At 31.2% G+C, this 122990-nt stretch overlaps 2 protein-coding genes across 2 annotated transcripts; one reads left to right on the forward strand and one right to left on the reverse strand.

Annotated features, from left to right (window-relative positions):
• Positions 1-10223: 10223 nt before the first annotated feature.
• rdgC (retinal degeneration C) lies at positions 10224-78985 on the forward strand. Its single transcript, XM_071188287.2, has 16 exons — positions 10224-10328; positions 17464-17596; positions 24650-24777; positions 26938-27034; positions 31980-32143; positions 39930-40091; positions 46221-46387; positions 54301-54337; positions 56069-56218; positions 59658-59726; positions 63281-63466; positions 67546-67691; positions 72764-72870; positions 74087-74256; positions 76024-76108; positions 78536-78985. The coding sequence occupies exons 2-16, from the start codon at positions 17515-17517 to the stop codon at positions 78856-78858; spliced, it is 2073 nt and encodes a 690-aa protein (XP_071044388.1). The 5' UTR covers positions 10224-10328; positions 17464-17514; the 3' UTR covers positions 78859-78985.
• Positions 78986-83590: 4605 nt separating this feature from the next.
• On the reverse strand, positions 83591-109333 carry LOC107446036 (uncharacterized). The gene is made up of 6 exons (XM_087155624.1): positions 109174-109333; positions 102627-102867; positions 95346-95474; positions 92822-92881; positions 84932-85141; positions 83591-83804 (listed from the first exon to the last, which is right to left on the reverse strand). Exons 2-6 carry the CDS (start codon positions 102856-102858, stop codon positions 83608-83610), a joined length of 828 nt encoding a protein of 275 aa, XP_087011750.1. The 5' UTR covers positions 102859-102867; positions 109174-109333; the 3' UTR covers positions 83591-83607.
• Positions 109334-122990: the final 13657 nt, after the last annotated feature.

Consider the following 122990-nt stretch of genomic DNA (forward strand, 5'->3'; position numbering starts at 1 on the left):
CAAAATCATGTTGGCATTTAGTTCAAGCGATACTTAATTTTCAACTAGTTTCGTTTTTGACATTAAAATTTTATGAAATAAATGAAAAAAAAGTTTATATATGAAAAAATTGCTTTTAATGGAAAGTAAATATAAAGATTTGTTTTCAGTGACAGTCCGTATTTTTCTGAAATTATATAAATTTTAAAACTAAAGTAATGCAAACGTTTCTCAATTATCGTATTGCTTTGCGTCTTCAGCACTGCTCATTTCGTTATACAAGCTTTCGTACAATACAAATTTATAACGAAAACAAAAATCCAGTGAATATGTAAAAGATTTTAAGTAAAAAAACTAAATAGAATTTGGTCATTAACTTTAAATCTTTAAATTTACTAATTTAAGAAATTTTAACTAGAGTAGACAGACCGTTTTACAAAATAAAAAGGTTAAAAGTAAAAATATTATGAATATAAAAATTTTCAGAAATTATTAATTCAAGAAACTAAGTTCGTAAAAATATTAAAACCACGCTCTAGCGGAAATCTGTATGCCTGAAGTGTTTTATAGCTAAAGTAGGTCGCCTGGTGTTGCTATTTTTTAATATGGGAATTACTCCAAAGTTCATAGTATAATAATTGATAGTTTGATTCAGAAAATTAAGAATTAATTTAAGTTTTAAGTAACTGTGAAGGAAAGAAATAAAGGTTTAATCTTTTATTTTAGAATTATTTTTTATCATGAACAATGGCAGAGGCAGATTCTTAATTTTTAAATTTTAATCTTTGTGCTATTTGTTCTTTTTATAGAGAATATAAAGGTATTGGGAAAGAAAGATAGTTAGATTGTATTGAATAATCATACCTGGTTTAGTACCGATAATATGATAGTGGGTTTGAGAATTTAAAAAAAGATTGGGTTTGAAAAGTTTTCAAATAATTGTGGGTTCGAGTACGGGTCAAAGGAGAGTGGAATCGAGTAATAATCAGTCCCGCAGTGGACTGATCGTTAAGACACGGTTCCCAGCAGATCACCGAAGTCAAGCATCACTGGTTGCGGTCAGTGTGCGGGTGGGTGACCCACTTGGATCAGTCTGCGTAGGGACCGAGGGTGTGCGGTATTGGTCCTCGTTAAACTGTGCTAACGTAAAGTGCTCGACTTCGCGCGCAGGTCGTCGGGCCACCGAAGCGGGGGTGTCATCCCCTCCGCAGAGGATCAAAATTGTGATGGCATGTCTTCGGATCATCCTCCGGGATGTTTCCCAGACCGTCGCCAATAGCCCATTGTGCAGCTCTAGTGCGACGTAAATTAACAACAAGACAAGAGTAATAATCAATTACGAAGGATAGTGGGTTTGAGCCCAGATCAAAAGAGTTTTTTCGAGCACAGATAAAAAAGATAGAGAGATCAATTTTTAAACAAAGTAGAATTGGTTAAAAAGTGATGAAATTATAGGGGAACAAATATTGATAACAAAATAAAACTAATAAAAAGAGAAATAATCAATTGATAGTTGATTGGAGTACTTATAAAGACATCATGGGTTCGGTATTCATGAGAACTGTGTGTGGTTTCTAAAACTGATCGAATGATAGTCGGTTCGAGTATCAGAGTATAGATAACTTTGAAAATCTTGCTACCACTCTTAATTTTTTATTAAGTTTGGGGTCGCATTTACTTAACTGTGTGATATAGTAAGTTAACAGTAAAGGCAGCATGATTCCAAAGTGAGGCTTTACGTAAATCTGTTTCTACCAGACCCAAAAATTGGCGGCGTTCTATTTTTTATGTAAAATATTCATTTGTCTTTGCAGCTCCACCCCCTTAATTGTCAGGGGTAGGACTGGGCTATAAATCGATATATCGCGACATATCGATTTAACGCCTATATCGGCAAACCGATACAGCAACTTTCATTCCAAGCGATGCATCAGAAATCTGATTTAAGCCGTCGAGTGAAGAAGACGATATAACGATATAGCGATATAGCGATACACGCAAGGACTTTCTCTTACGTTCCGATGCCAACTCGCGCTGTGGAAGACGATATTGTTTCGTTATGTTGAGACGGCCTTGACTGATGAGCGGTAGAATCAGAATCACTTTTGAGACCTTATATCGTTATATCACATGTTCGTTTTCGCACCTTCGCGATTTGAAATCGTTTCTTGTAGATTATTTTCAATGGGATTAACTTCGTGATCGCCGTCGTAACCTTGTTCTGAACGCAATCTATTATTGAAAAGAATTTATAAAGAAAAGTTTCTTCATTAATTAGGTAAGTTTTTTATTTATTTTCTGACAAAACTTTTTTTATATTTTTAAATGTGAAAATTATCGGAAATCTAATTTAAGGCACCCATAAAGAATTAAATTACAAAGTAAATAAATTTGTTAGGTTATTTTTTTACTTTCTTTTAATTAATTAAAAACCTTTCGGATAAAACTTCTAATAATTTAATGGGCTTCTATTACTGATTTTAAATTTATAAATCTTGAGTTGTTTTTATTTTTAGAAATAAAGTTAAAACAAAACTTATTTTTTGGACATAAGTCAATAAACTTTATTGTTCAAAAGAATTTGAAAAGTTTGCGAATTTTATTCATTTCTTTTTTTTATTTTTTTTTTATCAATTACTACTTCGTTTTATTAGAGAGTAAAATCATTATTTTTTTTTAATTTTCGTTTTATATTATTAGTTAATTAGCTAAATATATTACCGAATATCACAATTCTTTTTTTATTTTTAAGAATTTAATTAAGAAACTTTGCCTTACTTTGTTTTTCGTTCATAATTCGGTCATTATTTAATTTAATTTAATTATTTATATGAAATAATAATAAAAATAGTGTTTAAGAAGCATTTTTTTTCTTAAATTTATTTAGCTCTTTGTTTTAAGCATACAAATAATTTTTTAACGAACTTATTTTTTAAATTTTGTTCCTATGCTGTTAGGTAAATATATTGATAAATTTCACTTTTATTTATTTTTTTATTTTTAAACTAAGAAATCTTTTGTTATTTGCGTGATCATTTTTAGAAAATATAACAAAACTTGTGTTTACTTCTTCATTAAGAATTTGAACATTACGATCGAACTTAATAATTCTGTAATTATTTACGCATAATAGTACAAAAAAATATTGATTTGTTAAAAAAAGTTTCTTTAAAAAAAAAAAAAAATATTTTTAACACTTTGTTTTAAGTGTATAATGAATTTCTTAACAAACTTTTTTTTTAATTTTTTAAATTTTCTTTCAATAATTTCAGCTAAATATCTTTATAAAATTCCCTTTTTATTTTTAAACTGAGAAATCTTTCAGAGAACGAAAATTTTAAGAAATTATTACAAATTTTATGTTTACTTTTTAGTTTAAAATTCGAACATTTTTAATTTTAAACTTCGGCTTTTAGTCAATCTAACTTTTATTTTAATTAAAATATATTTTGAAATTTTAAAATCAGCTTTTGTTTAATAACAATATTTTTTTTCATTAAGGGTGTTTTAGGGGTTAACTTAAATTAAGACTGCTTATACCTTATAAACGATAAAGTGCAAATATTTCATTCTGTATCTACACACATTTTTTCAATAAATATTTTAAGTAAGATTTGTACATCTTAGTCAATTTATTTAATATCTTTCTTTAGCAAAACATATATATTTTCATATTTATAAATTGATTTAAATCAATATGCGTATGAAGTCTTGATAGAAATCTGACTTTCTGTGCCTTAAAGTAAATGAAATTCAAAAATACTATATCGCGATACATCGCTATATAGCGATGCAAAACTGACGATATATCACGATATATAATTTCTAATATCGCCCAGTTCTAGTCAGGGGTTATTCAGTTTAAGGGGTTATTTTTATGATCCAAATAAATCGCAATAAAAAATGTATGTTTTTTTTTCCAGAAAAAGTGAATTTTTTGTCAAAAAAAGCATATTTCACCGCTGCTACAGTTAACTGTTATATATAATTTTAGAAATATTGCCGTAACACTTAACAGAAAGAAAATCCGACCAACTTCTCAAAAGTTATAAGTGTGATCCGGTTTTTTTTCCTTGCTAACTGTACATACACAGGATATTTAATAATAATCTCTCTCTTAATATATTTTTTGGTATCCAGAAGGGAATGCTAAAAGTCAGAAAAAGTATGCACAGTAAACAAAAATAAAAAAAATACTCAAGGTATTCAATAATCATCGCTCTTAATATATACTTTTGGCATCCTTAAAGGGAATGTTAGAAAGCAAAGAAAAGCATACAAAATTTAAAAAAATATTTTAAGTCAAAGGAAAAATAAATAAATAAAAACGTTATAGTCAGTTTGATTGCCTGAAGAAATTTGGAAACGTAATTACCTTTCAATTCTAATCTCTTTTCCCCCTGCAGTAAAACAGGTTTAGACCTCGTCTTTTCAGCAGCATATCGTTATATTAACGTATCGCTATATTAACGTTAAACTGAAAGGCATATTCGCCTTCTTCCTACTACTCCCTACATAGCAGAGAAGTAGTAGCACTTCCTATTCACTCGAGTGCATTTTAAATCCTGGTTAGAGATATATTATTAAATTTCATAAAAACTGTAGCTTGTAGTGATAAACCGATTGCAGATTTGAAATTAATGACTTGGAAATATCTAAGATCAGATCCGTTAAAAAATTTCATGCAACAGAAAAAAAATGTTCCTTTGTATAATTTATTAGCCAGCCCCTTCCTTTTTGAAAAAAAAGTTTATGAGACATCATCCATTAATGAATTTATTATCCCTTAGTTTTTATATGTTATGTCCGAAGAATAACGTATCTAAATTATATATTTTTCGCTATAAATATTTCGCATTCTTATATCACCAGAGTGCGAAGAAAAATGAGGACATTTTGCTACTTTTTTTACCATGAAGCAAAAACAGCCTCTACAATACGGCTTGTCTTGCAACAAAACTTTCCTGTAATTACAAATAAAATAATTGAAATTATTTTTCCTCATCACTTATAGCTGAATTAAAAGTTCTTTGTTTAGTAATAAGTAAACATTAAGTAAGATTACCGTAACAATATATTTTTATTTAATCAGTTTACCGAGCAAATTTTGTGGTTTTATGTTACTTGTGCAAAGAGCTATTATATCTTACTTTATATGAGACAAATATTGATTAAAATTATGGAGAAGAGAATTAATTTCAACATACTTAACTTTATGTACAGACAGCAAAAGGAAAAGTGGATCACCCTTATAAATTTTGAACGGTTGGTTAGAATTTGAGTCTGTAAAGGGCTTCTCAAAAAAATCTCTTACAATATATATGAAAACGTGATAATGTTTTTATCACAAGGTTTTTAATTCTCTTTAAATTTTGTTTTTTAATTGGTTTTACTTTTGCCTTTTAACTTTAATTTGCTTTAAATGGGTTTTGCCTTAACATCATTAACTTTCATCTTTTTTCAAACTTTTAAACTTGTTCTTAATTTGTGTAATTTACCACGAATATGTTCAACTTTAGCATATTTTATAATTAATCATCAATAGCATTTACCAATTGTTATAATTTAATTTAATTTTTTCAAACTTTTAAGCTTGTTCCATATTTGTGTAATTTATGTTCAACTATTGCATATTTTATTAATTATCTATAGCATTTACAGATTGTTATCATTAACTTTCCTTTTTTTTCAAACTCTTAATCTTGTTCTTAATTTGTGTAATTAACCATCAATATGTTTAACTTTTGCACATTTTATTATTAATTATCTATAACATTTACAGATTTTTATCATTAACTTTCCTTTTTTTTCAAACTCTTAATCTTGTTCTTAATTTGTGTAATTAACCATCAATATGTTTAACTTTTGCACATTTTATTATTAATTATCTATAACATTTACAGATTTTTATCATTAACTTTCCTTTTTTTTCAAACTCTTAATCTTGTTCTTAATTTGTGTAATTAACCATCAATATGTTTAACTTTTGCACATTTCATTATTAATTATCTATAACATTAACAGATTGTTATCATTAACTTTCCCTTTTTCTCAAACTTTTAATCTTGTTTTTAATTTGTGTAATTAACCATCAATATGTTTAACTTTTGCATATTTTATTACTAAAAATCTATAACATTTACAGATTAATGTTAGGTTTTATTTACAAGCCTTTGCTGTATTTCTATCATCTTATTATTTAATTTATGTATATTATTAACTAGGAACATGTTGATACTCTATATTTTTAGTTGTGCAATATGAATCTTTCTTTATTATGCACTTTATTTAATATTTAAATTGTACAATATTATTGCTTATTATCCACACTTTATTTTGCCCTTCTTTTTAAGTCAGATAGTGTCTTATTTATGAAAAGATATCCTTCCCCAATTTTACATCTACTCTATTTTGTAAGCATCCTTTGCAAACCAAAACCATCTCTGGGACCCATCTCCCAGTTTAAAACGAGATCTATAATTGAGATCTTAAACGAGATCCATCCATAATTATAATTGGTCTGAGAAACCACCTGTATCCGGTTAGCTTGGTTCGGTATAAAGGAAAAAAGCCACGTGCCGGTCACACTTGGAAGTTCCACGTGACATTACTGCCCACAACTCAGCAAAGAGTTACCTTTCTGCGTATAAAATGTCGTGTCATTATAAGCTGATTGCTAACCGACGTTTAGGATCATGGGATGACATCTAAAAATCGGCAAGTTATCGAAAAATTACGCAGCCCAAAATAAAGCCAAAAACCGTGTAATTAACAATAAATTTTAAATAATCTGACGATATATCTATCTGATTATCATCTAATCAATAAATCTTAAATAATCTTTAAGGTCAGAGTTCAAAGGAAATTAAAGTAAACTTAATTACATATATGCTAATGCAGTGGTCAGAAAAACTACATTATTTTAGTAGTTTATTACAACTGCAACTAATTTGTTGCTAGTGAAGTTAACTACAACTACTTTGTTACAAATGTAGTTAACTATAAACTACTTTGGAATTTACTAACTACTTCACTACTTTAAGAAGACGAACTTAGCTGAGCTTAATTTACACCTATGCTCAAAATGGTTTTAATTAAAAAAAATGGCTTTCATTAAATGTAAATTAATAATTAAGTGATATTATATGCTAATGCAGTGGTCAGAAAAACTACATTATTTTAGTAGTTTATTACAACTGCAACTACTTTGTTGCTAGTGAAGTTAACTACAACTACTTTGTTACAAATGTAGTTAACTATAAACTACTTTGGAATTTACTAACTATTTCACTACTTTAAGAAGACGAACTTAGCTGAGCTTAATTTACACCTATGCTCAAAATGGTTTTAATAAAAAAATGGCTTTCATTAAATGTAAATTAATAATTAAGTGATATTATATGCTAATGCAGTGGTCATAAAAACTACATTATTTTAGTAGTTTATTACAACTGCAACTACTTTGTTGCTAGTGAAGTTAACTACAACTACTTTGTTACAAATGTAGTTAACTATAAACTACTTTGGAATTTACTAACTACTTCACTACTTTAAGAAGACGAACTTAGCTGAGCTTAATTTACACCTACGCTCAAAATGGTTTTAATAAAAAAAATGGCTTTCATTAAATGTAAATTAATAATTAAGTGATATTATATGCTAATGCAGTGGTCAGAAAAACTACATTATTTTAGTAGTTTATTACAACTGCAACTACTTTGTTGCTAGTGAAGTTAACTACAACTACTTTGTTACAAATGCAGTTAACTATAAACTACTTTGGAATTTACTAACTACTTCACTACTTTAAGAAGACGAACTTAGCTGAGCTTAATTTACACCTATGCTCAAAATGGTTTTAATAAAAAAAATGGCTTTCATTAAATGTAAATTAATAATTTAGTGATATTTATTCATGTTTACATGCAACAGTTTGTTATTCTAAAACATCTTTTTCGAATTTGTTCATTTAACCTTCAACTTTTTATGCCTTTTTCGACAGCAAATATTTAACTAAAGAAATGAAAAATTATCAAATACTTGCAATTCTATAATTGTTTAATGCTCTTTTATTTCCTTTAAGAAATTTAAGTATATTGAAAATATGCCCCCTTCCTTTTAAATAACATCTGCTTCACGAGTGTGCATTTGCACGTGAAAGTGCAACACCTAAGTGATTAATTATCTATTTTTCGTAATGGCTAATTTAAATATTAGTTATACGTGATATTAAAAACGTCATTTCTATAGCCACAAGGTCATTTTCATTGCATCCATTAACAGACCTGCGAAAATGTGTACCCATAAAATTCGAAAAATTAGTTGCTTTAGATTCGCGTTTCTTTTCTAACTAACGTTAAAAATACTAGCTAGGAATCGCTACAAACTACTGTTTCTTTTTTTATATCGCACTACTTAGTACACTACTTTTTCAAAAAAGTAGCACACTGCACTACAAACTACGAGAAAAAGTAGTGACAACAGTAGTTTCCCTACTTGTAGTGCGTTACTTCCGACCACTGTAATCAATTATGCATTTGCCTTGAAATAAAAGTTATACGTTGCATTATTCAAAATAGAAATATTTGCCTCAGTTCCTTATACTACTGTTCTTACAGACAGTACTGTTCAACTGCTGTTCAAACTACTATTTCTTTTTTGCATCGCACTGCTCAGTACACTACTTTTTCAAAAAAGTAGCACTACACTACAAACTACGAAAAAAAGTAGTGACTACAGTAGCTTCCCTACTTGTAGTGCGCTACTTCCGACCACTGTAATCAATTTTAAATTTGCCTTGAAATAAAAGTTACACGTTGCTTTATTCAAAACAGAAATATTTGCATCTGTTCCTTATACTACTGTTCTTACAGACAGTACTGTTCAACTGCTATTCAAACTACTATTTTTTTTTTGTATCGCTTTAATCAGTACACTACTTTTTCAAAAAAGTAGCACACTAAACTACAAACTACGAAAAAAAGTAGTGACTACAGTAATTTCCCTACTTGTAGTGCGCTACTTCCGACCACTGTAATCAATTATACATTTGCCTTGAAATAAAAGTTACACGTTGCATTATTCACAACAGAAATATTTGCATCTGTTCCTTATACTACTGTTCTTACAGACAGTACTGTTCAACTGCTATTCAAACTACTATTTCTTTTTTGTATCGCACTAATCAGTACACTACTTTTTCAAAAAAGTAGCACACTAAACTACAAACTACGAAAAAACGTAGCGACTACTGTAGCTTCCCTACTTGTAGTGTGATACTTCTGATCACTGTAATCAATTATACGTTTGCCTTGAAATAAAGAGTTACACGTTACATTATTCAAAATAGAAATATTTACATCAATTTTTTATAAAATTAAATAAAAATAAATGTACTGATTTATTTTAAGAGATTGGAAAAGATTAAAAATGATTAAATTATTAAAAAAAGAAAATTTAAAAGCTAAGAAATATGTGGTGTTTATAATGGCATCACATTTATGAAATTGTACATTTAGACAAAAAATAAACTAAAAATATAATTTTGAAAAAAAAAGTCGGAGCAAAACTAATTTCAGATTTGAAATCTCTATACTCGAATTAAGTTAGATCAAGTATAGTTGCATAAATAAAAATAAAAACTGTTTCCCAGTGTTATTTATTTACCAACGATTATAACTAGTTATGATAATTATTTATTTACTAAATGATTTCCTTTATTTTCTTCGCTCTGAAAACCTTAAAATAAGCAATGTCTTTAAAAAAAATATTACTTCATCATTGTGACTCCCGCAAAATAATTTTAAAAAGTGATTAATTAATTGACGTGAATTTGTTATAATATAACCTCTCAATTTTTAATTACCTTTTAATTCTTTAATTTATTTCAATAGCATTTAATCTATTAACAATTAACATAACTGCTAATTGTTAGTTACTTATAAGCATAAAAGAATCGTAAAACACCTGTTCTAAATGGTAAAATTTTTTACTCAAAGAACTAAAATGAAAAAGTACTGTGTTAGTTCAGTTAAAGTATTATGTTTGCACTCAAAAAGAAATGCACTTTTTCTTTTTTGTAAATTCTTTCAGTAATTAAGATTAATAAAGAGGGCGAATTATTAAATACGGTGTAGATTGAAGTGCGTGAAAGGAAATCTTAACACGAATCCATCTTTCGAACGAACAACGCTTGCGCACTAAATCGAGAGAACTAACAAAAATCGAGACACGAGGTTCCGTATGTCATTTCTAAATCTATCGACCCAAAACTCTTTTTTACCCGTTTTGCGTTTCTTCACTTTTAAAGAACTTATTCTACCTCCGTTAATGATATTGAAGGAAAATCTGTAAGTTTCTTTTCTAAATTTCATTATTCAGTGCATGAATTTAGTGTTATGAATTAATAAGTACGGAGTATCAAAAAAGTATTTGCAAATCATTCAAGTCAACCGTAAAATGTCAATGATTTAAAAGTTTATAAAAAATTGAAAAAAAAAACCCAAATTTTTTTTCTCCATCTGTTATTGATATTGAATAAAAATCTGTGATAACTATTTCTTTTATTATTTCTTTGAGAGAAATTATTCATTTAATCAATTTTTGAATAAAATTAGTGTTTTTCTCCAATATAAGTATAATTAGATGTGTCAGAAAAGAATAAATTTTTTTGTTTTACCAGTAAGTAATGGAATGCATGCACATTCAACACAAAACAATAATAATTTTGAAGTTTGTAAAAAAATTTCAAAGAATATAAAAACTCTTCATCTGATAAATGAAGTTGAAAGGAAATCTGTAGCGACTTTTTTTTTTTAATTGATTATAAAAATTATTTATTTCATCATTCAGAGCATGATTTTAGTGCTTTGCTTTTATATAAGTATGACTAGTGCTTGAAAAAAATATTTAAAAATAAGTTTTTGTTTATGAGCAATTCAGGCCGAACATTCATGTATCCAACATAATATATAAATAATTTAAAAATTTGGCAAATAATTTAGGACAAATTCGAAAAGTCTAAGCAATTTTCATTTGCTAATGATATTGATACAAAAATTGTAAGTTTCTCTTCTAAATTATTAAGAAAATTATTTTATTTTTTAATACTTTACTAGAACTGAGTTTCCACAGTCTGGAAAGTGATAGCGAATAAATTTTTAATTTAAAAGAAATATAAATGGGTGCAAAAAAGAACTCTTAATTCACAATTGATAGATAAGTATTTTTCAGTAGTCGTGAAAAAATCTTAGGTATGACTCATTTATTTTTTCCAGATCATGGTAAAGCTGTATAAGTTTGACTAGAAGCAAAACGTATTGGAAAACTATTTTGTCTTGGAATAAATGATACGAAACATTCATATAATGTATTTAAAAAAAATCAAAAGTTTTTAAATCTGTCTAAATGATTTTAAAAACTATTTATTTCATCCTTTTTGTGTGATTCTTTGCCTTAATGTAAGTGTCAAAAAGGTATTTATATATAAGTTGTCTTCGAGTAATGCATAAATGACTTAATAACTAAAAAAAGTTAAAAAACAGTTTGAAGGGAGTTCAATTCGTAATTTTTTTTAAATGATTATGAAAATTATTTAATAATTTATTTTATGTATGGAGTATTTAGCCTTTACCCATTAACGTCCAAAATTTTATATTGCAATGTTTGTGCTATTAAAAAAGAGTGGTAATGCATCAATATTTAAATCAAGTGATATTTTCTCATATTACCTACCATCTAATTTTTGAATAAACCCCAATTCCATGATTAAAGATCTTTATTCGAAGATTTGTAACGGTAGATACGTATGTTTTGTTTTTTTAAGATAAAAAAAATAGTTGTTCAGTTATGGTCGTCGATTAAGTGGACTGTGCAAAAATTAAAACACGTAACAACTATAACGAATTTTATTTTAAGCAAATGTGTAACGCCATTCAACCAAGACGTTCGAATTCAGAACGAAAACTGCTTTCATTATGGCAAAGATGAAAAAAGTAGCCAAAACCAAGTTAGCTGCCAACATACCGCCCGGCTTTGAAAGGTCTATTTCAAAAATTAAATGCTATAAAAAATATTGACGATTTTCAAATGCAAATGATAAAACATTTCAAATGCATGGCAAATTACCAAATAACAATACTACTAAATTACTCAAGTAAATTAAATTCAAATTATAATTTTCAGTTTAAATTTACAATATAAACACTGATATAAAAAAAATCTGCATGTAAGACTAAATTGTAAGATCATTAGTAGGTAAAACACTTATATTTGAAATGATTCGTTTAAAAATACTTTGTCTGGTTTTCACAACAACCACGCGAACTTTACCATTCATTCCGTGAATTACATCAAACCAGGAACGCTGGTTGTAATCAAGGAGGATATACTGTATACTTGTTTATAGATTATTGGAGGTATTCAAGATGTAATTCACAGGATGGATGTTATAGTTATTTATTTACCTACCTAAGGTGTGCCATTTTATACTTCCGGTTGTTATAAGTCAACCCCAAGTGTATTTTTTGACACTTGAAAAGGTTACTTTTTTAGTAATGTAAAGTGTTCCATGTTCTATCTTAGTCATTATTTTTTAACCTCAAGTATATATTTTTATATTTTTAGAGGTATTAATTTAGAGACATTTTACACTTCAGGGTTTTATAGCTCGACCTAATATTTTTTTTTAAACTTATTTTTGCGACGATAATAATTCCCAAACATGAATGTGAGATTTTATACATTCCGTCTAGCTTAATAATTTTTAATATCACTATTATTTATATTATATAAAGGAATAGTGTATAACTTTATATTTTTTTCACTAGTAGAAATTTTAATTCATCAACCTGAAGTTTTAATATTACACCTTCGGCAGTATTTGCTTTCTTTGTTAAGCTATAAAAGAAAGTTTCAAATACATAATTCTTCTGTAATTTTAATAGATTCAATTATCTTAAAATGACGCTGATCACAAATTCCGCAGTTAAAAAAAAGTTATTTGTGGTAATCATACCCTCCAACTTATGAGGATTTTGAAAATAATTCTTTCTAGTGGTAGCGAACCAAAGTAGAAATTTTTAAAGCAAATGGATCTCTCATAAAACTTTTATCAGAACTTAAGAATCTAGCCATATGGCCTGCACTTTTATAAGTAATAGTGGACAAGTTACGCTAAAATTATTTTTTTTAAATATTAAGACATTAATTTTGCTACCGTCTGAAAAGAAGATTTCTGAAACTACGGAAATTCCGTAGCAGTTGGAGGGTATGGTGGTAACTCTCATTTTTATAAGGTAGAGGTCTAAGCTAATTTTTCCATTTTTCCAAGCTGGAGGTGCTTGAATTTTTATCGCTATAAAACTGCAAATTTAAATAATTAGTCAGCTGATATTAAAAATATTTTTATATAAAATTAAAATTTGATTTTTTTTACAAATCAGCAAAATTATTTAAACATTATTTTAAATTATTTTAATAATTATTTTAAATACTGATTCTGTCTCCCTGCTGAAACTTGGAAGCATTAGAATCTAAAAGTAAAAAAATATGAATTAGCAAGAAAGTCATATTTACAATAATAGCGGCAGGTTTCAAAATATAGGAATCTAATGACCTTCAACAAAATTAATTAAACGAAATAAATTGTTTTGTTTTTTGGTTAAAATTAACTGAATGCAAATTAAATTTCTTTTTCAGATAAATGGCATTCCTCATCTGTCATTTCTATTCAATCCTCATAACTAAATGCTTTTAAAAGTGTGACAGGCACCACAGCCACAAAATAAAATACACTGCATGAAGTACTACCATTATAGAAATTCAAATATATAACTCCAATCGTATTAGGAAATTTAAACACTTTTTATTTTCTTATAGCTGAACCTACATCTTTCATTATGGTACTAATAAATTTGATAATTAGATTTTCTTCCTTTTTTTCTTGCAAATCTTCACATAAACTCAATGAGACTAGTTAATATTTTTAAACTTTTTGTCAGATTTCATAAAACTAATAGTTTTTTAATCAATTTTTGGCGCTTGTTCTGAAAAGAAAGAGAAAGAGTTTCGCAAAAAATAGTTATTTTTGTATTTTAACCAATGTAATCAAGAATCAACAATCGTTTAATAGCAGAAAATTTTAAAGTTTGAATAAAACTAATATAACGAATAAAACGAATGAACGAAAACTAATATAACGAATAAAACGAAAAACGAATAAAACTAATCACAGGCTGATAAGATCGTTTGGTTTTAAGTTGTGAGCATTTTTATGAGAGGAAAATGTCTAAGAGAGAAGGATTTGAAATAATGCTTTTAAAAGAGCTTGAGTAAAATATTTCCTATGTAACTTATAATACCGAGCAGAATAAAATTAATTGTTAGTTGTTACAATCATTTGCTTGAATATAAGAACATATCTCATGAGGTTAAATTCGAAGAAAGGCATATAACTTTCAAAAACAAATGCATCTATTGACTATTGATTTTATTCTATTTATCATTAAATTTGCATAAGAAGCAATACTGACTTATTTAAAAAAAACTTAAAAGTATCCGAAAGTTGATGATTTCTTAAGTGCCATAAAAATGCCCATAACCTTGAAACAAATTATCATATCAACTTGAAATCGTTTTTTTTTTAAACTCTGCTTAATATTCCAATAAGTAATAACAATCTTTTTGATAAACAAATATCATGGGTAAATTACGAAAAAAAAACATGTTGCAAAAAATAACAGCTCTGTAATCAAACATGAAAAGTGAGCTAGTACAGTTATTAGTTTCCAATTATCGAATACCACACAAACTATTGTTGTCAACAATTACATAAATTCAGCAGTTATGTGAGATTACTTTTTCTCTTTGGTGTAAATTCTGAACTATTTCCCAAGGGAAGGCTGAGCAGTAGCTTGCTAGCCACCTCTTCATATATATATATATATATATATATATATATATATATATATATATATATATATATATATATATATATATATATATATATATATATATATATATATATATATATATATATATATATATATATATATATATATATATATATATATATATATATATATATAAAGCCGGCACTAATTGTTGAGAGTAAATAATAATTTTAAACTTTATAACTGTCTAAGAATACCTATCGGATCACAAATATGATTTTTATATTTAATTGATCAGATAAAGTAATTTTTAAGTATTGTAGACTAGGCAAATTTACTTAATACAATAATTGATGTCAGTGAATTTAAATGTACAAATTATCTAATTAGCAAAAATATTTTGAATGAAAAATCCTCACATTATTTAATTTTAATTTTTTTTTAAAATGAAGTAAAAATCCTTCATTAATTATTATTGTAGTTTAATACTTGGCTTTGTTTTTCAACCTGTGCCCACTTGAAAACCATATTATAAGATGTGGCAATGCAATATCTCCTTCTGAACATCAAAATATTTTGGTTACCACCTTTTAATTATTCGAAATAAATGCATGATTCATCAAATGATACGATTAGGTTAATACTTAAAAGCTTTCATTCATGCACACAGTTGGGCAAAACATGATATATTTTTCTTGCGTAAATTGAGGGTAAATTTTTTTCGAACACCTCTAAAAAGATGACTTTTTTTTCAATTCCGACTATTAGTTCACACTCTTCCTATATATATTTATATATCTTGTCCGAATTTTTAATCGTCAATAAAATACTTTTTATTCAACCACTAAATACTATTTTTTAAACTTGTAGTGGATGACAATTGATGTTAATACAATTTTCATCAAATATCAATTCATTCATTAATTTTAGTTTTATATCTGTAGTAAAGTTCGCTTTCTATTTTGCCAATTAATATTGTGATTCTGTCATATGTACACCCTTGTGCAAATTAATTGAAACAAGCTTTTTTTTTTTCGTGTTTCTTAAAGAAAATGTTTTGGGGTTGTTTCGGTTACAATGGGGTTGGACCTTTGCAGCCTATTGACGGTATGATGCGTTCTGAGCAGTACATTACTATTCTGGGTAAAAAAGTTGTTCCAGAGTTGAAGAGACGATACCCTGATGGAACAGGGATTTTTCAACAGGATTTAGCTCCTTGCCATACGTCCAAAACTGTCAAGAAATTCATGTCTGAGAATCAAATTGAGACATTGGAATGGCCAGGGAACTCTCCAGATATCATCCCAATTGAGAATCTCTGGGCCATATGCAAGAATCGCCTATTAAATATGAACTGTACAACTATGGAGAAGCTAATCACAGCGTTAATTCATGTCTGGTATAAGGACACAAATATTATAAATGACTGTAAAAAATTAGTGGAATCCATGCCGAATCGTGTCCAAATGTTAATAAAGTGTCGTGGAGATTATATTATGTACTAAAAATTTTTGAGTTTGTATAAATTTAAATAAAATAGCATTTTCTCTTAGTTTTCTGAATTTATTGAGTTTGTTTCAATTACTTTGCACAAGGGTGTATATACATATTTACATTAATTGCAATTATTTAATAAAAAGTAACTAAAATAAAAATTTTCTTTGATGACCTGAGTAGGTATTGACTTTATTTTTTTATATTAATTGTTTATACTGGAAAAACGGGATTTATTATTAAGAGTCGCAAACCCAAAATATAAATCAGGGGTTAAATATTGGTCATAAAATACAGAATTTATAATAATTTATTAAAAAGTCTTGATAATTTAGCGAGTGTTTAATTTTATGTAGTTATTAGAATTAAAGCTTAAAATAATGCACTCTTACTTGATTTAAAGATTCCTGATGGTTTGTTTATATTCAAATTGAATTTATTTATTTTCAAAGCTTAAAATAATGCATTTTTACTTGAATTGTGGATTCCTGGTGGTTGCCTACATTCAAACTGTATTTATTTTCGAAGCTTAAAATAATGCATTCTAACTTGATTCGTAGATCTCTGATAGTTTATTTTCAAATTAAATTTGTTTATTTTCAAAGCTTAAAATAATGCATTCTAACTTGATTCGTAGGTCCCTGATAGTTTATTTTCAAACTGAATTTTTTTATTTTCAAAGCTTAAAATAATGCATTGTAACTTGATTCGTAGGTCCCTGATAGTTTATTTTCAAACTAAATTTGTTTATTTTCAAAGCTTAAAATAATGCATTCTAACTTGACTCGTAGGTCCCTGATAGTTTATTTTCAAACTAAATTTGTTTATTTTAAAAGCTTAAAATAATGCATTCTAACTTGATTCGTAGGTCCCTGATAGTTTATTTTCAAACTAAATTTGTTTATTTTCAAAGCTTAAAATAATGCATTCTAACTTGACTCGTAGGTCCCTGATAGTTTATTTTCAAATTAAATTTGCTTATTTTCAAAGCTTAAAATAATGCATTCTAGCTTGATACGTAGGTCCCCGATAGTTTGTTTTCAAACTAAATTTGTTTATTTTGAAAGCTTAAAATAATGCATTCTTACTTGATTTGTAGGTTCCTGATGGTTTGTTTATTTTCAAACTTAACAAGACAATATCCGATATAATGGGATGTGCTGTTTCAAATTTTCGAAAAGATAAGAAACATGAACGGCGATTGCTTCGGGCAATGAGTCCAACAGAAAAAAGTAAGAATACGGTCTTTGAAAAGTGGTTGTAAGATTTAGTTTTTAAAGTATTGATTAATTATTATTTTTTCAATCTAAGAACCTATGCCTTTATCTTACGTAACACTTATTTTGATACTGCATGAAGTAATTTAGTGTACTGTGTTACTAAATGAATAATTCCAAGAAACTGAATCGAAAAGATTAAAACCTCATTGATTTAAAAAATAATAGATGATAATAAAAGTAGACATGTTTTGAGTGTTCAATAATGACGTCACAAGTTTTTTTCGCCAGGCAAATCTTGAGAATGGGCGCCTAATTTTGAAAACTAGAAACATGTCGACTTTTATTTCCCTTTTTATGCTTTTTGCATCCAATGATCTTTTCATAATCATCTATACTGTTTTACATTTGGGTCTTGATTATTGTTTTTATACGGATTTTATGCTCGTAAAAGTAAACAGATGCATTTTGATATTCTAACAGGATTCGTGTGGTCCTTAAAAAAGTAAAAGAACCGTAGCATCAATATTGTAACTATGAAGTTATCTTTAACTTTAAAATTAAAATTTTGAGACCAGATATTTTGAGTTAATGAAATTAAATATTTTATCTTTCAAGTATTTGTGCCACCTTTTCAATATCTTAAGGACCTTACGAACTCAGTTTAAAAGAAGAGTATCGTATCAAATATATGTAAATAAATAAAGAAATCATAGTAGCGGTATTTGCTGATAAATGTAGCTTATCGTAATTAAGGAACATGTTGCGCGACAATGTATGGTGAATTTGCGAAAATAAATTTCAGAATATATCGAAACATCAGGATGCCATTTGCAAATCATTTTTATCCAAGGAAAGCCACGTAACCTAAATATTTGGCAGAATGAAGAGATTTTTTAAACAACGAATCATACAATATATGCAACATATTGTTTCAGTACGTTATTCTTAACCATAACATATTTCAAAGTTTCTAAAATGCCATTTAACATTCAGGATTTTTTTTAGTAATTAAAAAAAAAAATATCGTAAATTATGTAAAATCTTGTGAATGTGCATTAGAATTACTATACAATCTACATTTTTCAGGCACTTTTTTTGTTTCTTTTAAACTTCCTTGTCAAGAGGACTCGATCAAAACTGCAAAAATGATTATACCTAAAAATTTTTACATAATTATATTAAGTCATGTACTCTTGATTTTGGTAAGAAATTCTCGTATAAATGAAGTAAAAGCAACGTAAAAAAACCCAAATAACGTTAGATGAAAAGTACGTGCATTCTAACTCTAAAAACTTAGAAAATCATAAATAATTTATAAATTGATTCAATCTTTCTTTTAAAAGGAAATTTTAAAACAATCTTTGCTATTTGGTCAGAAATTAGCTGAAAAATTGTCCATTGCCTAGAAACTTCAAGATATTTTCTATTAAGCATTCATAAATAAACCCAGGGCTAAAGAGAATACAAGGGCTAGTTCATTCCGCTCTTAGAGCTGAAGCTACGATTTCCTTCCTCATGACGTCACTGTGTCCACAGATCTCGGAGATCGCAAGCAAAGCTATGATAACTTTGCATCTTTCTCTTTGTAAAAATAAGTTAGACTTTTTCTGGTTATTAGCCTTCAAACTTTACGTAATTAACACATTATTTCCGTTCATAAACATAGTTCAAAAAAAACTTTCTTGGTTATTATATTAAAAAAATACCATTGTAAACTTATAAAAATGTTTTGCTAGTTGGTGAAAATGACACGATAAATACTTTATTTTAAAAATTTCTGTTTTAACTTTAACTATTAAGAAAAATGAAGGCATATATCGACACTTTTTTTATCTACATATTCTTTTATACAGATAAGTTAAGTTAAATTTAGAATCCCTGATTTTAAAATATGTCGTTAATCGCAATTTGTTCATACTTAATCGTTAGGAAACATCAACCTTAAACGCTAATTACTGAAACAAAATAATAATTTAGGTTCATAATGACATTAGAAATTTTAGAATTGTTTATAGACATTTAAATTTACGATGATATAATTTATAGATAGTTAAATTGAAGAGAATATAATTTTTAAAAAAAATCATAAATATTTAGAATAACTACATTAAAAAATATGTTATGAAATTAGGAGAATTTCAACTATATACTATATATTTTATTTACACTTTTTACTTACATTTTAATTTTCTTTGACTTTATCTATTTTTTAATTCTTTTCACCTGCCTTTCTTTATGAAGTAACGAGGCGGTTTCTATTTAGATAATGAATTTTTATAAAAGTTCTTTACGACAGAATAAACGTATTGCTGTTTTATATTAACTGTGTCATTTCGGAATCCATTCTTTACATAGTTGTTCATTTACTTTAGGGAACACGCGAAAAATTATACTTTTTCCTTTTGTTTTTATATCAGAATTTTTGCAAGTTGCAATCGCGCAAACTGGCATTTCGATATTAGTTTTAAATTCTTGTAAATTCACTGCAAAAACTGAGGAAAGTCATTATAGAAAATAACAAATGTCTTAGAATATCTCGCAAAAAGAAATGATCCAATATTAGTTAGAGCTAGTAAGACCAAACGCTCCGTTCTTGAAGTAAAAGTGCGAGATTTGCGCCAAAGTGACGTCACTAGAGTGACGTCGCAGGATCGGCGCGGCGAGAGATACTTCAAAGGAGTGAACCAGCCCTTCTATTCTCTTTAGCCCTGAAATAAACCTCTCCGAGCAATCACAGAACATTATTTAATTTTTTTTATTGTCTGAACTTGGTTGCTTAGCAACGGAGTGAAATTGGTATTCCTCTCTTGAATTAGTCTTTGGGTTATCTTAAAATATTCATTTGCGGCGGAATTTTTTGACTACTGCATGCAGAATTTAACGCGATTTTATCGTCGGAAAAATTTACGGCCAATCAAAACTATGAGCATTTTAGAGTTGAATAAATCTCCACAATTTTAATTTAAACTCCATTGGATGATATTACAATCACGAGTCGTTTTCTAATAGCTAAAAAAAGAGCTTATCGCCATTGATTTGACCACCACTGATTTTAAAGATACAAAATTGAGGAATTAGTTTTTAAATCGAAGCTATATATTCACACAAACAGATGTTTGTTTGAGACACTCTGTGGTGTACGGGTATCAAGATAGGATTTCTTCTTGCTTGCACCCTGGAAAAGTGAAAATTTTAGCTGTAAGCTTGCATTCGGAAGGAATCGATGTAAGTTTATCTAATCCACAGTAAATAGCTGTCACCAATCATAATCTCTCTAGTTGGTACGTAATGATTTTTAATTATTTTTGGTAGCCAAGTTAATATTTAGTCCACCCGAAATAAAGCTATATATAAAATAGTTTAACTAACAACATTTATTATTTTCAGGTGTACAAACACATCCGTTAATTGGTTAATCGTGCCAACTTTCACTGCATAACTATCAGGCTTAAGATGAATGTTAAAATTCTTTATGTGTGCTAATAGTCAAAATAATTTTTATCGTGTAAATCAAATTTATTAAATCTAAAATAAAAGAGGCAATAAATTTATTACCACACTAAATATTCAAGGGAAATATACCGATGAAACTGGAAGAGTTGGCATATTTGGTTCTTTTACATAATTTTTATTATGTGAAATCTGAAGATCATATTTAAATCTAGAGCTTAAAAATATTAAGAGTTTCCCTTTAAGAGCATATTGAAATCTTTTATTCATGAATTGCGCACAGAACTATCAAAATAATACGAAAAAAAGAGTCAAAATGTCTTTATTAAAAATAAAACATAGCTATTTTTGGCCCTATTAAGTCTTTTTATAGATATCAATTCCCTTCCGCTGCCATGTTGTTTCCTACATCTTCGATCACGACATGAAAATGTTACACAGAGATCATAAAAACTATTGAGGGAATAGCCAAGTATTTTTTATCGATATCTTTAGATATTTCTTTCGTAAAAATCTTATTAAAAATTAATTTCGGTAAGACTAAACGTGAAAGAGTGCAGTTATAGAAATACTTTTATTGTACGGATATAAATCCGATAATTTTATTAGATTTTTTGATGAATTATTTTATGTAGGGAAAATAAAATGGAGCTAACTTAAATTATTTCAAATACGTGTTCTTGTTTCTAGTTAATGATACAAAAAATTTAATAAAGCGTTAGAGGTAATAAAAACTAAAACTTGCAAATTATTTTCGCCTACTGGCAAGTAAGGTGTTTCAAAATTTCTCTTGAGATCCTCGTAATTTATGCATGATTTGGGATATGAAATGAAACAAATGGTTATTCACTTAATATGAACATCCGCTTTTTTGTATCACTTCAATATCTATCAGTCCTCATTTTACAGAAATGCAAAAGTTTCTTTTACAAAAAGAGTAGTTGGGTATTTGGGTTTTTTAACCTTTAACTCAATGGTTCCAGATAAAAGAGACACAGCACATGCAGCGTAAAAGAGCCTGTGCATATATATTCAAACTAGCAAGTATCAGACCGATCTAATCCGTGAGTCTGCTGTATACATTTAAAGTTAAATCAGTTTTTTTATAAAGGCACCTTTTGCATTATTGCATAATAGTGATTTCACTTCATATCCAAATAATATAATATTAATGTATTATGGAAGACGAAATTTTATGAGAAATTAAATATTGATAATAAAACTTTTAGGCTACCACTTTTTCCTTTTTGAAAAAGATAGCACTTCTTTTTAAAAGAATGCTTGGCACAGATTTACAAACTCTGATTAGACATTATGCTTACTAATAATAATTTAAAAAATATATTTTAGTAATTTTTTCATTGCTAGTTCACGAAGTGTTGAAAAATCTCTGATGAGAAGGGTATTGATTCATATATTGACTTACCATCACGAGAAAACTTCTCTTAAACTTGAACTAAGGTTAATTACGGAGTACCTGTCCATGTAGTGGACATATCACTCTTTTGTAGAAGATAATCCCTTCGGGTGATTGAATGAATGACAGTAAATGCAGATCAGTGTGAAAGAAGTAGCGGAAGTGGTAGCGAACATCAAGTTTATACTTATAGTCCTACTTCTAACTGGGGTAAGGTATAAATATAAGGGTCGGAATACTTGGGGATCATCATTGGTTATTTCCCCTCTCTAGGAGTATCCCTAGTTAAATTGGAGGGAGAGTTATTTATAATAGCTGGAGAGAGAGAGCCGTAGGGGCTTGCCTTCCAATGGGGTGAACCGGGTTCGAATCCCATCGATGACTGGTCGATTCGAATTCCGTACACGGCTTGCATCAACCACAGTACTGATGTTAAATATCCTCTGTGGTAGACGGATCATGGGTTAGAGTCCCCTTGCCATCAGGCTAACCATAGGAGGTTTTAAGGATTTTCCTCGCCTTGTAAAGCAAATGCTGGTTAGTTCCATCAAGAAGTCCACCACGAAGGCAAATTTCTCCCAATACTTGTACCAGGAGTTCTCTTGTTTTCTTCATTGGGTTCTAAATTACAAGGCTACAGAGTTGAACATTAGGTGTTGCAAACTGCATTATCTGAGAGGAGGAAGGATGTGATAGGGTATAATCTCTCATGTCGATAATTAACTCTCTATTAAGGATGTTATTGAAACCAGCAGGGTCGGGTTCCTTTGAATTACTATAAAGAGCAGCACTGAGTTTATTTCTGTAGTTGCTAATAATATCTATTTTTAGGTAATTTCTTATGGCTCTGTTTAGGAGGTAATATTGTGTGCTAGTTATTCATCTGAGTAATTTATTTTGCACTATTTCCAGCTTTGTCATCTGAGTTTGTTTTAAGCACCCCCAGAGAAAACTTCTCAATACTGACGAAAACTTATTAATCGATATATTTCATAGATGTCTTGTCAATCACGGACTTTCACACTTCCCGAAAACATGCTAAAAATGAAATGGTTTTACTTCTCGATTTCAGACGAGGCTCTGGACGAGAAATCCGTATTTACCATGACATGAAAATTAATTAATTTTATTATTGTAGTTTGTCACAGTGGTTACAGTATTTTTTCTCCTCCTGAAAATTTTCCAGAAATGATATGACAGTTACGCATGAGAGTTTTTCACGTGACGGTTAGTTAATACCGATTTATGCTGAAGATAACACATCTTAATTTATTTGTGTTTTATTTGATCCAAGCACAGTGCTTTTTCAAAGCCTTGTTGAAAAATTGATATTTTTCAACAAAGCATTTTTACATCATATCATTACAATATTCTGGGATAATATAGATAGTCCACATAGACTCCAACTTGATCCCTGATGGTCATTCATTACCTTATAGCTACCAATTTAATGCCAGATAGCACCGTTACCAGATTGCAACAAAAATACGACAGTCACAGAGACTCATTTGTGAGGTCACATATGAGCTCTTCGTCGTCGATGCGTGTGTTTTTGAAGGTTACTATATCCGCCTTTGAGGACGTCACATTCTGACGTCATTCAGACATCAACACGAAACCACAATGAGACATATAACTTCTGGAGTGACGTCAGCGTGTGGCAAAGAATGTGACACATTCAAGTCGTAGCTTAGTCGCATGGTGACCCTAGTTAGACGTAAACGTCTCGATTTCGTCACATTGTCTCTGTTGAGACTGAATAACTCACATCTTCGTCATATGGTGACCCAATTGAGACGTAAACGTCCCGATTTCGTCAAACCGGGACCATGCTGAGACGTTAATAGATCACACCGTCGTCAAATGGTGAAGTCATTGCGACGAGAAAGCTACTAAATGCTTCAAAATCTACTTAAATAAGATACCTACTGATCAAAATTTTGCGCATAATGATCATGAGAGCACAATTTGATTAAACACGAGCTGGTCAGTTCGGCAAAACCCATAAGCTTGATTTGGATGAGACGCCCCATATAAAATTATTATGTAATAATATATATGCTTACTTAATTTTTTCAGTTGTGGTCAAAATTATTTCAAATTAAATGTATAAGGCAAATAATTAAATCAAGGAACTTAAATTTTGTCACCACTTCATATGTAAAATTAGAACAATAATGTTTCAAAATTTGTCATAGATTTTAATGCTGCAATATTGATTCAAAAATGGTATAGACGATATTTGGCAAGGGAGGAAGCAAGAAGACGGTGTTCATGGAAAATATTTCAAAGCTTAGAATACGTTGGAGAACAGGATCAGACAAAGGTAAATTAAAGTAGTATTAAATGTTTGTATGAATGCTCCAACTTCTATCAGGGTTCGTACAGTCATTATTAAATTTGTAGCAAAAAAAAAATTAGTGTTTTAATGAATTTGAATTCGCCAAGACCTTTAATATATCCAAATAAGTATATGTAGTAAGTGAATGAATCTTTTATTTTCAAATGTAGGCTAATAAAGAGAAGTTCGTAGCGTAGCTTTTTGATTACAATATTACCCCTACTTTTTAAATTTTTTAAGGATTGTATATGAACTCTGATTCTATGGTTTTTGGTCTCAGACTTTTGTAATGGTACTGCACAGCTGCCAACCTTTCCTGCTGCTAATTGGAGAATTTTATTAAATATTTAATGTTAAGCAATATTTATGCTTTTACGCTTGATCTCTTGTTTATTATGTTTTATTTAAAATTATTTTGAGCACCACTAAAAACAAATAAATGAAAGATGTACCTAACAAATCTAATCTTACTGCTGTATTATTTTTAAGTGAAGACTTCATATTTAACAACTAATATTATACATACAGATAAAACTTTGTCAAAAATATTCCAAAAAACATCTTTGTGAATTGAAGAAGTGGCTGATAATTTTGTGAAAGCCATCACAAACGATCGGCTATAATTTATTATTATAGTTACAAACCATTGGGAGCGATTTTTCAAAACCAAGTATAGATTTCAATCATAGCTGCCAACTATTTTTGCTAACGATATTTCATAGTAGTAGTTAAAAAAAAAAGCCTTATTAGCAGTTTCATACATTTTGTCATACCTTCATACTTATATGGCATAATTTTTAGGGTTTTTATATAGGTTTTTTAAATTCTTCATTACAATTTTATTAAAATAAATTAAATCAAATATTCATTCCATATTGAAATATAAAATTGGCTACTACTAGAAAATATTGCTCGGAAAAGTCGTTAGCAAGTATGGTATTTTGGTAGATACAACTGCTTCGCTTATGCAAGATAAATACTAACAATTAAATAATTAAATTATCAGTCTTTAATATTTTGGGCAGGAAATTAATATTTTGACGTTTAAACGATAAGGAACTTAAAAATTGAGACCAAGCAATTAGACTTTTTTCAAAGGTTACAAAAAGGATCTGGATAGCCTGGTTGGTAGAGCACTGGACCCATGTCCAAGAGTTCGTGGGTTTGATCCCCACCGGCCGAAGATCCCTGTGTAGTAAATGGTGACTAATGCACGTTAAATCTGTCGAGTTGCAAAAGTCCTCCATGTTCCCGTAACAAATCAATACCTCTGGGGGTACTGATCTAGGTGCTTCCTTGTCTTCTGGATTGGTTCAAAATTACAAGGCTACGGAGTTCAACATTAGTAGTAGTAAACCCAAAATCAGGTTGGTTGTTCAACGACGGATATAAAAAGGTTACAAAAGAGCCGTGATGACTCAGAAAATAGGGCTTTTGCCTTCCAATGCGGTGAAATGGGCTTGAATCCCAGCGATGGCTGGTCGACACAAATCCGCATCCAGCTTACACGACCACACTGCTGACGTGAAATATCTTCAGTGGTAGACGGATCACGGATTAGAGTCCCTTTGCCGTCAGGCTAACCGTGGAAGGTTCTCACGGTCTTCCTCTGCATGTAACGCAAATGCGGGTTAGTTCCATCAAAAAATCCTCCACGAAGGCAAATTTCTCCTATTACTTGATGATCCAAGAGTTCCCTTGTCTTCTGGATTGGGTTCAAATTTACAAGGCTACGGAGTAGAACTGGGTCGGCTGTTCAACGATGGTTATAAAATTTTCAAAAATCTTGAAAATATGATGTGAATTTTGTGGTGGCCTATTAAAAAATGTGAAATTATTTTATTAATTTTTTGTATGGATTTATTTTTCCCGAGTGCTTAAATAAAACATGACTGTCTACCATAAGTAATATTAAGCTACAAATTTTGTAATAAAGAGGAATTATTATAATTTAAGAGGTATCTAACAAAAGAAAATAGTAAATTAATTCACACATTAATCAAATCACTCACTTACACATCATTGCAATTGAAAACTAAACCTTTCAATTTAAAATGGCTTTTCTGGATTTTTTTCTGTTTTTTGATCAGTTATTCAAGTGATATAAAATTACAAGTTTTATTAAAATGCTTTGTTACTTTTTAGCTCTACAACTTTTTCAACGACCTTATCACACACCTTTTCAAAGTCAATCCTGATATTGCATCATCAGTGACATATAATAATCCATACTTTTTTAGAGGTAAGTAACTAATTTAGATAAAACTAATCTATGATCTACGTTACGACGGCTGGTCTCAGAAATATGATTGTATTAGCAAACCGTTCTTATTAATCTAGGATTGTTAATTTTTGAAAACTCAGTAAAAACAATATATTTTTAAATTTATTTAAATCGAGGTAAACTATCTGTGATTATTACCAGTTACTACCAGTTAAAAATATATTTTTACTCTTAAGAAAGAGCACCAACTTAACGATTTTTGCTAAAAATTTTTCACAGTGGTAGCTCAAAAGTAGCGTAAAAGCATTAACGTTATAGGCACTTTTTTACACTTTGTCACGGTTGTACCTATGCATACCTGCCAATTTTTAATCCTTTCGAGTATGATTTTCCCCTGTGATAGTAAAATGGAATTCAAATTACAATTTTAGGCAGAAACATATGCTGTATTTTGAAGAAGTTTACCTATCACAAGGAAGGATTGAAGGACTACCACATCATCATCATCATTATCGAAATATAACTGGGCGCCTGGGGCCGTTAGCGGCTTTAATGACTACCACTACAGTATTACATATTAATATATATGCTTAATTTTTTTAAAAAGAGTGGTGGTCAAATAGATTATGAATTAAGTTTATAAATGCTAGTAATATATGAAAAGCATGCATTTTGCTACCACTTTAAATATAGAAATAAAATTTTACGCCAAATGCGTGAAAGTTGGCAGGTATGCATATGTAAGGTATAATTATCAACCTTCTTACATAAGTTTTTGAAATTCTATATGATGTGGCAGTTTAAATAATTTTGAATTAAAATTTTCAAACCAAGAATAATATATTAAAACATAAAATTGGCTACCACGAGAAAATATCGTTCGCAAAAATCGTGGCACATATGTAATAGCTAATAAAATATACACACCATGTAAATGCATACCTGCCAACTTTTACGCATTTGGCGTAAAATTTCCTTTCCATACTTAAAGTGGTAGTAAATATATGCTACTTTTTCTTTTATAAACTTAATTTTTAAATGATTTTGATCACCACTATTCTTAAAAAAATTAAGCGCACATATTAATGTGTGTTTCTTTAAAGGTTGTCAACCAATACCAATAGTTAAAAAAGCAAATTGTCTTGGCCTTATAATCAATAGCAAACTCACCTGGAATGATCACATCAAAAGCACAATAGATAAAGCAAATGCAGCAATAATAGCCATACAACCATTAATATATAATCAGAATATGTCACTTAAACTAAAGAAGCTACTATATACAGCAATGATCCGCCCAATACTTACCTATGCCTCACCTGCCTGGACAACGATACCTCAACATCTACTGAAGAAATTAAACCAATGCCAAAACAAGATCCTTAGAAAAATAACCTGTGCAAGATGGTTCATCCGGAATACCAATATACATGCAGACCTCAAAATACCAACTCTATCACAGCATATATACAAGCTAAACGCAGATTTTTTCGATAAAGCCATAGAATGTAAAACAGTAAATTTTAATGAAATCTTTAAATTTGAAAATCATATCAAAGATAAAAACTACAGACCAATAGCTGCACATTTCACCTCCGACGCCTCATATCATAACTATCAAAACAAATAATTTCATCAACCTTTCTGAAAATAACGTTTACTCATGCTGATACAATTCTGAACAACTCCAAAATCAAACAAACACAGTTTAGAGCAAGCTGCTCAATTTATTTTTGATTCCATTTTAGTTATTCAAGCAAAGAGCTTGAAACATTCATAAAAGCAACTCCATTGCCTACTTACCTCATTGTTCAACCAAAACTGTTCTAAAATTCCAGATGAATGGGATAGGGGCCGCTTCGCGGCCCAGGTGCCCAATAAAATCAAAACACTAGGCACTAGGACTAGGACTAAAGGTTGTCAGCTTAAGCTTTTTCAAATACAACGTATTTTTTTGCTTAAAATTGAAATTTTAATTCCATTTTAATACCACTGGGAAAAATGATAATGAAAAGGATTAAAAGTTGGCAGATATGTAAATGTTCACAAAAAATATAGAGCTATAAAAATATTAATAAATAATGGTAGTTATGGATAGTTTACTCTTCCCAATAAAGTAAGAAAAGTTATTACCCATCATAATTATATCTATTTCATACCTGCCAATTTTTAATCCTTTCAAGGATGATATTCCCCAGTGGTAGTAAAATGAAAAGTAAATTACAATTTTAGGAGGAAACATTTGCTGTATTATGAACAAGCTTATGCGGACTACTAGAAGAGTATTACATATTAATCTATATGCTTAATTTTTTTAAAAATAGTGGTGAATTAAAAATATTACAATTTAAATTTATAAATGCAAGGAATATATAGAAAGCATACATTTTACTACCACTTTAAATATAGAAATAAAATTTTACGCCAAATGCGTAAAAGTTGGCAGGTATGCTTGTTTTATCATTTTAACTGATTCAGCATTTTAACCTCTTTTAGAAAATGAACTTGAAGTATTCCCTCTTCCAGAGAGGCTAGCTTTTTACTTATTTTTCTTTTTAGACTTTGACTGAACCGTTTGTATCGGTCTGGTTTGGAGTGATTGGAAGTGGTCGAAAGTAGTGCACTAAATTAGTGAATCTACTGTAGTCGCTGCTTTTGGTAGTTTGCTGTGTAGTGAATAGTGCGATACAAAGAGCAGTAGTTTGTAGCGATTCCAGGCAACAACTTTTAATGTTAAGTTAGAAAAGGAAAACGGTTCTATAACGCTACTAATTTTTTGAATTTCGTCAACGGAAATGAATGCCTCTATCTCTACGTTAAGTTTCAAAAGCTCATTTTTCTACTACTTGCGTTAATTTTACTACTTGCGTATTTCAACATATCTCGAAAACTTTTTTAAGCTAATTGAAAAATCTTTGCACGCAATTATAAAATTCATATGTCGAAAAGTAATTCCATGCAAAAAAAAATTTTAGTGAATATTTATTACTATTTCATTTAATAACGTTTGAAAAAATTTTGAATTGTAAGGTATATATTTTTTCATATCATTTTAAAAAAATGTAATTTTACATGGCAAAATACAAAATTTGAGCAAAATCAGTCAAATAGTTTCCCAGAAATCAAATTTTAAAAATCTGAAATTTAATTTTTTAGGAGCTATTGAACAGATATTGCTCAAATTTTGCATTTTGACTTGTAAAATTATATTCTTTAAAATGATGCCTTGCAATTCAAAATTTTTTCGACCGATAAAGTAATAAAAAAAATAATAAATATTTACTAAAAATTATTCTTTTTCATGGAATTACTGTTGGACAAACAAATTTCACTATTGAGTGCAAAAAATTTTCAATTAGCTTAAAAATTTTCATGATGTAGCGAAATATGCAAAAAGTAAAATTAACATTAAATCCCCAGATTACGGCTATCTCCTATATTTTGGGGTCAGAAATCTGAATTCGCCGAAAAAAGGTATGTTCATTTAGAGAAAGAATGTTTTTGTGTCTGATTTCGTAACTTAAAATATGGTCTGCACATTTTAATTAGCATATTAAGATTGAGTCCTAGAACGCGAAGATCCTATCATTAGATCAAAAGTTATTCAGGGTGGTCCGTTTTATTGGCGCACTGTACATACATATGAACTTGTGTGCTCCTTTGAGAATAACACTTAAGACAGAAAACACATGAAATTAACATTGTAAGCTGAAATGTATTATCACATTCTTCCTTCCACTCCTTACGTAGCAATAAAGTAGAGACATTTAGTGCTCATTCAAATGAATTTTAAAAACTTCTTATTTGGAATATGTTATTTAATTGAAGAGAAAAACCGATTGCAGATTTGAAATCAGCGACGACAAAATATCTAATTTACCTTGAAAAATTTCATGCAACAGAAAACAAATTTGTTCCCAGTGCAATTTTCCATACGCTATTTCCTACGGTTTTGCCACTCTCTTACGGTTTAAAGTCCTCTTACATGGTTGCTAAACCAGAAAATTCACTTTTTTAACGAGTGACCTTAACGAGTTAAATAAAAGCTTACTTAAAAGCTATTTCTTAACATTTCATTTTCTTAATGCATTTGCTTAATAATAGTTCCTCAATTACAAAATAAATTTATTTTTACAAGTAATAAAGCAGTTTTTCTTATCGAATTTTCGATGGTAATCGTTTATTCTAAATACTTGCTTGTTTCTTTTTTTTCCTGGAATTTTCGGACACTATATCAAATACAAGGGGTGATCAAATAAAGAGGTACAAAACGACATGGTGGGTACAAATTTAGACTTTATTCAAAATATACACTATAGGCCTAAACACAACAATCCCACTGATGAACAAGCCGCAGGATTCCTTGTTCCCAAAATTCCTGTGGCCGTGACGATACCCTGTCCATCACAGCGTCTTGAGTACGTCGTCCGAGTTGAAGCGTTTCCCTTTCAGGTGTTTCATCAGTGGACCAAACACATGGAAATCGCAGGGCGACATGTCCGGACTGTAGGGCGGATGGTTCAAAGTCTCCCACTTGAACTTTTCCAGTTCTATGGGTGTGACTCTGGAGACGTGTGGACGAGCGTTATCGTGGAGCAGAACCACACCCTCCGTGAGCAGTCTCGGTCTTTTGGACCTGCGTAGGTGTCGGAGTGTTCCGCTGTCAGAAATCGGATAACACCTCGCTGTTCCTCGATCGTCGAATTTTGCAACGTGAACGCCATCCTGTCCTCATACGGACTGCTGCATCATTTGGACGCCGCTTTTGATAAGAGCCTATGCTCTCACCTGTGCATGCGGGCGTCAGCGCATGCTCCGATTCCAGTCAGAGACTCCAATCGCATCCCGAGATGTCTCGCTACGTTGTCCCATGGCGGAATATGCAAATATTTAACTGTTACGATTTTATGTCGTTTCGTACCTTTTCATTTGATCACTCCTTGTATTATTTTCGCCTTTATAGGAAAAAACCCTGTAGTGATGAGACCCCTATCTTCAAATTATTATTTGGAAGGTACAGATCCAAGAAATATTCAAGTTGAGAAAGATTACAAAGGTTTAAGAATAAGAATACCCTTAAAAGCAGAAGACATTCTCAGACTTACTGAATTCTTCAAATATCGCAAGGTATGTTTCTTACTTAAATATATATATATTTTTTGATAATTCAACGAGTGTTGTATAGCACTCAACTACCCGTTAACTTTACTACCTGTTATCTTTACTAACTGACAAAGTACCTACTACCTAACTGACAAAGTACCTGTTAAGTCTCTACCTACTGATATATCAGACTTACTGAATTCTTCAAATATCGCAAGGTATGTTTCTTACTTATATATATATATTTTTTTTGATAATTCAACGAGTGTTCTATAGCGCTCAACTACCCGTTAACTTTACTACCTGTTATCTTTACTAACTGACAAAGTACCTACTACCTAACTGACAAAGTACCTGTTAAGTCTCTACCTACTGATATATCAGACTTACTGAATTCTTCAAATATCGCAAGGTATGTTTCTTACTTATATATATATATATTTTTTTTAATAATTCAACGAGTGTTGTATAGCGCTCAACTACCCGTTAACTTTACTACCTGTTATCTTTACTAACTGTAACTTTACTACCTGTTTAATTTTATATTTTATGAGATATTCATACATTATTCAAATTTAACTACCATTACATTTAAATAAGTTTATATTAAGCCTGCTAGTTTTATTATTGCTGTTTATTTTTTAGCAATGAATCTTTATCTATAATACAGAATATTTGTTTCTCCATTCCAATCACTAGAAGGCATTAAAATTGACAGTTAAAAAAGTCACTTCAATTGTAGATGGATAGAAGATATAATCTTTTCATCAGCTTACACGATTATAGCCGCAAAAAGGAGTGCTTACTAATATTGTATCAATATAGCCAAAGCAAAATATATCAATACAATAATATGAGGAGCACTAAAAAAATTTTTTGAAACAAATAGAATAGAACAAATCAAGTAAAAATATCACGTAAAAATAGAAAACAAAATGTTAAAAAAGAAAACAGAACAATACATAAAACGAAATCTATAAAGCGAGTAGCGAATTCATATGAACTTACATGAACGGGAAATTTTTCAAGAATGATTTAAAATATTTTCTTAACAAGATTGCCAGATTACAAAATATGAAAACAGAAGCGCAAATTGAGGTAAAAGCGTAAATAGAGGGATTTTGTTTTATAGTGCGTTTTTACAGCAGTGCTGAAGTGCGTTTTGCATATATATATATATATATATATATATATATATATATATATATATATATATATATATATATATATATATATATATATATATATATATATATATATATATATATATATATATATATATATATATATATATAGTCGACTATATTGGCTGGGACCTCAATAATAAGCAAAGCTCAGCATTACTGATCTTGGATATCTCAAAGGTTTTTGACCGCTTTTGACATCAGGATATCACCAGGGTATCTTCTTTGAACTCATACAACTAAAATTTCAGTCTGGTGTCAATAAAATTATACAGACCTACTTATATAATAGATTCTTCCAAGTTAAATTTAAAAACTTAAAATCCACAATCACAAAAATAGCAGCAGGTTTTCTTCCAGGAGGTATCCTAGGGCCGATATTATTTACCTATGACTTTTCTGTGGCAGACAGGTCTATAACAAGATCACTGCATTTTGTACAGACTACACTGAAATCGTCGTTAGGTCCAAAATCCCTAACATTGCCACTGAGAAACTCCAAAAAAAAATAATAATCTAAATGAAATAAAAACGTGATGTCTATATTGGAAGTTTAAAGTTAAGGGAAAAAAATCGCAACTTCTAATTATGCAATATAAATAAAACCATACTCTTAAAAAGCCATGTTGTTCTCTTTAATTAAACTCTCCCTACTGTCAAAAGCAGAAAATATATTGGCATTGTTATAAGTAGCAAATTCTATTGGAAACATAATGTCAAATCAATTATCAATAAAACAGAAGCAGCCTGTCACAAATTATTTTTCAAAACTCTAAAATGGAGCTCAGACCTGAACACTTACTCTACATCTCAATGATCCGTCCCATCATAACTTAAGCATCTCTAGCATGATGTAACATCTCTCCATCACTCCTGGAGAAACTCAAAAGATGTTAGAATGATCTACTCCGAAAAATATGACGAACAAGATAGTTTATTTGAAATAAGAATGCACATCGCGATCTCAATATTCCTTTTTTAGATCATCATAATGCAAAGCTGAATTGCAGAATTATAGAAAAGCCATAAATTGAGATGCCGCAGATGTAATGAAATTTTTACTTTTGAAAACTTGATAGAAGGTCAATAGATGCTATTTTATGCAGCATTGTAGCTTTATCTAGAACACAAAATATTTAGCTTTCCATTCCAGTGACAAATTTGCATTTCTGTTACCAGATACTAGCAACCTTTAAGAAGATTGGTGGGAAAAGATAATCGGGGTGGGTTGGAAAAAAAGCCGTAAAAAAAGGCCCAGACAAGTTTTGATAGTGTTTCAACTCGGCAGAATGAATCAATTTTCTTTAGCAGGGACTATAATTCTCTCTTGTTAAATCATAATCAAATAAAAATTAGTAAATAATGTTTGAACATCGTTTTTCTTTTTAATTTTACTAATTTTCTTGGCCGGAATAACCTGGTTGGCAGGGTGCTGGATTCACGTCCATTTTAACGGGAGTTCGAATTCAGCCGGCCAAAGACTACCAGTGTAGTAAATGGTGACTGGTGCACGTTAAATCTATCGGGTCAGAAAGTCCGCCATGATTCCATTACAGATCAAAATAGTTTAAGGATAGAGCTTTCGACTTCCAATGAGGTGAACCGGTTTCGATCCCAGCTATGGCTGGTCGATACGAATTCCGCATCCGGCTTGCACCGACCACAGTGCTGACGTGAAATATCCTCAGTGGTAGGCGGATCATGGGTCAGAGTCCCTTGCCGTCAGGCTAATCGTGTTAGGTTCTCGTGGTCTTCCTCTTCATGCAACGCAAATGCGGGTTAGTTCCATCAAAAAATCTTCCACGAAGACAAATTTCTCCCAACACTTGATAAAGGAGTTTCCTTGTCTTCTGGATTGGGTTCAAAATTACAAGGCTGCGGAGTTGAACATTAGTAGTCGTAAACCCTAAAATTGGGTCGACTGTTCAACGACGGTTTAAAAAACTTTAAAAAAAATACCACTGGGGGTACTGAATTGCAGATATCTGGTTCAGTTCAAAATTACGATCTGTGGATGAATGAATGGGTCCATCCTATAACGGATGTGACTTATGGGCAAGTCGAATTCTTGGCCGTAGATGGTCCCACTGGAAAACAAGAGCAATCGCAACCCCTCTGCTTTAATGGCAAACAAAAACAACAACAATTGTTTGTTTTTTTTAAAGGAGGCAGAAAGTTCTCATGGGATTGTTATTAAGATCCCATTTTAAATATCTCTAAAACCGTATAACGAATATTCGGAACGTTGTGATATTTTGTGTGTGGCAGGAATGTATTTGAACTAATTAAAATTCGTTCCGAATTTTGCCTTGAAAGGGAGTATATTTTTTAAGGAATTGCACATTTTGCTCAACATGTTGGATATCACCATCCGTACAATAATTATACGATCTCTTTAGTAAGCTTAAATAAAAACCCTATTGGTAATACTTCCGATAGCATCGGCCGGTCTGTAATCAAGACTGTACTTTATTTATAGCTGGGTTTCGTGAGAAATAAGGAAATCTTTTCTCGAAGTAGTTTGAGGTATTATAAAAACAACTCATTGTTTACACACGTACTTGGAAAACCAGTAAATAAAGCGAACACTAAACATTAAGACTTTAAAATTTTAGTGTAGTAGGTAATTTATAGTTAACAATACATTCGAGTGCAATGGATTAATAATAGATTTTTTACTCGAGTAATGAAAAAGCAGTAATATAAGAATGTTATTACTGTTAAAGGTAATTAAGGATCTTCTGGAAGAAAAGCTATATTGAAATTATTTTCTTACCTGTTTTATCTATTTTCCGCCTCTATATATAGCTGCTACAAACCCGTCCAGAAGCAGGTCAGGTTCTAGAATAGTTCTAGCTTTCCAGAATATTTCAAGCGGTTGCTAAATAACAATTTAACTTATAATAGCAATTTAACAAATAACAATTTAAATTTCTCTGTGGGGGTATCGACTTTCTACGCTTTTTGGAAAAACTTGCTCAAGTGGCAGCGAAGTTTATGTTTTAATGTATTATTTTTTATTTTGTAATCTTGTTTTAGAGTGCAAATGATTCAAAAATGTATAAAAAATCCACTTTGTTTCAGCTCTCCTCTGGTGAGGCTATTAAGATGTTGGCAAAATAATCAAAAATCCTGAAAGTTTTAGTTTTTTATTGTGTACCACTCTTTAAAATAATTTGCAAAAATTATAGTAGTTGACAGCCTCCTTGTTTCTGTGCGACTTTAATTCCAAACATCCAGTATGGGGCTGCAACAACTTCAATCACAGTGGTTCAAAATTGAAAGATCTTATTAGCAAATATCAATTAACAGTAGTAGCACCAACAACTCCAACTTACATTCCAAATCGGATTAGCCATAGTCCGGACATACTAGACTTCGCAATAACAAACATGCATGTTCCAATGCTCGCCTGCGCTCATAACCATTTGTCATCAGATCATCTGCCAGTTCAACTGCTCGTTGGGGAAACCATAGAACAATCTGAGAAACCAAATTATAAAACTGACTGGAACCATTTTCAAAATACTCTTACAATTAATGGAACAGACCTACCATCCTTGGAAAACGAAACTGCAATAGAAAACTATATACAGAAAATCCAGAATGAAATAACAGATGCTTTTAAAAACGCTTCCACAGAAACCAAGTATATTGCTCATCATTACAGATTACCACCTGAAATAAAGAATATAATAAGATTAAGGAACTCGCACAGGAAATGGTACCAAAGAACTTACGACCCAGCACACCTGGACGCAATAAAACAACTCAATAACCAGATTAAAAAACACAGTAAAAAATATAAAAAACAACTGTGGCAGGCAAAAATCGCCTCCCTCTGCACTACCAACAACTCTATATGGAAAATGGCCAAGAAACTGAAAACAACTCCTCAAATAGACAGACCAATAAATGGACCAACAGGCGCAGCTTACACAATATCAGAAAAAATCGAAATATTCGCAGATTCACTTCAAAATCAATTTTCACCAAATATCAACTCTGACCAAAATCATCACAATATCATCACAGAAGAAGTTAATAATTTTCAAACTGAACACCTCATCCCAGAAACAATAAATTCAACCAATAATCAAGAAGTTAGCTGCATCATACAAAAACTGAAAAACAATAAAGCTCCAGGTGAGGACGGGATAAAGAATAAGATGATAAAACTATTACCAAACAACTACATCTGCAAAATCACGCATATTTTTAAAATGTCTGCCTTGCTCATAATTACTACCCACAAATCTGGAAAAACGCATCAGTCATTCTATTTCTCAAGAAAAATAAGAACCCAAGCTGCCCTGAGAGTTATCGCCCAATCAGTCTACTTAACATACTTGGAAAAATATACGAAAAAATCATCTACAATAGAATAAAACCACTTCTTACAGCCCTCCCCGACGAACAGTATGGATTCCGACAAAAACTAGATACCACCAAACAGTTACTCCGAATAATAGACGATACTGGCAGAGCAATCATAAATAAAGAAACAATAGCCTTCCTGATGATTGACATATCCAAAGCATTTGATAAAGTATGGCACACTGGTACAATATATAAACTCATACAGCTGAATTTTCCACCCGGCATAATCAAACTCCTATCCTGCTATCTTTCTAATAGAACATTTCAAATCACCATCAAAAACAAAAAATCCACAAAGAGAAACATCACAGCCGGAGTACCACAGGGCAGCATTCTGGGACCGATATTATACATATTATACACTTATGATTTTCCTATAAACAAAGCCGAATATAACAGCATAACAGCCTATTACGCAGACGATACCGGTATTATTATTAAATCCAGAAACCCAAATCATGCTCTTCAAAAACTACAAGACCATATAGACGAAATAGAAGACTGGTGCTTAAAATGGAAAACTGCAGTAAATGCTGGAAAATCACAAATATTAATTATACAAAAAAGAAGAATTAAAATACTTCAACCAAAAATGTTCAACATACCAATACCAATAGTTAAAAAAGCAAATTATCTTGGCCTTATAATCAATAGCAAACTCACCTGGAATGATCACATCAAAAGCACAATAGATAAAGCAAATGCAGCAATAATAGCCATACAACCATTAATATATAATCAGAATATGTCACTTAAACTAAAGAAGCTACTATATACAGCAATGATCCGCCCAATACTTACCTATGCCTCACCTGCCTGGACAACGATACCTCAACATCTACTGAAGAAATTAAACCAATGCCAAAACAAGATCCTTAGAAAAATAACCTGTGCAAGATGGTTCATCCGGAATACCAATATACATGCAGATCTCAAAATACCAACTCTATCACAGCATATATACAAGCTAAATGCAGATTTTTTCGATAAAGCCATAGAATGTAAAACAGCAAATTTTAATGAAATCTTTAAATTTGAAAATTATATCAAAGATAAAAACTACAGACCAATAGCTGCACATTTCACCTCCAACGCCTCATATCATAACTATCAAAACAAATAATTTCATCAACTTTTCTGAAAATAACGTTTACTCATGCTGATACAATTCTGAACAACTCCAAAATCAAACAAACACAGTTTAGAGCAAGCTGCTCAATTTATTTTTGATTCCTTTTTAGTTATTCAAGCAAAGAGCTTGAAACATTCATAAAAGCAACTCCATTGCCTGCTCACATCATTGCTCAACCAAAACTGTTATAAAATTCCAGATGAATGGGATAGGGGCCGCTTCGCAGCCCAGGTGCCCAATAAAATCAAAACACTAGGACTAGTTTCTGTGCGATTAATATATTTTTTATACATATGTGTTTAAATTGTTTTCATGTAGTGATGGAGAAAATCATTCTATTTATTAAATCAAAAATAGTACGTTAAATCATAACTTTTACTACCACTCTAAATATTCAAATAACAATGTTCCAATTCATCGGAACATGTTGACAGGTATATATATATATATATATATATATATATATATATATATATATATATATATATTTATATATATACGCCGAAGAGCCATCACATTATGTGACCACCCTGCTAATTACATATAGGACCACCTTTAGCCCTCAAAACTGCTAGCACCCGCCGTGGCATTGATTCCACAAGATGCTGATAGGTTGTCTGAGGTATCTGGTACCAAGCGCTCACCAACTGCTCTTGCAATTCCCTCACATTGCGGGGGGGGGGGTAGCGTGGCAGCACGAATTTGGTTTTCCAAGTAGGATCACCAATGCTCTATTGGATAAAGGTCAGGTGAGTTTGGGGGCCAAGACATGACTTGAAAGTCACAGGAATGTTCCTCGACGATTCGACCCTTATGACATGGTGCATTATCCTGTTGGTAAGCACCATCCCCCGCAGGAAAAACTGTTGCCATGAATGGGTGAACCTGGTCTGCAACTATGTTCAAGTAGCTTACAGACGTCAGGGATTGTTCTATGAGGATTATGGGTCCTAATGCGCCCCATGAAAACACTGTTCCTGGGAGAGAAACCATGAAAACCTGGGCGAGCCCATTGTTATAGATGGAGGGTGGTCATAAAGTAATGGCTCTTCGGTGTATATATATATTAACATTTTATTAAAAAACCGCATTAATAGATCTTTTTTTATTTCAGACATTACATGCCAAATATGTTCTCGTTATAATTCACGCAGCTCGTAACATATTGAGGTTTAAGCCAAATATTAATTTTGCCTCCAGTGTGTATTCTGGACAGATTACAGTTTGTGGAGATCTTCATGGAAAACTGGAGGATCTTTTAACTATTTTTCATAAGGTAAGATTTGTTTCCATTTAAAACATCAAAAAACTAAGTTTTTAGTCCGTTAAATATTATTCTGTTAAACATTGGATCAAAAAAAGTAAAATTCATTCATATTTCCCGGTTACACAATAGCAGAGTTCTGAGGATTTTGAAACCTCATACTAGTATTACCTTTCACTCTTTTGCAAGAATGATTTTCCTTTGTGGGAGTGAGATGAGAATTTAATACTTAACATTTTTATACTTTGCAAGATACCATGTTTTTATACGCATGATTATCATGTTTTTATACGCATGTTTCCTTTAACTTGGGTTGTAACAAATAGTGATTTGGCCGAATATCCGATAACCAAATAGCAACATTTTTTTAAAAAAATTATGTAAATATATTTTTATACATGAATAAATTAATCTTAATTGAAAAACAATCAAAACTTAGCTTTGTTACTGGTAGGTTTAAAATATTTAATATATGTTTGTTTGTAATCCTGAATAATATCCCGGGACCTTGACAGGTTCGGAAAATAGAAATTCAAACAAAGCTCGAAATTAATTTCATTCAAGATAAAATAACGTTAATATTTAATTTAATTCAGTATTGTACATTTTTCATTTAATCATCATAGAAATATTCATTAGGGTGGGCGAATAACACAAGTGAACAGACCATAATCAACGCCTCCTAGAAAAGAGAAGGTTTCAGCACTGGTTACCATAAATAAGAAATTTGATCCTTTGGACTACTAATAATGACATCTTTGGTATTTACCACCATTGTGCAGCTTAGTAACCCGAATGTAGTGACATCTTTCTTATTTATCATAAACTGCGCAGTTCGTTGCGTCGGACTACTAAATTAATCCATGCTGAGGCTTTCATTCTACTAGGAGGTGTTGCTATAATTGTAAAAGTGCTGACATTCCACCAATGGAATCATCCAGCAGGGGTGAAAGCGAGACGGAAAGCAGGTAGCAAAAAAATTTCAGATATATGGAGTTTCGGGAGGGGTGAATCCATCCTATTCAATGATATCTACTGGGTAGGCCAACGTTGCTCCCACAGTAAGGACAGATAGTACAGAGAATGAAAGAACATCCATGTCTTGTATGGGATAATAACCAAGGACCTTTCTGATGTGAAACACCTACATACAATCTCCATTTCGTTGGCTTTACCCTATTACTAGGAGAACGCATTTCTGAAAAGCATAAAAGTTGTCAGATATGCTCGCGATATCGTTTTAGATTATGAAATTTAACTACTAGTAAAATATTTATGTTGGTTTATATGACTATTGTGTGTGTGTGTGAGAGAGAGAGAGAGAGCTTATGTAATCAGGGTTGCCACAGACGACTAATAAATTTCAAAATTTTATTAAAAGAAATTAAACTTCGCAACTTCTTCCAGAAATTTTTTCAGCTTACTACAGAAAGTAATTGAAAAAATTGCATGTATATGAATAATATGAAATGTAAGTCATAGTGGTAGATACGATAGAATAGTTAAAAAGATAATAAATAAATTAAAGAGGAAGTAAATAAATAAAAGAGAATTGAGTTTCTATACCAATTTTTGCATAAATAATCGCCTGTGGCATCTAAGTGTAATGGATTTGCTGTTATGATTTCACCATTCAATTGCGCTTCGGCGATTTATTATACATTCCCACTCAAATGAATTAGTTAGAGGCCCTCACGGGGTTGATGCTAAGATAACTACTACATATGAGTATGAGTTGCTGTCATGATGTAAAATATTTTTTAAAACTATGGAAATTCTATGGAGAATTCGGGAAGGGTATATATTACTTTTCAGAAATCAAGGCTCCCACGGACGCCTAAAAATGCAAAAAATTAGTAACCTAAAAAATTCAAACTTTTTCTAAAAGAGTTCATATTTTCAAACTTTTTTTCTCAATTTGCTCATACAAGTGTAAGCTAGTGCGCAAAATGGCCCCTATCCAATTCATCGGGAATTTAAGTTCAATTTGTGTTGAGTCTTTACGGTCAGCAGGCAGTAAGGTTGCTGTAAACACACTTCAAGCACTTTGCTTGTGTAACTAAAAATAAATGGAAATAATAAAAGCAGCTTGCTCTAAACTAGGTTTGCTTCAAAATTTTTAATAATAGATAAGTAAAAATGTGTCAGCATCATACCCTCCAACTGCTACGGAATTTCCGTAGTTTCAGAAATTTTCTTTTCAGACGGTAGCAAAATTAATGTCTTAATATTTAAAAAAAAATTAATTTTAGCGTAACTTGTCCACTATTACTTATAAAAGTGCAGGCCATATGGCTAGATTCTTAAGTTCTGATAAAAGTCTTATGAGAGATCCATTTGCTTTAAAAAATTTTACTTTGGTTCGCTACCACTAGAAAGAATTATTTTCAAAATCCTCATAAGTTGCAGGAAACGCCTTTAATGTTCAGATTTCAGATTGATTAATTTTAGCTTCAGTTATTTTGTTTTTAGAATTTCAATTTTTAGAATTGTAGTTTAAGCAGAATTTGAATCTGTAGTTGAGAACCATTATTTATTTTGATGGTTGTGATATTGGTCTATACTTCTTGTTTTCACTGTAGTTTATAATTGTAAGAGAAGACTTTGCTTCAAATATAAATAATTTGAAATGTAATTCTTAGTGGTAGTTTCAATTAACTAATTAAAGAGATAATAAATCAATAAAAATAAATCGAGTTTCTACCAATATTTTACATTTATATTTTATTTTATAACAGTCGTTGAACATCCGACCCAATTTTATACTCAGATTTGACTATAATTTAACGGAGGCTCCACAGCCAACACTCGAATCTTTTTCTTTGCCAAAGTCATTTAGTCTCAATTTTTATATCATATCATGCCTGCCAACTTTCACTTTTTCCGAGAATGGATTTTCAGAGTGGTTGTAATACAATTAACGAAAAACAATCTGACTCAAAAATACATTTATCTTTTGATCCCATTGAAATTCGCTTGCGCAAGGATTATTATACTTTTGTATATTTATTTTGATTATTTATATGTAGTGGTGGTCAAACTCATTTATAATTATCATTATAATTCAAAAAGTTAATTGGAATAACATGAGTATTTCTACCACTTTAAATATGAAAATAAAATCTTCCGGAAAATCCGGAAGAGTTGGCAGGTATGATTCCTCATCATCGATTTATTACTACAGATGAATCGGTTAATGACGCTTCGCGGCAGCGCACCGAGATTTATATGATTTCCACCATTCTACCATGGCAGGTATGATGCATACCTGCCAACTTTTACGCATTTGGCGTAAAATTTTATTTCTATATTTAAAGTGATAGTAAAATGTATGCTTTCTATATATTCCTTGCATTTATAAATTTAAATTATAATATTTTTAATTCACCACTATTTTTAAAAAAATTAAGCATATAGATTAATATGTAATACTCTTCTAGTAGTCCGCATAAGCTTGCTCATAATACAGCAAATGTTTCCTCCTAAAATTGTAATTTACATTTCATTTTACTACCACTGGGGAATATCATCCTTGAAAGGATTAAAAGTTGGCAGGTATGATGATGTCATACCTGCCAACTTGTACTGTCGCTGAAAAAGATTTTACAGAGTGGTAGTAAAACAACAATAAGGTTGGAACTATTTTCTGAAAATTAAACTAATTAAAAATTTAAAAACAAATAAATCATATATACATATTTTTTAATTATTGATTTGTCGTGGTAGGTTGAAATTCTTTTGAAACTTTAAATTGAAAATTTAATACGTCAAAACACTGTAATGATGCTACCACTAAGAATTTTTTTTTCTCGACTGCTGCATACCCTCCAACTTATGAGGATTTTGAAAATAATTCTTTCTAGTGGTAGCGAACCAAAGTAGAAATTTTTAAAGCAAATGGATCTCTCATAAAACTTTTATCAGAACTTAAGAATCTAGCCATATGGCCTGCACTTTTATAAGCAATAGTGAACAAGTTACGCTAAAATTAATTTTTTTTAAATATTAAGACATTAATTTTGCTACCGTCTGAAAAGAAGATTTTTGAAATTACGGAAATTCCGTGGCAGTTGGAGGGTATGCTGCTGTACAAGCTATGGGTAAAAACTAAAATGCATTTTAATAAGTCTGTATTCATTACCATGCTCAATATTTTCAAATAAGTATATAAAAAACTGGAAGTCAAGAACTTTTAAAAGGCAGAAAAAGATAATCATTCTTTAAAATTTTATAGAAAGTGATAATCATTCTTTAACCCTTTCGCGCCGACTGTCACAAATACGTGACAGCAAAAAACCGTATCAATCAGGGTAAGAAGATAAAACTGGTAATCAAAGTATTTCTTTAGCAGTTTATTTGTGGGCGTAGTTATAATTTTTTGATTTATTTAATTCACCATTACTTTGTTCAAAATAAAACTATTTAGTTATACTTTGAATTAACGTTGATTATATATATGATTAAACTAACAATAATTAAAATAAAAGCAAAGTAAGTCTGTCAAATTAGTAACGACTACATTTAAGTTACCGTTTTTTATTTAATTGCAACTTGATTCTGATTTTGTACGAATGCTTTTCTGAATCACCCGTCTCCAAGGGGTTAAGATAGTGCGAGCATTGTAAAGTAGTTTTACTTACAACCACGCTTTCACTTATTTTTCATACTTTTCTTCAATTCCTGCTGTTAATTCGCACTCTCCTTGTATATATTTAAATATCTTTTTAAATTTTCAATCATTAATAAAATACTTTTTATTAATCCACTCAAGTTCAAATACATTCTTGTAGTGGATGATACTTGATATTAATACAGTTTTTTCAAATATTAATTCCTTAATAAAGTTTAATTAATTAATTTCAGTTTCAAAACGGAGGAAAAATTTATCTTATATTAGATATTTAGCAGGATATAAATTTAAAAAATGAATAAAATAAGAATTTTCTTTGCTGACCTCACTAGGAATTGACCTTAATTTTTTTTATATTACTTGTTTCAACCTGTAATAAACTTTCTGAAAGAAAAAGAAACATTTCTTTTAGCAAGCAACAGTTGGTGAAAATAAAGCAGAGTGTGAACTTAAGTAGCTAAAAAAGTGACAGATTCTTCCGCCGGAATATACACAGTACATTTCTTATTTCACACGCAAAACCCGCAATTCACAAAAGAGCGAAACTTTGCGTACTTTATTTTTGTTTAACTTATTTAAAGATAGCTATATATCGTGACGTTCAATGCTTAAATAAGAAAAAAAAAGTTCGGGTCACGCGAATTGAATGTTATCGTTCCTCGATAAAGGAAAAAAGAAAGAAAAAAAGCCTCAAAGATAGAAAACTGGTTAATACTAAATTCTTGATCTAAAACTCATATTTACAATTTTTATATAAGCATTCATTGAATACAATACAGAAAAAAGGTTATTTTATATCTTATTTTATTGATTGCCTTTTTAACCTTTAAAGGATTAATTTCATTGATGGATGTAACCATGTTTACAATAAAAGCGTGGTTATGTTTGAACTGGTACTCCGTGGTAGAGCGTTCACCTTCCATTGAGGTGAACCAGGTTCGAATCCCAGCAATGGCTGGTCGATACGACTTCCGCATCCGGCTTGCACGGACCACAGTGCTGTCCCTCAGTGGTAGATTATTACTAAGCGGAGCAAGTTGGCATCTCTGCATAAGGAAATAATTTTCATAGCTGCCAACTCTTCTAGTTTTCCCGGAACATTTTATTTTCATATTTTAAGTGATAGCAAAACTCATGTTTTTCCATTAAACTTTTTGAATTGTAATAGATGAGTTTGGCCACCACCACAAAAGAATAATTACAACAACTATATAAAAGCACAATATTCTTCACGATAGCGAGTTTCAACCTGATCAAAATAAAAATATATTTTTGAGTAATACTGTTTTTCGTTAATTGTTTTACTACCACTAGAAAATCCATTCTCAGAAAGAGTGAAAGTTCGCAGGTATGGATTTTTGATACGAAAATCTCTTAATGATGAATCTTTTGCTTCCGGCTGGTACAACTGGTGGTTCAGAATAAACAGGTGATATCAGGCCCCGTTAGCAAAAGGTTAAAATAAATTTTTGCAATAGAATGTTTTTTGTATTGACCTTTATGATTTACAGAATGGTCTTCCATCTCGTGATAGGCCTTATATTTTTAATGGAGATTTTGTGGACAGAGGAACGCACTCAGTTGAAGTCTTATTAATATTACTTGCTTGTTTCGTTGTTTGGCCTGATGCTGTCTTTTTAAATAGAGGAAACCACGAAGATTTCAATATGAATATCCGGTAAGTAGCATTAAACCCAATTTTCACTCTATTTCTGAAAATAGTTACACTTAGATTTTAGTCTTCTGAATGTTTTCATGCCTAGAGTATTTCATAATGTCCGCACAATTTACTTTTACAATTCTAGTTATAAGAGAAATGTCACTAATTATTTATGAGAGAAAAAGATTCTACCAAAGCCAACTACTCACAATACATTAATATATTTGAAACTCTTTATACAAAAAATTAAAAAATTTTTTAATAGCTTTAATACTTTTACTCTGCTTTTCAAATACTATTTTCAAAAATCTTCTACGAAAATCATAAAAGTAGGCAACTATACCTTGTCAATTATAATCGATTGTCGAAGGATATCATAAAGTTACAGGTCAACAACGCATGTTTATCATAAGATATCATATGGCGTTCCAAATACGTTATGTTGGTAGATAGGAATTTAACGAAACAATTCGTCTTTTCGATTTTTATCTGCAAGTTTTTTTTTCTTGGTTGTGGGAACCTTGTTACATCATCATTAAAATTTATTTAGGTACCTGAGGCCGTTTACGGCCTTTTTCCCATTCTTCTTGATGGTAGTACTTTACTTTAGGTAGTACTTTAAGGTAGTACTTTCTGGTAAGTGGAATGCAAATTGGAGGGAAAAGAAGATTAAATATTTTAGATAGAGATATGCGTCGCTACAAAAATAAGTAGCAATGGCCCTGAGGTCTTCTTTCAGGTTTTCAGGCAACATTGTTACATGATTTTTGAGTTTTATATATTTGCTTTTAATATTCATATATAGCAGCAATTCAAATTAATGCAAACAAAATTAATAAAAAATAAACTGTAATACATGAAATCGGCAACCACTATAAATTTTTCAAGATAAATCTCCATTCAAAAACGGGAGAAGTCAACAAGTATGACATTTTTACTTAATGAAAGCAAAACTGTAAGCATCAAAACCTATTTGATTACGGAAGGATAAGGAGAAGAGTTAAGGGCGATTATTAAAAACACCTCCAAGTTTCCTTAGGCAACCTATACCATTATTCATCTCAGCATACTAAAAATGAAACGCTGGTAGTATCACTTTTTACTCATTGAACTTTTATTTGCAAAGGATGCTAATAGCTACTGGTTAGCAGTCAGCTTCATTGTTTGAAGACAGTTTTCAATCTTTAAAAAAGATTCAAACACGTAGCACAATTATTTTTTAATTAGTTTTTATTTAATAAAAAAAAATCATTTAGCAATAATATATTAGTAATACAAAATTGCAATTTAAGTTAATAAATTTTAAACACATAATTTTTCCTAGGAAAAAAATGTTTTATCTTTCATGGTATAAAACTTCATAATAAAACTTCAAAAGATTATTTTAAAATGACTACTTGAAATTAACATTAATGTATTACAACTTTTTCTTCGCCCTTTCACATCCTTGCAACATGTAAATCGGTCGTTAATGCGTTAGGATACAGACGTGTGGATTCATTCTAGATATTTCTGTAAATTTTTGTAAAATTCTTTTTTCTTACTGAAATTACTCAGAATTGCCTCTAACTGTCGAACGAAATTCTATTCCCTTGAGTCCTGTGCTCGTTCAAATGTTTAAATTGAGTTACCTACTGATTAACATTCACTTTACGTTCTTTAAACGACCTCATTACACCGTTGCTATAAGCCCCTCCTTATTCATGCACGCAAGGGGTGCAGAAAAATAACTCAAAGAAAAAGGTACCAGCTTGTATTGTATTTCCGTTTTAGAATTGTTTCTCATAATTTACAGAAAAATGAATGCCACAGGTTTTTACCCTAAATCCCGATGTTTTCAGTGAAATTCATGAGGACTTTAGCAGCGGATATTTTAGTCGAAACTTTGCAGCTGAAATGTTTCATTTTAATCCTATTTAAATCCAGAGTATCGTTTGTATTTTTCAAAAGATGGTCGTTGATTTTTATTTTATTTTGGACATTGCTCAAACTGTGTGCTTAAGAAAATAGAGATAGGAATGAAATACGAGTTTAAAAATTTTTACGCAGCTCAAATTGTGTAATTCAGAAAACAGACATTGCCTAAAATGCGTGTTTAAAAAATGGACAATGCTGGACATCGCACAAAATTCCTTTTCCGAAGTTAAAAAATCAGCTGAAATTTTATAACTTTGACTCTCGGGAAAGTAACGCACTAAAACAATATGAACGTTCGCTTAATCATTTTAATACCAAAAACAATTATTATGTACCAGAGATTTTATGAAACTCTTGTACACGAAAGAGAAGGAATTTTAAAAGACGATAGATCACGATTAAAAGCAAAGCGATAGCATTTCTGTTTGTTTGATTTTCTTAGGGCCCGAGCAATTTCAATTTTTTATCATTAAATTATTTAATAAATATTTAACCCTGTTTTCCTTTGATTTCTGCATATAAAAGATTTTTATTTTAATTAAAAAGAAATTTTTAAAGTACTGCTATTTTGCTTATAACAGTTTTGTTTGAAAAGTTGAATATTTCATATAAAGCTTTGTTTAATTTCCATTTGTGATTGCATTAAATACATGCAAAAAAATTAAATATATATGAGATCTTTTTTTAAAAAAAATAATAATAATTACCTAGGACAAGTTGGTTTCTTAAAAGTTTTATTTAGCAACTTATGATTATTCTTTAAGGAAAAGGTTACCTCAATTAGGGTCTTAGTGTTTGGCTATTCATGCTGTAGTTTTGTTACCTTACATCATGAAAAAGCCACGTGATCTGTCCTTTCTTTTATTCAAGGATTTTGAAGAAGAATGGGCTACAATAAGAAAAGCTTTAACGTAATGAAACGTCATCCAAAAGGGAAAATGTAACCATCTTGATTCGCTTTAACAGATAATGCTATGCAGATTATAGGGAAATTTAAGGATTTCCTAAATGAGTTTATTTTCAAGAATTATTACCCATTAGTTTCAGAAAATAATATTTTAATTGGAATCTTGACTTTTCACGGCTCTTGGTGAAAGAACGATTTCTTCATCGTTAAATTAATAAGAGAATCTACTTCTTTTATTTGTGAATTAATTAAGAAAGACTCGTACAAGGCATTCTATATTACACACACGCGCACGCACGTATATATATATATATATATATATATATATATATATATATATATATATATATATATATATATATATATATATATATATATATATATATATATATATATATATATATATATATATATATATATATATATATATATATATATATACACACAGATGGAATGTATCTACTTAAGCATTCTTGCGAGTTGAAATTGAATGAAATTAGTATTTGTATTTACATGTAGTCATTGGATGGAAAGTAAACATTATCAGTTTCAACGTGAATATCAAACAAATAAAATTAAGGCCGGAATAGAATCAAAAGTGATCTAAGGTGAACGTGAACGTTTACGAAAAGTGGTAGCGCAAAACCATCATAGAGTGGCAATAACCCACACTGTTCAATGGTCATACAACGTGAGATAATCATTGAACATATTGGTATCACCAAATTTCAAATAAGGTGGACACAAAATAAATAAAAGTAATGATTTATGATACTAAGACAATGACTTGTCATATCCAAATACAAGCATAGCATTTGACTTAATCACTAATGTTTCCAACTAAATGCAAATATGCACCTAAAACAAAATAAGTACTCATCACATACGGGAGATATTAAGGAAAAGGAATGCTCCAAAAAATGCATTTGATTCAACACAACCTTTCTTAATTCTTGATTTATATTGCAACCTATCACACACAGACAAAAAATTTTAAATGAAATTTTTTTTTAAAGGACTACAACACTCACAAGACAAGAAATCGAACATGAAGTTAGGAAGCATTTTAACAAACGTCTAAATTCTTTCAAGAAATGGATGACAAAATAGTTTTTTTTTAAACTTTTATAAAGATTCACATTTAAACTTAATACACGTGAAAAGGGATGCAAGAGAAAGATAACTGTAAAGGTGATAAGAAGATAATCATAAGAAAATAATTATAAGAGGAAAAATTACGTTGAAGGGATCGTTATTTTTAAAAACAAATTCAAAAGTGTGAAAAGGTAGATACAAAGAATACATATATATATATATATATATATATATATATAACGGTGAAACACCGAAATCTGGAGAATGTCAACATTCACGTAGTCGCTTGGTGTATGTCCGAAATATTTGCTAAATACCCTTATTTCTGACTCTCACCGGTGAATGTCAGCAATCACATAGTCGCTTTGGTGAATGTCCGAAATATTTGTTATATCTAATTTTATATTAATTTATTCGTTAATATTATTATATTTATTTGATATATTTATATAGATTCTATATTTGAATACTTACTGACGATAGATTAGAAGAAACATCAGTGTTTGGGGTATCGGGCAAATGTATACCGGGCAGTGGCACTTAACCTTAAAAAAACATCAGTGTAGGGTATACCGAGCAAATGTTTACCGGCAGTGGCCCTCAACCTCAAAAAAACATCAGTGTAGGGTATACCGGGCAGTGGCACTTAACCTTAAAAAAACATCAGTGTAGGGTTAAAATATCGAATAAATGTAATTAATTCACGAATAAATTCGTATTAAATCGAATGTAATAAATATTTCGGACATTCACCGAAGCATATCTGTGATTGTCGCCATACACCGATGAGGGTCCGAATGTACAAGAATGTAATGAAATATTTGATCTTTCACCGACGTATTTGGTGTTTGTCGACATTTACCGGTGAAAGTCAACAACCACCGATTTCGGTCTTTCGCCGTGACATATATATATATATATATATATATATATATATATATATATATATATATATATATATATATATATATATATATATATATATATATGTAATAACAGGGCTACATCTCTGTTATCATTGGTGTATTCATACTAAGAAATGCAGTCAAAACCATAATAAGTTATCAAAAGGTTTATTAACAGGTATGCTGGTGGTTATAACAGTTCACATCCGCCCTCCCCAAGGGAGGGGGTGTGGACGTAACTCCGGATGGTTCCGACAGATGTTTTGTGGAACACGTTATTCAGCAAGAGACATGCGAAAACATTCTCTCTCGCATTAAATAGTACAGAGATTGGTGTAATTAGGTTACAGTCGTACATGCCATTGTAACTCTACGCACTATGGAAAATCATTTAATGCTTCCTAATATGGAAGTGAAAGAGGGACAAGATTCTAAAAATAACTCCTCCTTTCAAATATAAATCTAATTATTATTCAATGGTATGTTTTCAGCCTTGAATTCCCAAAATAGAATAGCTCTACGCTTACTCTTTAACAAAGACATTTTATGAAACCGAAAGAGTTTTAATTCTTTTATTAATACAAAAGTATTTATTATTTTTGTATTACATATATATAGTAAAAATTAAATAAAAATTGTACTAACTCATCAGCGGCCAACAACAAAAATACCTATGAACGAAACAAGGTACAGGTTTTCGTTATACATATATATGTGATGATTTGAAAAGTATTATTATTTTTTGCACGGTCCCTGACTTTATTTCTTATTAATCATTTTGTGTTCCGTGTATTCCCACCCATATTTCAAGTAAACTTTTCTGTCTTAGAAATTCCACCTTTTAAGTAGTTCTTTAGAATCCCTAAGGAATAACGTGCATTTCATTTCGTCATGCAAACCGCTTTCTTTAAGGTTGGTTATACAACGCATTTTTGCCTAACTTTGTCAGCTTTTGGTCAATGAATTTTGAAATGATCCAATAAATCTTATTATTAAAACCATAACAAAAAGCTCACTTCGAATTGTTTATTTCGGGTTTTATTTTATTAACAGAAGTAAAGAATATGGAAATTACTTTTCCTAAAAATAGCGACTATGAAAGTAAATTCAATTTTCATTTCTCTTCTTATATTTTAAGAATTATACCTTTGTAAAAGCGCTTTCGTGAAATAAGTAGTAACTTGATCAAAAAACGCATGGTTTGTTCTAAAGTATTTTAATATCTGCTCAAAACAATTAAAGAATATTGAGGTTGTGGGTTGATATTACACCTGGAGAATTGTTAAAATGATTTATACATTATCGACAGACGTAGTAAGCTATATGAGATAAAAATGACATTTGTTTGGGAGAAAAAAAAGGCGTTTTATTGCTCATTCAGATACAAAAGGAAAAAAACACAATTTGTGCATATGAGAAAACAAATAAAGAAAGGTGTTTCCGTAAAAGAAAATCATTTTTAGTGGGGGTGTGTGGTTTCCCCAAACGGCCAAAAACATTTAACACCTTTGAGACATGGAGTCAATGAGGTTATTAATGAGGGGCTGGAGTATTCTGTCTCACTGCTCCAGAAAAGCTCTTTCCAATTCTTGGAGAGCTTGTGGAGATGGTGGGCGTCCACCAATTCGTCTACCTAGAATGTCTCAAACTTGCTCGATTGGGTTCATGCCCGGCAAACACTCTGGCTAATCCATTCGTATAATTCCTTCCTCCAAAAGGAATTCATTCACCAAGTTAGCACGATGTGACCGGCAATTGTGGTTTATAACATGAAGTCATCTCCAATCGCTGCAGCGCACAGTGGGCCAGAAGACCATGATTTTTGGCCAAAAGTCAAAATTAAATTTTCAACTAAAATATGCGTAGACAGTTTCAATATCGCCCAAATTAAGTATTCATAATCATTTCAAACATTATAATTTACTTTTTGGACCGACGAGAGTAAAATGTAGTGAAAAATATGTTTAAAAAAAATTCTTTCAATGTAACTTTTAAATTCATATTTCAGAAATATATATAGGAATTTCACCCTACTGTTACATTTTTATCATAGTATTTAAACTGAAATTATAGTACAATTTTTCAATTTGTTGGATTTGTTAATACTCTTGACAAACTTATAGTTTACATCTTATCATTTCACATTTTACAATATTTGACTCACTTTCGAAACTTATCTCCAAAAAGTTCCACGAGGTAATTAGCTAAACTTTTTTTTGTTGTCTTCTTTGATGCTTCTTCTTTCGAAAAAACCTGCCCCATTTTGCAAAGGTGGACTAAATATACCGAAAAACAAAAATTATGCGTTTTTTCATGTTTTCGCGTTATTTTGTAATTAATTAGCGTTATTTTGTGATATTACTTCGGAAATATAATTTGCTTTTCATTTTTAATATAAAATTACGAAAATTATTGTATTTTCATTGCTATATTTAATTATTTAAGCGTACTTTATTTTTTTTTTTAATTTCTGCTTGCCCTATTTCAGCCGCCATTTCGTTTTTTTTCCTTGTATTTTTAGTGTATTTCAAAATTTCAACTATGAATTTAATTTACCTGCACATAAAAATCCCCAAATTTTGAAACAAATTTTATCGAAAGATTAATTTTGGCCACGAAACCTTGGACGCTGGCTCACTGTGCAGCGTAAGGGACTACAATAGGTCTCAGGATCTCATCCCTGTATCGGTGGCCGGTTAGAGCTCCATTTCGAATGATATGGAGATCGGTGAGTCCATCAATGGATTACAGAATTCCACTAAGGTACACTATTTGTGGACAAACTTTTAAACAAATTATGAAACTTTTCTGAAATATAACGTCGATTTCTAAGCAAGACACGTACGTTTAGATCTCCTCTATTTTTTTAATTGACTGTTTAAATCGTTGTTATTTTGAGAACACTAGTTAATTTCATTTTATTTGGCCATCAGTTTATAATATTCAAGATTTCTGGCAGATAGGTAAAAAAAGAAAGAAAAAAAGCAAAACTTTAAAGAACAAGCTGTTCAGAGGAGGGTTTTCAGTTTTTCAGTCTATAAAAGTGAAGAATAAAAAAGATTTCTTACATTTGTAAATTTCATTAACACTTTTTGTTTTCTTTATAGATATGGATTTTTGAAAGAAGTTATGGTGAAGTACAAAGTAAGTAATAAATGAAAATTGAAATAGTAATGTAAATCATAGTAATGTTATGTAATTGTAACTCATAGTAATGTAATGCAATTGTAACTCGTGGTAATGTAATGTAAATAACGCAAAAAAGTTTTTTCCTAATTATTGAAGACGAATTCACTTAAAACACTATAATTCTTTTAAATGTAATGATAGTTAAAAAAAAAGTTAAATTTATTAAAATAAGAAGGAGGCACCAGTGCAATTACATTAAATATAAAATCTTCCGAAAATCACTTGGCAGTTTTTGTTCAACCGCTTTAGATTTTGAAAAATATGAAAATTTTCAAGTTATATAATGCCAAATAAAGCTAATTTTAAAAATTTCGATTTTATTATTGTCAAAAGTTCCTTACTTGAAAGAAAACTTTCGGGTGTGGTTGACACCCTAATTCTTTAAAATAAATTAGTTTTAATCACCAAAACTTACAAATATTTATGAGTTTTGAGAACCAAGTCATATTTTTATGTATTTGCATTAGATCAAAACACAAGATCATTTCGGAAAAATTTTCCAAGAAAAAATTAAAAGTTCGAAGTAATATAGTTTGAAACCATGTTGGTGCCCAAGTCAAAATTCTTGATGGTTCCATCAGAAAAATTATGATGGTTTATGTTGGTTTCAGTGCGATGGTCCAACATCATTTGATGCTTACCATCATCCAACATTTTGCACTACGCGCCCATGGGTTTTGATATTCCATCATTTCATGATGGAAAATGCTACTTTAATACTATGATGGTTAACCATCAAGTTGGTTCAACTATACATTTCCATGATGGTATAATACGAATTCTTGCTGTTTCTCAGGAATATACCATCAAAACAATTTGGCTTTTTTTGTAGAACCATCATAAATCAGTCCGAAATTCCTACGTTTGGATGATGGCTGTCCATGATCATTTCTAGGATACTATGATGGAAATTCGTGAAGGTGCATAATGGTATAACAATGCATGTCGATGATGGTTTAATAATAATTATTGTTGGTTCATCATGAATATACCATTAAAGCAATTTGCTTTTTTTATGTGTGCCCATCAGAAATTAGACTGAATTCCTACATTATGGTGATTTATGATCGCTCCAACATTTGATTTCTAAGATACTATGATAGAAATTTCTGATGGTTTAACTTGAACAAACCATCAAAACAAGTTGCTATTTGTACGTTGGACCATCATAAATCACTCCGAATTTCTACATTGGGGTGATGGCTACTTATGTTGGATACCATCAAAAATATAATGGTCCATGATGGAATTATTGATGGTTACCATCAAGATTGTGTTAGTCCATCAATGGAAAACCATCAAATATTTTGACTTGGGTACAAAATATTTAGACACCAAATGTGAACAATCCAATATACTCATGAGTTTAAATCCCCTAATTAATTTTTTACACAACGGGCCTTACAGCTGCCCATGCAGATTAATGATCACGCAGGGTAGTTTAATGAAAAACTGGAAACTTGTGAAAATGAAAGATGGAATTAGTTACTATCGACTAAAAATACTTGTAAATCTCTGTGTTACAAACAATCAACTGAATTCCTAATTGAAGTGAAATGAAAGCCTTTGGAATTTCCTTATAAAATATTTATCGCCATTTTTTTTAAATTTTTCTGGACTGTGACCACACAGTGGAAAACTTAAGAAATAAATGTCCTCCAATGTTTCTTTTTTTTTTAATTCCAGGACCATGCGGCTGAGATACTGCGAGCTGTAGAAGATTTATATGGTTGGCTTCCTCTTGCAACTGTCATCGATAACAAGATATTTGTTGTTCACGGAGGAGTATCAGACACGACGAATTTAAAAGACATTGCTGAAATGGACAGACATAAGGTTTGAAATTTGTTGTATCAGTATCCGGGGAATAATTTACACCACATTTTATATTTTTACTATTTTTCTTCAATGTAATAATACTAAGAGTGTCCCTGTTTCTCTGGTACGGAAAAAGGCGAGAATGCATTTCAGTCCTATTTGTCTTCAGAGTTATTTTCAAAGGATCAGACAAATGTATGTATTTAAATGCACCGTTCTTTATAAACTTATGCTTGAGCCGCTATGGCTCAGGGGATAGAGCGCTCCCTTTCCAATGCGGTGAACCAGGTTCAAATTCCAGTCGATACGAATTCCGCATCCGGCTTGCGCCAACCACAGTGCTGACGCGAAATATCCTCATCACGGATAATGGGTTAGAATCCCCTTGCCTTTCTCATGGTCTTCCTCTCCATGTAACGCAAATGCGGGTTGACTCCATCAAAAAGCACGAAGGCAAATTTCTCCCAATACTCGAGCCAGGAGTTCCCTTGTCTTCTGGATTGGATTCAAAATTACGAGGCTACGGAGTTGAACATTAGTAGTAGTAAACCCATAAAATTGGGTCGACTGTTCAACGACGGTTATAAAATAAAATAAAACTTATGCTTGTGGAGTTTTGGATATAGAGCGCTCGCCTCCCAATGAGGTTAATCGGGTTCGAATCCCAACGATGGCTTGTTGATTCGAACATCTCACCCGGCTTGCACTGACTACAGTGCTGACATAAAATATCCTCAGTGATAGACACATCATGGGTTAAAGTCCTCTTGCCGTCAGACTAACCATGGGAGGTTTTCGTGATTTTCCTCGCCGTGTAACGCGAATGCAGGTTAATTCCATCAAAAAGTCCTCCACGAAAGCACATTTCTACCAATACTTGATCCAGGAGTTCTGGGTTGGTTCAAAATTGGCTATGGAGTTCAACATAACATTAGTGGTCGTAAACTCAAAATTGAGTCAGTTGTTCAATGACGTTTATAAAGCTTGTACATTCAAAATGAACAAAACTAAGAATATCACTATGTTGAAAATTTGAGCTTGTAGAACAAAGCTAATTTCGGATTTGAAATACCCTCACCTGAATTAAGTAATGTCAAGTACTTGTATAAAAGTAACAGAAATTTCGTTCACCAGTATTATCTAGCTTCCAAAGCTTAGTATAAACTCGGTTTTCTAAGACGAAACGTATAAACGTAACATTTATACGTTCTACCCAGACATACTGCTGTATTATCTGGAGCCCCTATTATAATAAGAAGAACAACAGAGCTGCCAACTTTCTACGCTTTTGTTCTTCTAGTGTTATGTTTCTATGTTCTAAGTTCTTGTTTTAATGTTTGATTCCTTGTTTGTTTTTAAACTTTAATTTCTACGCCACAACATGTAAATAATTCAAAAGTTCATATGAAACGTCCTTTTGGTCATCCTCTTTCGTGGTGAGAATTTTAAAAAAATGATTGAAAAATCATCGAAAAATTCTGAGAGATTTAGTTTTTAATTTTCTACCAATTTATAAAGTTCGCAAATTCAAAATAACGTTTTCTTTATCATAAAACAACTTATCCTCATGCTGTTTCTACATTGAATAATGGTTAGAATGTCTTGTTTATTATTTTTCTATAAAGTTCTAAACGATATGACTGATTATTCTAGCATTTTTAGTGTTAGCAACTTTTTTCGCTTTCGGAGATAGTTTATGCGAATGGTACTTAAGTTTATGTTATAATGTATGATTCCTTTAGTAAATTTGATTTATTTTCCAACCAATGCATATGAATGATTTAGAAGTTAATAAATAAAGCTACTTTGTTCACTCATTGTGAGGCTTTTAATATGTTTCTTATAAACGTCGTTGAACAGCCGATCCAATTTCTGGGTTTACAACTACTAATGTTCAACTCTGTAGCCTTGTAATTTTGTACCCAATTCAGTAGAGGATGGGATTCCTGGATCAAGTATTGGGAGAAATTTGCTTTCATGGAAGACTTTTTGACGGAACTAACCCGTATTTGCGTTACATGGAGAGGAAGACCATGAGAACCTCCCACGGTTAGCCTGACGCCAAGGGGACTTTAACCCATAATCTGTCTCACACTGAGGATATTTCACGTCAACACTGTGGTCGGTGCAAAGCAGATGTGGATTTCGTATCCCAGCCATCGCTGGGATTCGGACCCGGTTCACCTCATTGGAAAGCAAACTCTTAAAATGTTGGCAAAATCAACACAAATTTTTAAAGCTTTTGCTTTTGATTGTCAACTGTTCTAAATAGTATTTCTCAAAAAGCGTTGAAGATGGCATCCTGTATTTTCAGTATGATTTAGTTTTCTTTAAAATGTCATCATGTGGCAAATGAAAAAAATATTTGTAAGCTCATTTAGTAAATATAATTACATAAATATTTTTTCCTTTATTCAGATTTATATAGATGGACTTCTAAAACCCTTAATATTTTTAATATGTCTTTTGATGTTTTTCAAAAATTATGTCCTAGTATATTATATAATATTTACTATTTTTTGGCTCATTTAACATCATTGTAATTGGATTTTTTATCTGTAGCGTAATTTTGCATCTTGTTATTAAAATAAAATAGAATTAATAACTCATTCAAAGTATGCGATAAATGTATGCTCTTGTAGATTAATTCGAAAGTCAGAGTTAGATAATTAGCAAAAAATTTACAGCTGAGATATTTGAAAAATATCGGTAAAAAATTCCCATAAGGAAAAAATAGTTTCGTTTGTTATAACTTTTTTAAAGTTGTTATTTGAAAATTTAAATTTTTCGTTTGGTAATGTTATAAGAACGCAAAAAACTGCCTAAATTCAAAAGATAATATTATTAACCCATTGAAATATAATTTATTCATATATCAGACTAAGAGGACAGCCAAATTAAAAACAGGTAGAAAGATTAAGATTACATTAAATATGATTGCTTTTTATTCTTTTATTTAGTCGATTAGTTTAATACTACATAAAGTTTAGTATAAAACTACATGAATATTTTCATGATGTGGTAGTTATCAATGCATGATCTTTTTTCTTCGAAATAGACTAATAGCAGCAAAGTTTACCACCACTTTTTATTTATTTGAAATAAATGCATGATACCATTAAGTAAATATTTAGAGAACACGAATGTTTCGTCGAAATAAATTTCAAGATATTAAAAAAGAATTAGTTATCAATTTTTTATCTTTTTAATATAAACAGGTGATTGGGAAAGAGAGTTTCAGCTATTTGTGGGTTAAATAAAATATTCTGCAACCTATTATTATAAATACGAATGTTTTGCAGAAAGAAATTTTAAGAAATCGAAAAAGAATTAGCTGTCAATTTTCATCTTTTTGAAATAAGTAGGTGAATGTGTACGAAAGTTTCGGCTATTTATGGGTAAAATAAAATATTCAGCAAACTATTATTGTAACTACATCATTTTTATTAATTTTCAGTTTTTCACTGTTTTGAGACCGCCAGTCAGTGAAGGTCAATTAGCTTATGAACCAGTGGAATGGAAAGAAGTAAGAAATTAAAAACTCTATTTAGTTTTTATTTGTTAAAAATTAAAAACCCTAATTTTGTCTAAAGACATAAAATAAAATAACCTTTAATTTTAATATTTGTATTTTTTATGTATGATTGTTGGAACCTTAATAGTGGCAATGCTGCTGTAAAGATGGTATAACGGAAGTGAATAACGTCGCTTCTTAATAATTACATTACCTTAGAACAAATGGACTCTACCAAACTTACGCGCATGTGCACTAACTAGAAGATCTTGTGTTAGCTGGCTCTCTGTTTTTGAAACAAAAATAACAGAGTTCGCTAAAGATTTATCTGTAAATCGTATAGTATCATCAAGAAGCTTGCGATGAATCTGCAGAACACGATAATCAGTATAAACGACATTTCGAATGACGACTTGATATTTGAAGTAGGATCTGCTTCAGGAGGTTACCATGGTCAGATGAACTTTGAAAAATGGATAATTGAGAAACTTTTGCCAAATTTTCCTCCGAATTCAGTCATCATTATGGATAATGCAGCTTACCATACAAAAGTATAGAATTCTGTACCAACTGAAAGTTCTGCCTGGTTAAAAAAAATCAAATTCAACGTAAACAAAAAGAAAAAAATTCAACAAAAAGTACTTCAAATGCACCCGTCGAAAACAAATATTACATTGATGAACTTTTAAAAGAACACGGGCATGATATTTTACGACTCCCCTTATAGTATTGTGATTTAAATCCTATGGAATTAATTTGGGCTGATAGAGAAAGAAATGTGACGATATGAGTTCAAAACGTCTTCAGAATTCTGCGGCAGAAGTCATACAAAATATTGGAAATGAGAGATAGAAAAAGCAATTGCTCTTTTATCTCATATATTTAAGATATATTGAGTTATACTAGGACATACTGATATACGTTAAGATATAGCATTGCTATTCGATATCTTTCTATCTCATGTTGAAAACATAGAAAAAAATTGTTAGAAAACTGACGGAATTGTTGAAGAGTTGAGGAAAATATTTCTTTTTTCGTCAATTCTGATTCTGACACTCCGCGCTACTACTAGTGGTAGTTGTGATGATGAAATTTAATTTAATTTTGTACCTTGTAGATAAATTATGAATGCTTGCAACGTTCATTTTTAAAAGCAAAGTATGTGCTGAGTACTTTTTCTTAAATTTTTTAAAAATGTAAATGAGGTATGACCTAATCAAGCAATCCAGATAAGTCTCTAATTTATATCTAATTTTTAATCATTGTATTGGAAAAAAGGAAATTTTTAATAAATAAAATTTTTTCATTAATAAAATAATTTAAATCAGGCTTCTTCATTATTGTAAAAAATATATCATATTTTTTAATATATACGATATATATTTCACAGAAAAAAATCTTAATAATAATTTTTGTAAATAATACATTATTATATAATACATTTTGCATTAATGATTTTTATTTTTGAAAAGCATTTTTAAGTTGTCAAATCCAATACTGTTAAACATATCTTTACTGCAGATTTTTTACATTGTTTTAGTTTGTGTTTTACTATTTTCTTAGAATTTAATAATTTTGGATGTATTATAATTCTGATTTAAGTACAGAAAGAATTTTTTTTTAATATAGTGATTGGATAGGGTACTAGTGATAAGAGAAGGAATTATATGATGGGTTCAGCTAAAAACTAAGTTCTTTTTTCCAATGCCCACATAGAGAATGACCTTCCGTCATACAAGCATCTGAAGGCCGGATTTGTTGGCCACTCTTTCAGGGGCACCATACCAACGTTGAGCCCACAGTAAGGATAGATAGTACAGAGAATGAAAGAACATCCATGCCTTTCCCGGGATTCAAACCTAGAACCTTTCTGATGCAGGGTCAGTTCCCTGACCCCTATACAGGCTGGTTGGCGCTATAAACAAAGTCATTTTAATAATTTTAATGTGTATTTTCACTTCTTTTTAATAACAAATAATTCGAAGTGTTTTTTTCTAAAATAAAAATAAAAACAATATAAATTCTTTATATGGAAACGTTAAATTATAGAATTAAAAAAGTTAATAAATAAAGAATTCGCTATTCAAAATTGTAGTGTCATTTCATTTACTGCTATTCCCCAAAAATAAATGAGAAATGTACATTTCTGTTTTAGAATTTTCTATTTTAAATTATTTTCCTTAAAACTACAAAATTAGTAACTGGAGAGAATTTCCGATCACATAAAAATATTGATCCTAAATATTACTAGAGATAACTTAAAATGACAATTAAAAATACTTTACTCTATCAAATTTATTTAACGTTAGAAATTAAGATTGCTGTGAAATAAAAATTTTCTCAGGATTGCTTCTCCCAGTATCGTCGGATACCGCGTGATGAAACCAACTCCTACTAAATGAGTAGACTTCCCAACCTTAGATCGATGAATACCAGGAAATAAATGCTGCCCAAATCTGACTTCGTTCAAAATGATAAAAAAAATGACTCAAAAACCTCCATGATTAAGGTTACACATCCTACCATTATCTCCATTCACCAACATCTCCATTATCCCTATTTCCGCTACAAATCTACTTACCATTTACGAATTGTAGCAAAAAAGGTTTACCTAAACCCAAAAAATCTCAAGATTAATTTTTCTACATTTTTTTCTTGAATTACTTAATAAAGTTTTAAGGCAACAGTAGTTTAAAATTTATTTCATCATCATTAGCATTACAAACCGGGGCAGCCTTTTCCACGGTTTATCTGCGCATTTCTCTTTGTCGGAAGATCTAACCAGTTTAATATGTAGTGAAGCTACCACTACAACTAAATTCGATTTGAACACGCCTACCTCTACAGAAACTCCCACTTCGATGTGAACACGCCTAGTTTGATGGATGTTAAGCAGTGAACTTGCAATTTGTGACTGTGACATTGTCCTCCTCGCTCTGTTGATACTCAGTCTCGATTGGATACAACGGGGGCCTTTACACACTTGACTGCTAATAGCAACACAAGAGCAACAACCGTCACCTTAACAGCCTCTCAAGCAAGCACACCAAGATCGGTGATCTTAATACAGCTCTCCCGGCCTCTCTCAAAACAGAAATGAATCAACTGGTGGTATCCATTCATCAAATTCTATCAAAGATAAAATCCTGATGGGGGATTACTGTAGCCCACTAAAACTATTAAATTCAAGTTCATTAGTATATAAGACATGTTAACTCGATTCTAACTTGCGTACCTTCTGATAGATGAAGGTTGACAGTGTTGGTAGCTCTTTCAATACAAATACCCTGATTGTTTTTAAATCCGCTTTAATGAGTCCAGTCATCCTTTTCTTAGAAACATATTAATTTACTTTAGTTTCAAATCGAATCATTTGTGTCATAATATCTGAATTTTTAAAAAAAAAATTTAATCTATGAACCTTAATTGGTGTGTTATTCGGTAATTGTGTGTAATGACATAAATATCCAAAAAATGTATTTCTTTCCCTAATCAATCCTTAAATGTTTTATTATAGTAATTTACTGTTACTTAATGCTAATTTACTTATTTAGGATATTTTCCAGATTGTTGATCTACTTTGGAGTGATCCAAGACCTCAACCTGGATGTTATCATAATACATACAGAGGAGGTGGATGTTTTTTTGGACCTGAAGTAACGCAAGCTTTCTTAGAGCGTCACCATTTTAAAATGTTAATTCGATCACATCAATGCAAGTCTGATGGTTATGAATATTCTCACAATGGTCAAGTAATTCGATTTTATTCTTTTAAAGCAACATAAAAAGCACGCAAAAATCACTAAACACATCTGAGCACTTCTCTCTAAATACTGCCGAATTTCCGTAGTCTTAGGAAATATTTTTTCTGATGATAGCGAAGGTTATGTATAAATATATTAATAATTTCGAATTAAAAGAATTTTTTTTTTAACGTCAGGCACTGAACTTTCGTTCTTCTCCTCGGAGGATGCTGGAAGTGTTGCTCATTTAACGTTACCCAGTAGGCTAACGTTACCTAAGTTACGGAGGCAAACAACATTACCCACGTCACACTGCCACATATACCCGTTCATAGGGTGGGATACATTCACACAACAGAGAACAATACACAAGGAGGGAAACATCCATGCCATGAGAGGGATTCGAACCAGCAGTCACTAACTTCACATTCAGGTACACAGACCACTCGACCACCTGGTCGGCTAAGAATTTTGTTCATATTAATAATTTAAAGAGATATATAAATGGATTGATTGACGAATAGTTATAGCCTGAAGTTAAATAAAAATTTTATATTAATTTTATTTGTTTAAAAATGTTCTGCTATAATTCACTGCCACTGGAGGGTCTGCGGTAGAACTTTTATGTATGTATAGAAAATTAAATCATTATCTAAATCAAATAATTATTTAGCATTTTGTTCCTTCATAAACGACGTAATCTTCAAAGAAAATAAATCCTTATCATTTTCATTCCCTTGCATTCTGATCATCTAGTCCAGTGTTTCCCAAAGTGTGGGACGCGTACCCCCAGGGGTACGGGAACAGTTTAGCCGGGGTACGCGTTCTTATGCGAAAAATCTTGCAACAAACGAAAGTTTCAAAAAAATTTAGTTAAAATAAAAGCTAGCCATGAAAATTTACGATTAAGTATTTTTCTATTGGCTATTTTTTGTAGAGTTAACAGTTAATAATCAGTGGTGTCAACAGCCAGTTGTGATTTTTAACTTTTGTGCAATTTTTTTACAGTAAAAAATACATTCATTTTTTTATTAGTGGTACGCAGAGATAAAGAAATTTGGGAAGGGTACACTAAAGTCATAAGTTTGGGAAACACTGATCTAGTCGTTCAGAATTATAGCGTTGCATTATTTTTAATGCCTACTTGGCGATAATTTCATTCGCCACAGAATATCCCTCTCAGTGACTTTGGGTACCCGAAGAAACGATATAACCATTATATTAGAATAAGTTAAAAGAATTACACAAGAAATGCAAAAAATAATTAATATAATCGTAGGAGATACCGTGAATATAACAAAAATTATTAAATGAAATTTTTCAAAACTAAATATAAACATACACAATTTCATAAACAAATCTTTAATGAATTAATTGGCTATGAATGTTTCTAATTTTTTTGGAAATCTGTCATGTCTGACAGATTTTGTGCGTGCAACAACTTATTGTTTGGCAAGCGTGTTTGCGTCCGTTGGTATAACTGTTTTTGATTTCTTCTTTTAGAACAGTATCTTTTAAATAAAAGGCGAGTTTCAGTCAAAAACCATTGTTTTTCAATCATTCAGTTCAATATAAATGATTTTTTCTCTTTTTTTGAATATTTTCTGTGGACCAGAGTAATGGTGATTGAACGCCATCGGCCAGAAGATGAACAAGGAAGCAAGTTTTTAAATTAAATGCGCATAGTATTTTTCTTCGCAATGTACTTTTGTGGCAGTCGGTGTCAATTGTTGCTTATGACTTCGTAATTGCGAAATGAATTTATGACTAGATGTTTTTGTGTTTTCAAACATGTCCCATGGTAAGTGTAATGGAGATTTCTATACGAGTTCAGCAGAAGAAAAATTTAAATCTTCTTTGATGGCAGTTCTTATTCCCTGTATAACTATTGGAATTGTTTCATGCCATCTGTCATTTTCGTGAGTTTTAAGTGCGAACTTTAGATGTCTGGGAAAACGTTCCACAATTCTGTTTAAAATCGGATGATGATAGGCTGTAGTCCGAATTTTTCTGGTCCCCAGTAAACTTCAAAATTCTCGGAACATACCCGATTCAAACTGCGATCGGCTGTCCAATGGAAGGACAACCAAATGCCAAATTTCGAAAATACCTATTTTTGTGTATAAATATTTTTAAGAAACTTCAAAACTTCTGCTTATAGATATTTTATTTTATAATCGTCGCTAAACAGCCGACCCAATTTTGGGTTTACGGCTAATTGCGTCCAACTCCTTAGCCTTGTAATTTTGAACCCAATCCAGAAGACGAGGAAACTTCAGATATCAAGTGTTGGGGAAATTCGCCTGCGTGGAAGACTTTTTGGTGGAACTAACCCGTATTTGCGTTACATGGAGAGGAAAACCACGAAAACCTTCCACGGTTGGCCCGACAGCAAGGGGACTCTAACCCATGATCCATCTACTAGTAAGGATATTTTAAGTCAACACTGTGGTCGGTGCGAGCCGAGAACGGAATACGCTTTGACCAACCATCGCTGGGATTCAAACCCGGTTCACCTCATTGGAAGGTGAACGCTCTATCCCCTGAGCCACCATGACTCATTCTAAGATATTTAGTCGAATTGAATTTTTTAAAACCTATCATCAGATTCCAATAAATTCCGGAGACGTTTACCAGATCGCACTGCATTCGGCCTGATAACAATTATTAAAGTAAATAAAATTAAAGTAAGTAAATGAAAGTAAATAAAATTATCCAAGTAAAATAAAATATTCTTTTGCAAATTTGAAAAAATAAATAAATGAATGAATAAACATTCTCAACCATTCAGAACACATTACTTAATATTTAGAACAGTATAATTACTTTCAGAACAATTCAGTTCTCTAAAATACATTTTTGCATTAAAATTAATTTGATCAAACAAATAATGATCAAGAAGCACTCATGTGAATTTCAGATGCAGCTATAAGTAGGTTTTTTTGAGTATGAGCAATGAATAGTCTTTTTGAAAGTAGATTTTCCCATTGTTTCGGAGTGACGCGTAATTTCACTTTTGATTTCAATTTTACGCATTCTAAGTTCGAGTGGTCACCATTATAAAAAATTAAATCATTATCTAAATGAAATAATCTCTGAGCATCTTGCTCTTTCATAAATGACACAATCTTCGAAGAAAACAATTCTTTATTATTTGCCTTTCCATGCACATGGCCAATCTAGAAAAGACATTCTGATTATCTGGTCGCTCTGCTCTAAGGTTTTATTATTTTGAGAGCTGACTTGGCGATAATTTCATTCGCCACACATGCAAAATCAAAGAAGGTAATAATAAATAAATAAACCTGCTTAGTCAACTCATAACAATATAAATCTCTTTTTTTTAATACAAAATTAGGCGAATTTTTATTTAAAATTGAAGTGATAGATTACACTTATCCATTTAGTTTAAGTTACGACTTTTCATTAAAGGAACTTTCACGTCATTACAAAATGGCTCTTTTTCTAAGCATGTGAAAGGTTTTTTGGCAAGAAATGAGTTATTTATGATCAATATCTTCAAACCTGGTGCCATATTTAAACTTCAAACTATAGATAATGATTGATATCTAAATTATTTCATGGTCCCTGTTTTTTTTAATATATTTCTAATGATTTCATTAAACCTATTTTTGGTTCTGTTGGTCTTTAAAGCGAATTTAAAATAAATAAATATAACAACCTCTTAATTTAATCAAAAATGTGCTTACCATTTTTTTATCAAAAAAGCTCTTCTCATTTTTCAAAATGTGATTCCGGCATGTAAATAATTATAGCATTTTCTAATTTTTTTTTCCTCCTAGAATCTATAATAAAATAATAGCAATGAAAGCTTTAATTTTTGTATCATATTAACTTTCGATTGACCTTCGTATTATGAAAAATGTGGATAAGTTTTATTGAAAGTTTTTCTTAAAACAAATGAATAAATAAATAAAATAGTAATGCCCAAAAACCTAAAAGAAGAACTCTCAACTACACTTGACCCTACATTAACTCAAGCTTTCTTTTCATTTATTCATTGTTTTGATGGCAATTGTTTCAATAATTCCATCAGTTGTTATTCAAACCAAAAACTTATTTTTCAGGTTCTAACTGTATTTTCTGCTTCAAACTATTATGATACTGGAAGTAATAGAGGAGCTTATATAAAATTAATCGGTCCAGAACTGATTCCTCAACCGGTATTATATGTTAGCAACAAGCGGGCTAGACATGCTTCATTAAGACAAAGGTAAATTTTCTTTTACTTCATTCCTTCAAATAGTAGCCAAAAAATTCATTTCTAATGTTGTTTATAAACATATTATTCATACAGTATAGATGCAGAAATTTTACTCTTTTTGTAATAGATTTTCAGGGGATTGGACAAAAATATGGAAACACTTTTATACCATCTCTATGTAAATAATATTTCTTTTAACAACAAATGTTTTGACAGATGACAAACCTCTTGGCTAAATTGAAGGATCACGCTTGAATCTTTTTAGAAATGGTGTCATACTTACCCATGAAAAGTTAAGATCTACCAAAATGAGGAAAGGAAGTAATAACTTTTCTCCAGTTTTAATACCATCAATTTTGAAATCATCCTATAGGATTGCAACATTTACATTAGAATGCTTTTTCAATTATAGTAATATTGAAAATGGAAAGAAGCTTTTAACTTCCGATGCTCATCTTGGTGGATGAAAATTCTGCATGGGTAAAAGTGTCCCCATTTGTAAAAGCTTCAAACATGATCTTCCAAAGCATTTGCTACAATAAGAAAGATTATTTATAGTTTATCTACTGTAAGAACTTCCCCCGCCCCGAAGTCTGAGATCGTCTGCTGCTTTTGGAACAAGAATAGCGCATTTTAGGGAGGATAGCTTCTCTTCACTCTAGAGCTAACACAATAGACAGAAGAAAAATATTCCCTTTCTCTCGCCGACTCGAGCCAAAACCTGTCCTAAACAGTGACCCAACACCCCTACTGAAAATAGTCATGCCTCGATATCATAGTCACCACCACGGGTCCAAACAAATGGCTAGGGGACTTACTTTAGACAAACTATACATAGTATTGAAGTGCTTTCCTATTTTTATTACGTATATACGTTATAATATGCAGAGACTCCAACTATTTGAGGCTGTTGCGATTTTTTTTTTAAGTGGTAATGAACTAAAGCGGATATTTTTGATACAAGCAGATTTTTTAAGAAAGATCTTAAAAACTTAAGCATTTGTCTGCGTGACCTTAAATGAAGCTGCTCAAATTGATTGTGGTTAGAGGTGGACAAAATTCTTTTAATTCTAATTTTTAAAAATATAAACGAATTGCACCCTTGCTACCATTAGGAAAAATATTTTCTAAAACTACGGAGAATTCGTTATAAAGTTTGAGTGTCTGCAGTATGTTGAAAATGAATTGATATGAATTTGTTTTGACTACCAGGAAATATAAATAATTTAAAACTATTTATAAATGACTTGATATTCATGCTGTGTTATTTTCTCGATAAAGTCTGGCATACTGGTACAATATTTAAATTAATTTTCCACCCGGTCTCATCAAATTACTTTCCTGCTATCTTTCAGACAGAACCTTCCAAGTATCCATTCAAAATTGCAAATCATCAAAAAGAAATATCACAGCTGGAGTACCTCAGGGCAGCATACTTGGACGGATTCTATATATTTTATACACTGATGATTTTCATCATAAATACAAGTATTCACAAAGACCTCAAGATCCCGACCTTATCACAATATATTCACAAATTAAATGCAGATTTCTTTGACCAGACCATAAAATGCAATATGGTGATATATTCAACTTTGAAAACTACCAGATATTCAACTTTGAAAACTACATGAAAGATATAAAATTCAGACTAATAGCTGCTCACTTTACATCCGACGCCTTACATCACAATCATCAAAATAAAAAAGAGCCTCAACAAATTTCTTAATCACAGATCCACCTATAGCATCAGATTCAACAACAACACTATTGAAAGATCTATCAAGCGTTTCCCCACGTAGGCCATCAACCTGCATCCAGTTCTATAGCCACATATAAGCACACCGGACAAAAAATTAGTCACCCTTAGAGAAATCATGAGAAGCATAATTTAATACCGTGTGACACCGCCTCTGGATTTCATAACCGCCTGGATTCTGCTAGAAAGTGAGTCCACAAGGTTTTTTCAGGTACTTCGAATCCAGTATAAGACACTTGCTGAGGATTTGATCACGCAAACGCACAAAATTGCGAGGATGCTGATTTCAGCGTTTCGCCCGTTGTTCCAACATGTCCCACAAATTTTCAATGGGGTTCAAGTCAGGTGATTTTGCAGGCCAGTCGAGATGTAATTGAGTGTCTGAATTATCATAAAACCAGTTACATAGTCTTCCAGCCAGATGATCTTTGCTGTTGTCATCTTGAGAAATAGGGGTATCGACAACACACTCTTCATAAAGATGTTGACTGAAAAGCGACATCTAATCCTCCAGAATGTTAAAATTAACATGTTGGTTCATGTTAGTGGCCACCTAAGTGAGAAGGCTCAATCCATAATAAGAAAAACGCCCCCAAAACCTGACAGATCCACCTTCGGCTTGAGCCTGACCTTGCACACAGTCAGGATGAAATTTTTCATCTGCTCTTCGCAGCCCTCGACGACGTGCGGCATTTGAATAAAGGCAAAAACGTGACTTGTCAGACCACATTACATTCCTCCAGTCAGCAACTGTCTACGTTCGGTGACTTCTAGCCCACTGAGGCTGCGCAGCTTTAAGTACCTTTGTGAGCAATGACCTCTTACGAAATGTTCGACTCCAAATGTTCATTGAATGCAGCTCCCGTCGCAATGTTCTTTCACTAACAGGTTGTGATGGACCTCCATTTACTAACTGAAGCAATTCCTGTCGGGTTTGGAAGAGATTTTGATTGATAAGTCGTGAAACTCGTCTGTGGTTCTTTTCACGGAGGATCTTTTTTCAACCACTATCCTGATGTCGTCTTTTGTAACCACTGCTTGTAGACACGTTGAACAGTCCGTATCGAAATACCAACAAATCCAACAACTTCATTCACCGTATGGCCATGGGCACAGCCAATCAAATTTGTCTCTTTTTGCCCTCTTTCTGCCTCTTTTTGCCATCACATCCTTACACCTATCCATATTTACCCGCAGTTTCGGCTTCAAATAAAAATATCTCACTGATAACTATTTGCCTTTGATCACGTTGAAGCAATGTGCACGCAGTTGAGCACGTCACTTGACCACTGCGTCATCTAACGAAATCTAACGATTCATCGATGCTTGCGCACTAGGGTGACTAATTTTTGGTCCGGTGAGCTTAGTTTAAAAGTAAGCTGCTTTGTTTTATTTTTATTATTTTTATTTATTCAAGCAAAGTGCTTGAATCCCCCTCATAGCTACCACACTGCCTGCTGACCACAAAGAACTCACACAATGCTAAATAATTCACGATGGATGGGAAAGGGTGCACGGCTAGCATAACTAAAGAAGAAGATGCTGTGTTATTTCTGAGTATTGATTATATATATATATATATATATATATATATATATATATATATATATATATATATATATATATATATATATATATATATATATATATATATATAATACTCGTGCTTATCTCAATTTAATCATTAATTTATTACAACTTAAAAAAAATCCTTCGAAAAATGCTTAAAAATTTGCATACTGGATTCATGTGGCCTAAAATAAAAAAGGTGGTACATAATTGATGACCTCTCTTTTGTCGGGAAATTTCTTCCTGTTTTTGCACTGGTAGCAAAATTTATGTTATAAATATTTTTGATAATTTTTAACTTATAACTATTTTATTTAAAAGAGTTTGATTTCGCCCACCAAATGCATAAAAGGTGTCTCAAAACTATCGCAACAAATTTTAAGGGATTCAGCAGAGGGATTAAAAATTCAATGGTAACCTATGGATAGAAATATTGCACATTACTAATTAGTTCCTTACATTTTACATTATGTAATTTGGAACAAAATCAGACTCGTGGACTCCCCTTTGTGTGATCATTGTTATTCCCCCGAATCTGTGAACCATCTTCTCTTTGAGTGCAAAAAGTTCAATCTTTATCGTCAAGCATTGCACTCCTTAATCGGAGTTTTCTCTCCTCAGGTTTGACTAACACGAAAATCTCTTTCAAAACTTCATATTCTTTTTGAGTTTAACTAAATGATTCTGGTTCCCAATCTACAAACCTTACATATACGTCAATCCATCCAATTTTAAAATTTGGAACAGCGAAACCACCCTGATAGCCTCGGGGAAAGAGTGTGCACTTACGGGTGTCTGGTTTCTCAAAAGTCTTGGAATCACAAACTTTTGCTTTTGAATTCTCGGAAAACTGCAAACTTTGCATCGAATCAGTTTAAACCCCTTCTTCACTATCATTTTGTATCTTCACATTTTCATTATCAACTCAACCTCTCCAAAAGTGTTGGAACCACTTGTAAAAAATTTTGCATCGAATTAGTTGAAAGTTTTTTCACCACGATCATCTTGTATTTTCTCTTCACCATCATCATCAACTCAAGTCCCGCAGTGGACTGATCTTAAAGACACGATTTCTAGTAGAACACCGAAGTCAAGCATCATTGGCTTGCGGTCAGCAAGTGGATGGGTGACCACTTTGATTAGCCTGCGTAGGTACCGAGGGTGCTTGGTATCGGTCCTTCTTAAACTGTTCTACCTTAATGTGCTCGACTCACGCTCAGATCGTCGGGCTACCAAAGCAGGAGAGCCATCCCCTCTGCAGAGGCTCAAAATTGCGATGGCATGTCTTCGGATCATCCTCAGGGATGTTTCCCAGACGGTCGCCAATAGCCCATTGCGCAGCTCTATTGTGACGTAAATAAAGTACCTATCTACTTATCATGAACTCAACTCATCATCCTCAACTCTCTCACTGCACAGAGGATAAAGGCGAAAAGCAAGATCCTCTGCATTATCCTCAATTCAACTCCAGGTATTAATGCTAAATGCCTTAGCTTACGTTTGGATCTAAATTCATTACTGAATTTAAGCCATTGTTAAAGGCTTCTTAGTTAAAAACATATACGTTCAGCCGCTTTCTTTTCAAAAATGTACTTTTTGCATTATTTAGTAATTTGTAAATGAGAAATAATGAGTTATGTAATCATCTTATTTTAAGAAAGAAGTTAGTCCAATATTTCTTTCACCCGGTGATGTATTTTAATCCTGGGTACTCCATGTATAAGAAAGTTAATGATAAATTATTTTCTTTTAGGCAAGGAATAATGGAAAGATCAGCTCTGAGAGAACTAAAGAAGCACATATCATCAAAAAGATTTACTTTAATGGGAGAATTCAATAAGCGGAATAAAGCTATGGTTTGTAAGTATTTCAAAAAAGAAATATCTATGTAATACTTACGCATAGTTGCCAACTTTTCCTGCTTTTAGCATTGAATTCCGAATAATTGAAATGTTAGAAAAATATTGAAATTTGCTGGTCTTTTATCAACAGCAAGCAGCAATGGATTCGTTTAGGATTGTCTCGGAAAATCTAGTATTGCTCCCCATTCTTTTCATCCTGAACAATATCAGCAAAAACGATGAATGGATGCTTGGCCAAATTCTTCCATTCGACGAAAAATGACCACAAAACGCTCTCAGATTATAGAGCGTTCGCCTGCCAATAGGGTGAACCGAGTTCGAATCCCAGCGATAGCTGGTCGATACGAATTTCGCACCGGCTGGCACGGACCACAGTACTGACGTGAAATATCCTCAATGGGATACGAATCATGCATTAGAGTCCCCTTGCTGTCAGACTAACCATGGGAGATTTGCTTAGTTTTCCTCTCCTTGTAGCGCAAATGGGAGTTAGTTCCATAAAAAAGTCCTCTATGAGGGCAAATTTCTCCGAATATTTGATCCAGGTTAATTGGGTTCAGTATGACAAGGTCACGGAGTTGAGCATTAGTAATCGTAAACCCTCAATCGGGTCGGCTGTTCAACAACGGTTATTTAAAAAATAACCACAAAAACTCACTGCGCTGTTCTGCTCGCTTCCATGTTTAGCATTTTCATTGCTCCAGGGCTGAAAGTGAGACGGAAAAAAACATTTCACTGAAATGAGAGTATTTTTTTCTATTAACTATTCATGAATTTCTCATCATATTTCGGGAAAGAAGCAGTTTTACATATATCTTATTGTTGTAAAAAAAATCTTGGTAGTCGCAGATATTTTTCTCGAAATTAAATGTCTTTAGGAAAAGTTTTTGTTCTTTTTCGTCTTCACTTATAGTGCTCTCTCGAAAACTGGCTATATATTCTGATTTCTCCCCCGATTAATCGGTTAATGGTAACGCTATATACAGCATGGATATTGGTTAATCACTCTGCCATGCTTTATTTTAACTGTAAATATTTCTGACACACGTTTCAAAAGAGCAACCCCTATATTTACTTTAAACTAAAATGCTTGTTATATTATTTTTTTTATTATGATTGGTTTTATTATCTTTATTATTATAAGTTTCTTTTGATGAATTATTTTGCATTTCTTTCGTGTATTCTAAAACATTTTTAATATTTTTCTTCGAAAGCAACCATTTCATTAGCTGACTGGAGTGATGCTATGGAAAGTGCAATTGGCTTAGGACTTCCTTGGAGATTACTTTGTCACAAACTGGCAAAGTATGACAAAGAAACAGGACAAGTAGAATATACTACTACAATGGAAGACTATCACACTTATACAGAAGGACTTATTGAAGTAAATATACGTTAAAAGAATTTAATTTTTTCTGAATATTTTTTTTTTAATTTTCTTCAGTAAAAAGTTTTATTTCTACTCTACACATCACTAGTCTGGAGAAATTAAAAAGTTCGAACAAAAAACAAAAATCATACAAGAGTTGGGCAACATAAAGTGAAAAATAGGCTTAACTAACTTCTTAGAAACAGCTTTTTTAGCTGCAAATTCTTTTGGAGAATTTTAAAATGTGAAACTGTAAGCCAAATTTGAAAAAACAGGATTAAAGGCTCTAGAAATTTTATCGTTTTTACTCATGCAAGGTTTGCATTGATTAAAATAGGTGATGGAAAATAAAAATCTTCTTTCCTTAATTAATGTCACAAAACTAAAATTATTATTTTTATTGATATCTCAACTATATATCAAGCTTTCCATCTACTACGAAATTTCGATAGATTAAAACTATATTTTGCTTAGTGATGACAAAGGTTATGTATCAATATTTTAAAGCATTTGAAATGGAAGTTTTGTCCACCACGACATACTAGTAATTTAAACAAATATATAAACGGTCAAATAGGCAAACAGTCATGCTCGGCCGCTGAGCGGCCTAGGCACCCAGTTTTGTTTAAATAAAGAAGAAAGAATCAGTCATGTTCTTAATTCTGATAAAAGCTTAATAAATATTTTTCAGTTTTAATACCACTGAAGGAAGTATTTTTCAAAATCCTCAAAAGTTGCATAGTATTCCATAGATGCCAAAAAAATGCGACTGTTTTAAAATTCGGAACAATTCGGCCGATCAGTAACAACTTGACCGATTTCGCTGAACTTTTGAATTTTGAAACGCAAAATTATGTTCTTTAAATTGATATAAGAAATTGTTCAATTTTTTTTAAAACTATACTGGAGTAAGAAATAAAGAGAATTTGCAGACTTGGTCAATTATCTCTAGAACTACTGGACAGACTTTAGTGAAATTTGATATGTACATACATTGATACAATACAAAACAAATAACCATTCAACAATCGAAATACACACTCATGATCATGCGTAACACTCGTTGAAGTCGAATGGTACGTGCCATGAATCCTCAACCGCGTAACCTGGTGCAGTTAAGCTCAACATTCTAGTGAACAGAACACATTCAAGAACCTAATTGTCCGTTCTGCGAAAGTTGGTTATTCTGGACAGATGGTCACATTAATGTGACTGAAAGTTTTTTCCCTTCAAACAAGCTAGAATGACGTGATTTTTTTGCCAGTTTTCACTCTTTTCCGTTCTGTTCATCTCTAATATCTAAATGTGAAGTTTATAAGAATGATTTTGTATCTTTAAAGTGGAAGTTTTGCAGTTGCTTTGTGATAGATCTGTAACTAAAGTTTTCTATTTTTAGTTCATGAGAACTAAATCAATCTAGTCATCAAATTGTTACACTTTAATAAATTACAGCATAATTTACTTGATATAAAAGTGTGGTAAAAGTCTAAGTGCTTCAAACGCTTACGCGCTCAAAATTCATCAGACTTGCATCTGGAAAACAAAAGTGATTCGAAATAAAAAAAAAAACGAAAAATTTAGCAAAAGCGATAAGCAAAACTAAAAAATTCGCAGTAGTCGCAGTAGTCAATTTATTTAATTTTATTTATTTATTTATTTTGATGTAAATGAAAGTTTTATATCATCAATTCAGTTTCTTGAGATTACTCATTTAATACTGTATAATTTGTTGAAATTGTCATTTGTTGAAAACACTCATGGGGGAAACATTTGTATTTTTAGGATGGACATACTTTACTTGAAGCTTTGTACAAAAACAAAAACGCATTAGAAGCAGTATTCAAGATGATTGACAAAGACGGAGATGGTAATAGCCAAAAACATATGAATATTCATTGTCTAATTGAATTTTTCAAAAATATCTAAAACTAAAATCCTGAATTATTCAGCATTGTGTGATTTCTTTGTGGTCAGCAGGCAGTGTGGTAGCTATGAGGGTTAAACGTGCTGATTAATTCTTATCTCACCAGAATCCTCAGAAAACTAAAAAAAACTGGTAGTAAAATGTTTAAATGAATATTTGAAAACTCACCTTTTCAACTTAATATTCTGAGAACAGAAATCCCTCCCAAATATTCTCCAAAGGAAATTTTTTTAAATAATTGGAAAGGTAAGTTTCAGGATGATCTTTAAGCCGACCGGCCTGTGTCAGGATACTGGCCTTACATCAGAAAGGTTCTGGGTTCGGCATAGATGTTCTTTCCTTCTTTGTACTGTGGGGGCAACGTTGTCCCACCTATTATGGTGTCCCTGAAAGAGTGGCCAACAAATCTGCTATTCAGATGCCTGCGTGACGAAAGGTCATTCTCCAGGTGGGCATTGAAAAAAAAAAGTTCTTTTAGATATTTTGCTATCAGTTTTTTAAGTTTTCTAAGAGCTCTGGACAGCTTACTCTATCATTCCTACCGGCAGTAACACGGAGATGTGAACTTCCTCCTGACAGTGGATAAATGTTTTCGAGTGGTAGTCTTTGTTTAGTATATTAGATTTATAAGGTTTTTACTCACCACTACTTCTAAATAATTCAAAGGCTTATGTGATACGCCACTTTATTGCAGTGTTGCTGCCAGATACATGAGAATGAAAGATCTAAGAAAAGATTTAAAAATAAACAAAATAGAGGAACACATAGCTGAACTACATATGTGCAAATTTCTGCAGAGATGCATTCTTCTGTCATACGTCATACTTTAAAAACTTTGATTTTGAGCTCATCAAAGACAACATAAAATATAGCCCGGCAACCGCCTTTTTTCTATCCGATGGGTATTGTCCCGCAAATTTTGCAAATACTTGTATATATTTTTGCGCATTTATTATCATGTATTTTTCCTATTTCTCTGAGGCTATGCGGCTACTGTGCACCTGCGAAGCTCGGGGGTAATAGCTCGGGGGGAGGCACGGCAATCTGCCACAAAAACCTCTTCTCTCTCTTAAATTTGTTTGTTTAAATCTCGTTATTTTATTTTAATTTTCACTCAGTAAATGTTACTGAACCCCAACTTTCGCCATTCAATTGCGCTTCGGCGATTTATCATATATTCCTACTCAGATGAATTAGTTAGAGCTGATGTTAAGATAGCTACAACATATGAGTATGAGTACAGTGATGCTGTGTTGAGCCTTGTAAGAAATTATCAAAATTAACCAAAAACTTCTAATTTTAGTTTGTAGTTCCCTATCATTTTTTAATATCTATTGTCGAATCCGGAGTAGTTGGCATCTTTGGTAAAAAGTAAAATGTTAAGAGCTCAGATTTACTACAATTATGAATTATAATATTTCAAAAATAATTTAAAAATAATCTTTTATTTTTATCTATTTTTTTTTCAAAGAAAGTAAGCTATCTATGGCTTTTTTTGTTTCTTTTAAGTGCAATTATTTATCTGTTCTGTAAAGTGCAATTATTTATCATCATCACGGATGCTCCTAAAGAAGGGGACTGAGCCAAAGAGTGATCTGGGAGCATACCACTCCTAGATATTTACTTGCTTTGCTCCCCTGATAAATATTACAGCTTAGCGCTGGTTCTTGCTCATCTTACACTACCCCCAATGATTTCCAATAGTTTGTCTACCGTAAGAACTCCCCCACCAGAAAGACGTTTTCTGCTATGGAAACAAGAATCGCGAATTTCAGGGAGGGTAGAACTCTGGGGGTAACAAGATTACCTTTCTCTCGCTGATCCGAGCCAAAACCTGTCCAAAACAGTGGCCCCACGTACTTGAAATGGTTATACCTCGTTACCATAGTTACCGCCACGAGTCCAGACGAATGGCTAGGGGAGAGTTCTTACTTTAGACAAACTATACTTGACGCATAACAATTATCTAGAGCCTCAACAGAGAGGAAAAATCCACAGTATTATGTCATATCAGATTTATCATCATTATAAAGGATCACACCAGAGGGTCACCTGTGGTGGTACTTTCTGATGCAATTTGGAGTTAAAAAATAAGTTTTTTTAATTCTAGATATACCCTCCAACTACTACTACCGTTGTTTCAGAAAGTATTCTTCCAAGCTGTAGCAAACGTAAATCTCATAGACGTAATCTCATAATAACTAAAATCTCATAATAAAAAGGAATTATTGACAAATAAGTCATTGACAAACGATCATGTTCTTCTTAAGTTCTCTTTCCAGAGAAATTTAAAATGGTGGTTTACTTTTTAAGTCCTTTTATTATTTATTCCATAGTAGTAATTCAACTTGAAATGTGTCCTTTATATAGGTTCAATCTCAATGGATGAATTTACAGACGCGTGTTCCTTCTTAGGAGAACAACTCAATAAACCGATACCCCCAGGGACTATTCAAGATTTGGCTCACAGTATTGATATGAATAAAGACGGTTTCATTGATCTTAATGAGTTTTTAGAAGCATTTAGGCTTGTGAATGGTCAATTACCAGAAGATATTGCAGCTATTGAAGATATTATGGAAAGTGCAAATACACCAGATAGTCAGATCAGTATTACTTCAGCCGAACAAGAACAGAACTCACTGTTAGAAAACATTGATGATGATGATAATTGCAGTCAAAGAAGATTTTAAACAAGCTCTTGCTGGTCTCTTCTATTCTAACTCAATATAAACAACCTTTATTTAAACAAGATTTTACTTGGAAAAGCAGTTGGCACAATTTGAAAGAGCATGCTTGATTAGTGAATATATATATATATATATATATATATATATATATATATATATATATATATATATATATATATATATATATATATATATATATATATATATATATATATATATATATATATATATATATATATATATATATATATATATATATATATATATATATATATATATATATATATATATATATATATATATATATATATATATATATATATATATATATATATATATATATATATATACAGTTCCTCGCCATATTATTAGACGCACTATGAGATTATATGTAAAATCTTAATTATCAGGTGATACTATACAGCTTTACTATTTTTACGCATCTGAAACCAGTTTGCACTTGCTCACGTTCGAGTAACAATTGGTTGACATTCTAATGCAACACGATAAAATTAAATTCAAATAGGAAGTATATAAAAAATCTCCTGAATGAAAACCCTTCATATGTATTTTTAAACATAAAAGTATTGTATATAAACTCGTGCATATAAGTATTGCATATAAGTTCGTGGGTTCAAACCCCGTCGGCTGAAGACTCTCCATGTAGTAAATGGTGACTGATGCACGTTAAATTTGAGCGCAATGTCCTCCATGTTCCCATAATAAATCAGTACCTCTGGGGGCACTGAATTAGAGATTGATCGTTCTCTGATTCAGGTAAAAATAACGATCTGTGGATGAATGAATGGATCTGTGAATGGGTCCGCCCTATAAACGGGTGTGACGTATGCGAGTGGCAGAAGTCGAATTCTTGGCCATAGATGGCGCCACTGGAAAACAAGAACAATCGCACCCCTCTGCCGTAATAGGTATTCGTCATCAACAACAATAAACTCGTGCAAAGCATGTAATTATTAAAAAACTACAGTGCGTCTAATAATTTGATCTATTTATTACAATATAATAATATAATACCTGATGTAATAAATATTCTATATTTGTATAATATATCGTCTAATATACCAATCGTCGAATTTACATTATATATCGCTAATTTAACAAATTGTTACACAAACGTAAACAAGTGCAAACTGGTTTCAGTCCCATAAAAACAATAAAGCTGTATAGTATATACTGATAATTAAGATTTTACATTATATATATATATATATATATATATTAAAATAAAGAAATTGTTTACCTGTTAATTATTTATCTCTCATTTAATGGTATTTTTTCTATTCTATTTCAGCGTTTTTTTTTTTTTTTTTTAATCTGTTCGCTACGACATTTGAAAACAAAATTTTTTCCATCGGTCAGCCATAAGGACGTATATTTCCTCTAGTGGGGAATGGGCAAGGGATAATTTGGTAGAAGTTTCCACCTTGTAAATGTTAAAGCTCGCTTGAAATATTTTGTTTTTTTATAATTCAAACAAAAAAAGTAACATTTTTTATAGTAAATTTAATTCCACATATATTGAGTAGAAAACTGTAATCTTAAACGGGGCTGTGTCTCTGTATTTATAAAATGTAAGGGGGCTTAAGCTCCCTCTGCTCCCCCCCCCCTTCCACGATCTCTGTGCTTGAAGCTTTCAGAAATGATGTCTTTTTAACCCATGCAATTTTTTCATCGACCAAAATGAGCGTAGGACAGTTAAAAGCTTCTTCCCTTTTTTTAATACCACTATAATTCTAAGAGTATTCTTATCTAAATAGTTAAATCCTATCACATGATTTCAAAATTATTGGTAGTTAAATTAGAAGGAAGTTATTTACTTCCTCTTCTTTTTTCGGCCGATCCGGATGTTGCACGAGTGAAAATGAATTCATTTCTAAAAGTTTCAAGCATGATCTTTCAAATTGTGACAACAGTTTTGCCTCCTAAAATCTCTCAAAATAGTTGTGTGCCTAACGGAAAGATTGTTTACAGAGAGTTAGTAAAGAAGTGCTCACATTATTTTGTTCGGTACTTGTGTATTGACTGGATTTTAAATTTTATTACAATGCATTGTAATTAAACATCAATTGTTTTACACATAAAAATATTGTTATCGTCCTCAATGGAGTTTATATTTAAAAAAATAAACGCAAAAGCTTTTTGATTGTGTGTCAAAGCCATTGCAGTTTTAGTATGGCATAACATCCAGAGTACATTAATAAAAATTACTGAAACATTACTTCAATCGTGTGTTTTCCCTTCAAATCGTACATGCACATTCAAAATTAACCCTTAAAATAATTTTAAAGAAAATTATTTCAATATAAAGTATTTGCTGTAAAAAGAAACCGGATCAAAATTTCAGAAATCCTTAAAAAAGACAATATAAAACTTTTTAAAAGAAAATTCGATTACTATTTCTTAATATATATCCTTGATCCGCACTAAGAGCTCTATTTTCAAACTCGGTCAGATATTAGATTATAAGATTATGTATAATCATACTAATGAAAATTTTTGTAGACAAATTAAAAGACCCACAATGTGGCACGTTTTCAAATTAGGAGCCCAATATGGTTCAATTGCAAAATCATGGGAAATTAGTTAAAAAGCTTGTTATAAGTCGGTCAGGCAAGAGTGATTGGTAGAGTAGAGTTCAGTGATATCAAGAGACAAACTGCTAGTCCCGAGGGTCTGAGGTTCAAAATCCAGACATGGTAAATTTTAAAATTGCATTTAATAAAGTTAAGCTTTTTTTATTTATTTTAGAATTCTGTAACGTAAATGAAGATTTCTTTACTTAAAATTATTTTTTCCCTTTTTTTGAGTGTGTAATATAATAAGTGAGTTAAAATGAAAAACTGTTTCTTGTATACTGGTATTGTATACTGGTATATTTCTTGTATTCAGGTATTAAATTATTACGCATTATACTACCATAACAAAGGAAATTTAAAAAATTATGGGGCCTACAATGGAGCACAATATTTAAGTATGTATTTATACATTTCTATGTGCGTATAACTGAGTTTAAATCACGAAATGGTAGTTTATATACTGTATATATATCCTTATATCTTCCCTTAATTTTAATCTATAAAATTCAAACTCGCTGAGATATATTTGGTGTGGTAGTATAGTATTATAAAACACTACATTACCGCACCAAAAGAAATAATTATAGAATATAAGGGGCTCACAATGTTTAAGTACATATGTATATATTTCTAAATGCGTATAATAGCGTTAAAATGGAGAAGTTGTTTCTCAAATACTGTATAGATATTTATGGCCCCTTAGCTTACCTTAATATTAACCTGTTGTTTACAAGCGCGGTCAGATATTAGATTATAAGATAATATATTATCATAGATAGGGAAATTATTATAGACAAATTAGGGGGACCACAATATGGCACAGTTACGAATTAAGGAGCGTGGTTCAATATGGTTCCATTGAAAAACCGAAAAATTTAAAATTTGACTAAAAAGCTTGTTTATAAATCTGATAGCCCAGTGTGACCGGTATTGTTAAATGACAGGGAGCAACAAATTGCTAGTGTCGAGGATCTGGGATTTGAAACACAGGCATGGTCAGTATTTAAAAATCTCTTCTAATAAAAATAATTTTCTTAATTATTTTACAATGCTGTAACGTAAATAAAATATTCTTTATATTAAAATTATTATTTTTTACTTTTCTAAGTGCGTACTATAATAAAAGAGTTAAAGTGAAGAAAATAGTGCTTATTTACTGCATATATATATATATATATACGTATATATATATATATATATATATATATATATATATATATATATATATATATATATATATATATATATATATATATATATATATATATATATATATATATATATATATATATATATATATATATATATATATATATATATATATATATATATATATATATATATATATATATATATCCCCATATCTCCCCTTCATATTAACCTATTATATTCGTATGTAACCTATTATATTATAACATACCATACTACCATACCAAAGGAAATAATTATAAACAAATTAGGTAGCCCACAGTGGGGCATAATATTTAAGTATGTCTATGCTATGTGCGTATAATTGAGTTTAAATTAAGAAAATGTTGCTTATATATAGTATGTGTATGGCCCCATATCTCCCCTTAATAACCTGAAATATTCAAACTCGGTCAAGTATTATATTATAACATACTATACTACCATACCAAAGGAAGCAATTATAAGCTAATTAGATTATAATATACTATACTACCTTACTAAAGGAAATTATTATAAGCAATTTCGGAGCCCCGCGAACAAATTATTATACAACTTAGAAACGGAAAAAATAATAATTTTAAGTTAAGAAATTTTTTATTTGCGTTACAGAATTGTAAAATAAAAACAAATATTGTTTTATTAAATATAATCTTTAAATATTACTGTCCGAGGTCTGAACCCAGGACCCTCGGAACTAACAACTTGCTTCAACTCTACCGGTCACATTTGGTTATGCCTTCTGTTACAGGCTTTTAAAGTAATTTCCCGCTATTTTTCAATAGAACCCTATTGTGGGTCCCCTACTTTTTCTATAGTTATAAACTGCGGGAGAAAAATTTTATGCTTTTCCAAATGAATTAGCTATAAGAATTTTTCTACCTTCTACAGTTTTTGAAAACTGTCAGTTTAATTTAGAACTCCTTACATGTTCAGAATAAATTTAAATATTACAAAATAGACTGATTTATTTCATTTCATCTTTAGGAAAAATAACAACGCACAAGATAACAAATAATGTGATCACAACAAGTAAAAGCAAAAGAATAAATGAAAAATTTAGTATCCAAAATGCAAAATAATAAACTGTCTTGTTGCAGTACTCATCTTTATATGTATCGTGAAAATCAATTTCTGCAGGAACTCCATACACCCAAATGCATCCTGAAATTATGAAAGCAAAATCATTCATAATTATTCCACCAATAGATTAAATAAGTAACGCTAGTCTCTTTAGATTAAAAAGTTTTTACAGAAAGAGTATCAATCCACTCCAATATCTTTACATGTTTGCTACTTCATCGGTAAACGGTCCCATAACAGACTGGACAGCAGTGAGCTAAGTAATCAGAATGAAACTGCCCAAGTAGTTTTTAGGATTGGTGAGCAATGATGAACCCAATACCAAGAAAAAATTATTGTAGAGTAATTAAATTTCGACAATGAGTTTGTCTGAGTGAACTATTTAATTGGTTAAAGTTTCCAGATCACTGGTTAATGCAATTAAGAGAACAACCATTTCAAATGAGAAATACTGGTTCATTAATAACCGGTGTAACCACCAGAATTTTGAATGCAAGTATGGAGATCAGCATGCATTGTGTCATACAGATGCCGTATGTCATTTTATGGGATCAAATGTCAAACGTTTTGTAGATCCCAACGTCAAAACTAGAAGGGGAATGCATAACCTGGTATATATGAACTATCCTCTCCCAACTTTGATGAAAAACCCTATTTTTTGTTCAGTGAAACAGATATTCTTTACCTGAACAACGAAATTTGCGCTGCATGCGAAACAGTGGTGTTCATTGTTTGCACCTGGTGTTGGAAATACTTATGCTCAAAACAATTTTATTTTGATATCACATTTAATGATTCCATCTTACTTTGATTTGCATTTCATAATCTGCTGTTATTATTAATTATTATTTGCTATTGTACTATATTTTATGGCAAACGAATTTCTATTCTTGCAATTCATAGCACTTATAGCAGAGTCTGTATGGCAGATGAATCCTATGAGTTTAATAATGGTCTTGCCATTGTACTCGGATTTGCCCTTTTTTATTTGCGGTTATCTCGAAAACCATTCATCGTGGGAGGGTAGTTCCATTGGCTCTACTCCCCAAGACAAGACTTTATCAGCTGTGTCACTTTTATCAAAGTCCAGAACCAGCACTTAGGTAACTTCTTCCCATATAAGTTTTCTTTTTTGTTTTTATGAGACGGTAATTGAAAAATGCGTCAATTAAATAGTACAGCTTTTTGCATGAAGACATTGAACTTACCTAGAACAAACCATATAATCAAGAAAATTTCAAGTGTGCAATCTATAACTTTGCAATACGCTCTGTAGACTCTCATGGCACCTTGAGAATCTTTAGGAATGTACTTTGTCCAGACAGCAATGAAATGTTGAAGCGTTCCAAATACTCCGGAAACAATAAGATAAACAGGAATATTTGGTTGGATATTGCAATCTTTTACATATATACTTCCTGTCAGCAAAAGGAATAACAAATTAATGTAAGGATTTTTAGAATTACATAAGATTTTATATCAACATTAATAAATGTATATAAGCTTAGAAGAGTTTCGTTAAACTCTGAAAATAGCAAGATAAACGGTATTAAAAAACGTAAAGGAGTATTTGATTGGCTATTACAATCCATACATGTTTCCTGTCAACAAATGGAATAACAACTAAATGTATATCTAGAGTCTCTAAATTTGAGGATTTTTAGAATGTCACAAGATTCTACAAGTATATCTACATTGATAAATTTATTGTAACGTTTTGAATTGCAAAACTTTTCAACAAAACACTTATAAAATTGAATTAGTTATTAGGGTAAACTAACCAGTGAAGGAACACTTAAGCTTCGCTTGCCTTTTAAAAAATCATATCAATTTCAAAATTCGTAATTTTAGTTAAATGACAGTGTCAACATATTTGTTACTAATTGCAAATTATGTAAATAAATTGCAGAGAACTTACATAATATTGCTTCAAAGTTTTGGAGGTTCAAATAACAAGTAGTAAGAAGACCAAGTGAAGGAACAGCTCTTACCAGTGAATGAACACCCAGTAAAGGAACACTTAATTTTGGTTATTTTTTAATGCTCTTTATGAATTTATAGGCCATACAAACATTTAAAAACAAGCCTATTCTTGAAATTATAACATATAAATACTTAGAAAATGTAAACTTTTTTTTGTAATCATGAATTGACATATTAACACATACTAACACATACTAACACATACACATAATTTGTCAACATATTAACACATACTGTTCATTCACTGGGAAATCTATTCCCAGTAAAGGAACATGCCTATTCCCTCACTGGTTTGAAGTTTTTTTTCGTATTTTTAACGTACTTTTGATGTGGAACATCACTAAAAGTACAAGAAAATTAAAGCTTATTTTTTATTTTCATTAACTTAGAAAAAAAACCAGTAAAGGAACACTTGTTCCTTCACTGGTTTTTCATCGTTTGGTGATCCAGTGAATAAACACCCCTTATCTCAGTAGTTTATTATGCTATGATGCTTAAAAAAATAAAACGTAACTTCAATAACTATATTTTGAATTTTCTTTTTCACAGTGAGAAAAATAAAACTATTACATGCAATTAATTCCACTTCAAACATATAAATACAAACAGTAGCCTTATAATTTTTTCAAAGAAACAAGGTGTTGCAGAGATAATAACAAATTCAAAAAATTTTCCAGAGAAGTCTATTTGACCAGGTAATCTAAAACATTGCTAGATGACTTCCTATTGTTTGGCAGTAAGCTATTGTTACCAATCAATCTAAAGAAAAACTTTCAAATTCTTATTCTTAATCAATATATATGAAATGTTCTTTCACTGGGTAGTGTTCCTTCACTGGTTGGTTTACCCAATTAGTCCTTAAATACAAGGTTCTCTTTGCAATAGTTATATAATTGTTATATGCATTTCTATATGCAATTATTCTTCCATTCCTAAATCATAGAAAATGAATTAATATCTTCATTGAAACTCAAAAAATTCGTCAAAAAAATTCTTAAGGCATAAGGTCCTTAAGTTTCTCTAACAACTCCCAAGAAGACTCGAAAAATCCTCCGGTTCCCTCAACTTAAAAAATCTCGAGAGAATCCGGATGCCGGAAGAGAATGAATTTGGGGGGTGAACTATTCGAGATTTAACAGAAATCCCCTGCTTAAAACAATTTTGAAGGAGCAAAATAGCTGAAAAGTTAAACTACATTGGCGGTTTAGTCATTCTACTAGAGGCAATTAAAAAGAATTCTAATTCAACTCTAATAACTTAATAATACACTCATGTCCATAAATTAAGGATAACTCAGAATCACACGGAAATCAAACTCTAAAATTAAAATTTCACCTGTAGAATTATCGCACATATCCTGAAGAAGAATATGCAAATTACAGGAAACCACTAGATGACGCTGGTAGTACGTCACAATGACGAAAAAATAAGAGAGGGGTATATAAAGAATGGTGGCAAAGAAGTAAAATTGTTCACAAGCGCTTTAAAAGCCTTTCAGTGCAATAAGCGCATAGTTATGGCACAAAGGAAACATTTGGATGATTTTTTACGTGGCAGAATCATCGGACGACTGGAATGTGGACGTACCCAGCTGGAAGTGTCAGAGGAACTTGGAATCACCCAGAGTGTCATCTCCAGGCTTTGGCAACGATTCCAAGATGATGGTAATGTGAGTAGACGTTACAGCACAGGTTGCCCCCGAGTTACAACGCCGAATGAAGACCGGTATTTGGCAGCTACTGTTAAAAGAAACAGACGGAGCACAGGATCAGACCTGTCTCGTCAGCTCTCTTCAGCTACCGGTACGACAGTTTCAAGGCAGACCGTGTACAGACGCTTAAGGCACATTGGTCTCTATGCTCGTAGGCCTGTCAGATGTGTTCCACTTACCGCAACTCACTGTTGCCTGCGATTAGCCTGGAGTAGAGGGCATGCATTGTGGACACCGCAACAGTGGTCTTGCGTGATGTTTTCCGACGAGTCCAGGTTTAGTTTGCAGTCTGATTCTCGCCGGACTTTCATATGGAGAGCGCCAGGTACCCGTTACCACCAAGACAACACCATTGAACGACACCGTTACGGTGGTGCAGGATGGCCCGTTTGGGGAGGAATTATTCTTGGTTCCAGAACTGACCTGCATGTTCAGAGTGTAACGATGACAGGCCACATCTATAGGGATGTCATTCTGGAACAACATGTACGTTTGTTTCGGGGCGCCATGGGTGCTGAATTTCTGTTTGTGGACGACAACGCCCGTCCTCACCGTGCAAACATTGTAGACGAATGCCTTCAATCGGAGGATATCACCCGTATGGATTGTCCAGCATACTCACCGGACTTGAATCCAATAGAGCATGTGTGGGATATGCTGGCCGACGAATTGCAGCCCGTCAACCCCCTCCCATCTGTCTACCGGACTTGCGGAGGACATTGCTTGATGAGTGGTGTAATATTCCCCAAGATCAGATTGATAATTTGATACTCAGCATGCCTAGGCGTTGTACGGCCTGTATTGCATCGTCCGGGAGACATACTCCGTATTAACCATCATACTAACCATGTTATACTGTTTTTTTGTAAATAGGTTCTTTTTTGAAATTTGCTCCAGGGAGTAAAAATCGCAATTTTTATTAATTATGTCAAACATATCGGAATCTTTTTTGCTCTTTACCTTTTGTTTAATACATAGACTTTACAAATAAGTCAAATTTGTTTGGCTTCTGTCTCTTTCTGTGCCTGAACTTCATTATCCTTAATTTATGGACATGAGTGTACATTAAGATTACATTAACTTTAAGAAATTTTGTAAAGAATTAAACAGTAGCAATAAAATATAAGGAAATGAAAGAAAAATTATCTTTTTTACATTGATTAGGAAAAACATAATTACCCATATAGAATAAAAGGAAAAATTATCATTAATATTTTTCTATTCTGCCCACCTCATCAAACGAAGCGGATGCATATCTAGGATGAATTTTTGTCCATCTAAGTAGCGTCTTCTTATTACAAATTTATTCCTGCACATTCTTTCTCAATAATGTTAAACTGTTTTTCTGGTTGTGAAAATTTTCTGCTACAGTAAAGAATGGGTTGATTCTATTTATTCATCCCCTTCTGCGCCCTAATTCCCCCAATACCTTTATCAGACGTATCAGTTTGAATAACAAAAACATTTGAATAGTCTGAAGAACAGGTTTTTCAGTTAATCTACGTTTCAATTCCGAAAACATTTCTTCTGATTCTTAATTTCATTCTATAGCTTCTTTTTTAGTTTTCCATTTTAGCACCCTAGTGAAAAGTTGGACGATAATACATAATTCTTAATCTAACGAGCCTGTTATTCCTAGAAATTGACGGAACTCAGTTTTATCTTTGGGTGGTGGGAATCTATTAACACTTGCATTTTTTGTTTCCGCTGGCATACGAAAACCAACCATAAGTCCATGATATTTCACGCTATTTTACGCGCATTGGTATTTTGATGGTTTTATTTTTAGTTTAGCCTCCATGGTCCTTTTTAAAATAATATCAATATACTTCAAATGATTCAGTTATCGGAAAAAATCTAAATATAGCAAGCAAAAATTTTCGCATTCTTTTAAAAGTAAAGCCATACATTTATAAAATTTGAAAAGCGTGGTTATTAGTCTAAAAGATATTACCAAAGGTAAATAACAATCAAATATAACATAAAAAGTTGGGAACTGGTCCGCGGGACTTGTCAATAATCCTTAATTAAGTCAGTTATGGTTATGAATTTTGCTGAGGCCACTAATTCAACTCTCTCTCCTTAATATTAGCAAAATGGAAATATTTTGTTAGAGTAATCGAGTTCTATTTCCTGTAATCGATGCAAGGACGCGGATCGCTACCAGGGGCCTCGACTGAAATCATAGGAGATGCATAGTCAGATTCTCCTATTTCGATGTTTATTAACTCTACGTTACGCTATTTGTTTTATATACGATATTTTATATACGATATTATTTATATTATTATTTCAGTCTGTCTGGGCGATGTCCTACATGGCTTTGATCTTTCGGTTTGGTTTTCTCATTAATTCTACATCGTGCTCGATTCAATTATTTATAGTCGGGTCATTAAAAGAAACCGTCTTTGAAAACTGTCAGAAAATTTGTGCTATAGAGAGCTTACTATCTCTATTGGTTTCCTCAAAATCGTAAATATTAGGATTAGCTACTGGATAGGAAATTTCCAAATTTGGATCATTCGTTTTTCAATCCAAATTATCCCTGATTAATAAATTTAATTATTCGACACACCTATGATATGGCTTTAATCCTTTTTTCTGATGGAATTGTGATCTTTCAAATTTTTATAAATGTAGTTAGTGTTCAAAAGTTGGCTCTCTATAATTCCAGGACCTATCCAATTTAATTTATTGATAATTTATTCGGTTTAGCCTCATCTCGGGGCTTAAGACCTTTATGCAACTGAAACAAAATTTGATTAAACTACTGGTTTCCACTCGCTTTATTCAAAAAATGTCTGATTCCTGAATCATCTGCAGCGTTAAGAACGTTACTTGTCACGTGACAAGCACGATAGTTTGACTTCGAAGACTAAGTTCAGTAGAACCATTTCTGACCAATCATAAGGCAGATATTCTTTGTCTAATGGCGGTGTCGTAGAGAAATCATGGGAAGGGGATAGAAAGATATAAACTTGGTTAGATGTTACAAACACTTCATGACAATTTGAAATTTACAGTCCATAACAATACCCAAGTAGCACCAAATATTAGATAACATCAGAAAACCAAACAAAAATCTAATGTTATCTTGCACAACTTTCGAATATTAGAAAGGTACAAAAAGTCGCTGTTTTCTCAGCATTATATAATGTTAGATTCTATACAAACTAATATTTAGCATTCGCCATTTATTTTTTATTGGTTTTGATGCTATATAATATTAGATTTTAGATTTTCTGTTTATCCTGGTTCGCTTTTTATTTTTGGAGTAAGCAAAAGGACGACTCGAATGGTTGTAGAATAATTCAGCGATATAATTTTACTTAATTTTCCATACTGTTGTGAAGCAGTAGAATATAGAATAAAAGTTTTAAGCTGAAGTAAGATGGTTATCCGTCGTAGAAACTTATTACTTTCGGCAGGTCACGTGTGCTATACTCTTTCTCCGACAGTTAAAAACTTCATACGCATTTTCTCAACTGTGAATTAGAGGAGAATTTTCGACTATGGCTTTCAAATTACCTTCAGCTCGCAAATTTCCGTTCTTATTTTAAATATTTGTGTCTGTAATCATCTAAAATATTACTTTTACTCCTAAAATATTTAAAGTATTAACAACATTTTCTTAAAAAACATTTTTTAAAACGGAATTGAATAGTAAGTTTGATATAGAATAATTATTTTAAATAATTTTGAATTTTAATCCATTTTTAAGATTCTCTTTATTAAACGTTTTAAGTTACTTTGATAAAGTATTGAAAATTATGATGAAAGATCTTTTTAACATTCGTCTTAAATAATAACTTGCAATTCCTAATATTTTTACAATTTTAAAATACTTATGCATCAAAAAACACATACATTTAACCAGATTGGAAAACGTAAGTCCGCATCAAGAACTGTAATGAGATAATACAATTTCAATTACCTAGTAGAAAATTATGATTAATAAATAAATAGTGATAATTTATTTTTGGAGGTAATAAATTACAAACAACGAACATAAATTAAAAGAGACTACTGATGAAGATCGAATCATAGTTTCGAATTTGAATCCGGAAATTACTTTATATATGCCATTAAATAATTCGAAATCTTTGCCTCTCTTAATCAAAAATTAATATAAATAGTTCTATAGAACTTAGCCTTTGAAGTCAAATTATCGTGCTGGTCACGTGACAAGAAACGCTACAGTTGAATCAGAAAACAGACAGGAACGGACAAATCGTGCGGATACCAGTAGTTCGATTGTTGCAAAGAGTCTAAATGCGTATTCGGTTACGACTGTTTTCTCTTCTTTTGAATCAGGCTCGAATAAAAGTGCTCTTAAATTCATTCCGCGAACTAACTCGACAGGATTGATTTGTGTGTCACAGCACGCAAAGATATCGCTGCAAATAAGTTCTTCCCCCAGCTATCTCCGTTTTCAGTACATAAAACCTTCAATCACCGCTAAACCGAACAGGATTTGATTCGGGATATCTCACAGAACCATGGATGTATACAACTTTAATCCCAAACTTCTCAAAAAAAGGCAGATTCAATATTGCTAGTGAAACATCTTCCTAAATCACATTTAATTTCTTTTGGAAATCCGAAGCTATTAAAAGAGCATCAATAACTAATTTTATATCTATGATTGGCAGTGGCTTTTGAATATTTTGAAACAGTCAAAGAGGAAAACAAAGATATCGTTATAACGTAAAATTTTCTGTCCACACTGATAAATACATAAAAACATAGAAAAGTTCCAAATTCTCTGAAAACAATAAGATAAATAAAAATATTTCAAAATGGGGAAATCATTTATAATACAAGGCGTTCTAAATTATAATGACAGTTTTCAAATATGTATAAGTTAGGGTTAAAAAAAATCCTGATGCAAATTTATGTGCCAGAAATTAATTTTCCTCCCAGAGCCCCTGATCACAATTTAAAAAGTTCTCGACAGATGGCGCTGTGAATATTAAAACTTTAAATCAAAGACAAATTAGTTGAAAAATCATATCTTAATATGTAACATTGCTCACATGGGTATTTCGAAAGCATAGCAGTGTGATTTTTATTCATTGAAAGATTTCAAGAAATTTTTATGTAATTATCAATTATTTTTCTTTGATTTACACATTCCCTACCTGAACCGCCACCTAAATATTTTTGAATTGAAATCAGGAACTCTAAGAATTGATGCCCTCTTACATTATAAATTTTTAAAAACCGCCAATTCAATTTAGGACATCCTGTAATACTATAGGTTAAACTAATCTATTATAGACAAAAATATGTAAAATGAAACCGATGCTTATAGAATAAAGTCCTTTTTCTTGAAAAAATTCTTAACATTTAAATAAAAAAAGTCATATTTTTTTTGTTCCAACCATAATGAAATGCCTCTTACCTATAATTAACATTGCTATAGACATTAAAGGGATTCCACCAACACAGCACAGCCATCCTACTGTTGCAAAAATATCAGAAAAAAATAAAGTATGAACTCTTCAGTGATTAAAATGAACCAAATAAATGAAATCAAATGCAAACACACACGCATTGTAACAAACACATTTTTACTTTCACAAAAAGTCCGCGAAGTACAAACTATCTAGATAAATAAGCATCGAATGAAAAATCTAAAAAAACACATTTGAAATATTTGCAAAACTGCATTCAATGATACTAAACTCTACTACGATACTAAACTCTACTCTACTGCGTTAATTTCAAAAAGGGGGTCTCATTTTTTGCTGCAGACTTTAATTCTTCAAAAAAAAGTACCTCAATTTAATCTTTTTTTTTTTATTATTACTATTATTTTGGTTCACACATGGCCCAATTACCACGGTGACTCCCACGAAGTTGGGCCGAGTTTGGGAGTGAGGGATAAGTTTGGTGTCATTGAAAAGGTTTATTATTTAAATTATTAGGCATGACTATTTTTTTCTCTCTTAGTTCGGATACGTATTTCTTGGCATAGCTTCATTTAAAACGATTTTTACTCCATTTTTATTTTGAGATTATAGCACCGTATCTTGTTATGTTAGGCCAACTTCTGTTTTCGCTAACAGAAAAGATCAATTGAGTGATCGGAAGTCATTCTATTGAAAATCGCACACCTGTGTGAGGAGGTCGTTGCTCGCCCAAACTACATGACGCCTAAAACGATAGAGTCACAAAGTGGAAAACCGTTATCTACGAGCAATTAAGTTCCAAAATGGCTGGATCACGCTGAGTGTTAACAAGTATAAATTTTGTAAAAAATATTAAAAAGAGTGATGCCTCTGTAATCATTGCAATCTAGTTTATCGCCCTTTTTCTGTATAATAAATCTCATTTTTCAATCATTTGTCATTTTCTCCATTCTCTTAATCATTCTGAATGGCTATTCGAAATCATTATTTAAAATCTGGTTAGTTAATTGTCTCCATCAACCATGTCAGTTGAAATGGGAAAAATATTCCTTAAAACCTGAGTGCTACTTAAGAAAAATTATTAAAATTGTTACCATTTTTATCCTTGCAATTCATTCACCCGGTTGTAAATTTTTAACCCTTTGACGCAGAATTTTTATTAAACATATTTCTCGTACTTTTATTCCTTATTTTGTATTAATTTAGGTTAAAATAAGTGAAAAGTTAAAATAAGTTAGGTTAAAATAAGTGAAAAGACTTACAAACAGTCTATAGATTATTTTGTCAAATTTTCAGTTATCATTTTCTTTATTACTTTCTGAAACAATCTTGGTCAAAAGGAAAGCAATTTTCTTTTTTTTTTTTGGAGGTTGTTTCGGAAATCCATCGTTTGTTATCATAATAAATTTTATTTGCTCTAGTGTAGTATTCTAACATTCTGTGTCCCACAACGTAATTCAACTTTTCGTTTTCCTTCAAACGGTCTAAATCCTCAGTCATAATTTTCATGTTCAGCATTTATAACAATGATATATTTATAGCCCCAACCTTTAAGACCTGTAGGAGAAATATTTTAAGGAGAACCTGGGGGATCTGAAAAGAGAACTAGGAATCATCTAAGAAGACCCCGGGTGACCAGGTTCTTCTTAGATTGGTTAATTCCCTCTGACCTGTCCAGCTTGGGAAACCCTGTCCATAACCACCTAGCCAGGATCTACTAGATGCTTATGCCCTGTCAGATGCTAAGTTACCTAAACTAAGGCATCTGTTTAAAAATGTCAAAACTATTGACAAAGATTTATATAGTAAAGATGGTGATCAAGGAACACCTTTTATATACATTTAGACCACATTTAAATGCAATGATATGTATTTAAAAATATCAAAATTCAGTATCATTGAGGCGAATATTAACATTTTGTGTACGCATTGTTGTTAAGAAGTGGTGCCGATTAACAAAATGTGTAATACTGTTTTTAATTTCATTCATGTCTAGTGTAATTTTTAGTATAAGTCATCTTTAGTGTAAGTTTTGACCCATTCAGGTGGTAGAAGATAATAATTTTCTTAATGATGGTAGTTTAAAACTTTTACTCGCGGTCACTAAAAGATTTAAGATGTTCCTAATTCATGATTCTAATGTTCCTAATGCATTTCAAAAGGCCATGATTTCTATCTGGGAATATTTATTTTCTATTAAAAAGAAAGAAATACAAATAGATTTGCATTCATTACAAATCTTCGATATCACAATAGATAAATTATATTATAGTCGTAATTTATGATTATCTATAATAACCATTACTTCTAATGATTATTACGTGTACTCATGAAAACTTGTAAAGATACATTATAAATACCCATTAATCATAATTACTTCTTACTATATTTTAAGATTGCGTGTACTCATGATTATAAGCAAATTAGTATGTGTAATCCTTACTTGATTAGAAACGCATAAATACTAAAGGTTCACGAAATAATTATTGAAAATAATAATTTGGAAATGCTTACAAGTGGAAAATACAATGGCAATAACTCTCAGTACAAATTCAAATACATTTGAAGAGGATGTCCACGCTAACTTCAATCTTAATATTGGAAATAAGTACATGGATGGTTTTTTATCTGAAAGACCTGGATCTGAAAGAAAAAAAATTATTCAACAGTTAATATGACAACATTTCAACCACTTTGAAATGAATACATTTTATTTGTCATTGTAAAGGACTTGGGATCGATCCCCGATCACAAGTTCCGAATCTAGAAGCGTAGTTTGAGCACAACTCAAAAATCACTCCTCGCAAATGTTTTGTTGAAATTGTAAGTAGTCCAGCCCTTAGGGCCCAATTCGGAAAAAAATTACCGGCAAAGGTTTATTTTTCTTTTCACCGCTTTGGTGATATGACTAATCTCAGTTTTCCCTTTAAGGAAGGTAAGCATCAGTTCATGGATCCTAAAACGTCACCTAAAATAGGATTTTTTTTTAATTATTGTTTTAAGGATTTTTCGTTTAGCGTGTTTAGTACTAAGTTGACCTTTTTCTAATAATTATATTGAAAAGTTTTCTTCATGGTGATTCGACGTTAAGATTCATTTTCTTGGGGTGAATATTTATTATTTTTCAGTTCGATAAGAAAAACGTTATTCAAAAATTTCATTAAAAAAGTCATAACGCAAGGTTTTTAACGAAAAAAACTAAGTCATACCCGTTGAGTCTCTAAATTAAAATATTACGGAATCATCATTGCAAAGCAATGAAATTATTTATTAATTTATTTAGATTATATTCTTTTATTTTAACCACTTGCCTTCCGTACTTTTCTCGATTTTTCTAAAAAAAAATGTTTTTAACGAAAGAGAGAGACATGAAGGAATATATTTAATGTAACACATTTCAGTTGGCCATTTATATCGTATACGATAAATGTTAAGACTGTTGGCACCTCGTATAAGAACTTAAATGTCTACGGGGAGGAATAAATTGGAGGAAACTTATAAAGTCCCTGGTGGTCAGTAAAAATCTCTGGGAAATTCGGAGAGTTGGTTGATTTTACTGAAGGGGCGAAGGTTTTTGAATGGCTGATAGGGACCCCGCCATTAATTCCCCCTTTGAATCTAATATTATTGAATCGAATGATAAGTAATACAGAAATAGTTTTTCTGTAAAAAAAAGTCGAAACAATCTTTCGAAACCGAAACTAATAACTATAGTTCTAAATTTTTCTTCTGAATTTAATTGTCCTTCAACTAAAAATCAATGACGGTATTGCATTAAATGGATGATTTTCTATCCAAACTAGCTCCTTAATGCAATTAAATGAACTGTTTAGTTATAAAAATTTGGCGAGAAACATCACTTTACGTTTAATGGGAAGCGCATATTAAAGATTCAGTTTAAGACAATGTTTGGAACGCTAAAAGGCGACGTCATAATCAACGTCATCACTATTCTTGTCCATTGCTCTCTGTTGTATGATGGGTGAATGTGGTCCACCTTATGAACAGGTATCTCTGGCAGTGTGGCGCAGGTGATAATGCTAGCCTTTGTGACTTGGGCTTACAGGTGACCACCGCACCGAGTAACGTTAAATGAGCAACAGTTCCGACATCTTCCGGGGCAAAAAGCGAAAAGTTCAGTATCTGCCATTAAAAAAATGTGTCAAAAATACACTTTAAAATTTCCACATTCTTTACTTTAAGCACAATGTTTAATGCAGAGTTGAGCCGGGTTAGAATCCCAGCGAAGGCTGGTCCATATGGATTCTGCACCCGGCTTGCACCGACCACAGTGCTGACGCAAAATATCCTCAGTAGTAGACGTATCATGGGTTAGAGTCCCTTTGCCGTTAGGCTAACCTTTGATGGTTTTCGTGGTTTTCCTCACCATGTAACGCAAATGCGAGTTAGTTCCATCAAAAATTCCACCACGAAGGCGTCTTTCTCCCAATACTTGATCTAGGTGTTTCCTTGCCTTCAAAATTACAAGACTACGGAGTTGAACATTAGTAGTCGTAAATACAAAATTGGGTCGGCTGTGCAACGACGGTTATAAAATAAAATGAAATGTGTAATGCAGTTTTGAGTTCCGTATAGCCTCAAACTTTTAAAAAATTTAATTGGTTTGAAAATCAAGGCAGAAACTAACCTGCTCCCATGACTATCCACAAGGTGAAAACATCCCTAGTGTTACAATAGATCGAGTGTTGTGATTTTTTCCCCACCTGTAGCCCCTTTCGATGGCCAATACCTGCTAACATATTTTGAGATAGTACGGATAGAACACATTTTAAGTTAACATTGCGGGAGGCAGCGTATCCATTGAAAAGTGCTTTCACTTTGCTTGTTACGCGCTGAATCTTAGTACACGTGCTCTGCTAAATCGGAATATGTTACTCTCTGTAAGTTGTTTTTCTGATGTAACATCTCGTACTAAGCAGTTCACCGTATTAATTACGTATTCGGACAATTCTTCTCCTTTCTATATTCTTCGATTTGAAGCCCATCTAGTCTCAGATCGATGGAAACCAGCTTGTCAGGGAAGTAAAGGCGGCTTATGTGCAATACTGACTGCATTTCCTGGTCTCAAAATTGGGGAGCTTTAACCTTCTTAAACATTCCTCTTCCCTTTGGCTCTCAATGAATGTTGCGGGAATATTTTACTTTATAGTTTCGTTATAACAGAAAAATACGGGAATGAAAAAAAAATGTTTTGAGGGATTAAAATGTATCAGTAAGGCTGTTATTCTTTCGAGCCAGGAAATAACGTTTTTCAATTAATAATATACTACTTTTACAACTGTTGTAAACATTTAACGATAACTGTTAAGTTTTGGATATCTTTAGTCTCTTCGAAAAATGACGCCAAATGAAGAAAAGCCACCATTTTAATAAAATGGTTCGAATTTTTTTAATGTTTGAAAAACACAGAATTATCTAGGGTCATAAATTACGAATTATTAATTTGCTTACATGATTTACACCAAGATAAGCTTGGAGTAGATCATCGAAACAAATTAGAAAAAAAAATTTAAAAAAGTTTGAGTAAATATTTAAATTATTTCTCGGTTCTAAAGACTCTTTCCTGCAAGACAAAATTATAACTTTGCCACGATAATAAGACACTGTTTTCTAAAGAAGAGAAACACTTGAAAAAAATTAATTGTGTAAATAAAGTGGGGGTATAAAGACGCTTTTTGGAGCACTTTGCTTCGATTGAAGACCGGTAGCTACTACAGTAGTTTGAGATTAAGATTTTTTTTTTTAATTTGAAAATTTAATCTAAGATATAATACTTTAACAGCTAACTATTCTCTTAAGGAAAACTTTTGAGAATTGCAATTTTATGAAACGCAGATAACAAAAAAGGGTGGTTTGTTTGAAGACTACTGAAAAAGTCACCGAGTGTTTGGTAATACAAGCAACATGTATACACTATCTTTTATTTTGGAACTAATATTTATGAAATGAAGCAAGACTTGGAGTGAAAGAGGAACAAAAGAAATTTTTCATTTTAGAATGCTATGAAGAAAGATATGGATAATGATTAATTCAGTGTAAACCCATGATCTGCGATCCTTATAATTTTCACATTTAGGTACTGTGCGCCATGCTGCATGTGTTATAAATTGGATTGGTGGCATTCGCGAATTCAAAGCGTGATATTTTATTTTATAACCGTCGTTGCGAGCAGCCGACCCAATTTAGGGTTTACAACTACTAATGTTCAACTCTGTAGCGCTGTAAATTTGAACCCAATCCAAAATACAAGGGAACTCCTGGATGAAGTAGTAGGAGAAGTTTGCTTCGTGAAGGACTTTTTGATGGAACTAACCAGCATTTGCTTTGAATGGAGAGGAAAACAACGAAAGTCTACCACGATTAGCCTGGCGGTAAGAGAACTCTAACCCATGATTCGTCTACCACCGAGGATATTTTACGTTAGCACTGTGATTGGTGCGAGCCGGGGGTGGAATTCAGACCCGGTTCACTTTTTTGGAAGGCGAACCTAAGCCACCATAGCTCATGACAATACATAGCATGGGAGCCGCGATGACTCAGGGGATAGAGCGTTCGCCTTCCAATGAGACGAACCGGGTTCGAATCCCAGTCTATATGAATTCCGCATCCGTCTTGCACAGACCACAGTGCTGACGTGAAATATCCTCAGTGGTAGACGGATCATGAGTTAGAATCCCCTTGCCGTCAGGCTAACCGTGGAAGGTTCTCGTGGTCTTCCTCTCCATGTAACTCAAATGCGGGTTAGCTCCATCAAAAAGTCCTCCACGAAGGCAAATTACTCCCGATACTTGATCCAGGTGTTCCCTTGTCTTATGGATTGTGTTCAAAGTTACAAGGCTACGGAGTTGAACATTAATAGTCGTAAACCCACAAAAATTGGGTCGGCTGTTCAACGACGGTTATAAATTATACATTACGTAGCGTGGGAAATAATTTTTTTTTGTAGAAAATAGTTTTCTATTATTTTTTTTATTATTATTATAAGTTACACTTTTGATGTATTTCGACTTTTGTTGCACCTTTGAGCTGAATTTTATTTAAGTAAAAAAGTCTCTTTTCATACACGATAACCTTACCCAATGGGCATAAGTTCATACTGTGGTTTCAGACGAGATAATGTTGGTGCAAATTAATGCTTAGTTTTCTTTCTTAGCTTAATCTTAACTTATTCTTATCTTAAACTAAATGCAGAGCAATTCCACTTGTGACAAAATAACATTTTTAATGAATGAATTATAAAAATCAAAGTAAATTGTTTGATAAAAATAATGAACGATTTATGTCGATTATGTCATTTAAATTTAAATATTAATTAAAAAGAGAACTAACTTTGTTTTTAAATATTATAACTCATTTGATTAATTATTTTATTTATTTAAGTTAGACAAGTAATATTTTTGTCAATCATACCAAAGGTGTTCAAAAAAATATTCCATCGGTTGGGGGGTAAGGGGTAATCAAGAAAAATATTCTTTAAAACATTTCAAAAATTGTATTTGATTGTTTTTTTTTAACTGTGTGCGAGTCGAAAATTTTCCAAAAGATTTCAATATTTTATTTAATATTATTAAGACAGAAAATTTTGATACAAAACTTTGAATTTCAGCATTTAAATTTTACAAAAAATAAAATATCACATAAAATTTATGGTTTCTTTAAATGAAATATATAGTATGTAAAGAAAGTATCTCTTTTACTTCATATAATTTTTTTTTCGAACAATACCATTTAAAAATAAGTTCATCGCAGCATAAGCTTTGAAAATACGGACAAATGAGCCTTTTTTGAAGTGTAATATTTTGAAAAATAAAAAAGAATTTTTAATAAAAAAATAATTTTTATCCATTTTAACAAGTAAAATTTTCTCTCATTTTTTTAATTATTGAAAGCTTAGATTACGATGAATTTTTGATTTCCTTTAAGTATACATAATTAGTTCCATTACACGCTACTTTTGCTTTAAGTACTTGCATGCATGGTACGTAACGTGACCAGAAAAAATAAAAAATTTATAATTTGCAATCTTTTCTAGCGATTCCATGATTTTTATTAAGGTCTCCTTATTTTAAAGCTCGGTAATTATAAAACCTACAGTCGCTAGCCAAATTATTTGACGCGCTAAAGATTCTATGTAAAATCTTAATTATCATGTAATACTATACAGCTTTATTGTTTTTGCACGACTGAAACCATTTTGCACTTGTTAACGTTCGTGTATTAATTGGTTAACATTATAATGCAATACGTTAAAAATAGATACAAATAGGATGTAGGGTAAACCAACCAGTGAAGGGACACTACCCAGTGAAGGAACATTTCATATATATTGATTAAAAATAAGAATTTGAAAGTTTTTCTTTAGATTGATTGGTAACAATAGCTTACTGCCAAACAATAGGAAGTCATCTAGCAATGTTTTGGATTACCTGGTTAAATAGACTTCTCTGGAAAAATGTTTAAATTTGTTATTATCTCTGCAGCACCTTGTTTCTTTGAAAAAATTATAAGGTGAGTGTTTGTATTTATATGCTTGAAGTGGAATTAATTGCACGTAATAGTTTTATTTTTCTCACTGTGAAAAAGAGAATTCAAAACATAGTTATTGAAGTTACGTTTTTTTTTTTTTTTTTTTTTTTTTATTTTTTTTAAAGCATCATAGCGTAATAAACTGCTGAGATAAGGGGGTGTTTATTCACTAGATCACCAAATGATGAAAAACCAGTGAAGGAACAAGTGTTCCTTTACTGGTTTTTTTTTTCTAAGTTAATGAAAATAAAAGATAAGCTTTAATTTTCTTGTACCTTTAGTGATGTTCCGCATCAAAAGTACGTTAAAAATACGAAAAACAACTTCTAACCAGTGAGGGAACAGGGGTTCTTCAACCAGTGAGGGAACAGGCATGTTCCTTTACTGGGCATAGATTTCCCAGTGAATGAACAGTATGTTTTAATATGCTGACTCTTTAATTTTTAATTCATGATTACAATAAAAAGTATACATTTTCCAAGTATTTATATGTAATAATTTCAAGAATAGGCTTGTTTTTAAATGTTTGTATGGCTTATAAATTCATAAAGAGCATTAAAAAATAACAAAAATTAAGTGTTCCTTTACTGGGTGTTCATTCACTGGTAAGAGCTGTTCCTTCTCTTGGTCTTCTTACTACTTGTTATTTGAACCTCCAAAGCTTTAAAACAATATTATGTAAGTTCTCTGCAATTTTTTACATAATTTGCAATTAGTAACAAATATGTTGACACTGTCATTTAACTAAAATTACGAATTTTGAAATTAATATGATTTTTTAAAAGGCAAGCGAAGCTTAAGTGTTCCTTCACTGGTTAGTTTACCCTATATAAAAAATTTCCTGAATAAAAACCCATTACATTTATGTTTAAATGTAAAAGTATTGCACATGAACTCGTGCAAAACATGTAATTCTTAAAAAAACTACAGTGCGTCTAATAATTTGATCGAATTATTATAATATACTTATATAATACCTGATATAATAAATATTCTATATTTATCTAATGTCTAATTCTATAGTCTAATTCTACTTTATCCAAACGTTGAATTTATTTTACATATTGTCTAATTTTACCAATTAATACACGAACGTAAACAAGTGCAAACCGGTTTCAGTCGAGTAAAAACAATAAAGCTGCATAGAATCACCTGATAATTAAGATTTTACATAGGTGCGTCTAATAGTTTAGCTACTATAACATGCATAGCATTTTTAAGATTGCAAAAATTTCAACAAAATTTTACTTTTAACGTTCTCCTTGTTTTTCTTATTTAGAGGTAAAGTTGGTGTGTCTTCACCTTCATCGTCTGATTTAATTTGCAACTTAACAGCAATATCATCCAATTTTTCTCTACTTTCTGCATCTTCATTGACGATATTGGAGGATAATTGTTTTTCCTCTTTCTGAAAACTTTCTATTTCAACAACTTCATCCTGATACTCGGGGGATGATACATTGTCTCCTGCTTCAGACATCACTCTTGACTGAAAGAATAAATCGGACATTAAAATGCAGCAAAAAATTAGTCCAAAAGCAGCTAACTTTACAGTGAAAGAAAAAAAAAAAAGATATCACCCTGAATAACTGTCGTTCTAATGGTCGGATTTTCTTTTACTAAATGTCAATCTTAATGGTTCCTGGGGGCTGCCTCAAATATGCTATTTATTTAATGCTAATTATTAATTATGTTAAGAAATCGCACGCAAAAACGTACTTTCTCTGAATAAACATTTTTTCTATTTTTTACATATTTGGATTCTTAACTTTTGAAATATAGGGGGTAGCTGCAATCTGGGAAATATGGTCTCTGTTGTTTGGACAGGAGAGCGATCCAAAGTTTGGACCCCTTAATGTTAATTTCACCTTTTACATTTTTAGTCATATTTTTATAACTAATTAAGCAATTTTAAAAAAAATTACACCATTCATGAAGTACATTTATCCAAGGACAATTTACTGCAAAAAAATTTTTTAATACTTAGGGGAGAGTCGGGTAGCCCCGCCCACTTCAGGAGTATTGCTTATATGTCTGTATAATATTGAGTAATAATCAATATTTTTGTATGTTTCTATTGTTTTACCATCTAATTAAATAATGCAAAAGGAATAAACCAAAAAAAGAATAGTTTAACTTAAAAAAATAGAAATTTAAAAAAAAACATGTTTTTCAGCTCTTTTCAAAATGTGTCGGGTAGCCCCACCCAGTTACAAAAATTATGTTTTTTGACTGTTTTTTCAGGTGTAAAAGAAAGTGACCAATGTATTGACAATAGATAAACCTCATTTATCATTTTTATCACAAAATTATTTTATTTATTACATATTTATATACTTTTAGTGAATTCTATCATTTTATAACAATAATTTAATAACAACAATATTTGCTGTTAAAAATGCATATAACATTCAAATTTCAAGCAATAAAATAATAATCTTTGCAACCGTACATTTATCGACGAAATAAAATTGGGCGGTGATACTCAGCATTCATGTGAGCGGGGCTACCCAAAATCCAATTTTTTTTGTAAATTTGTAATTACTGGAACAATTTTTCACATATAAACTTCTTTCTTCGTGCAAATTAAACTTAAGACTACATACTTTAATGTTGTATGTATAGAAAAAAAATTTTTTTTAGTATTAAAATGAAGTTTAATCAAAACATTCAACCGATTTTTCTTAATTTTATGACTACTGTATTCAACATATTTTCAAAACTATTGTTTACCATGTTAACTGCGGCATAAATTCTTGAAACTTTGAAAATAATCTTTTTTTAATACAACAATTAATGTCCGATGGCCCATTGACTTGAAAAAATATTCTATACATATGAAATTGACTGTGGGTGGGGGTACCCGCTGTGCGGGGCTACCCGACTCTCCCCTATTTATTATTTTTTATTATTTTATTTAATTGAGGAGGAAAAAATTTTGAATTACGAGCTATAAGTTTTTTTTTATCCATATTAATCTGCCTGTTTTTCTATTGAAAAATCTAAAATCTGAACTCTTTTTATCTAGTAGAAGCGGAGAAAAATTAAAGTCAATTATTTTAAAAGAATAATTTGGCGACAATGAAGAAATATTTAAATGGGGCGATTTACTTAAATGATAATTTACGAGGAACTTGATATTTTTTTCGCTAATAACCAATTGCTAATCTTTTTCGTTTTTTCTTTCTAAATAATAAAATACGATCTTTTCTAGTCGTCTAAAAATTAATTCGTAACTAAGTAAAGAAATTTGAATAAAACATTTTATTTAACGAATGTCGAGTTTTATAAAAGCATGTTTCTGGTAGAATGAGATTATACATCTGATAGTGCTTTTATTTAATGTGATTATATTTTATCTTTTAGTTTGATTTTTTAAATAATTGCATCTTAAAATTTCTCAACATCTTATATATTGTCTGAATCTTAAACCAAATTTTTTAATTACCTGTCCGCGTCGGTTTCGCAGAAATATTTTACCAACTATGTAATTAAATTTTACAATTTTTGACAATCTTACTCTTTACGTTATCACGTATAATATTTTTTCATTAATATTCTAATCATTTTTTTAGTACTTTAATTTAGGTTTATCCTTTAAAGTAAAGTTTCTTCCTTTTTAAATTATTACCAAGTTTTCATTAATAGAAAACTTAAAATTATTGCCTGCTAGTTGAGGATAACATTTTGATAAGAAATTAAAAAATATTTCGATGCAAAACAGCCGACTATTTACTAAGCCTACTATTTTTCGAAAAATGAAGTTAAATTATTGTGATTATTGTTTCTTGTGACTTCAACATAGATAATCTAAAATAGTGTTGGTCACTACAAAGAGTATAAAGATACCGAACATAAAGAACTGTCGAATAAACCAAAATTTTTTAATCGTCTTAAAATATCTCAGTATCTTAGAAGTCGTTTTAACATCTTAATTTTTAAATTAAATTTTAATTACCTAGCCACGTATAGTTTACAGAACTATTCAACTAATTATTTCATTATATATTTTAATTTTTCTTTATGCTACAACGTAGATTTTTTTTTTTTTGCTGATAATATACTAATCTATTTTGTTTAATATTTATTGGTACTTAAAGTTTTGCTTTAATTAACACTATCCGTTGTAAGTAAATGCTAAGTTTTTTTTTTCCAGTCTCAGCCTCAGAACTACAGCCGGTTAGCTGATAAAATTTTAAGAACATTTTGTATGTTAAAATTACTCAGAACAAAACGTTTGACTAAACATACTAAATGAGTGCACCCTTTTCTCTAAGATAGAAAAAAACAAATTATTTATTTACTTCATTCTTTCTTATTTGTTTGGTTTGTGAAAAGTAAATGCATATTAGTGCAACTCAAAAAACCACAACTGTTCGAATTTGTTATTAAATAAACAATTTCGAACTGCACTTTTATTTTGATGTTAGAACTTATATATTACACCGCTAATTTTAAAAAAGCTGATATTTTAACAAAAAATCTTGAAAAAAATTTACTTTTGTTAAAATTATTTTTAAACAATAGCACAATTCCCAAGTTTGGACAAGACAGTTAAAACTAGAAAAATTTAACTATTATTAATTATTTAAGCTTATTCCATTAAGTTAATGATAGTAGTATTAAGGTTAAGGATATGCGATGGAAGTCCCGTTTACTATAATATTATAAATGCATTAAATCATATAGCTTAAATAATTTATTTTAAACAAATTATTTAATAATTTTAAGCAAATAAGGGTGTAAGAATAAACTTAATCGAAGTTCGCCTAAAGCATACCCTAAAATATATATAAAATAAAAATTGGAATCTATAAATAATAAATACATTTTCAAACAATTTCAAGTAGGACGGAAAAGCTAACTTGTTTGAAATAGTTGTTCTTGTAAATATTTAATTTTGATTCCTGGGACGAGGGGACATTTCATTTTCACATACGACTTTCGAAATTTCTACATTAAATGGAATTTTTTTTTAAGTCCTTAAAAATTTTTAGTAAGGGTAGCAGTAAAAAAAATTGCATTGCATTGATTTTTTTAGAACGTAGTGACTAATTATTATTTTTTCAATCTAAGAGCATATGCCTTCATCTTACATTAAACTCATTTTAATATAAGGTGAAATAATTTAATATACTGTGTTACTAAATGAATAATCCCAAGAAACTGAATCGAAACGATAAAAACTTCATTGATTCAAAAAATAAAAGATGATAATAAAAGTAGACATGTTTTGAGCGTCCAATGATTAACTTCACAAGTCATTCATGCCTGGCGAGTCTTGAGAATGGGCGCTTATATTTGAACGCTTGAAATAGGTCGACTTTTATTTTCCTCTAGATATTTTTTGAAGATAATGAAGTTTTTATCATCAATTATACTGTTTTACATCTGGGTCTTGATCATTATTTTGATGAGAATTTAATGCTCGTAAAAGCAAACCTATGCATTTTAACAGGATTCATGTGGTCCTTAAAAGATTAGGAGAACCGTAGCATCAATATTGTAACTATGAAGTAAAATTATAATTTTGAGAGTAGATATTTTGAGTTAATGAAATTAAATTTTTTATCTTCTACGTTTTTGTGCCACCATTTCAGTATCTCAAGGACCTTACGAACTCCGAACTCTGTTTAAAAGGAGAGTATCGTATCAGATATGTATAAGAAAACAAAGAAATAATAGTAGCGATATTTGGTGATAAATGTAGCTTATCGTAATTGAAGAACATTTAGTGCTACATTTTATGGTGAATTTGCGAAAATAAGTTTCAGAATGTATCGAAACATCAGGATGATATTTTCAAATCATCTTTATCCAAAGAAAACCATGTAAACTCAATATCTGGCAGAATGAAGGGTTTTTTTAAACAATGAATCATACAATACGCAACATATTATTTCAATATGTTATTCTTAAATATAACATATTTCAGTGTTTTTGAAATGCCACTGAACATTCAGCAATTCCTTCAGTTATAGAAAAAAGAAATATCCTAAAATACATAAAACCTTGTGAATGTGCATTAGAATTACTATACAATCTACATCTTTTTCAGGTACTTTTTTTTTGTTTCGGGAAACTTTTTTGTCTAGAAGACTCGATCAAAGCTGTAAAAATTATTATCCCTAAAATTTTGTATAGAGTTATAATAAGTTATGTAAATTTGATTTTAGTATGAAATCCTCGTATAAATGAAGTAAAAACAAGATAAACAAAAATAATGTCAGATAAAAAGTTCATGTATGCAAATTCCAAAAGCTTTGAAAATCATTATTAATTTATAAATCGATTCAAATTTTCTTTTATCAGATAATAATAAAAAACAATCTTTGCGTTTCAATTAGAAATCGACCGAAAATTGTTTATTGCCCAGAAACTTCGAGATATTTTCTATTAACTATTAATAAATTAACCTCTCCGAGCAATCACAGAGCATTATTTATTTATTTTTTTTTTTTTTTTTGCATCCTGAACTTGGTTGCTTAGCAACGGAGTAAAATTAAGTAGTATTCTTCTCTTGAATTAGTCTCAAATATTCCTTTGAGGCGGTGACTTTACTTAGCTGTTTTTTGGGACTATCCCTAAATATATATAACTTATTAGCCCCTCCCCGAATTTCTGATCCAATCTTTTCGAAATTTTGCTTACCCTCTCCCCCCCCCTTTTTTTTTGAGGGTCAGGAATCGAAATATCTAAAAAAAATATATGTTATTTCAGAGAAAGTGCGTTTTTGTGTCTGATTTCGTAACTTAATTAATAGTTAGCACTAATTAATTAGCATATATGAAGTCATCCTAAGAAACCATTCAGATTGACACTTATTACATGAAAATCTAATTATTAGAACAAAAGTTATTCAAGGTGATTTTTTTATTTATTCATCTTTTTTTTTTTTTTGCTCACTGTACATACAGGGAACATTTTGTCCTCTTGTGGGATTTCAGACCACTTTCTGGACACGACATCGTATTGACTGACCGAGTAAAGAACATCTCAAGACTCTCGGAAGATACCTTTTGGACTTATTATTCGTAATAAAGGACGTATTTAAAAAAAATATTTAACAAAATTTTTAAATATTTCACCTTTTTAATTACTAAGTTACTTTTATAAAATTGTATAAATATTTCATTCGTAAAAATATTTGAGTAACTGGTTGCAAACATAATATTCATACAAAAGGAGACATTCATTTAAAACTGGATTTTTGCATTACCTAGATGACTAATTAAGTAGTTTTTATGGGGATCTTTAAAATGATTTTTTTTTTTAATGTCAGGAAGAAAAGAACAATTTTTTGTGTAAAAGTTGTGCATATACAAAATTTTCATTAACGAGTCCCATGCTATACAGTTCTTTTAAATATAATTTTAATAATTTAAAATTTTGATGACGAATAAGATTTAGAATAAATTATTTCGAAAATATACTTGAAATGATTTCGATAACTACTTGAAATACATTATTACTTGAAATAATTTCAAAAATATATATTTGCAATGATGAACTTAAAAAGTTAAAACTTTCATAAAATTATATAAAAAAGGATGACATAAAATGATTTTACTTAAAAAAGTATGCATTTCAAAACATAAATTTTCAAAGCATTTCATTCATTTTAATACCTTTTATTACCTATGCTATTTACATTTTTTTGTCGGAAAAACTTTTTAAAAAATGGTATTTTTAAAAAATTATTGATCAAGGTTCATTTTTTAATTACGTGTAATTAAGCAAGTTTATGGGCTAAATGTCTCCTTAGCAAATCATTTAGAATTGTAACTATACTTACTTATTAAAATGCAGTCTTTAAAAATTGTAGCTAAGAGCCGCACCTACAAAATTATGAAATAAATTAATATCGACAGAATTACTTATCTCTTTAGAAACAGATAAGGATATTTATCTATAAGAACTTTTCAATGAAAGCTTTCAAAAACCAGGTAGTCTGAGAATAAAAAGAGAGAAAAATTGCTTCTTCATTTTTTTCCCTACCTAACCTTAATTTGGCTTATCATGGAAGCAAATAGTAATCTTATGAGTTTCAGTTTTTTACTATACATGGTGTTATGCAGTTTCACAGTAGCAACAGTCACTTTGCTCTTATTACGAGGGTTGATTTTTAAATAACAGCCGTTTGAAAATAAAAACCGAACGAGCAAATTTCAAGAAGCAAATTTATTTTCAGATTCTACATACGTTTCTCTTTATTCAGCTTAGTTGTCAAGTTTGTTTAAACACTACAACTTACAACTAGATCATAACTTACAATCATAGCTTTAGATAGTACATCAATAGAACAATCATAACTTACAATTAGATTTAGAATACCCTCCTCATACAAGCTTGCTGCCTGCTCCGTTAACCAAGAGGTCACGACCGTTTTCAAGTATTTTCCATCGTTGTTGTGATTGACGCAAAATGATGTTTGAAATATCGAAAAAGATGAAAATAACTCAGCGCAAGGTCTGGGCAGTAGGGAGGGGTGGTCCAAAACTTCCCAATCAAAAGAGTCCCATTGAAGAAGGGATCTGAGCTGCTGAGAGAGTCATTGTCGTCGAGTAGCAAAATTCCCTGTCAGCATGGGAGGGAATTTTGCTACTTCACAAAGCGTAACTTTCCCAATCTGCCAATGAATGCATGCAGCAGACAAGTTTTTTGCCGACTAAAAACGCATTACTGGTCGCATCTCGTACGTGGCAGGCGATTTGTTAAATATGAACAATTTAAAGACACAGAACTATCAGTAAAGTTTGCTATTGACTGCTGCAATTGAGCACAGTTATTCCCAAGAAAAGTCGGGACACAACTCGCACTCGTTGCTAGACATGTAACACCTATTAGTGTACACAATAAAACAGCCCTTACTTAAAAAGCAACCCTTATATTCACGTTTTTGACCATGTTAGATTTTTATTCATCACTAGGCCTGATTTATGGCTTTTGATACTCTTGGAATCACATTGTCAAAAAATACTAGTTCATTATGCTCTCATATAGATTTTCTGCCTTTTTGTAACAGTTGCGACTTTTGAGCATTTATTTCAAATAATCAATCCATGCACCATTCCTCATATTCACAAATTTTATCTTGCAGTTTCTCAATGGCTAAGTTTGGGTCACAAGATTTTACAGTGACTCAACAAAAAATGCAGTTATACTATTGTACGAGGGTTGCTATTTATATTTCTGGCCTAATAATGAAAAAACAAACATGTAGGATCGAAATTGGTTTTATTGTTTTTCAAAATATTCTCCATGATGATCAATACACTTTTGCATGCGTTTGAACCAATTTTCAAAGCACTTTTTCCAGTCCGATTGAGGTAACTCCAAAACATGCGTTTTGAATGCATCAACCGCTTCTTCTGGGGTCGAAAATCGTTGTCCACGTAATTTATTTTTGATGTGTGGGAATAAGAATAAGTCATTGGGTGCCAAATCAGGGCTGTACGGCGGATGACCCATCAGTTCGATCTCTCGCTCCGTCAAAAATGCCTTTGTTTGAGTCGATGTGTAAGAGCTCGCATTGTCATGATGAAGAGTGATTCGCCTGTTCTTCTGCTTTTTTCGAATTTCTCCGATGACTTCTGGCAAACAAATGGTCGTTTACCATTCAGAATTGACCGTCCTGAGTTGCTCTAACGCCACTGTTGCCACATGACCGTTAATGCCGAAGAAACAGGCAATCATTTGTTTCGATGTGCTTCTTCCTCGAACAACTTTTGTTGGTTTTGCCTCGTCTTGGAAGACCCATACAGTTGATTGCTGTTTTGTTTCCGGCTCATATGCATAGATCCATGATTCGTCACTTGTGTAGATGTTATACACAGCCTTTGATGTACCTTGAACGTATTTTTCCAACATTTCCTTGCACCAATCAACACGAGCCTCTTTTTGAGCGTTTGTCAGATTATGCGGGATCCAACGCGAAAAAAAAAAATTTTACGCTCAAATGTTCATGCAATATTTTATTGATGCTAGTCATACTAATGTCCAAAGACGCCTCTATCTCACGGTATGTCACATGACGATCTTGCTTTATCAGTTCATGCACAGCATCGATCTTTTCTGGCACAACAACGGATTTTGGACGATCTGCACGGGATTCGTCCTGGATCGAACATCGACCACGATTAAATTCGTTATACCAAATTTTTACAGTGCTGTAGGATGGCGCTTTATCGCTGAATAAAGAATTAAGTTCATCGAAGCACTCTTGTCTTGACAATCCACGTTGAAAGTTATTAAAAATAATGACACGAAAATGTTCACGATTCAATTCCATTTTTTGAAAGAGAAGAACTTTTCAATTTACTGTCAACAACACAAATGAAGCTATAATGGTAAATCGTCTGCTGAATTTATGTTTAAAAATATCAAACTTTCGATTAAAATCGTCTGCGGTCGCCTAGCAACACTTACTGTTGCCAAGGCCAGAAATATAAATAGCAACCCTCGTAGTCCTCTTTATCAATAGGAAAGTCGTGTGTAAGTAGGATATATAAAATTGGACCAATTGGATAGGATATATAAATTGTATAAAAGTATGCTATCTTGCGGTACTCCTGCTCTGATACTTCCCACATTCGAAATTACATTTTTCATTTTTATTTGAAAATTTCCATTCGCCAGATGATGAACTCAATTATATCCGATGGAAATTTTAGTTCAATCAGTTTATAAATTATGTTATTGTGTATACTCTATCAAATGCCTTACAGATGTCAAGCAATAGCAAATCTGGAGTTTGCTTTAGGTGTCTTCCAATATAATCCACTATAAGTAGCAGTTGTTTTGAAGTGTCCAGCTTGGCTCTGCATTCATATTGTTCATCCGATAGACAGAATAGATAGAGTTTTAATCTATTGTACATTATTGTTTCCATTGTCTTCCCAAGAGTGCAAAGCAAATTTATAGCAGAAAAGTGATAGTAAATCTTTATTTGGTTTAGGAATAGCAGTTATTCATAGATCAAGGAAATAATTCAACGACAGACATGCATTATAAATACTGGTAAAGCATTCCCTGAAATTCATTGGAAGGATTTTGATCATTTTATTTTTAAACACACACACTCAAAGCATTTCTATTTTATTACACTCAAAGTATTTCTTTTTTTAAATTAACTGTCGTTGCTTCCTCTACATAAGTTGCTTCTATTATTTAAGGATCGGTACTTTCCAGAAAAAGTTTTCAATGCTTTCATTTACTAGCCAGTCGTGAACAGAACCGGTCAAAGGTGCAAGCCTAGTAAGCGGCTGCGTAGGGAGCCGAGTAAGGGGGGCAACGGAGTCAAGTAAAGCTAGATTTAAAGAAAAAAACTTTTTACTGTTCCCCCCCCCCTCTTCTGAAAGCTTTTTTTTTCACTTGCGTGTCTAAAAAGAAAAGTTAAAATGAATTTATTTTCCTAAAATAAAATGTTAATTGACTCTGAACTCATACTGTTCGTCCGGTAGACAAAATAGATAGACTTCTAATCTATTGTAGATTATTCTTTCCTTTATCTTCCCAAGAGTGCAAAGCTAACTTATAGCTGGAAAGTGATAATAAATCTTTGTTTGATTGAGTAATGGTAGTTTTCCATAAATCAGAGAAATAGTTCAACGACAGACATGCATTATAAATACTGGTAAAGTATTCCCTAAAATTTATAGAAAGGATGTAAATCATTTTATTTTTAATATTATCAAAGCCTTCTTTAAATTTCAATTTAGCAGTGGTTACTTTCTTTAGTTACCTTCAGTTGCTTCTATTATTTAAGGATCATTATTTTCTATGAGAAAATTTTCAATGCTTTCATTTACTAGTCTAGAATTAACGGAGACGGTCCAAGGTGTAAGCCTAGTAAGTGGCTGCGTAGGGTGCCGATTAAGGGCGGGTACCGGAGTCAAGTAAGGCGAGTTTTTAACCCATTCCTTCTCGCTCCCGTGAAAATGTCGGGGTGAGTTTACGTTTGCTATTTCTCGCTCCCGTGATATTGACGGACTGGAGTGTTCAGTAGTAATGCGCCAATAAGAATAAAACTAATTCATTTCTTTTGCCAGGAAAACATTTTATTTCTCATTTCACACACCATATAACAGTACCAGGATATTTTTAAGGTAATTGTAAATAGTTAGTTTATTTTGAACTAGATACTAGCACTAATCAAATACGAGTATTTGGCAAAAATAGACACTTTTATGACCGTTTTCTTGAAAATTAACCGATCGTTTAGAGGTTAAGGAAAAAACTTTTTACGTTTTTTTTTCGCTTGCTTGTTGAAAAATAAAAGTTTAAATGAATTTATTTTCCAAAAATAAAATGTTGAAGTATATATAATACTCTGGTGACAAATTAACCCTTCAAATTGGATAACATTCCTTGTCTTAGATCTTTTCACCAGTGCCAATGACATTCCGCCCGATAATTTACGATCTGAAGATTCTGATAACGGTTACTCATAAAAACTAAGGCCTGTAGAGTTTTCTTTAATGTTCTTCGAAGAGCCGTGTGATGGCGCAGAGGATTGAGTACTCGCTTTCCAACGAGGTGAACCAAATTCGAATCCCAGCAACGGCTGGTCGATACGAACTCCACATCCGGCTTGCACCGACTGCAATGCTGACGTAAAATATCCTCAGTGGTAGATGGGTCAGAGTCCCCTTGCCGTCAGGCTAACTGTGGTAGGTTTTCCTCTCCATGTAACACACATTCGGGTTAGCTCCCTCAAAAAGTCCTCCACGAAGGCAAGTTTCTCTAAATACTTTATCCAGGAGTTCCCTTGTCTTCTGGAATGGGTTCAAAATTAAGAGGCTGCGGAGTTGAACATTAGAAGTAGAAAACCCGAAAAATTGGGTTGGCTGTTCAACGACGGTTATAAAATAAAATAAAATGTTCTTCAAGAAAACCCTCAGGAGACGGGGAAGAGGTACTCGCCTATAGTAATTTCACCTCCCAAAATGCTCTAAGAATTTTTTTTTTTTTTCTTTTTTTTTTGTGAAGCTAAGTGCATACCTGCCAACTCTCCCGGATTTTGCGGGAGATTTTACTTTCATATTTAAAGTGGTAGTAAATATATACTATTTTTTCCTTTATAAATTTAATTTTTAAATGATTTTGATCACCACTATTCTTACAAAACTTAAGCTTACATATTAATATGCGCTACTATCATGGTTGTCAACTTAATTTTTTTCAAATACAACGTATTTGTTTGCTTAAAATTGAAGTTTTAATTCCATTTTAATACCACTGGGAAAAATGATAATGGAAGGGATTAAAAGTTGGCAGGTCTGTAAGTGTTTTCTCCGTAAAGAAACATTGGACATTGGTCTATTCACAAAAAACAATTGATACAAAATTCCTAATAAAAATAAATAAGGGAAAGGTGATTTCTGATTTGTTAGAAAAATTAACAATTACTATCTTAGAGGAAGTGTATCACGGACACTCCTTGAATTTATTGCTGCACAGTACTTTTAAAGAATGTATCCTTCTAAAATTTTTATTAATTTTTCAAATTCTAAAAGTGTATCATCAATTTGAGATTCAAGCTATTTTTTTGCTTTTTCTCAAAAGTACAAAATTTAATACTTTCATTTTGTTAAATAATAATTTTATAAATTTTCCCTTTTTAAAATGCAATATTAATTTAAAAGTTTTATAATCATATTTTTTATTTTATCAGTTTATGATTTGTTAACAATGCCTATGCTAAAAAATTTTCAAAAACATAAAATTGTTTTCCTTTTATTTCTTCTTCTTCTTTGTCAGCACTACAGCCTAGTGCAGGCCAAGGCGTTCTCAATTAGCTGCCTCCAGGCAGGGCGACTTTCAGCTAGATTTTTCCATTTGTTTATTCCCAACAATTTTAAGTCCTTCTCAACACTGTCCAACCATCTTGTAGCTGGTCTCCCTCTCCTTCTAGTTCCTTCAATTTTCGAAAAAGTAAGTTTTTCAACTAGGTTCAACTCTTTACGCCGAAAAACGTGCCCCAGCCATCTGATCCTGTAGGCCTTAATAACCCTCAAAATATTAGGTAATCTATATCTATTGTATATCTCATGATTATATAAATTTCTCCAAACATTATTTTTCTTAACTGCTCCAAAAATTGACCGAAGGATCCTTCCTTCAAAAATGAGTAGTCTATTTTCCTCTGTTTTATTAATTGCCCAGGTCTCGCTGAACCATGTAGAATAATTGGTCTGATTGAGGTTTTGTATAGATTTACTTTTGCACCAAAGGAGAGGAATTTCGATTTTAATTGGTTCCTCAGACCAAAGTAGCACTTATTAGCCATCAAAAGTCTGTTCCTAACTTCAACCCTTATCTCATTTTTGTTGGTAACAAGCGTACCCAGATACTTAAACTGGGTAACTCCTTCAGAGGCATAATCCCCAATTCTGAGTGGCTGTACATGATGCACTCTAGAGCTTACTACAATAAATTTTGGTTTTTCTTCGTTTACTGCTATAGTCTGTTCAACGAGAACTGATAGTGAAAGTAAACAAAGCAGCGTGCTATTTGGCGCAATACCGTTGCCTGCTTGGCGCCGGATTAATGACAAATAGTGCCTATCAGTCAAGCAAAAACTTTCTTAGAGGGTTCTTTGTTTCGCCGTGGTGTCTTATTGCAGGTGTTTCATGAGAAATATGGAAAATGAAGTGATAGATTTAAGTCCTCCTAAAAACCGGCAGAAGAAATCTTACATAAGTAAAGCTGAGAAGGAAATAATATTGAACATTTATAAAACAGAAGTGCATTCAAAACCAGATGTTCCAATCATTGATGTGGCTGACCATGCGGTTTCTGTATCGGGAGTTAGCACAGCTTCTGTTTTCAGAATTATTAAAGAATATAAAAAGGATAATATATTACATTCACCGAAGAAGACTAAATCTCGTAAAACTCTTTTGGATGACATTGACGATTTCGACAAAAATGCTGTAAGAAGAAAAGTTCATGATTTTTTCCATCGTAACGAAATTCCGACAATAAACAAAGTTCTGAAAGCTGTGGACGATGATTCTAATTTACCAAACTTTAAAAGAACGGCATTTTATTTACTGTTAAAAAAAAAATTAGGCTTCACACATACTTCCCTTAGAAAAATAAAGGTAACAGTTTAATACAAATAAATGCAGTTCCTTCAAATATATTTTTAAATCAATCGGGGAAATATAAAACTATTTTAAATATTATTTAACTTATAATAAATTTTAAAAAAAATTGTAATTATGAAAATAAAGAGTATTTTTTTAAACATATTCTTTCAATTCTATACGACTTTTACGATGGAATTATAAAAGTTGTTTTGCATAGATATTTAAGCAAAATATAATATAACTAATTTAATTTAAACTTTAAAAAAATACATTAAAACTATTCTCAAAATAAAATTATGAGCTTACTGAAACAATTAGAAACGTATTTTCATGTAAATATTTTAATTTTGCTCTTTCTTATCTAACTTTAAGGTATCAAAAACCGAATATCATTTTCGTTTTTCTATAATAACGAAAGCGCTGTCGATTCAAACGAAATCGCCCATTCAGCGAAGAAACTGTTGAAGTGGCAAACGTTGGCAATCAAATAGCAACCCTTATGTTTACTTCCACTATCAGTTCTCGTTGAACAGACTATAGCCCCATATCCCTGGCAACTTTCTCAAGGGCAGTAAACGTCTCAACCACATCCTGCATTGTTCGCCCAACTATATCAATGCCATCTGCGTTGGCTAGTAGTTGTATAGATCTCTGCAGAATAGTGCCTCTAGTGTTGATCCCTGAATCCCTTATAACTTTTTCAAGGGCAATATTAAATAAAATGCAAGACAGAGAGTCTCCTTGTCTAAGACCTCTCTCGGTATAGAATACTTCTGATACGTCAGACATGAGTTTAACTCAGCATTTTACACTTCGTAATGTCATTTTGACAAGATTGGTAAATTTGGGAGGGATTCCAAGTTCACACATCACCTCAAATAGCTTACTTCTATTGAAACAATCATAAGCTGTCTTAAAATCGACAAACAAGTGGTAAGTATCAATTCCGTATTCTTTTGTCTTTTCGAGTATTTGTCTAAGCGTATGTATTTGGTCTACAGTAGATTTTCCCTCCAAAAAACCACATTGATATTTTCCTATAATTTTTGTAACATATGGAAGAAGTCTACGAAATAGGATGTTGGAAAAGATCTTAAAACCCACGTTCAAAAGTGGTAGTTGTGACAGTTCAGGTTGTCTCCCTTTTTATGGATGGTGAAAATCAAGCCCTTTTCCCATTGAATGGGCATCTGTTCTTAGATCCACACCTCACAAATGACATTTAAAAGCTCATTATTCAACTCCGGTGCATTTGCATTAAAAAGTTTGGCCTTAATGCCATCTGGGCCAATTCAGCTTTTTAAGAGTATACTCCAGTTCACACAATGTGGGTACATCAGCATCTTGTATTTGTACATGAGTATCTGATATTTCAACATCAACTTCTTCAACCGGGCCATCGTTTTCCTTTTATTTAGTATAAAATAATGTGAACTTGATAGAATAGTATTCATTTTTTTTATTGGTTATTAAAGTAGTTTTTTTTTTGTGTTTTAAAAAATACTTCTATTTTAAATTAAAATCATTAGTAAATTATTCTCTAATTTCATAATTTTATCCGCGAGACAACGCAGACTTTAAAAAATATGCCATTTCATTGATTTTTCAGAATCAAAATTTTATGAATTTCTATATTTTAGTGATTTAATTTTCCTTGTTTGTAATTTTTTCAATATTGAACTTAAAATTATGTCAAATTTGAATAAAATGTCATAAGATGTAAAATGTATGTCATACATGATGTAAAATGTATGTCATATTTGAATAAAATTGAAAATTATAATATTGTTTGTTACCTCTAAAATCGATAAATTATAATCTTTAATGTATAATAAATTTCTTTTTAAAAAAGTTCAAAATATTGTTTGTCTTTTACTTTTTCCCGTTTAACAATTTAGTGATTACATTTATATTTTAGTTAGTTTATTTTCGCTTACATATACTACCCATTGCCCTCAACACAAATTGTCCGTCGAAGCCCTTCATCTTACGAGCAAAGTAATATGTTCACTCTAATGTTGGCATGTAACTGACATTAGAGTGAACATAGTACAAATTTTTATACAGCAATTCAAATATGGTTTTAATATTCTTCGAAAATATCCATTCATTTTTAAAATTGATTAAATTATAAAAGTTCTTTTTTAGTTCAAAACATGCTACCCCCTCTGCTACATGAAGTCACAACAGGGTGAACGATTTTCAAATTTTTCTATACATTTTGGGAAAAAACGATTTTTTAAAACCAGTTTTAAACCTAAATATGGATGTCATATTTTTCGAAATACCTATTTATGTCTATAAATATTTTCAGAAAACTTCTGCCTATATATATATATACAGAGATGCCAACTTGCTCCGGACAGCAAATACATATTTTAAAGTGGTAGTTTATCAATTGTAATTCTTGGTTTAATAAATCCAATTTAGTATATTTTTATCCACCACTATTTCTAAATAATTCGTAGTCTTATATAATTCACAACTTTACGGTACTTAAGTCTTGCTATACCTTTTAAAAAGCAAGCAAAAATAGTCAAATATTTGCAAAATTTACTTTGAAGTTATTTACCGTTTTATTATTTATTTTGGCGTGTCCGGAGCAGTTGGCATCTCTGTATATATATATATATATATATATATATATATATATATATATATATATATATATATATATATATATATATATATATATATATATATATATATATATATATATATATATATATATATATATATATATATATATATATATATATATATATATATATATATATATATATATATATATATATATATATATATATATATATATATATATATATATATATATATATATATATATGTGTGTGTTACTTAATAACCGCCGTTGAACAGCCGACCTAATTTTGGGTTTTCAACTACTAATGTTCAACTCCGTAACCTTGTAATTTTGAACCCAATACAGAAGACAAGGGAACTCCTGGATCAAGTATGTGGAGAAATTTGCCTTTTTGGAGAACTTTTTGATGGAACTGACCCGCATTTGCGCTACATGGAGAGGAAAATCACGAAAGCCTTCCACGGTTGGCCTGACGGAAAGGGGACTCTAACCCATGATCCGTAGACCATTGAGGATGTTTTACGTCAGAAATATGGTCGGTGTAAGTCGGATGCGGAATTCGTATCGACCTGCCACCACTGGGATTCGAACCCGGTTCACTTCACTGCAAGGTGATCGCTCTATCCCCTGAGCCAACAAGGCTCTTTACCTATATATAGATCATATTCGGGTGGACAGTTTAAGACTTTTTCGTAATTTTTTTAAAAACGAAATTGATTTGAAATCAAGCTTAAACATGGGCGCAATATTTTCCGAAAATGCACATATATGTTTATAAATGTATTAAGAAAACTGCAACAACAAAAAAAAATCCTTTTTATTCCAAACTCCTGTTATTTTTTTACAGCTAGATTAATTTGAAAGTATTTTTACTCGCAAATAAGGACATCATACATTCCGAAAACACCTATTTATGTCTATTAATGTTGAAAGGAAACTTTAAAAAAATTCTTTATTCCAGAACATGCTAACTCTAAAGCCTGGTTGGAAAGGCGTTGGACTCGTGTTCGTGAGAACGATAGCTCAAATCCAGCAGGCCAAAGAATCCCGGTGCATTAAATGGTGACTTGTGCACGTTAAATCTGTCGGGACACAAAGTTCTCCAAGTTTCCATAACAAATCAATACCATAATAATCTGAGGGTAGTGATTCAGGAGTTCCTTTGTCATCTGGCTTGGGTTCAAAATTACAAGGCTACGGGAGTTGAACTTTGATAAAACTCTAATTTGGGTAGGCTGTTCAACAACGGTTACAAAATAAAAACTCTAAAGCCTAGATATAGTTCACATCTGGGTGAAAAATTTCGAAATTTTTATTACTTTTTGGAAAGTGAGATCAATTTGAAACTGCTTTGACGCTTAAATATAGGCATTATATTTCTCAAAATATCAATATGTGTCTATAAATTTTTATATGAAACTAAAATAAACCAAAACATAACCCCCACTGCCTACATACAACTAACATTAGAGTAACCTATTAGCTATTTGATTTTTTTTTTTTTTTTTTTTTTTAACTTTTTGGAAAATTAGATCCAGTTGAAACTGGCTTCACAGTCATACTCATATATCGTCTTCATATTGCCCAAAAATATCCGTTTATTTCTAAAAGTATTAAGAGTAAATTCTGAAAAAATTATTTTTTGGTCCAAGCATGCTAACTCCGAAGCCTACTTATAATCGACATGCAGCTCACATTAGGATGATCATTTTGCAAATTTTCTTTATAATTTTTTGGAAAGTGAATTGCATTTCATACTGGTTTCGCATTTAAAAAAAGAACGTCATATTTTCAATACTATCCATTTATTTCTAGAAATCTCTTAACTAAATTAAAAATAATTTAGCAGAAATCTTAAAAAGAAATATCGTATTTTATAATTAAAAATAAAAAAAAAGTTTAGCAATCGACAACCAAGGAAAAATAGGAATGAAATTTTATGCTACACATACGCAAGTTTTTTGTAAGTTAACCACATTTAAATATTAATCACCCCAATTAAATATTTCTTCATTGTTGCCAAATTATCGTTTGTTTTAAAAAATAAATGCAATTTTTCTCGGCTTCTATTAATCAAAAACAATTGAAATTTTAGATTTCTAAATAGAAAAATACATACATTAATATGGTATAAAAAAGTTATGTCTCAAAATTCACAATTTCTTTGTCCACCATCCACTATTAAATTAAATGATAATAAGTAATTATAAAAAATTACTTTTTGCATGAAATTACTTTAGCATGAAATTATCTTATTTAGTAAAACGAGTTTCATGAGTGGGTGCAGTTTCTTTCTTCTTTTTTTTTTTTTTTTTTAATTGTACAATTAATTTTAAAGGTATGGCTGAAAAGCTCGAAAGTAAAATTAACATTGAGGGGATCAAACTTTCATCCACAAATACGTTTTTGTGTCCTATTATGTTACTTAATAGTTAACATTAATTAATTAGCACAATTGAAGTCACCCCCTGGAACCATTAAGAATGACACTTACTATGTGAAAATCTGATCATAAAAACGAAAGTTATTTAGGGTGAAATACCTTGCATCACTGTGTACACATTAAACATTATCTATATTCTATTACATTTACAGTAAACAATATTTCTACTTTTTCTTGGAAAGCATGTGAGTGGAATTAGTTGTAAGGAGAGAATCTAAACTAAATTGCTAATTATGACAGGGTATTATTTTTCTGAAAATTTCACTTGAAAATTATATGCAACAAAACTTTTGAGCAAATATGCAACAATTTTGAGTTGAAGCAGGTTTTTTTTCTTTTCTTTTTTTTTTTTTGCTCAAAAGAACACCTATAAATACTACCATCTCTCATAATTCAGACTAAATAAAATCTGAAAATTAAGGAATCATACAAAACCACACAAAAACTGAAAAATGACACGTAAATCCTCTATATTAAGCAATGGTTCCAGCAGACATAAACAACATGAAAAACTTCCCATTAACACAATCTTAATATAAAAAAAGGAATTTCTATTAAAAAAAATTTGACTCTGATAATAACAACCTTTTTGCTCAATTTTGCTATCGTGCAATTTCTTTGCGCTGTTCACCATCAATTCCCTACGTAAAAAAGCTAACATGAAGACATTTTAAAATGTTCTATTATAACAAAAATTGTGAACTTCATATTTGCAATCTCCAGTTCTCTAAATAGTTACAGGAAGTGGAACCTCAATATGGCAGACTTCTTGTATTTGTTGGCTAAGTTGTGAATAAGTCCTTCACAAATTCATAGAATTTTTAGGTGAAACTAAATTTTCTTATCACAAAAAGAGCAAATATTTCCTCAAATCAGTAATCTAATATTTCTCTATTATTTACTGTTTAGCAGCGACTTTACATCTCTGTATAATGATATAAATAAGGGATTACAAGAAGAGGGACGAACTGCTAGTAGATTGTTTAAGATCATAAAATCTTTAGCGCATTAACTTGACGTATTCTTTAAAAATCTTGAAACAAAGAAGTTTAAATATTTCCCTTAGCTTTAAAAGGCAGATAGAATTAATGTCGATATTCGCCAATAAAATATTCTTTGAAGACAGTGAAAATGTTCTTAATAATATATTGAGGTATCTTAGAAAATTCAAAGGATATTGTATATACATGATTATCTCAATTCCCAGATTTAGAGAAAACGTTGCAGTTTATTTCAAGATCACACATTGCTTAAAATGGATGATCTTAAAGGGACATTTTGTTTGATGGTTTATAATGGCAATTGTCAATGGAATTGACAGAATTTTGAGTAAAATTTACATGAGTGAAAAAATTTGTCAAACTAGGAGACACATTAGAAAAAGTGAAGTGTGCGGATTCCTAACATTACATCAAAACACAAGGAACTTAATACTTGAACAATCTTCCTCAAAAGTTTTCGATCATGAAAAA

The sequence above is a fragment of the Parasteatoda tepidariorum genome, chromosome 12, assembly GCF_982258835.1.
Source record: "Parasteatoda tepidariorum strain Cologne lab strain chromosome 12, Ptep-v5.0, whole genome shotgun sequence".
NCBI classification, from domain to species: Eukaryota; Metazoa; Arthropoda; class Arachnida; order Araneae; family Theridiidae; genus Parasteatoda; species Parasteatoda tepidariorum.

Excerpts from the sequence above, each read along its gene's own strand:
- rdgC (XM_071188287.2), top strand. The coding sequence starts at position 17,515 with ATGGGATGTGCTGTTTCAAATTTTCGAAAAGATAAGAAACATGAACGG. Across the intron at positions 24,778-26,937 it reads GAGAACAGGATCAGACAAAG|CTCTACAACTTTTTCAACGA; the intron begins GTAAATTAAAGT and ends GTTACTTTTTAG. Across the intron at positions 76,109-78,535 it reads GATTGACAAAGACGGAGATG|GTTCAATCTCAATGGATGAA; the intron begins GTAATAGCCAAA and ends TCCTTTATATAG.
- LOC107446036 (XM_087155624.1), bottom strand. The coding sequence starts at position 102,858 with ATGTCTGAAGCAGGAGACAATGTATCATCCCCCGAGTATCAGGATGAA. Across the intron at positions 92,882-95,345 it reads TGCCATTGTATTTTCCACTT|TAGGATGGCTGTGCTGTGTT; the intron begins GTAAGCATTTCC and ends TTTTTGCAACAG. Across the intron at positions 83,805-84,931 it reads GATTATATGGTTTGTTCTAG|GATGCATTTGGGTGTATGGA; the intron begins GTAAGTTCAATG and ends TCATAATTTCAG.